General features: G+C 43.1%; 3 protein-coding genes across 3 annotated transcripts; 2 read left to right on the plus strand and 1 right to left on the minus strand.

The window, feature by feature from the left end:
• The first annotated feature begins 53,319 nt into the window (after nt 1–53,319).
• On the plus strand, nt 53,320–55,218 carry APELA (apelin receptor early endogenous ligand). Its single transcript, XM_065404650.1, has 2 exons — nt 53,320–53,395; nt 55,130–55,218. Exons 1-2 carry the CDS (start codon nt 53,320–53,322, stop codon nt 55,216–55,218), a joined length of 165 nt encoding a protein of 54 aa, XP_065260722.1.
• A 14,478-nt stretch (nt 55,219–69,696) lies between these two features.
• Nucleotides 69,697–72,024, plus strand: LOC135878867 (E3 ubiquitin-protein ligase TRIM39-like). The gene has a single exon (XM_065404586.1). The coding sequence runs from the start codon at nt 69,848–69,850 to the stop codon at nt 71,270–71,272; it is 1,425 nt and encodes a 474-aa protein (XP_065260658.1). The 5' UTR covers nt 69,697–69,847; the 3' UTR covers nt 71,273–72,024.
• Nucleotides 72,025–85,621: 13,597 nt separating this feature from the next.
• On the minus strand, nt 85,622–108,180 carry TMEM192 (transmembrane protein 192). The gene is made up of 5 exons (XM_065405653.1): nt 108,019–108,180; nt 104,262–104,526; nt 99,901–100,035; nt 90,456–90,558; nt 85,622–85,767 (listed from the first exon to the last, which is right to left on the minus strand). The coding sequence occupies exons 1-5, from the start codon at nt 108,178–108,180 to the stop codon at nt 85,644–85,646; spliced, it is 789 nt and encodes a 262-aa protein (XP_065261725.1). The 3' UTR covers nt 85,622–85,643.
• Between the last annotated feature and the right edge of the window lie 35,999 nt (nt 108,181–144,179).

Consider the following 144,179-nt stretch of genomic DNA (forward strand, 5'->3'; position numbering starts at 1 on the left):
AAATATAAAAGTCAACCAAATGACTACAATCTTCTTGTTTCCTCTACGTTTACGTGTAACTGGTTGATATTGGAGGTGGAGATGAATGATGATTCATTTCCCGTTGTTTTCTTTATTGGGCTTTTTGTTTGTTTGTTTTGAAGACACTTTGTGTTGTACCAAAATGCTACTTACACTCATCTAAATTCAGTGGAACTGCTCAAAAGATTAAGGATTTTCAGAAATAACCCCTTAATATATCATAGGGGGTATGAAATAAGTAGTGGCCCAAGACTTTTCCCAGAAGTCAAACCAAACTCTACATGAACCTTTTTTGAGGTTTGAAAAAAAAAATCTGATTTTTTTTTAATGGATATTTCATTCTATTTCCACAACCCTGTCAACTAGATCTGGAAGCAGATATGCTGAAGTACTAAGAGGCTGTTCACATGATACTTCCAGGCCATTACTGAAGACTCTGATGTTTGGATGCTTATCTGACCCGAACCTTCCAGCCTGTTGTGACTCACGCATCATGCTCTGCATATTTGTTAAATGAATTTTAATTAGGAAACGTATTTCACTATGACCTCTTTAGCTAGAAGTGCATCATCTGAGACATCTTTAAAAGGGTGGATAGGAAAAGAGTACATTTCTTTCCTTACTTATGGCAAGAAGAAATGGAAGCCAAAGGACTTTTCCTGAGGGTTAAGATAAGTATGCTGGAAAAGAAAGGATAAAACTAATAAAATAAAAAGGATAAAAACAGGTGAGCTATAAAAGCTAGTTAGTGGAAACCATTGTGCTCTGGCTCTAGCCGCAGGTAGTTGAAAAGGAACTGGAGTGGTGGTTGGGCCACCCCTTCCTATGTACACTTTCTATCTAGACTGAGCACAAGGAGGTGTAGGGCTGAGGCACAGACTCAGGGACACTGATGACAAAAATCTCCACTTAACAGCGCATGAACACACGCATGTACCTGAAGTGGCGCACCCACAGAAACAATAACCTGAAGGAGGCAATTAACCTCATAATGCACTGAGACAATTATGCATGCAAGTGTGGGAGAAATTCCTTTCTGAACCTGCAGGTGATTGACCTACACTCTGAATTCTGATTAGTTATGCAAACTAAATCTAGAAAAGTAATCTAATCTAAAGATCTTTTCAACCTAGTCACAATATCTGTGACTCATTAACCTCCTGCAGCAATGAATTCCACAGGTTGCCTATACACTAAAGAAAATATTTCCTCAATTTACTTGTAGTTCCCTCTGCCTCAGTGAAACATTCAAACCCTTTTATATCTCTGAGTTGGAGCCAACATTATCTAGGCAGTCTGGGTGCTAAGATGAATCGGCAAAGTAGATCTTCATCTCTGTGCAGGAGATGACACTAGAACCTAACAACCTGATAACAAAAGAATGTAATATACATTGTTTGCCTTACACCTTAGGAGTTCAAATCCTGTGCCAGTGTAGTTTTTATATGCTTCATAAATTGTTTGTTTATTAGAGGCTTCAGCTTGTTATGTATTCGAGTGTTACTTATTTGGGAACTGTTATAGTCTGGGCCATAGAGTTTATCTAATAAACATGTCACTTGCTGGCTTACAGGCATAAAAGTAAAAAGAGAGACAAGGTGGGTAAGGTAATATCTATTATTGGACCAACTTCTATTGGTGAGAGACAAACTTTCGAGCTACACCAGCTCTTCTTCAGGTCTGGGAAAGGTATTCCCAGCGTCACAGCAAAATGCAAAGTGGAACAGATTGTTTGGGATAAATAGTTAGCACACATTGTAAGGGACAATCACAGATAGTCACTACACTCTCAGAGGAGCTCACAGATGAAAATGACAAAAGACAAAAACCCTATCACCTATGGGTGAACACTTTTCACACAGTGATCTCTTTATAACTGACCTATCAATCCTCATCCTCAAAGGAAATCTGCACAAACACTTTCAGAAGATGAGTCTGAGAGCTTAAATTCATTACTCTCCTTGACACTAAAAATCATGGACTGAACAGAGACACTGGATTTATGGTTTATTACAACCATCTGTAACCCACTAACTCTTCTTTTTGTCCTATGAGAGAAGAGGTGTTAACGGGCTACTCTACCTGAACTTACAATGACCCATCGTCCTAGGACCTGGGTCCTAAGTGCTTGCTGACAAGAGCCAGACTGATTTGTGTGGGTGAACGGACTGGTGACTTGGGCTCAAACCTGAGTCAGAGCCAGGGTTAGTGTCCAGTGTGTATATACCATGACCAAATGCTGCTGCTAGCACAGCTAAAACTGGCATAGGGCCTGGATTGGCTTCCTGCTTCTTCCTTCACCATCCTGAGGCTGCCGCTAATGGAGCCAGCGCTAGGTCCTGAATAGCCTCCCTTTCCTGCTGTTGCTCCTGGCCCAACCAAACACACAGAGCCCTGGTGATAGGGAATGAAGGAAAGGAATATAAATAATGTGGAAGGATAGTAAGAGAGGTGAAGTGTGGGAGACTGAGGGGAAGGAGAAAACTAGGAAGAGGAAATAAAGATAGAAAGGTAATGATGGATGGAGGGAATGGAGAGAATAAAGAGTGGGGGATATGGAGAGATGGAAAAATTGGCAAAGAAAAAGGCAAAATAGAGACGAGGAGAGGTTTGGGCTCAGGCTGCTTTCTACCTACCTGTCCAGTCCTTTCTGTTTCACTAGTTAACTGTGGTCTCTGCAGAAAGAGTTGATGATGGGAGGGGGAGAGGAGGAGTTTCTCAACTTCTTTGAACAAGAATGAGTGCTGCATTGTATCATTTTAATTAATCTCCCAAATTTACTCCAGGTTTTTTTCCAATTTGTCTCAATTCTTATGCTTTCCTCCCCAGTTTCTTGGATTTCTAAAGCAAGGGCTTCTCTGCAAATGCAACAGTAAAAATTGTCATGCTTCTGTGCTCTGCTTTTCACTAATTCCAGCCAGGCATAACACTTCCCTGACAGTTGGTGCCATTATTATCGGGATTTGTCAGCATTGAGGAAAAACAACTGGAAAGCAAACTTGCTTTCCTTTTTTCATGTGAATAAAAACAAGCTTAGCATAGTCATGTGCCTAAGGAGAGCATCATTAAAATCAACAGAAACACTGACAATAAGAAACTAGAGAAGAAGAAAAAAACATATAATAATATAATAATATATGGAGATATACCTATCTCCTAGAACTGGAAGGGACCCTGAAAGGTCATCAAGTCCAGCCCCCTGCCTTCACTAGCAGGACCAAATACTGATTTTGCCCCAGATCCCTAAGTGGCCCCATCAAGGATTGAACTCACAACCCTGGGTTTAGCAGGCCAATGAGAAGGGGGCATGTCACTGGTATGGAGGATTTAATTTCTAATGAAGCCCCTCAACTCATCCCAAGTAGAGCAAATTGCATGTGGCATTCTGCATGCCTGGGGAAGGCATGATCCATCGATGCAGCAGAGAAAGAAGAGTGCCACTTCCACTCATCCACACCCACAGAGGACTTAGTGCTTGGACCAAGTATACTACTCTCCCTTCAACCTTTGGTCCTTATTAGATGCTCTACCTTTTGTAAAGGAGATTGTTTGGGCGAACACTTTAGGTATACATGTGTATAGGAGTATCGTAATGCCCATTGTTTCCCCATGTAACCACCACTGCAATGTCTTTAGTTATTACCTCCATGACATCTCTTGTGTTCTCCCCTATTTGTTTAGTGTATGGGAAAGGGAAAGCCCCAATGAGCTTATGGCATTATTCAGTTGCACTGTTTTCTTATCTTGTATTTCAGTATTGATATCCTGTTTGTGCAGGCTATTGTGGGCATCTTAAATTAGTATGTCCAGATACTATGGGATTATAAGCAGTATTATAGTTTTATTAAGATAGTTTTTGAAGTTGTGGTGACAGATGGCCCTGGATATCTAGAGTGTGGGTATACATTTGCTCTGTTAGCCTGGACAACCTTGTATATACGGAGCTGCCCTCCCCAACCTCAGGAATCAGTTAAGAAAAGAGGAAGAGCTGGCCAATAAAAATACACCCACGCCTTCATTTTAGGCTTCCTACCATTAATGCCACTCCTTCTCTTCATAACATTACTGGCCAGCAACTCAATCACCAGGAAGGCAGATGGACTTCAAACAGGTCTTCCCTGAGAACCTGTTAGCGCATTCCAAGGAGTTATGTACCACCCCTTTGCCTCCCTGAGCGAAAGGGACCAAACCTGCCACCAATGGAAGTTAAGAGCGCTCAGCAACTTTCATGAGAAGTTCAATCAGCCTCACGGGATCAGACCATAAGGCCCCAATTCATCAAAGTATTTAAGCATGTTTACATTGATTGCTATTCAACAAAGAACTTCAGCACATGCTTCATTTTGAGCCTATATGTAAGTTACATTGAAGTCAATGGAACTTAGGCACATGCTTAAGTGCTTTCCTGAATAGGGATGGACTGCAGAACTGGGGCCTAGGTGCCACAGTTCAGGGCAACTGCACCTGCATTTCCCCTTAATGACCCAGCAAGGTCCCCCACTCCCTGGTTTCCAGCTCCCTTGCTGTTGCCTCTTTTTGGTGAAGACCCACATCTCACTCCCTTCCAGGGTATATCCATGCTGAACAGTTTCCTGCCTTCACTGTGTATTTCCCAACCAAGACAGTCTGCCTAACCAGACCTGTTTGCCTTCTCTTCAGAGACTGATAACAGAGTGATCACTACAGATATAAGTTACCATCCAGCACTTCCTATGCAAGACTCCTTTGTTCTTAAGGTAAGACGTATGATAGAGAAAACATATTAAAAACAATAAAAGAACCTACACACATGCTAGTAAGTTTACCAGTCATCACCCCACATTAGGGGTTTCTTTGTGTTTACAAGTTCAGAGCTTCAGCTCAGAACTAGCACCCAGTTTTATAAGGCCTTAGTAGACCAAGTCCTTCCAGTCTTCCCCTAAGGATTGGGGTCCTCCATGGACCAGGGATCTGGTCTATTTGCTGGATCTGGAAGATGGCCCTGAGTCAGTTTAAAACATTTAAGACATTTATCCAAAAGTCTTTTCTTTATCTGTTGGTCTCTGGGGAATTCAATTTGAACTAATATATGCATATCTACCCAGATAGCATCCCCCCTTGCTACTAGAGAAGGTACATAAAATAACAACAATACACACACAATTGCATTTTTACACTGTACCACAAAGATGTTAACCCTAATTCAGTAAGGTTTAATTAAACTCAAAGTTTGTCACAACTGTTCTTTTGCTCAGTGACAATGGCAGCAAGGAAGGATGTAGTAATAATATTGCATTTCTCTCCTTGAAATTTGGGTAATGTTCTACAGTGTCAGATTAGGGACATTTATTTTCTTTGTTGACTTCCTCTCTGCACCTCCAACCCCTTAAAAAAAATCCTTCATCTGCAACTGTCCTTTGTTCCAGACTAGTAGCCTGTTTTGAGGCTGAAGAAATGACACTTCACTGAGTTACATAAGAGAAAAAATGTAAATGTATAAAAAGCTGCAGTGAAATGACAGCTCACAAAAATTAATGCCATTCAAACTGCCTGCAGTGAAAAGAAGGGTTTTTTGATTCATTTTGCTTAAGTAATTGAACACGTGCAGCATGTTCAACAATCTGTTCTATCTTAAGCTATGTTCTGACTTGCAGTGGTTGTGAGTAGAATAAAAGGTTGTTTGTTTTTTTAAATATCTCCAATGACAACCATCCAGTTCAAACTGGCTTCAGCCTGATCAGGGCCGGATTTAGGGGAAAGGTGACCCAGGCCACTGCCTGAGGTGCAAGGCTTGGGTTTGGGGTGCTGTTTTTGTTGTACAGATCCTAGGGTGCACGTTTATCAGCTTATATGACAGGGATAAATTATGCATGCAAATCGTGCATCAAAGTCGTGAAATGGGCTACAAATGCAATAAAAAATAAGGTATTCAAAAGTTTAACAAATGGAAGGAGGGGGCGCCAAAGACGCTCCTCTCTTGGGGCGCCATTTGGTCTAGGGCTGTCCCTGAGTCTGATAAATCTAACCTCGACTATTTTTAAAATATCAACCCACAGATGCAAAGTGTGTCAGACTCAATGTAAATTATTAATAAAATGAATAAATGAGAGACTAAGGAGCCTTAGAATCCCAGGTCTCCTGTGAAACAAGTTAAAAATCAGGGAGAAAAAAAAATCTTTAAAAGTTTTGCTTTATTTGTCTTTATTGATCTCAGAGAGGCCAACGTGACTAACTTGTTCTTACCTGCATAGTAACCATCTCAAAATGGCATAGGTTAGAAACATGGCCCTGATCCTGCAAACTCATCCCTGTATTCAGACCCTTGTGCTCACACAGTTCAGCTTGCAGAAGAAGGGAAGTAGGTAGCCAATCATATGATTTCTTCAGTTCTATAAGCATATATTTACTCACCAGCAATGACTTTACAACAAAAACACAGTGTTTGTTATAAAATGATAGGAGAAGCTGGTAGCAGGTTGCCTAACTCTTTCCATTATAAAGGATTCTTATCACCTGTTCTCAGAAAAGCCTTAAACAACTCCATTGTTTGCATCAGGCCTTTGATATTCAGCAAGGAGAACCCTTAGGCTGTATAGAAATGCCTTTTTTTTTGGTCCTCTGAAATTCCATTCAGATTTAGCTGAGCTGTACAGTATTAAAGTCACCATTTTCTTTCTCTCACTAAAAATCACTGGCTATTCTAAGGAGCCCAAGCCCAACCCTGCAGCCACCAAAGCAACATCAGCAGCTACTATGCTGGGAGTGACTGGGAGCTGCCAGAGCAAATGAACTAGGGATTTAGTGGGGGAGAAAGATTTCTTCTGACATTGCCTGCCCTCCACATTTCCCTTCTCCTGCCCCAGACCTAGCACATGGGACCCACCCTCCTATTCCCTGTTTTCCAATGGCACCATATGGGGCAGGAGTGCTTCCAGGGATGAGTCAAGCAAATGATTCCAGCAGCCCACTGGCCCTCTAGGGCCACCACATGGAGCCCCATACCTCCTAGGGGAGGAAAAGAGAATCTGGTTCTTAGCAAAATTGTGTATCTGCAAATTCCCAGCTCACCATTGAGCTTGGAAGCAAGACAATACCGCTCAAGGGGGTTCATAGACCTCCTTTGCAAACAACACTTCAGCCTAGCCTTCTCTCAGTAACCCCACCAAAATAATTTTTTGGCGTGTGAGGGACAGAGAGGGACAGACAGATCTTCTTTAAATATGATGAATAACAGAAGTAGTAATTCAACCAAGCTATCACCTACCACAGGTAGCCCACCCAGGAAAACAAGAGTCTCTAAAATGGCTATATAGAGCCCAGGAGACAATACCATGTCCCCAAAAGAGGGGTTTTAATAGTTTTGCCTGGTTCAAGCTTATGAGGTCTACTAGTCCTAGTCTTATTTAATGTTTCTATATAAGAAGTGCTCCATCCAGGCAAGAACTTAAGACAACCTTATGCAGTGACACTAGGTACCATAGCCTTGGAGCAAGAAAGCCAGAGAGAACTATAAAGTGTGTGTCCAGCAGCCACAGTGAAAAGTTACATTTACACACATTACAAGAGAGTCCTGTCTCTTCTCTATGGCAAGAGAGCAGAACAGTGCTTACCGGGTGGGGGTGATTCATGTGTGGAATCATAGAATCATAGAATATCAGGGTTGGAAGGGACCTCAGGAGGTCATCTAGTCCAACCCCCTGCTCAAAGCAGGACCAATTCCCAACTAAATCATCCCAGCCAGGGCTTTGTCAAGCCGGGCCTTAAAAACCTCCAAGGAAGGAGACTCCACCACCTCCCTAGGTAACGCATTCCAGTGCTTCACCACCCTCCTAGTGAAACGGAGCTTCATTTTCACTTGTAAAGATAGCTTTTCAATACAGTAAATATTTGAGCTAATGACAAACCTTTTAATTTCACCAGCATTATTAACAGGATTTTTGGTTTTTGTTTTTTTGCATAATGTAGATGACTACACAAAACAAAGTGGAGTTTTATCCAAAATGGTTTTACAGCATTAAATAAATCAATGACAGATATAAGTAATAGAAGAAGAGGGAAAGGGAAAGGCAAGGAAAAAGTATCTTCTTCAGCAGAGATATGGGAAGGGCAGGAGGAACACAGGAAGGCTGTTCCAGATGACAGGAGACACAGAAGGGAAGGCTTGCCCTCTCTTATTTAATATTTAACACTGTAAATCATTTTGGGATACAGGAGCCAGATTATACAGAGACACAAAGGAAAGGTGAGTGGAGCTGGGAGGAGAGAGTTCATGTGAGAGAGCAAAGATCCATGAACAAGTCATGGGAGAGCTTTTATAACAGAGGTCAAATTAGAACAGGAACTTAAAATACACTGAAAGTCAGTGGAGGAGGGCAGAAGTACCTGCTGGGGCAGGGAAGGGGCGGTGAGAGAGAGCGCCACAAGCCAATGACATTACAGCAGACACAGAGGGGAGGGGAGGCAACCAGGAGATGAGCAGGAGTCTGGAGAAATCAGACTTTGAAGTTATAGAGGAGGGAGTTAAAATGGTCCTCTTGAGAGTTCCAGAGATGGGGAAACAATGCAGGTCACCATCCCCCAAAAGGCAATAGGCAGCTCAGAGTTCTGATGGTATCACAGAACAGTCTTATTGAGAATGTGTTTTTACATTTTCATGGTCTGTGTGAGAATTGTATTTTATGTATCCAATGTAGAGTGAAGCTCTGTGGGGCCTGGATTGCATCTTTATGTTTCCACAATGCCAAGCCAACTGGCAGCACTAAATTATTTAACAAGGAACTTCATGTACAATTTTAATGTTTAAAATCTTGTTGTCTGAGACACTGTTGATGTAGATTTGCAGTTATAAGAGGAACCCAAGATACCTTACCCTTACATTTGATTTTCAGGCAAGTGATAGGACAGCTATCCAACTGGATGATTAGAGTTATAATGACATCAAAGAGGACTGTACCAACAGGGCCGGCTCCAGCATTTCTGCCGCCCCAAGCAAAAAAAAAAAAAAGAAAAAAAAAGCCGCGATCGCAATCGCGAACGGAGGCGGCAATTAGGGGGGGGAAAAAAAAGCCGCAATTGGCGGCGGCAGTTCAGCGGCAGGTCCTTCGCTCCTAGAGGGAGTGAGGGACCTAACGCCCCCGAATTGCCGCACATGCTGCCCCTCTCCCTTGGCCGCCCCAAGCACCTGCTTGTTAAGCTGGTGCCTGGAGCCGGCCCTGTGTACCAAGCAGGGTATTTTTGACAAATTGATTTGATACGACTATTGTTCGTGAAATGACAAGCTTTCGAGCTCTTCAATTGTTTAGCATTTTTTCACCAATTTTAATAAATCTAGACTATATTGTCAGCCAGTGCCATAACAAGGGCGAGGCGAGTGAGGCACTTGCCTCGGGCGCGCAAAGCTGAGGGGCGCAGAAAAAAACAAATCAAGTTTTTTAATTCTTATTATTTTATGAAAAATTGTAATCACATAATATGCACATTGCGACATGACAAACGTACAATGTAAATGGAAAATAAATAGAATACACCCTACAGTAATTATAAAGCATTGATTCTCAAACTGGGGGTCGCGACCCCTCAGGGGGTCGCGACCCGGTTATGTGGGGGGTAGCGAGCCCCGACCCCGGCACGCGGCTGCAAGTTGTGAGCCCCAACCCCTGCGCTGGGCTGTGAGCCCCGACTGTGACGCATGGCTGCAAGCCCTGACCCCTGTGTGGAGCTGCGGGGCTACGAGCCCCAACCCAGGTGCGCGGCGGCTGTGAGCTGCGAGCCCCGACCCTGACCCCTGTGTGGATCTGTGGGGCTACGAGCCCCGACCGCTGCGCCGGGCTGTGAGCTCCGACCCTGACAGGGACATGCGGCTGCGAACCCTGACCCCGACCCCTGCGCTGGGCTGCGAGCCCATCCCGACCCCTGTGCCGGACTGTGAGCCCCGACCCCTGCGCCGGGCTTGAGCTCAGGAAGGTACTTAAGCCTGTGCATAGCTTTAAACAGGTAAGTAGTGCCATTGCATGAGTATCTTCCTGAAGAAGGGACTCTATGGTACATGTATAGCTACAGCAATCTCTGTGTTTTTTTACATTAACTTCATTAACTCCAGGATTGGCCTGGAGTCTCCCGGAATTGGCATCAATCTCCCGGTGACTATTGAAAGCCATCCAGGAGATTTTAATAAGATATTTTAAGAAAATGACATTATGTCGGGGGGAGGGGAGGGGGAAATATCCCAGAATAGCTTCAGTCAGAGTTGGCAACCCTAACTGGGCCATTAACGCTTTTAGTCACATAGACTTACTTTTGCAAAGAAGAAAATGCATACAGTCCAATTAGAACTTGGATAGATTTGAACTGTGTGATCATGAATGATGACAGTAGAATTAAGTTAAATCCTCAAATAACCAGCACTTACATTTTCACCTTCTCCCATTGAGTTCTAAATTCAAGATCCTGAGGTGGTAAAAACTCATACAATGGTTAAAATAAATGGTGACTCAGATGTAATTTAATGGGCATTTTCATTCATTTTGTGGCAAAAGTGTTATACAAATGCTTAGTCTCTTTCTTTCAATAACTAAATTTGCCTAATAAATGAGCCAAGTTTTGCAATGCCTACAGAAAGTATGGGCTCTCCAAAAGCACATGATTTCCTGCCCATGCTGAACATTCGTGTTTCATGACTATTAAGACATCAGATTAGTGCTTTCTTTAATATCCAGTTTAATGGGTTTGTTCAGGTCTACTGAGAAGAACACCTTGGACTGGTTTTGTCTCCCTCTGATAAATTACTGGCCCTCACTGTTGTTTCCTCTGTCTCCTGAATAGTTCTTTTCACTATCCTGTAAAGCTGATGTAACTTTAGAAGCATAGTGCTATAAATCTCTCCGTTTACAAGGCATTGCCCTTATATGAGAGTCTGAGAGCTGAAGAGTTGACAGTCTGCAGAAGATTTACTTTCTTCATTGCTAAAGAAATAAAATTTAAGTTAACTGTTGCTCGTTTCTCTCTACCCCATCCCCTCATCTCTATTAGGCGCATGCATCAAAGGGCCTACAACAAAACAGGGATGTCAAATTCATTCAGAGGAGAGGGCCAAATTCTATGTACAATCATGACCTGTGGGCTGGGGTATAAATTCTAGACTATCTACTCCCCACAATGCACAGGGGAATGTCCACTGCTGTCAGTAGAAGGTCTGCATAAAAATCAAGAGAAGAATATGGCTGTGATGTAGTAACTAAACACTTCGTTATTATTTGTTCAGTGTCTTATTTGAGAAAACATGCTCCCCTTTGGGCTCACTGCTATTTTTGCCCTTTGTTTCTAACCCTTCCCCAGCCTTCTTTCTCTTCTGTCCCCTTCCCTGTCTTTGAGAGTATCTTCTCTTCTTTTATCTGTGCTTCCTTCTATGTAGCAATTCCCCACCCATTGACTTTCTCTCCAACCTCCTTCCTCATTCCATTCACTATAATGATTATTGATTAAAACAGTTGGTTTTGACACTGAAAGACCATCATTGGGTTATAAAGTTGGTACTCCAGTCACATTAATAGTGAACAAGGGAGTGTATGCCTGTGAGTCACTGTTTCAGGCAGTCTGCAGACTCAGACAGACAGTTACATTCACTTCACATTTGACTGTATGGTTTTTGGAGCAGAGACCATGTTCTGTTCTGTGTTTTTACAGCGATGGATCCTGGTCCATGACTGGGGTTCCTAGGAGCTATCACAAAACAAAACTACAACTAATAATCTCTGCAGTCGTGAGGGCTAGAAACTTCCTCATTTAAAAATGAAAGTTAAGATTCTAGAAAATCTCAATAGGTCATGTAGGCCCATAAACACATCATGTGGACTAGTACAGGCCTAAGGACTGTATGTTTGACACCGTTAGCCTACAATATGAATTTAGGGAAAGCACTGTAAGGCAAAAAAATTATAGTCTGTGCATTTTGTGTACATTTTTTTCCTGGTGCATTCAAAATATTTAAAGATTAAGAATGGCACAAAAGCAGTCAGAATCTGAAGTCTTGACACTGTTGTTTCTATGAAGACAAAACTCCCACTGACTTTAATGGAAGTTTACCCTGGAGGATTAAGTAATAAAGAAAGTGAAAGCTATTTAAAACATAATTCACAAGAGCCAGATTCTGCTAGTCTTATTCCACAGTACCTAATGCCTTATAACTCATAAAGGAAGGTGCTACGCCTCATGAGTAAGAGTGACAGAATCTGGCCCTAAATATTGGTATAAGCTATAACAATATTGATGCCATGGAAAAGTACTAGGAATGAAAGACTGTATCTGCTGTGTTCATTAATTTATCCAACAATGGCTTAACCAAGAGAAATGTTTTATCTAGATCCTATCCAGGATTCCACAGGTGAGGCTACATACTGCATAGCTTGATGCACAAGAGGTCTGGAAAACCAGTCTCATTTTTCATGCAGACGATAATGATGATGGGTTCCCTGGGTGAAGGGCTCCGCATCTCAAGGGCTTAACATGAGCAAGATCTGATGAAAACTGCTGTTTATCTGCATGAACTCAGCAGAAAGGTTGTTGATTTGTCCCTCCTTCTGAAATAAAACACTTTAGAAGCTGTCAGGTTTTGAAAGCAGGGTGATAAAAGTGACCAAACAGAGGGTCAAGATCAGAATCTATCTGTTGGAGGAGTAGGCAGCTTTTAAGATAAAAGAGAAGCACTTCTAAGATGAAAGAACATACTTTTCCTTAAGGATTAATCTTTTATAGATACCTTGTCATGGGGAGATATGGATCAGCCTCAGGCCTTTCTGCTGTCATCCAGCTCTTTTTACATGAGTAAGAGAACTATTTGGCATTCACAAAGCAAATTCTTCACAGGCCGTTGTTGTCAGGAACTGTTTACACCAAAAGTATTGTTACCTGGGATGGGTACATCCAGGGAGCAAATTAGCCAATAATTTGCAGTCAGTATTTGCCAGTTATTTAACAGACTATTGTTCTTATTGTTCTTTTCCAATTTTAAGAAAGGGGTGTTCTTATATGTCTTATAATAAAAGTGACCCTGGAATACAACTACACATGGTACACAAATTTGTGTCCATAATATGATAGACACAATCTATAAATAAAAAACTTTATACCTTCCAGGTGTAACAAAAACTACAAAATCCTTGCATTGACCTGATAAAATATGGAAACATTTGATTGTGAAAAATTAGTCAAAAAAGAGGCCTACATTAGCAATAAATATTATTTGCAGTTAATTATTCAAGCACACCCATGGGAGACATAGGGCAGGTCTACACTACCCGCCTGAATCGGCGGGTAGAAATCGATCTCTCGGGGATCGAATTATTGCGTCTCGTCGGGACGCGACAATCGATCCCCGAATCAACGCTTCTACTCCACCAGCAGAGGTAGGAGGAAACGCCGTCGACGGGGGAGCCGCAGAAGTTGATTTGCCGCCATCCTCACAGCGGGGTAAGTCAGCTCCGATACGTCGAATTATTTGCGTATCTTAAATCAACCCCCCCCCCCCCCGTAGTGAGGACGTAGCCATAGTTAAGCCAACCTAAGCCCTAGTGTAGGCACCACTTAGTATATGTGCAACATGCCTCAGGTGGCACGTGACCAGAATTCATCACTGAATTTGGTCCACTGGTTGGATCATTAGCTTCCCTGGGTTGAGCTGGGTACTGACGGGGAGCCCAATATGAACGCTCATCGATGTCCACCCTAGACACCACTAAGGCCACTAGTGAGCTTACAGCGGCACAGCTGTACCGATGCAGCTATGCCACTGTAAGATTGCTCATGTAGTCGCTCTATGCCAATGGGAGAGAGCTCTCCCATTGACATAATTAAACCATCTCAACAAGTGACGGTAGCTATGTCGGTGGGAGAAGCTCTCCCACCAACATAGCGCTCTGCACACTACCACTTATGCTGGTGAAATTTATGTCGCTGAGGGGGAAGTTTTTTCACACCCCTGAGCGACATAAATTTTGCTGACATAAGTAATAGTGTAGACATGGCCTTAGTCAATGGAAAAATTCTTCTGTCAATCTAGCAACTGCCCGTCAAGGAGGTGGATTTATTACAGCGATGGAGAAAACCCTTCCATCACTGCAGTAGGTGTCTGTAACCCTTCTGCCAGGTGGAGCCAGCAGCAACCAGAGCCTGGTTCAATATCTGGGGGTTCCTTTTCAACAATACAACACAAAACTGGCTCAAGCACCCACCCAGTGACCTGGGACAATTACACACAACCCCTTGGGCGCCTCCAAGAGGCAATACTTCCCCTCTCGCAAGCACAGAAAATTAGCAAAAACTTTTAATAAAAGTAACTCAGCATTAATGTGGGAAAACACACCAACTAGGGTTCATAAACATAAACCATAAGCAAAAGACTCACCCCCAAGTAAGTTGGGCAGTGTCCTTTTCCCCTCAGGTTCTTAAGTTCAGCAACCCAAAAGCCCCTTTAACATGCCCAGCCCTTCTCTGCACCCCACTCACAGTTGCTGTCCTTGGCCAGTGCAGCCCCAGAGTTTAGAGGTTCATGCGCAGAGTTCACCTCTCACCCTGGGTGGAAGAGAAGGTAAGGAGGCACCTTACATTCTCCACTGCTCGGGCACTCGCTCATCGCCCTGACAGCTGCTTTCTGTGCCTCTCCACCAGCCACCCTGCTGGCCACACCTCTCTGCCCAGCTGGCCACTCAGCAAGATGTCTTCAGGGCCCCCCCCAACTTAACACAGCTCTCAGTGATTGTCTCTTGCAATAGAAACACTGTCCCAAAGCAGGTCTAATATTAGACCTAGGTATCAGTGATTTCAGCTCTGCAGCACGTAACAAGACTCTCAATTGAGTCTAAATTATCTCTTCTATTATACCATGGAGAGAGGAAGGGTCAAATGGTGTTTAGGGCCCTTAAACAGGGCCCACACAACCAAGTACAAGTCCCCACCCTCTCTCAACTCATTGGGCTTTGGAACCCATGTCCCCTGCCTAGCGAGTGCTATTCAGTTGAGGGTGAATCCCTCCATTGGGGTATGCCAGGTACAGTTCTGCTGCCCTCGGTTCACACAACAAGGATAACAATCCTTTATTACTCCTACCCCAATAACAAAGAGACTGGGGATCCAACAACAGCCACAAGTGATCATTTGGGCAAGCAATCCCATCATGCTGAGCACCTAGGCAGGGTGGGTGTGTCCATTCAAACAAGATCAGCTCCTGAAGTCCTTTTCCACAGCTCACCACTAGATGTCAGGGGAGAGCTCATTCACACTCTGCTTACATGTCTATACTATCATGCTGCAGTGGCGTAGCTGCAGCACTGAAGCTATGGTGCTGTAGTGCTTCTAATGTAAAGTCTGTGGTATTGGGGACTGTACCTTTAAGGGCTGAGATGCCCAGACAGATTTTGGGCAGGGCGCTATAAAGTTCTTGTTGTTATGAACAGCAGTTGGAACCAGACCTTGGCCAAGATCTCTCAAGCATTGGACACTACATAGCCTACCATAATTCAGACCATCTGAAATGGCCACATAATCTCATAGACAATTTTTGTAACCCTCTACAATATCCTCAAAATACTTTGCACACTGTATCCACTGTCTACTTCTGAACACCAGCATCATGGGTGTAAAGTTTCCACTGCAGACAGTAGTGACCTCTTGTCACCCCAAATATTGCCAAAAGGCACACAGGTAACATATTGTAAGCATACTGAAATCAAGAGGATGCCAATATTTTTTATATAAACATGATACTCAAATCTGGAACACACTTTACTTATAAATGTAGTAATGGACACATTGAGGGACTAAACTATCTTCCACTCTGCTGAAATAGAAATACGTAGTGTTGTTGTAGCCCTGTCAGTCCCAGGACATTAGCAAGACAAGGTAGGTGAGGTAATGTCTTTTATTGGACCAACTTCTGTTGATGAGAGAAAGAGAAGCTTTCCAGCTTACACAGAGCTTTTCTTCAGGTCTAGGAAATGTATTTAGCTGTGGAGCACTGAGTACAAGGTGGAACTAATTGTTAGCATAAGTAGGCACCATTCAAGATGAAGTAGCCCCTCAAGTCACAGGAAGTAAAGGAAGGTCTGGGGAACAGCTGGCGCGGAAACGTTTCCTACCACGGAGGACCCAATAAGGCCGCTCTCCCCAGGAACCTGATGCAAAGGCTTTCCAATTACCTCCAGGAGAGCTTTGTGGAGATGTCCCAGGAGGATTTCTGCTCTATCCCCAGACATATAGACCGGATTTTACTGTAGCTGCACTGGCAGGGACTAAACAGTAGAGCGCCTAGGGCAAAACAATCATGCTAAACCGGACATTGTTAGATTTTTTTTCAGTAGTTGCACTGCCAAGGACTGAAACGTTAAGCGCCTAGGGCAAACTAATCATGAAAAACCCATTGTTAACATTCCTGTTCTGTTAAAAATAAATGTGTACATGTTTAAAACACTTACTGACTGATCCTTCCCCTGATTCTGTGTCCGGGTTAACACCTGGGGACGGTTGGTAGGGGATCTCTGTAAGGGTGATGAAGAGATCCTGGCTGTCAGGGAAATCAGCGTGGTAAGCGCTGTCGACTGCCTCGTCCTCCTCATCTCCTTCCTCATCTTCCCCGTCCGCTAACATCTCCGAGGAACCGGCTGTCGACAATATCCCATCCTCAGAGTCCACGGTCAGTGGTGGGGTAGTGGTGGCGGCCGCACCTAGGATGGAATGCAGTGCCTCGTAGAAACGGGATGTCTGGGGCTGGGATCCGGAGCGTCCGTTTGCCTCTTTGGTCTTCTAGTAGCCTTGTCTCAGCTCCTTGATTTTCACGCGGCACTGCGTTGCATCCCGGCTGTATCCTCTCTCTGCCATGGCTTTAGAGATCTTCTCGTAGATCTTTGCATTCCGTCTTTTTGATCGCAGCTCGGAAAGCACGGACTCATCGCCCCACACAGCGATCAGATCCAAGACTTCCCGATCAGTCCATGCTGGGGCCCTCTTTCTATTCTGAGATTGCATGGCTATCTCTGCTGGAGTGCTCTGCATCGTTGCCAGTGCTGCTGAGCTCGCCACGATGTCCAAACAGGAAATGAGATTCAAACTGCCCAGACAGGAAAAGGAATTCAAATTTTCCCGGGGCTTTTCCTGTGTGGCTGGTCAGAGCATCCAAGCTCGGACTGCTGTCCAGAGCGTCAACAGAGTGGTGCACTGTGGGATAGCTCCCGGAGCTATTAGCGTCGATTTCCATCCACACCTAGCCTAATTCGACATGGCCATATCGAATTTAGCGCTACTCCCCTCGTTGGGGAGGAGTACAGAAGTCGAATTTAAGAGACCTCTATGTCGAACTAAATAGCTTCATGGTGTGGACGGGTGCAGAGTTAATTCGATGTAACGATGCTAAAGTCGACATAAACTCCTAGTGTAGACCAGGCCTTACAGTCTTAGGTTCCAAAAGGTGACAGTAACTGCTATATATGCAAGTTCTATATGTCCTTTAGGGCTAACCCAAAATAAACAGCTTGGGGGTCCCCTGCTTATGCTTAGAAATATTGCCCTCTCCGAATTCCAAGCAGCATAGTGATAATTTTTCTTGACAAGGATTTTTATCTCCTTCCCCCCAGAGCTCAAGCTGATGGGACGAGGGTCTGTGCATGTCTCCACTTCATGAGCATCTGGGGCACAATCAACAAAGTATTTCTTTTGTCCACTGGTGTTCCACAATGGCTTGTCTGATGTCTGTAGACCTTTTGTTGGGCAGGAGATGACATCTCTTGTGGTAAACTAGTATTTCACAATTGGTAATGCCTCTCTCCTGACTGTGGAGTTTACAATCTTAGAAAATGTGTTTATAGTTACAGAGCAAACACTTAAATATTACCTAAAAACATGGCATAGAGATATTATATGTAAGATTAACACATGCAGCATCCTACAAGCATTTCATAAAGTCTAAACATTCTAATAACTCTAATATCTATTTTAACAGTACTAACACATGGGTGAGCCAGACTGGTTTCCAGCTATGCATTTGTCAGTGTTCAATTAGGCCTAGGCATGAGCTGGCACCTAGCCTGCCAGCATCACAGCGTTAAAGTGGAAATAAAACGTAAGAGTTGAAGGTTTGTAGGTTGGTCTTTAAGTTATATATTTTCAGTATTTAATCTGGCAAATGCAGCTGCCGCCTTGCCAATTTGTGACATAATTTCCTTCTGGATGTCCCCATTTGCTTTCTTGTTGCTGTAAAGTATGTGACTTCACTAACTTCTTGTATTCGTTTGTCTTCTAATGTAACACTTGAGTTGGGATTTGCTGGGGTTCTCATTATATTTTTTTTTAATAATTGATTATTAACTCAGTCTTTTTTTGCTGTGGTGGATAGTCTTTCAGTCGTTGCTTGCATGTTGGCTGAGCTGTCATTTTAGAAGAGCTATGTTGTCAGCAAAATCTAAATCTTCCAGATCACAGTTGATAAACCATGTGATGCCTGCATTATAGCCATTTACACTTTTTTCTCATAATAAAAATCAATGGCCATGCCAAAGGAGAGGAGAGAGACTACATCTTTGTTTGACACCAGTGCCTACATTAAACCATCCTCTCAAATCTGTGTTTACTTTACCTGGGCAAACAGCACATGGATATAAAGACTTGGTTATGTTAAATATTTTTGTTAACATACCATAATATTAAAGATGTTCCAAAATGAATCGTGACATGATTTCATAAAATCAGTGTTTGTCGCCTTTCAATGATCATTCTAAGAATGAAACTCTGATCAATACATGATTTTCCCGTTTGAAAATCCGGCCCGATAGCTTTTTTTAAATAAAAATGCAACAATGACTATTAATAACTTGCATGGCCAACAACAATATATTAAAAACTGCCAACTTTAAATCTGAAGTCCTCTTGACTGATATGCTCAAAGAGGCTTGCTTGTTGTGATTCCAAGCAAGTTTGCCAATCACATTGGTGCCCTGCTTTGCCTGTTAATGATGTATACTGATCATCAGACCCAAGTTTTTGCATTTTATTCTGGGCTGTCCCCGTCCAGTCCGTTCAGGCTGTTGGGACCCTCTTCAAATCCCTTAACTGGCTTCTCCATGGCTTGTACTTCAAATTTAAGCTCCTTGTCCTTGGCTTCAGCACTCTCTACAGCCCGACTCTTACATGCCTCTCACTTGCCTGCTGAAGCTGCAGGACTAACATCTCCCTTTGTGACTTTCTCCCTGTCTTCCAAGCAGCTAGAAAGGAGAGAAAAAAAATCTTACTGGCTTTTGGTTTAAAATGATCCCACCGCTCTGCCACCATGTCAAGGTTCCTTCCCCACTCTGAACTTTAGGGTACAGATGTGGGGACCTGCATGAAAACTTCTAAGCTTAACTACCAGCTTAGATCTGGTTTTGCTGCCACCACTCCCAAGTGCTAACTCCCTTCCCTGGGTAGCCTTGAGAGACTCCTCCACCAATTCCCTGGTGAACACCGATCCAAAACCGCTTGGATCTTAAAACAAGGAGGAATTAATCATTCGCCCCCTTCCCTTTCCCCCCACCAATTCCTGGTGAGTCCAGATCCAATCCCCTTGGATCTTAAAACAAGGAAAAATCAATCAAGTTCTTAAAAAGAAGGCTTTTAATTAAAGATAGGTAAAAATCATCTCTGTAAAATCAGGATGGAAAATAACTTTACAGGGTAATCAAATTCAAAGAGCCCAGAGGAACCCCCTCTAGCCTTAGGTTCAAAGTTACAGCAAACAGAGGTAAACCCTCTAGCAAAAGGTACATTTACAAGGTGAGAAAACAAAGATAAACCTAACACGCCTTGCCTGGCTGTTATTTACAAGTTTGAAATATGAGAGACTTGTTCAGAAGATTTGGAGAGCATGGATTGATGTCTGGTCCCTCTTAGTCCCAAGAGCGAACAACCCCCAAAACAAAGAGCACAAACAAAAGCCTTCCCCCCACCAAGATTTGAAAGTATCTTGTCCCCTTATTGGTCCTTTGGGTCAGGTGTCAGCCAGGTTACCTGAGCTTCTTAACCCTTTACAGGTAAAAGGATTTTGGTGTCTCTGGCCAGGAGGGATTTTATAGTATTGTACACAGGAGGGCTGTTACCCTTCCCTTTATAGTTATGACACTCCCATGTTTATATTTACGCAGGACCCTGAAATCCACTCCCTGACCTGATCCAACAAATATCTATCTTCTCTTTCCGGTATATCCTGTAAACACACTTCAGAAAAGTTTATGAAGCAAAAAAGAGCATGTATGTGCTCAGGCACAAACGTCAAACATACACAGAACTAACAAAATGCCATCCTAAGTTAACTACCCCCAACCCTCTAGTCACATTGCTTTTATTGTTCCCCTTTACTGTTGTCCAGTTAGAATTTACCCTCTTTACAGCAGATATGAACACAAAGATCCCTGACCCAGACCCCATGGTTGGCACTACACAAGCACCACATTTCTTTGCTTCCATTTATTCTAAAATCTATCAGTACAAATGAAACGTCTTGGCATTTCATTTCAGGTTACTTGTTTAAAAACAAAAACAAAAACAAAAAAACCTTTTGTTAACAAAGACCTATGTCAACTTCATAGCAAACTTCTATATAGCCATTTATTAATGACACTCATATTTCATAGCTTCTTAACTGAAGCATAATGAAGACATGTGAAACAACACAAATGGGAGGGGAAAGCATTAATGAAATACATGTCCAAAGCAAGAGACACAGAAAAGTGGATGAATGGTGAATGTAATCTATGACATTGATGTATTCACTAAGCCATCTGGCAGAAAATTTAACATTTTACTTTTAAAATAACCAGATGACATTGTGCTCTAGTAATTGTCAAAATGCATTAGAGGTAGGAAGGAATTGTGTCTGTTTAGAGAATTATAATAATATCCCATTGCGGGGGGAGGGATAGCTCAGTGGTTTGAGCATTGGCCGGCTAAACCCAGGGTTATGAGTTCAATCCTTGAGGGGGCCAATTAGGGATCTGGGGCAAAATCAGTACTTGGTCCTGCTAGTGAAGGTAGGGGGCTGGACTCGATGACCTTTCAAGGTGCCTTCCAGTTCTAGGAGATAGGCTATCTCCATTAATTATTATTTATTTTATTTATTACATTCAGGGAGCCTATCTTTGATGTTAATTTATTGCAATTTGGCTTTATTTACTCAGTGTAATTTATTTCACCATTTCATCCATGACACTAGTGATTAAAAATGGAATACATGAGAGAGAAGAGAGTTCATGGAATTTATGCACCAGAATTGACGAGCTCAGAGCTGATAAACAAAGAACGTCAAATATACAGAAAAATGCAGAATAGGCCTGGATTAGGTAGTCACGATACAGTAATTATTACAGTATACTGTTTAATTAAGCTCTTTTGAGCTGCGGCACAAGAGGCAATTTTCTGTTGTACTTTCTGCATGTAAAGCACTACAAGCTCGAACCACACAAATAGTCATAAAATGGTATCAATGTCTTTCCTTCCCATCTTCCATTATGTATCCTTCTACCACATTCATGTGTTGAAACATCCGCTACCCTCTTGAATACCAAACCAGCTTTGTCCTCCTTCAAACACAACTCTTCTGCAAACCTTTCAAAAGTGACCACTGCCAGATTTTCCATTAGCTCCAGCTCATACCAGCCTGCATGTTATGTGTCTGCTCTGCTTTGCTTTGCTTGTAGATGAGTGGATGCATCTATACTAGAAAAACCAGAAGCCATATTACAATATCAGCCCGTAAAGGTGAAGCTGCACTGGTGTTAGGCTGATAAAATAAATAGGGCTTAGGCATTTTTACCATGTCATAAATGCCTGTTCTGAACTCAGTTTCATGTCACAATGGTAAAAATACCCGAGTCCTGTCCACATTAGTGCTTACACAATTGTTACCACGAGTTCAGCTGTACTATTGATGTCCATTGCTGTAGTACAGGTACTAACTTTTCTAATGTAGATAAAACCAATGGCATGTAAGCAATTTGGGCTGGGTCAGTGTGTGTTTGTTTGTTTTATAATGTGCCAAGCAAGTTGCAGTTGCTGTGTGAATAATTAATATTATTATTCTGAATAAACTTTCATTGGCTGAACAGTAAATCTGGGGCCACAATGCCCATTATCTAGCAAATTCCGAGAGCAGGATTTTACAAATGAATCCCCTTTGTGGATCTCACTCCACAATTTTCTACTGATATTTTAAGAATCTAGGGAGCTAAGATGCAGACATGGAAATACATACACAGTTGTAGAATATTATGGAAATGAAGATCTAGTAAGATTAAACACTGACAGGAATAAGAATCACGTCTACATTTACACTAGCGAAGCTAAAAAGAACACAGGATATGTATCACAGTATAAAATGATTACCAGCTGCGATCAAGAATAAATCTTTACTCCACACCCTAGTGGCTCAATTGGCCAGGTGAGGTTGGTTTTGTGTTTTTCTGAAACAGACTGAATCAAGACCTAGAAAATCTGCACTTGCAAGAAACTAGACTAGATGATGTAATAGTTCTTTTCCATCTCCATTCTCTATGGTTTTTCTGGATCCAGGCTAGGCCTCTGTGGAAAACAAGACTAGACAGATCACAGATTTGTTCTTAGTAGGTAACTCCTATGATAGCTGTGAAGTAAGGTGTCTTCTGATAGTAATGAATAATTTCTGAGCTAGTACAGCCAAGGAGCAGTCACTCCATTTTACCAAAAATCTGAAAATTAATCACAAGCAAAGAAAAAAAAAAGTGGAATTCTAATCTGACATCAATTTCTAATTGTAACCCAATTTAAATTAAATTAATAAAAAGCTACTCTAACTGATTTAAGGGTGTCCATGGAGGGGGTGGTACCAATTTAACTACATCAGTTTCCGAATCAATTAATTAAATCAGTACAACTCTTGTTTAGAGACCAGGCTTATTGCAAAACAACACTTAACACTCTTTATTCCCTTCAGAGATTGAGCTCAGTTGTCAAGATGGGTAACACTGTAGAGTTTTGTAAACTAGTAAAGGAAGGAGTGGAACCAGGAGACATACAGCCACAAACTTGTTTTTAAAAGGTAACCTGAAAAATGAAGAAATAATTGATGTTTGTCCCTTTTTTGCTTCTTTATGAGTTATGAAGACTGCTTAAGAGGTTATTGTTGTTTTTACTTCATGTAATTTAGAGTTTTTTTCACCATGCTTATTTTTCTATTGACATAGGAATAGTAAATCTGGTCCTCACCTTTTTGGCTATAAGATTTCTTGGATGACTAGAAAAGTGTACTGGAAACTCTGTCATACCTTAGTTAAAAGGGTGCGGATGGTGAAAGGGCATTTTCTGCCAAGAGGTAAAGTTAACAAAAAGTGTTAACAAAAATAGGTTTTTAACATTCTCAATGAAAAAATTAATACCCTTTTCAGTTAATCAGACTTCACTTCCTTGGTATCTGATGTTATCCTTCCAATGTGCTACCTATCCATAGCGCCTTCGAGGTTAGACAAAACCTGAATTTCTAGAGTAGAAACCAAGTAGAATACTCTCTCTCTCTCTCTCTGGACTTCGTTATACATCAAAGAAAAGAGAGACAAATTGAGTTTTGCATGGGCTGGGGAGACAAGCATGTCTTTTAAATTGTCAGGATTGGGTTGCCATTGTGCTAGAAGCTACACAAATATGTATTAAAGGATTGTCTCAGCCCCAAAATATTTACAATCTGATTCCCCAATCCTGCAAAGATTTATGCACGTTTAACTTTACGCACTGCAAATAGTTCCATGGAATATAAAGTTACGTATGTACGTAATTCTTTTAAGGACAGGACCTAACAACAAGAGGAAAAAAGTAGGTGTAACAAACGATCTGGGGAAATGGGGGAAGGAGGATAAAGTAAGGCCTTGTCTACACTACAGAGTTTTGTTGACAAAAAGGCAGCTTTTGTAAACAAAACAGTGAACATGTACATGCTGCGATATGACTTTTGGCAGCAAAAATGCCGTTTTGGCAACAAAATAAAACCACCTCAACGAGAGACATAAGACTTTTTGTGCAAAAGATTTGTCAACAAGTGCCAATGTAGACACCACACTTGATTTTATACCTTTAGTTGGCCTCCAGGAGGTGTCCCACAATGCCCATCCTCACCTCTCTAGTCAGCAGTTTGAACTCCACTGCCCTGCAGCCAGGTAAACAACCATTCACCCCTCCCCCTTAGAAGCCCCGGGAATTTTTGAAATTCCAATTCCTGTTGGCTTGGCGTGGAGAGGTCTCATTGCATCTTCCCAGGTGAGCATGGTGGCTTATCGCAGCAAACACTCTCCCGCTTGAACCACTGCGGAGCTGCTGGATCTGCTCAGTATATGGAAAGAGGAGGCTGTGCAGTCTCAGCTGCGCTTGAGCCATAGAAAGGCTACGGGCATATTTCTCGAGGCTTGTGCGAAAGGGTTATGATCAGGACACACTGCAGTACAGAGCGAAGATAAAGGAGCTGAGGCAGGCATACCATAAGGCAAGGGAGGCAAGCCGTCGCTCCAGTGCTGTACCTAAGACTTGCCGGTTCTATAAAGAGCTGGACGCTATCCTCAGTGGTGACCCCACCTCCACCGCCAAGAGCCCCATGGATACATCGGCGGGCCTGGAGGTGGCAGAAAGAGGACCCAACCTGAAGGACGAAGTCATTGATGAAGAGGTGGAGTTAGACGACAATGTGGAGCTCCCAGCAGAGTGATTCAGTGGGACAGGCAGCCAGGAACTGTTCACCACTCTAGAGGTGTCTAGCCAGTCTCAACAGTCACTCTCTGGCGAGCAAGAAGCAGGAGAGGAGATGCCTGGTAAGTGGCTGTGGTTTGTGTAGTACAGAGGTGGGTTCAGGATATAGAAGTGTACAAGGCTAGCTGTGTTTCTGTCAGCTGGACATTTCCCTGTGCAGCTAATCAGTACGGCAGAACAGGGTGCGGATGCAAGCTGAGATCTCACGGGAATCCTCCAGAGAGATCTCTAGGAAAGTTTCCTGGAGGTTCTTGGCAATCCTCTACCGAAGGTTCCTTGACAGAGCTGCTTTGTTCCTTCCCCCGTGGTAGCAAACTTTCCTGCGCCATTCAGCAATCACTTGTGCAGGGACCAAAGCAGTACACAGGTGAGCAGCACAGGGACCAGAGCAGAAGCCACAACCGTGTAGTAGATGTATCCTCAGTTCCCTGCTTACACTCAGCAATGAGATATCTGCTACAATGGCCCTTGCCCGTGAAAAAGTGTGGGAGAATTTTATAATTTTTTCCCTATTTGGCTGCACCACAACCCTTGCAGAGTGCTCTTTTTCCCATGTAAAGCGCCCCACTCCCTCCCCCACTCCACAGCCAACATTCACCATGCTTTGGGTGTTCGCCAAGATGTGTGCTTGCCAACGGTCAGTGAGAAAGTAATTGCTATGTTACCAGCAGGGCCGGCTTTAGGCCGATTCAGCCGATTCGGCTGAATTGGGCCCCGCGCTAAGAGGGCCCCGCGCTGCAGCTCTCCACCCCGCCCTCAGCTCACTTCCCCCTCCTCCCCTGAACGCTCCGCCCCCTCCCCTGCTTCCCGCGAATCAGAGATTCGCGGGAAGTCTGAAAAGAAGCAGGGGCGGAGCACCAGGTAAGCTGGGGTGGCGGGGGGCACGAGAAGGGCTCCGTGGAGGCGCGGCCCAGTCCGGCCCTGGTTCCAGCCCTGGTTCCGGCCGAGCACGCAGGCCCCAGCGGCTCTGGCCCGGCTTGGCTCCAGCCCGGCCCCCGCGGCGCGGCGGGGCTCGGGTCCGGCCCGGCCCCCGCGGTGCGGCTCGGGTCCGGCGCGGCTCCGGCCCAGCACGGCCCCCGCGGCGCGGCGCAGCTCCGGCGCGGCCCGGTCCCCGCGGCGCGGCTCCGGCCCAGCGCGGCCCCCGCGGCGCGGCGCAGCTCCGGCCCGGTCCCCGCGGCGCGGCCCGGCTCCCGCGGCGCGGCTCCGGGCCGGCCCCCGCAGCGTGGCGCGGCTCCGGGCCGGCCCCCGCGGCGCGGCGCGGCTCCGGCCTGGGCCGGCCCCCGCGGCGCGGCTCCGGCCTGGCCCGGCCCCGCGGCTCCAGCCTGGCCCGGCCCCCGCGGCGCGGCGCGGCTCCGGGCCGGACCCAAGCCCGGCAACCCCGGCCGGAGCGCGGCTCGATTCCTGGGGGCGGGGCTTGCAGCAAGCCCCGCCCCCAGGAATCGGGCCCCGCTCTTGCTAAAGTCGGCCCTGGTTACCAGAGTATATTTTACTGAAATGTTTCATTGCTGTGCATGAACTTAACAATCATGCTTCTGTGCATTGTTCCTTGTGCTTCAGCTGCTGTGGCCTTGAGGAACACCCCACACACACTGGCCAAGCATCTCTGCTAGATAAGAAAACACCAAAGATGGAGCAAAGAAGACATGTTCCGGAAGATACTGCACTTCTCCAATGCAGAGAAAAGGGAATGCAAGGAATGGAGGGAAGTCAAAAAGCAGGACAGAAAAGAAAATGAAAAGTTTGTTAAGGATGCTACTGAGCGGATTATTAAAGTCATGGAGGAGCAAACAGATGCTGAAGTCCTTAATAATGCTGCAGACTGAGCAGATGCATGCCCATCCTCCCCTGCAGCACATTCAGAACTCTTTTCTGTGCCCCTCCCCCAACTCTGCCCAAATATTCCTTTCCACTTCCCAGGCCTTCTTGGTTTCCCCTTCACTCCACCCCCTTGGACAACTTTCATAATGATAGCTGGACCTACAAACAGCTCTGAAAGTCTGCCCTTCCCTGGTACCTCCTTTCCCACCGAGAGAGAGAGAGAGAGAGAGAGAGAGAGTGTGTGTGGTTTTTTGTGCAATAAAAGCAAAGTTTTTGAATGGTAACTCATCTTTATTTGTTTCCTACAAATTGAGATAGCAGGCTCTACCAAAGACATACACAGGCAGTTTAATCATTTGCTTACTGTAATGTAAGGCCCCAAATTTCTCCATCGCTTCCTAGGAAAACTACACATAATGTAACAGTGCAGCACCAATCACAGAGATATACATTACTGGTTCTCATTTTCAAAAAGTGTTGCCTCAAAGCCTCCCTGATTTGAATTGCCCCCCCTCTGGGTCCCTCTTATAGCCCTGGTATCTGGCTGCTCAAAATCAGCAGCCAAGTGGTCTGCCTCAACACACTACCCCTGAGCAAACCTCTCAAACTTAGCTTCCCAAAGATTATGCAATGCACAACACACGGCTATGACCATGGGAATATTATCCTCATTGAGGTCTAAACTGCCATGAAGGCATCGCCAGCGTGCCTTTAATCTGCCAAACACACATTCCACTGTCATCCGGCACCTACTCAGCCTGTTGTTGACCACTCCTTACTGCTTTCCAGGTTTCCCATGTAAGTTTTCATGAGCCATGGCTGTAATGGGTACGCTGGGTCTCCCAATATCACTATGGGCATTTCAACATCCCCCACTGTAATCTTCTGGTTTGGAAAGAAAGTTCCCACTTGTATCTTTCTATACAGGCCGGTGTTCCTGAAGGTGCGTGCATCATACACCTTCCTGAACCACCCAGTGTTAATGTCAGTGAAATGCCCACAGTGATCCACAAGCACCTGCAACACCATGGAGAAATACCCTTTCCTATTGATGTACTCCATTGCCAAAATTGGAATGTGTGTGCTATCTATCGCCCCTACACAGGGAAACCCATTTCTGCAAAGCTGTCCACTATTTCACACATATTTCTCATAGTAATGGTCCTCCATAGCAGGATATGAATAATTGCCCTGCACACTTGCATTAATGCAGCATCAACAGTCGACTTCCCCGCTCCAAACTGATTCATGACCAACTGGTAGCAGTTTGGAGTTGCCAGCTTCCACACAGTGATTGCCATGCGCTTTTCTACCAATAAGGCAGCTCTCATTCTGGTGTCCTTGCATCGTAGTGCTGGGGCAAGCTCTGCACACAGTTCCAGGAAGGTGGCTTTCCGCATCCGAAAGTTCTGTAGTGTTACCTAGAAGCTCTGTGTTCTTGGGGAACCAGGGCACAGTACCCAGCCTGTCTGACTCACGAAAGGCCCCCTCTTCCCTCAGCCCTGCTTGAACCAAATCTGCATCAGAAGAAAGACTTACAAAAAAGCAATGAAAAGACAATGGGACACCCCCCCTCCCTCCCGGGATAAGGATGACAGAATTAAGGAAACTCCCCTAGCCTCATTTACATCGAAGATGGGACAAGGAGGCATCTCCATTAGCATACAGAATGGAGAACAGAGATTCCAAGGCAAGAACCACATGGAACTCTGGGACCAGAAAAGCAGGAAAGCATTGCCTGATGGGGGATCTCTGCTACAGATGTTAATGAACCCACACCTGCACACACCCAGCTCAGTAGTCATCAGACCAATTCTAGTAATAAATCTTTTATTAGTATCCAAAATAGTGAAGCTCCCTAATTGCATAGTGAGCTCCCTCCAAGGACCACCACCCAAAGCCAGGAATGATCAGATCCCATGGTCTAGCCTGAACAAAACAACTTTAGTATTCTCCCTTGTTTATACATAAACAAATCTAGTATTCTCCCTTGAACCATTGTTGTTTCTCTACAAAAACTGCTACCCATGCTCAAGTAAGTGTTCTGATGCCTGGATCCAAAATCTACATCAGTTCCATTGGGACTTCTTCTCCTGACTGATCATGCTGGGGGCTCTGCCTGTCTCCCTCAGCTACCACCACCACCACCTGAGACCCCCAATCGATTCAAGCTTCATGGAGTGGTGAGAACCCAGCTCTCTTGCTCTAGGTATAGCCTTCTGACCCTGACTTGTGTGATCAGTTATAGTTTTGTAAACCTGACTTTTATAATCAAGTTTAAGTTAGATTTAATATTAGAACTGTTTTGTTTGTTTGGCTCCCCTATGGTTATTACCTGGCAATAGATAACTTTCATGATTAAGCTGGTTGCTTCTCTCTCTCTCTCTCTCTCTCGACCCCCCCCCCCCATGGGTGTTTTTTGGTTTCCTCATTTGCTCTGCAGCAATGCTCCTCGTACCTAAGTTAAAAGATCCCTGCAGCCCCCACAAATCCTGTGGGGTTTGCTCATCAAGTGGGTTACTACCAGAACAATTGTAACATGAAAGTGGGGATAGAGACGTGCTGAACCAGGGACATATGAGAGTGGCAGATTGAAAGTGCTGCTCATCCCAGCCTGCTCAGGCGTGCTCTATTCCAGTGCGGTACCGATGGCATATGAGGGTGACAGCTTGGAGGTGCTGCTCAACCCAGCCTACTGAGTCCAGGGACATATAAGGGGTCAACTTGGGAGTGCGGATTAACCCGGTCCTCTCAGACACGCTTTGTTAATGTGTGTGTGTGTGTGTATGTGTATGTGCATATATTAGTCTGATTCTGGGGCTGGAAGAAACCCAGCCCTGGGGAACCTAGGTCCTGCAAGATAGCTCCATTGCGAGGGAAGTTGCAGAAGGGAGAAGTAGAGCTCCATATGGGAACACAAGTGACAGAAGCAGTACATTGATAGAAGTACAGACCCCCACCCCCACCAAAGAGTAACCCTAATAAATGAGCATACCCCAAAGTAACGGGCAAAGCTGGTAACAGTAGCCACTGCTCATCATCCCAGACCTGCATGACGATACGATCTCACCATTCAGTGCTTATTTCCTGACCCCAAAAGCGACAGTCCACCATCTGCAGCAGTTCCATGAATGCCAAAAGCAATCTAAAGTTGCTCCTACCCATATCACACAGCATGTCAGGCAAATGGGAGTCTTCTTCAGTTAGGAACTTCGTGATTAACTGTACTGCCATCCGCAGTACATAGGAGAGCAGTGCGGGATCATCCCTTCTCACAAAGATGCTGGGGTGCACAGCAAACAAGGGCCATTGAAAAATGACACAAAAGAAAGCTGGAAGCTCATGGAATGCTGGGACAGAGAGCAATGCATCATGGGACATTGAGCCCGGTCCCAACATGCTCTGTGATCTGCTCTGCCTTCCCACAAGACCTACCGGCAGAAGATGTCGAGCTATACTGTGGGATGGGCACTCACAGTGCATTGCTCACACTGTCGATCATAGTGCCCCAACTGTGGACATGTGGGAGCAGAGGGAGCAAGTGTGAACATGCAATAGCAATTTTTATTATGTGCTTTTTGAGTGTCGACATGACTTTTGTCGACAAAACTCTGTAGTGTAGACGGGCTAACTGTGTTAGTACATAGTATATATAAAAAATGATAAATGTTAGCACCACTAATACATATGAGAACTTCTGGTCCTATATAGAAACCTACTGAATATACTAGGGATTGACACTCTCTTAGGGATATAATTCTGTTTAATTCTACATAAGGGCTTAAAACAAAAGAACAAAACACCCCAGCACTTATACAAAGGCTATTATTTTCTATTAAAAATTCTATAGGACTTTCCATAAAGGTTACCTTGCCACGATTTTCTTCCCTGCTCCTCCCAGCCACTTGTACTGAAGTACCAGTGCTATTTTCTGAAAAACAATGTAGGTGGCAAGTTGTATTGACTTGTAAAATGAAGATATTTGGTACTGATGTGATAATTCATTAGCTTTAAAGCAGGGTATTTTACTGGGGTGGAGTAGAAGTTAGGGGGAGAGAACTTCATTGTTTCTCAGCATTTACAAAATCAGCTCTGAAAGGGGACACTCTTTGTCTACTCTAGGTTGTAAAGCACATAGTCCCATAAAGTCAAGATTTATAAGGCTGCATAAATTAAACATACATGTCAATGGGACAAAGGCAGGCTCTGTCAGCTTTGGAGTGTGTTTTGGATCTATGAACACAGAAGGAGTACACACAGTGTTCAAAAGGTTACTACTGGCTGGTCTGTTGTTATTAGCTGGAAATGTCTGCAGAGTAAATTGAAAACAGAGGCAACACCAGAAGGTTATCTGAATATACGTCCAATGGGCTTATGGGTGGAAAGGGGCTAAGAAATCTTGCACAATCAAGAAGCAAAGCTAATGCTTTTAGAGAGGGAGCAGAATGACTTCAAAATCTATCTAAGTACAATTCAAATGAACATCTTCACTGTGCTGTTTAGATCCCTAAATGAGTTATACCTTGGTTGCCATATTTATGACACAAATATCTATATGTAGTACATGAAATCATTCTGAAATTATGTTCTCCTCTGCAAGGCTTTCCAGTCTGATATGGTCTTGCAAAAATAGGAGCTATTATAACTTCCCCAGGGTAAAAATAAAAATACACATATGTTGCATGTATTTCTTTTTCTTTCCTGATGATAATAAACCTATTTATATAAAGAGTTCCATAGCCTATGTCACACATGGTACTGTACATGAACTCAGGATAGAATGTTAAAAAAAAAAAAACAGAAATACTGAGAAATAAAACCATGCTCTTAAACTGATAACAACTTTTAAAAAAATCACAGTTCTGTCTGAAAATGCTTCATCCATTATTACTAATTGAATACCTAGGACTGAACTGAAAAAAAGTCAGTGATTTTTTTTCCATTTTGTTTGTGACTGTTCTCTATAGTTTCCATTGTATCTAGGCCCTAAACCTCAAACAGTTATGCACATGCTTAACTTTATGTAAAGAAATATACATTGAAATCAATGGGACTAAGTGTTTACAGTATCTCACCCATATTTAGCCCATTTCTCCTGTTTGTATAGGTCTTTCACACAGCAACAGGGGGACAGAATAAATTTAAAAAAAAAATTATAATTGAAAAACCACCCAGAAAAGATAGCACGCGAGCTTAGTAACGGAAATTACTTTTATTTTTAAACTGACAAGTTTAGTGTGGCTCTTTGAAACTACAAAGGCAACAAATAATTATGGACATTCTAAATATGGGGCTCAGAATTGTCATACAACAATCAGGAGACAATGGTTATAGGTAGGGTTAATCAAAAACTTATTAAAAAAATTTCTTTCTGATAAAATTGAGATTTTTGTGAAAAAAATTCTATTTTTGAGTTTTCCCTGGGGAAAAAATGGTTTTCATTCTTTTGAAAACAAAAATAAAAATAATTTAAAAAAACCCAACTTCCACAGCTTTTTTCCTGATAAACAAAAAACTTTGGAATAAAACAAACTTTTAATGGAAAATAAAATCCATTTTGTGACTAGTTCTAGGTGCTCAACATTCAATCTATGCTGCACTAGTATAATCTGTTACAGTAGAGCCTAGTGTGTTTTCCACTGTTCAGACACTTAGGAGGGTGGAGTCCCTGCCCAGAAGAGCTTACAACATAATAGCTTGTCTATACTAGAGAAATTTCCTGTACTAATTTCCTAGCACACTTATAACATATCGTGGGTGAAATCCAGCCCCAATGAAGTCAACAGGAGTTATGCCATTGACTTCAGTAGAATCAAGAATTCACCCCTTGTGTTCCCAATGTTCTATATGCATGCTAAACATAGTTTGGATACAGCTTGCTTCCTTCAAGGCTAACTTCTGTGTTAGGCCCTAGAAGTTGGAATAGATAAGATGAGATTGATACGAAGGGTCAAGAGAGGATCACACCTTAGGGGCCACTACAGCAAAGGCATTACTTCCAGCTGATTAAAGAAGTGAGAGTGAGATACCTAATAGGCTGGTAATCTCTGAAGAAGGATTCAATAATTTCTCTAAATCCAGTATTTCTTGGTGGCCTATTACCATTCACTGGGTGCAGGGTCTGCATACTATGTCTAAGTAACTTCCATTTCCATTAAATATGTTGTCCTGTGTAATGCATGGGTGATCAGCGTCCCAGCATCAAAGTGTTAAGGCTTTGAAATCCTCAACACTCAGTACCAAGACTGCCCTCAAAAAATATTCCAGACAGCACCTCTCCTCTGCCGTCCCCCAATTAAGTGGTCCAGAAGAAGATATTTCTCCTATAAGTTCTCATTTAAGATTGTATTTCTTTTCTTTTATGGGCTGTTGCTTAACATCCTCCTGCTTTCCTGTTAGCAACCACTGCAATGCAGTAGTAGCTGTCAATCCAAATTATATCAAAACTACCAGAAACAATGTGAGATGAATGCAAAATATCCCTTCATGATTACTGAAATGCAGGGGTGCTTTTGTATTAAGAAGCTGACATGAGAAGAGATATGTTTATTGGGCAAATCTCATTTCTTTCTTGGCATTGCGTGCATCATATCAGCTCAAAGCATAATTTTTAGGCAAGGGTACAACAAGGATAGCATTAAATATGGTTTTCTGGTGCTATTGTATGCAGCAGTCAAATCAAAAGACAGTTTTAAATCAAATGTTGATAATACAAATCTACGAGCCACAACTTAGTATGCTGGATAAAGGAAATTTTCAACAGCCTCTTCACATACACCTCTACCCTGATATAACATGACTCAGTATAACATGAATTCGGATATAACGTGGTAAAGCAGCGCTCCGGGGCGGGGGAGGAGGGAGCGCTGTGCACTCCAGCGGATCAAAGCAAGTTCGATATAATGCGGTTTCACCTATAACACGGTGAGATTTTTTGGTTCCCGAGGACAGCGTTATATCGGGGTAGAGGTGTATATTGAAACCTTCCCAGTAGCTGTTTTTCTGCTCTCTCTCACCTCAACTTTGCAAAGCTCTGACCTGTGCATAACTTTAAGCCTATTGCTCATGCTTTAAAGTAGGGGTTCTCAAACTGTGGATCAGGACCCCAAAGTGGGTCATGACCTAAGTTCCCTGTAAGCTGTGCGGCCATGCAGCAGCCTATTTAGCGCCATGCAGGTGCTCAGGGACCTGCCCAGGGACCTGCTGCGGCCAGGGGAGGGGCACCCCTCCTCCGGCCCCAACCTAGCCCAGCCCCCAACCTGCCATGGCTGGGGCAGCTCCCTGGCCCCAACTATGCCACGGCCCGGCCCTGCCACGGCTGGAGTGGTGCGGTGCAGCGCAGCCCGTACCCAGACACGGCGAGGACAGCCCAGCCCAAACCCGGGCGGCACAGCACGGACCCAGACATGGTGGCCCAGCCCGGCCCTGAACCTGGTTGACCCGGCCTGGACCCAGCTCCAGCCCCAGCCAGATCTACAGGGGCCGGCTGCCTATCCTGCAGCTCCAGCCCCGCAGCTGCCACAGTGGGAAGAGGCGCCCCTCCGCCCAAGCCCAGGTGCTGCTGCGGGGAAAGAGAGTTGGGGGGAGTCCTCTCTCCCCGCCATAGCCCCGGAGCACCCTCCTGCACCCCAAACTCCTGATCCCCAGCCCCATCCCAGAACCCGCCCCCCCAGCCGGAGCCCTCACACCCCTTGCATTCCAACCCTCTGCCTAGCCCTGAGTCCCCTCCCACACTCTGAACCTCTCAGCACCACCCCCACCACATGAATTTTGTTATGTGCATGTGCATGTGTCACACATCACCTCCATATTGGTGCACATAACAAAATTCATTCTGCACATGGGTCAGAAAAATTAAAGGGAACACTGGTTTTAATGGGGTCACCAAGGCTGGTTTTGGCCCTGGGCCCCAGCAAGTCTGAAGCCCAAGCCCCACTGTCCAGGGCTGAAGCCCAAGCCCAAGCCAAGACCCACCATCCAGGGCTAAGGCTATATGCCACCCAAGCAGGGCAGAAGCCCTAGTGCTTCAGCTTCCCACCCCCACCCCCACCCACCGCCCTCCCGCCCAGGGTGGTCGGGCTCGGTCAGGCTCGGTCTTTGGTCCCCCCTCCTGGGGTCTTGTAGTAATTTTTGTTGTCAGAAGGGGGTCACGATGCAATGAAGTTTGAGAACCGCTGCTTTAAAGTAATGCAGAGACTTAGGGTATGTCTACACTTACCCGGTAGTTCGGCGGCGAGCGATCGAATTTCTGGGTTCGACTTATCGCATCTTGTCTGGACGCGATAAGTCGAACCAGGAAGTGCTCGCCGTCGACTGCGGTACTCCAGCTAGACGAGAGGAGTACCGCGGAGTCGACGGGGGAGCCTGCCTGCCGCGTGTGGACCGAGGTAAGATCGAACTAAGGTACTTCGAACTTCAGCTACGTTATTCACGTAGCTGAAGTTGCGTACCTTAGTTCGATTTGGGGGGTTAGTGTAGACCAAGCCTTAATTGTGTTGTTGGATCAGGGCCACGAGCTATGAAGGTGCTTAGTGCCTGCAGTACACAGTGAAGTCAATGGGAACTACAGGCACTCAGAACCTTTCTGCATGTTATGATCTCAACTTGATTCTGTTCAAATCTTTACCTGGCCCTTATGACACCACTAGTTAATGTGTAACAGTTGCAGCAATGTAACAATATTATGAACAATTTATTTCAACCAGATATTGCAATTCTAACAAATCCAAAGTAACTATTTGATTATACTTTTGATCATTAAAATTTTTGGTGAATTAGATATTTTAAAATGTAAGAAATGCTGATAAAAAAAACAAACAAACCTCAATCTTGAGTTTGGATTTAAAAAAAAAGTATTGATTTTTCTTAAGACTGATTCCCCATAGTACAGACATTCCAAAATTTACCCTCACACCTTCATACCGTAGCTCTGCCATTCTATCTACTGTATGTTGAGAAAATTATATACTATTGCTTATTAATAAAGCTACAAGACCATTACAGTGCACTCTTATCTAACCCATGCAACCCCCATTATCTCCAAATTATGCCCTCAGTTACACCTGTTCAACCCCACCTCCGAGCTATACACTTTGAAAGCTTAGCAACACACACACACAATCACATCAACAGAAAACTATGGAAAAAATACTCAACATACTATACTATGCATGGCACACAACTTTGAATAGTTCATAACTTAGCCAAATCAAAACTAATTTTCAAGTGCACTTTTCAATTAGGTCTATTTCTGTACTAGGCTTCAACTTTCAATTCCTAATTCTAACTATAGAGCTGTTCAGAAAGCAGTCACAAGAGAGATTGTTTTTGTTTGTTTGTTTTGAAAAAAATTCCTCCACTATTTCTCTCCCATTTACTATCTTTTTTTAATAAATGAATTTATCTTTTGGTAGAAACCAACCCTGGACAGTGGTTCTCTTAGAGGCAATAGTATCAAAAAGCTACGATCCAATGAAAACAGGAGCTTAAAGATAGAAACTGCTTGTGCAACCTCAAATATAGGCAGTCATTTCAATTAAAATGTATTTGTAATCATACTACTACATTTAAAAATTATTCTAAGAACTTGCTCTTATTTCATAGTTTGGACTAAATGAAATTCATATGCTCTTACTTAGAGCTGAGGCATAATGCAAATACATTTTCTATGAATATTTGCTTGAATTTTTTTAATGAAATCATTTTGAACTCCGTTATGTCAATTTTTTGCCAAACATTTGAACAATCCAAATTTACTGATACAAATGTTCAAACTGAATTTTAGTGTTTGTGTATTTACCCAATCAATGAAAACAAACAATATTATCTGACTTTTATGACCAATCACAACTGAACAACGCAGCTTGTATTTAGACTATGCATGATCAATCCATAGAGTAAAAAAACCCAACAAAATGGCTATTTATTAAATACATTTGAAAGACGAATAATGATTCAAGGAAATGTGTGATCTGATCAGTAGAATTAGCCCCTGATCCCTAATGCATATCAATTTGAAGGATTCCTTAACTAATTTGTTTGCTAGGACATACTTGCTCCACTATACTTGCAAATCCCATATAAAACCCAGTCCTGCAAGCATCAGGAATGCTAATGGTCCTATTTAAATTAATAAGTGAGTAAAAAGACTATTCACATGATTGAAGGCTATAAAATCAGAATGTAAAATCAGGCCAATGGATTGTGAGGTGCCTATGGTCTCAGTCCTGCAAAGAGTTACTTACATGCTTGACTGTGCAAAGAAGTTGAGCATGTGTATAAGCCTTTGCAGGCTGTAAAACTGTAAACATTTCTGGCATAGGATTTAATTGTTGGTCGATGTAGAGAGGGTTAACACAGATTTCTCATATGAACAAAGAAGAAGAAGAAGAAATTCAGCTGAAAACATGATTTCCCATTCTGTACAGAAAGTGCATTTCCTTTATAAAGACATGTCCAAAAATTAAGGACTCAAGTGTATGAATGGGATACACATCTATTCAGAGACTTTTACTACCTAACTGAAGAATTCTTTAAAAAAAAAAAAAAGTAGTAAAGCCTGCAGATCTGGTGTACATCAGAGTTATCTTTTGTACTAATAGCAAACATCCCTGTATTTCTCAAAAGACGCAGAAGCCACAAAAGTGGACAAGATGAAAGGGGAAGGGACTGCATCTCCTTTGCAAAATATACTTAAAAAAAAAAAAAAAGTGGGACTCTATAAGGTAGAATTTCTCAGGATCTCAGGCCACACAATTTGCTGACTATTTACTAGAAATCTGCAATTTAAGAGTATTTACTAACCACAAAAACCAAACAGAACACCACAGGGTAACTGCCAAATTCAACTGTCTCTCTTAAAATGTGATGCAACATGTCTCGTGAGCTGCATTTCCTAATGCTAGGTCAAATTTTGCAGTGTAACCTAATGTAACCCCTCTTCCCCTACTTTCCCTCTCCACACACACTCACGGTCCCCAGTGCATCAGATTTTTATCCCTGTATATAATTATTTTGTAATGCCCATAAAAAAAAATCTTTGGCTGGCATGGAGACTGAAGTCCTCTCTTGGGGCCAGATACAAACCTCTTTGCAGTCAATAGAAAGACTCCCATCGATTTCAATGGCCTTTGAGTGGGCCCTCCATCCATAGAACAGGTACAGCATGAGCAGTAACAGTAGAAATGCCACCCTTCCCCTTCCAGAAACAAACAAACTTTTCCCTGCCATGCCTCAACTCCGGAGGCACCACTCCTAAAATATGTGAAAGCCAATTCTATTCATGCTCTTGTATTGTGCCCATCACTATGGCATTTTAGCAGTATCTAGCTCAATGACCATGCTCATAGAATCATAGAATATCAGGATTGGAAGGGACCTCAGGAGGTCATCTAGTCCAACCCCCTGCTCAAAGCAGGACCAATTCCCAACTAAATCATCCCAGCCAGGGCTTTGTCAAGCCAGGCCTTAAAAACCTCCAAGGAAGGAGACTCCACCACCTCCCTAGGTAAAGCATTCCAGTGCTTCACCACCCTCCTAGTGAAATAGTGTTTCCTAATATCCAACCTAGACCTCCCCCACTGCAACTTGAGACCATTGCTCCTTGTTCTGTCATCTGCCACCTCTGAGAACAGCCGAGCTCCATCCTCTTTGGAACCCCCCTTCAGGTAGTTGAAGGCTGCTATCAAATCCCCCCTCATTCTTCTCTTCTGGAGACTAAACAATCCCAGTTCCCTCAGCCTCTCCTCATAAGTCATGCGCTCCAGACCCCTAATCATTTTTGTTGCCCTCCGCTGGACTCTTTCCAATTTTTCCACATCCTTCTTGTAGTGTGGGGCCCAAAACTGGACACAGTACTCCAGATGAGGCCTCACCAATGTCGAATAAAGGGGAACGATCACGTCCCTCGATCTGCTGGCAATGCCCCTACTTATACAGCCCAAAATGCCGTTAGCCTTCTTGGCAACAAGAGCACACTGTTGACTCATATCCAGCTTCTCGTCCACTGTGACCCCTAGGTCCTTTTCTGCAGAACTGCTACCTAGCCATTCAGTCCCTAGTCTATAGCTGTGCATGGGATTCTTCCGTCCTAAGTGCAGGACTCTGCACTTGTCCTTGTTGAACCTCATCAGGTTTCTTTTGGCCCAATCCTCTAATTTGTCTAGGTCCCTCTGTATCCGATCCCTACCCTCTAGTGTATCTACCACGCCTCCTAGTTTAGTGTCATCGGCAAACTTGCTGAGAGTGCAGTCCACACCATCCTCCAGATCATTAATAAAGATATTAAACAAAACCGGCCCCAGGACCGACCCTTGGGGCACTCCGCTTGAAACCGGCTGCCAACTAGACATGGAGCCATTGATCACTACCCGTTGAGCCCGACGATCTAGCCAGCTTTCTATCCACCTTACAGTCCATTCATCCAGCCCATACTTCTTTAACTTGGCAGCAAGAATACTGTGGGAGACCGTATCAAAAGCTTTGCTAAAGTCAAGGAATAACACATCCACTGCTTTCCCCTCATCCACAGAGCCAGTTATCTCATCATAGAAGGCAATTAGGTTAGTCAGGCACGACTTCCCCTTGGTGAATCCATGCTGACTGTTCCTGATCACTTTCCTCTCCTCTAAGTGCTTCAGAATTGATTCCTTGAGGACCTGCTCCATGATTTTTCCAGGGACTGAGGTGAGGCTGACTGGCCTGTAGTTCCCCGGATCCTCCTTCTTCCCTTTTTTAAAGATGGGCACTACATTAGCCTTTTTCCAGTCATCCGGGACCTCCCCCGATCGCCATGAGTTTTCAAAAATAATGGCTAATGGCTCTGCAATCTCATCCGCCAACTCCTTTAGCACCCTCGGATGCAGCGCATCCGGCCCCATGGACTTGTGCACGTCCAGTTTTTCTAAATAGTCCCGAACCACTTCTTTCTCCACCGAGGGCTGGTCACCTTCTCCCCATATTGTGCTGCCCAGTGCAGCAGTCTGGGAGCTGACCTTGTTTGTGAAGACAGAGGCAAAAAAATCATTGAGTACATTAGCTTTTTCCACATCCTCAGTCACTAGGTTGCCGCCCTCATTCAGTAAGGGTCCCACACTTTCCTTGACTTTCTTCTTGTTGCTAACATACCTGAAGAAACCCTTCTTGTTACTCTTAACATCTCTTGCTAGCTGCAACTCCAAGTGTGATTTGGCCTTCCTGATTTCACTCCTGCATGCCTGAGCAATATTTTTATACCCCTCCCTGGTCATTTGTCCAATCTTCCATTTCTTGTAAGCTTCTTTTTTGCGTTTAAGATCAGCAAGGATTTCACTGTTTAGCCAAGCTGGTCGCCTGCCATATTTACTATTCTTTCTACACATCGGGATGGTTTGTTCCTGCAACCGCAATAAGGATTCTTTAAAATACAGCCAGTTCTCCTGGACCCCTTTGCCCTTCATGTTATTCTCCCAGGGGATCCTGCCCATCTGTTCCCTGAGGGAGTCAAAGTCTGCTTTTCTGAAGTCCAGGGTCCGTATTCTGCTGCTCTCCTTTCTTCCTTGTGTCAGGATCCTGAACTCGACCATCTCATGGTCACTGCCTCCCAGGTTCCCATCCACTTTTGCTTCCCCTACTAATTCTTCCCTGTTTGTGAGCAGCAGGTCAAGAAAAGCTCTGCCCCTAGTTGGTTCCTCCAGCACTTGCACCAGGAAATTGTCCCCTACACTTTCCAAAAACTTCCTGGATTGTCTGTGCACCGCTGTATTGCTCTCCCAGCAGATATCAGGGTGATTAAAGTCTCCCATGAGAACCAGGGCCTGCGATCTAGCAACTTCTGCTAGTTGCCAGAAGAAAGCCTCGTCCACCTCATCCCCCTGGTCTGGTGGTCTATAGCAGACTCCGACCACGACATCACCCTTGTTGCTCACACTTCTCAACTTTATCCAGAGACACTCAGGTTTTTCTGCAGTTTCATACCGGAGCTCTGAGCAGTCATACTCCTCTCTCACATACAACGCAACTCCCCCACCTTTTCTGCCCTGCCTGTCCTTCCTGAACAGTTTATATCCATCCATGATAGTACTCCAGTCATGTGAGTTATCCCACCAAGTCTCTGTTATTCCAATCGCATCATAGTTCCCTGACTGTGCCAGGACTTCCAGTTCTCCCATGCTGATTCAATCTTTTGCCTCTCAATGGAGGCAGCTAACATGGATACCCATTAGTGCCAAAAGCCACTGGAGCTTGATTACAGAGTCCTGACTGGCTCAGTTCTCATCAACTTTAAGGGAGCTTAGCACTTCACAGGAGGGCTCAGCAGGTTGTAAGGTTCTGTTGCACTAGATTCCCCTCCCCCCTAAGATTTCTTCCATTGCTACTATTAGTACCACTCCAGCACTGTTGCTCCCAGCAGGTCTAGACAATCCAGAGGTTAAAACACTGACTGCTGCTGGTGGGCAGTCTACGATAGTGTAGCCACTTGCTATCACTGGTGGATCATCCCAGTGTTAGCAGCTGTAAGCAATTTTAAGGAAAAAACAAAATGAACCAGAATAGTCTAGCATAGACAAGGCCTCTGATGTTAACATCTTTCAGTCACTATTTACCTGGAATCCATTTGAACTGGATACACAAAAGGTGAGGCTGTATCCATAATTATTTAGAAACAGGAAATATCCACACCAGCTAACAAAACCCCTGCACCACTTGGGAGCTGTTACCAGGCTAGTTACCATGTCTTTGCTACTATCCAAATTAAGCGTGGGCAATCTGACTCATTTCACTAAACAAGGATATTTAGTATGTTACCTTTAAGGCACTGTCCCATTCCATAACAAGGCTACGTCTATACATACAGCGCTGCAGCAGCGCAGCTGTAGTGATATAGCTCTGCTGTTGCAGCACATCTGGTGAAGACACTCTATGCCAACAGGAGAAAGCTCTCCTGTCGGCATAAAAAATCCACCTCTGCAAGCAGCAGAAGCTATGTCAGCGGGAGAAGCTCTCCCGCTGACATAGTGCTGTGCACACAAACGCTTATGTCAGTGTAACTTATGTTGCTCGGGGGGTGGAATATTTACACCCCTGAGCGACATATGTTTTGCCAACATAGGCTGTAGTGTAGTCATAGCCTAACAGCATATGCATACACACAGAACAAAGGGTAAGTGGAACTCAGTAATTCTTAAGGAATTAAATGCTTTACTACTGCAGTTTTTGCCTGTGCCCTCTCTCTTAGATGTTCTTTTTTAGATAGATCTAAACCTGGATCCTCCTTTCTTTATACTTTTTAAGGAATGAGAAGCTTCTGCTTTTCAGTGAGAAGAGAGGTCACCAACGTGAAAAATATCATACACCTCTCTTCTGCCTTTGCAATTTTCTCCTCTCCTGCTGTGTCAGCAGTAAAAAGACTAACCTTCTTGCCCATGGCAGCTAAATAAATGAATCAAACAGAAAAAAAAGAGAGATGTTCAGCAGTTGATTCGAGAGGACTAAAGCCAAAGATTCAATCCACTTTTTGTCTGGAGGGAGAGGTTAAAGGAAAACATCAGGTTAAAGGAAAACAACCCGGGAAGAAGATTCATATGTAAAATACATACAGCACCTTGGTGCAGAGGTGGCAACTGTTTGCAGGATTTTGAAAGGGTTAATATTTCAAATTGACTGGCATAGACTTTTATAGATTTAAAGTCCTTGGTCAAAATATTAATATGAGTACACCATGCTTGACTCAGTAGGGAAACTAAATGACTATATGTTACTACAATGTTGCTTTATGACAAAAATATTCCCTATGATAATTTGCAGCAATACTTAAAGGTTTCAATTAAATCTGCATACCAAATTAGTCTCCAAAGTCAGAATTGTAAACAAGCAAAGAACCTGAGAGAGTCATTTGAAATTGTCTCCAGATAATGTTTTCACCCCTCAGCTCATAGAGAGCCGAGAAGCGATGGACTTCTCTCCTCTTTAGTCTCTTCCTGTCTACACAAGAAATTCACCAGGAACGTCCTAACTCTTCCCCCACTGAAAGTTGTATCTGCTAATGACTGCCCACATCCAGAAGAGACAAAGGATGAATTAAACAGAAAATATGCAGTGTTGTTGTAGCCACGCTGGTTCCAGGATATTAGAGAGACAAGGTGGGTGAGGTATGTCTTAAATAGAAAATGGCATTTAAGAACTTTAAAGTTGCAATTTAGAAAAGTAGCTGAAATCTGTAGAAGTTAATTGATTTAAAGTAGGTTTATTAAAAACAGTTATTTTGTACTCACTGTTGTAATTATTATTGTATTGTTTCTGATATTTACAGGGCAAGGATTTGTAAACCTGTTAAAACTTCCTAAATAAATACATTTAAAAAAATAATTACTTTGTAGCCACACATCAGGTATACTCAAGACAAACAACATATCATTGTAAAAGTATTTAATCATTTTTTATTCTTAGCAGCCCTAAAAACTAGGAGTAAGAATAAAAAACTCTGCAATTATTCACTGAATTTTTTCTTGGGAAATATGAATCAAAGTTGAACTAAAGTCTGCAATAAGCAACTCCCTGCCTTAAGTAACCACATTAAAGATCATCTCAACAAGGGACATTTTTTTTGCTGTTCCCTTAGATGATCATTCAAGACAGATTTCACTATAGTATAATGATAATTTGTTTAAAGACTTTCCCTTCTGTGGGTATGTCTACACTGCAAAGTTATCAAGAAAACTTTTGTCTTTCACAGGTACTTTAAAAAGCCTCCCCCCCCCCGCCCCCCAGCGAAAGACAAAAGTTTTGTGGATGCAAGTGGCAGTGTGAACGCGGCTTTGTCGGCAGGAGCGCTCTCCTGCCGACAAAGCTAATGCTGCTCGCGGGGCTGGAAGTATTTTGTCGGCAAAAGTGCTGACAAAGCATTTACACACGCTGACTTTTAGCAACAAGGCAGTGTCAACACAGCCTTGTTGCTAAAAGCTGTGTGGTGTAGACAAGCCCAGAGGCCTAAGGTGTGTCTCATAGGATGGCTGCACATTTGAAGGTTAACAAGCGATCAGATTCAGAATTACTATTGCTGCATAAGCTTAGCATTTTTCATGGAATATTATTAGTGCCAAGCAATATACATGTCTGTTTAATTTGAAAATGCTAAAAAAATTATGGCTAGTTCCCTGTAAGAAGCAGATTTCAGATCCCAAAGCAGTGAGAGCAGAGAGTACTGCAGAAACAGATGTGTGGTCATTCTGCAGGTGAGGGAGAAGGAGTGTCTGTTTTTTAATTTTCTTTAGGGGTTTATTTGTTGATGTTTTAATTATTATTTTATTTTCCTTACAGGCAAATACCTAAACGACATATTTTCTGAAAATTTTACAGGAACCTTTGTTGCAAATGAATATGGCCCCAATGTATCTGTGTCTTTTCCTTAAAAAAAGGCAAGAGGGGAAAAAAAGCATTAATACAACTCAGTAGATAGATGCATTCATAATATACCTAAGAAACCCTAATGTCTGCATAGGAGCCCTTACAGTTAGTAAATACTTTGTCTAGATTCAAATATAAAAACATAAATTCTGCACAAACAAACAAAAGAAGTGACAGACTGGAAGGACTGTGATTCACCAGGGTTTCCTTTCATTTATTATTAGTACTACACCTCTACCCCGATATAACGCGACCCGATATAACACGAATTCGGATATAACACGGTAAAACAGCACTCCAGGGGGGTAGGGCTGCGCACTCCGGCGGATCAAAGCAAGTTCGATATAATGTGGTTTCACCTATAACGCGGTAAGATTTTTTGGCTCCCGAGGACAGCATTATATCGAGGTAGAGGTGTATTTATTATTTGTATGGCAGGAGCGCACAAAAGCCCTAGTCAGGGGCCAGGACCTCATTGTGATAGACACTGTACAAACACAGAACAAAAGACAGTCCCTGCTCTAAAGAGCTTACAATCCACAACTGCAGGAAGTGTACTATGTGTAGGTTGTACCTGCCTGCACCTTACACTGGTATCTTCTCAGGGCTCCAAAGGAAAGGGGAAACCCAGAGGTTTCACCCCATGCTTGAGTCATCTCCCCAATTGCTACTCTCCTACTGCATCTTCAGTTTCAGCTTTATCACTGCTGTTATGTTGAGGGCCTGGGGAACACTATGAAAATGAATTTTCCCCAGAGTAGCACCTGAGCATGATGTCATGATGCTAGTTCATGTTGAGATAGGAAGTGCAGCTGACCATCAGACAGTGAAACTGATTTTATACAAAATGCTTCCAAATGCACAAAGCTAAGAAAAACAAGAAAAGGGAGCAGGAAAGAGATTCTCCCCCCCCCCCCCCCCCCCTAATCCTCTTTGGTTATAGTCACCTTAAGCTACATCTACACTGTAAGCTGGAGGTGTGATTCCCAGACCACATACATATACTCATGATAGCTCTCATCTGAACTAGCACACTAAAATAGTAGCATTCCTGCAGTAGTATGGGATAGCTGTCAGAAGTATATACCCACAGGGTTCAGGTGGGTTTGTATGCGGGATGGCTAGCCCATGCCACCACTGCTGCTTCCTGTGCTACATGGCTACGCTACTATTTTAGTGTGCTAGCTCAGATGAGAACTAGCACAAGTATGTCTACGTGAGCTAGGAAGCACACTGCTAGCTCGAAATGTAGAAGTAGTCTTAGTTGGCACTTGTAGGTACAGTACAACATTTCTGACGGAAGTGCGATTTTCAAGTTGATGATCACCTTTTAGGTACCAAAACCTCTCCATAATTATAACCAAGGAAGGAGGCAATCTTTACTGTACTTTGCTCCCGAAATGTACATTGCATATATTGATCAGGGCCGCCGAGAGTGGGTTCGGGCCCCGGTGAAAAAAATTTTCGGGCCCCCCAGCAAGGGTGGACCGGCTAAACTGGGCCGACAGGGGAGGGGGGGGGAAGCTGGGGAAGCCGGACCCCGGGCCCCCTTCCGGACCGCTGGGCCCCGGTAATTTGTACCGGCTTTCCCCCGCCCCCCCCCCCCCCCATCTCGTCGGCCCTGATATTGATAGCATAGTGTTCCGCTCGTATAAAAATTTGGTGTTGTGTAAAGATCTTTGTGTGAGAGGAGGGCAATATTCCACCCACCCACCCCCCTTCAGGGACATATTTTTAATTACCTGATATTTGGAGCAACCTGAGCTATTCCAAAGAACACCACTGAATTTTTAGAAGTATTTTTATGAGGGCATCTCTGGCAGAGTTGATTTAGTCATGATTTGATGATGCTCTCTTCCGGATGGAGAAAGAGCCTTCATCAGAGGGTAGAAAATATCCCTAACTCGCCTTTCAAATTGATAGTGGAATTTTTAACAAAGGACTTTTGAGATCCCCTCCAGTACACCTCGGAGTCCCTGCTGGTAAGGCCTGGAAAGAAAATTACTTCCTAACCTTAAATTTGGCCATCAGTTTAACTTTGTACACATGTCCAAGAACTATCACAGTTAAATAGTCCATCCACGCCATGTACAAACCAAAAGCCAACTTTTCAGACTTTGCCTAGGCTTTTCTGCGGTGTAGATTTTATATGGAATCTGGCCCTTAATTTGTATTGCCTCTTAATTCTGAAAATGCATCTTCCCCCCCCCCCACCACCCAAAAAAAACCATACACCAGAATATCAGTCAAGTGAATGCTTAGGAGTACAACATATGTTAGTACACAGACTCCAACACATGGTTCTTTTAGGCCTAATATGCCCTGGGCTTTAAATATATTTTAGGACTTAAACCATGCTTAAACTCAGTTAAAGGACAGTTCTTGCTAAAATGCTTTCTAATGAGGTTTGGGCCCACAGTGTGGATGAGGCCCAAACTACAGTATTTCAAAACCACATCTTTAAGAAATACCCTAGACTAGGTCCCTAGAGTTAAAATTCCACTGTAGAGGGATCTTAGTGTTACAGACTATTGCAGGAATATGTATTTTGGCCCTGCTTTCTAGCTGAAGTAGCCCTTATGCCCTCATATCATATAATTCCAATTGGCACAATGGCCAGTAAAACCATGGGATAATAATCCCAATGAAATTTGTGCTTGGGGAAGAAAAAAAACCACACACACACTTTATATGCCCAAACACCATTTTTAAATCTCATCTGTTCAGACATTTTTTGCTGACATTTCCTCTCAAACATCCCAAAACAGCAATCCACAGAAAGGCCCACTGCATTTTTGTTCCCTTGTTGCACAATTCATATGCCCTCTTGCTATGTCAAACAGGCACCTCCTTACTCAGAGCTTCTCCTGGAGAATACTCGGCATCAAATCTAATTATTTGGTTGAATATTTTATTATCCCCCAATTTTCACACCTGCTAGCATTGTAGAGCCAAATACTTCTGTTGGTCAGTGAGGTGACTTCTGGCCTGGCTTCCACATCAACAGAATTCTTAAGTAAATTCCATTTGCATCTTTAGTCTTTCACTTCCCAGGCTGAGAATTAGAAAACCAATTTTAATGTAAACTGACAAACTGATCTGAAGGCAATGAGACAAAATAAATATGGACCTCCATTTGTTCAGTGACTCTTTGGAGCAGAATTATGGTACTCTCAACATAGTATCTTGGATCTTTACAAACACTAATGAATGTATCTTCACAACACCTCTGTGAGGCAAGGCGATAGTATTCCCATTTTACACATAGGGAACTGAAGCATGATAGCATCTCACATGTCCAGAATTGAGCTCCCATTGATCTTAGTTGCAGTTGTGAGTGCACAGCAATTCTGCAAAGCAAACCCCAGATGTCTCAAGTTAGGTACCAGAAAGTAAGGAACACAGAATGGTCATCGTTCAAAAGTTTGATTTACATGACTTGCTCAGCATCACACAGGAACTTTGGCAGAAGCAGGGATAAAATCCAGTTATCCAAGCATTTGACTGCCTTAACCAGGATGCCATCCCTTTTCTTTCTGCAATTCTCTGCCTCATTCATTACACTCCTTCAACTTCCTACACTCCTTCAACTCCATTACACTCCTTCAACAAATGAAGCAGGGATCCTACAGACAACAGCCTCCTTCCTTACACAAACCTGATTCATCTTCATAGCACCCTCAGTCCTGTGCACTGAATGAATTGTGGAAAAAAATAGTATGTGATCACATATTGAAGACCATATCATAATACATACACACAATCATAGGTGCAGGAAGTAGGGGTGCTGTAGCACCCCCAGGTTTTATGAGGGGCCGCTGGCCCTGCATCCGGGACTTAGGGTGACCAGACAGCAAATATGAAAAATCAGGACGAGGGTGTGTGTGTGTGTGGGGGGGGTAATAGGAGCCTATATAAGAAAAAGACCCCAAAATCGGAACTGTCCCTATAAAATTGGGACATCTGGTCACCCTACCGGGACTCCACTCCCCAGCTCAGGTCCTGGGGGCCAGCCCAGTGCCCCACTCCCCAGCCGCTGGCTCCATGCCCGGGGCTTTGCTCCCAGCCCTCCGCCTGGGACTCCGCTCCCTGGCCCTGCATCCTGGGCTCGGGGCCCGGCCACCACCTCGCTCCCCAGCCACTGGCCCTGTGCCCCACACTCCACTCCCCAACCTGCACCTGGGGCTCGGGTCCCAGCTGCCGGCCCCACACCCCAGCTGCTATCCCTGTGCCCAGGGCCCTCACCCAGGACCCCACTCCTGGGGCCCCGCACCCAGCCCCACAGCCGGGGCTCTGCTCCTGGCCCCGCACGTGGGGTCCCAGCTGCCAGCCTCTGCCTGGGGCTCTGCTCCTGGCCCGACGCCCACCCCCTTATCCCTGTCCGGGTCTCCCCCTCCCAGAGACACAGCCCCTGCTCCCAGCCTCAGCTCGGAAGGGGAGGGGGGACAGACAGGGGTAGGGGGAATGGCTTTCAGCATCCCCACTACTAAAAATGTTCCAGCACCACTGCACACAATGGAGTTTGCATTAAGGTTGCACAAGTTTTGAAGGCTTGACTTTGCAACCTTAACATTCTTTAACATAGTAAATTACATTAAAAATCTAAGTTGTTTTAAAAACATAAAAATTAAATTACATGACATAGAATCATATTGATCCCCATAGAACAGTCCTCTATCACTTGAGCTAACAGAATAACTGGTAGCAATAGAAGGTTGTTATCTTCTATGTGGACCTGCCTTTAAGGGGAAGGAGTCCCTTTGCTAGTGGGTTTCACAGCTATTTGCTAGCTAGTAAAGGAATGTTGAAACTCAGGAATAGGGTTCAACACCATAGGAGTGTTCTGTAACAGTTACCGACCCTTCTGCCTCTGTCCATCCACCTTCTCCCAGTTCCCTTCTGCTCCTAATCCCTGTTTCTTCAGCTCCTACTCCTGTTCCCTCCCTTCCCCACTATTATCCCATCCCAACTCCTGTCCATTCCCCCACACCGCATCCCTGCTTCCCCCTACTCCTATCCTCCCCTAGTCCCTGTCCATCTTCTCTTCCTCTCCACTTCTATCCCTTCACTACTGCTCTCCCCTCAACTCCTGTCTGTTCCCCCACCCCACACCTTTGTTCTCCCCTGCTCCTATCTTCTCCGCTTCTATCGTCTCCCTCTCCAAGGCTTCTGCTCCCACCCCTCACTCTACATTTCCTACTCCTAGTCCCCCACCCACCCACCTATGTACGGCACCATTCATCATACCTCTGCATTCATGTCAGGCTGCCTCATACTTCTTTTCAGCATTCTCTGGGTGCCAGCAGGGGGAGCAGTGAAAACAGAAAACAGTCTTCTTGCTCCAGTTCCAGTATCCTGCTCAGCCCCTGCAGATCTGAGATGAAACCCTCGCACAGTAGGGATGGTTCATGTTCAATCTGGTCATCACAGTGCAGTAAAAATATTCCGAGAATGTAGCCACCGAACACTAAGGCTACGTCTACACTACGGGGGGGGATTGATTTCAGATACGCAAATTCAGCTACGGGAATAGCGTAGCTGAATTTGACGTATCTGATCTGACTTACCCCGCTGTGAGGACGGTGGCAAATTGACCGCCACGGCTCCCCCGTCGACGGCGCTTACTCCTACCTGGGCTGGTGGAGTACGCGCATCAATTCGGGGATCGATTATCGCGTCCCGATGAGACGCGATAAATCGATCCCCGAGAGATCGATTTCTACCCGCCGATCCGGGCGGGTAGTGAAGACAAGCCCTAAGTCTTTACTTAGTAGAGTGAACTGAGATTTCTTCAGAGGCTGATAACTTGGCCAAATTTGGGCGTATGTTCATGGGGACGGTAAAATAATAAATAATTATGATACCTAACTCTTATATAGCACTTTTTATCAATCGATTTCTAAAGCTCTTTACAACGGAGGCACCTAATAGTAGGGTGATCCTAACCCTAACCCACTGCCAAATTTTAAGCTCTTGCTCCAAAGTATGAGTTGCCAGAGCTTCTCAATGAAATGCTTGTAATTTTTTACAATATAGGCAAATTAATGTATTTTCCTCTAATCCTGCTCTCAGAAATGACTGAATCATTTTAGATTTTAGAAACTTTTTGGGAGGGAGGGGGAAAATCTGTTTTAGGCAGACAGCCAAGCATAGAAAAATTTCTGCCAAAATGGTTTAAGTTTGGGAAAGCTTTAAACAACTGAAAACTGGGTCTTATACTGGAAAAAGTCAGGCAACCTTAACTTTAGGCATTGCTACCTGCACTGTCTATAATGATATTGATATTAAGGAAGATCAAAGAAGGGAAGTAAAAGACAAGCCTTGCTCTTTTCTTTAAAATAAATAAAAAATTACCTATTCTAATCTCCACTATTCTAACACTAACGGCATCTTTACTTCCTGATTGATTGTGAGCAGATAACTCCAAACATTTTTCACATGAGAGAACCCTGGGTTGGAGTAGCAGCAGCAACAACCCAGGTAATGAATGACAAAGTCAACCTCTGCTCCTTTTGCTGCTGTTTCTCAACAACTAAAGGGGTTGAGGGTAGAAATCCATTGATCCAGTGAACCATCCCTACAGCACACAGCATCTGCCAGCAACATACCCTACACTTGTCTAGATCTCCGATGCACCTTTGATTGCTTTCCCATTTCTTTTGGGCCAATTAAAAAAAAAAAAAGATGGGGAGAAGAAATACACCATCATGTTTTTGTTTTATTTGTGTCTGTTCAAGCACTAGATATGACAAGAGAATTAAGGGTAGATTTGAAATAAATCTAAATTTCAAAAGAATTGTACAGCAAAACTCAAACTATTGGTTTGTCAGCAATTTCTACAGCAGGAGCATGTCAAGGAACTCTCTAATCTAATGGCATGGACCAGACATGTAAATTAATTTTTGTATAATTTTAGATAGTATACTGAATAAACAATGCAGTCAGAAAAGGTAAGAATATTGAGCCTAGAATTCTGTATACTATTTTTATGCCTCAAATATTTCAGTTGTATCTTTAAGTACTTCTGATCAAAATATTTGTAGGTTCTACAGCATGAAAGGACTGGATAGCCTGGGGAAATTGGCAATGGTCTTTCTATCTTTTTAAGTATTTACAAAGTACCTATCACCCTGGAACTTAAGCGCTTTTCATCTCTAAGTTATTGGTTTGAATCAAAGGCAGATCAGTGCTGATTGAAAGTCTTTATCCTTTAGGAGCCTGTATGAAAGGAGTCAGACACAATGTTCTAATTCCTAGTGAGCAGATATACACACCACCAAAAAGGTGGTCCTGTGGATAGAGTACTGAACTGAGATTTAGAAGATTTGGTTTCTAATCCTGGTTCTGCCACTGATCTGCTGTGTGATCTTGGGCAAATCAGTTCCCCACTCAGCTGTCTTTTTAGATTGTAAACCCTTGGACAAGGAGTATCTGCCAATAGGGATTTATACAGCATTTAGTAGAAGTGGCCCTGATTTCAGTTGAGATTTCTAGGCACTAGAATAATAATTGGAAGTCTAATTTAAAGGGTTAAGGACTGAATGGACAAAGAGAATGAACTAACCTCTAAGACCTGGTCTATCCTTAAAAGACATAGATATATTGGTCAGGGTTTGGGGGGGGGGGAAACACACCACTGACCAATGCTGAGTTAACCCCCAGTATCAATGCAGCTATTTCAACAGAAGTATTCCATCAACGGAGCTACTGTCACTGGGGAAGGTGGTGTTCCAACACCAACAGAAAAACTCCTTTTGGCAGTGTAGGCTGAGTCTATACCGCACTGCCATAGTGGGCAACTTTTAAAGAGCAATCTAGGGAAGTTAACAATGTCTGTACTACACCAGCTCTATGATTCTATCCATCAACAGAGGACTTCATTTTCTAGTGCTGTCAGTCTAGCATCTTCCTCAATAAGTTTCAACCTTCAAAAAATTATTTGGATCAAGTTGCAAGTTACATTTTTATTATTCGATGTTGTTTACACACACATCCCTTATTCATATCAGATCACTAGTCCCATAACAATGTCCTTTCTCTTATGGAAAAAAGTTCTATAGAATTTAATAGGGGGAAAACTGAATACAGTTTTTAAAGAATCTTAGAGAATTATTTAACAGGGATTTAATTCTCTATTAAATTTAATAGGATGGGGTAAACTTTTCTGTAGAAAAGTCTCTCTATAAAATCTACAGGATATTTTCCGTAAGGGTCAAATTTCCATTTTCTATGGTACTAGTCTGTATTCCTCCAGCAAATCAGCAGGTTGAGAATAAATAATAAGGATCACTTTAATAAATTTTTAACTCATGTCAATATTTCAAAGACACTATGTGTCTCAATAAGGGTTTTGCAGGGTTAGTCCTTAGGACTGTCTCTTTTCTCTGAGCTCTATATAGCTGTGTTTTTATTGTATATCAGATTGTTTCAGCACAGTTTTGTTAAAGGTAGTTTATCACCTTATTTGAGTAAAGAATGTAATGAATATCTAGATGGGTTTTATAAATACTAAATCCTTTTTAATCTCTTCCCCATATTCAAATTGTTGCAGCACAGTTAATAATATCATTTAACAAAGCCATACCTCTACCTTTTCATTTTACCAAAAGAAGTGTCAAAAGTCTTATATATTCATTCCAGGATATTCTGAGCTTCTAGGAACACTTCTAGGAACACTTGATGTTACAAAAGCCACACATTAGGTTTAACAGTTTACAGTTTCACCTTGAATAGACACTACTTTGCAGCTAGTTTAGAAGAGATAAAGCCTTTGGGCAGCAACAAGGACCACAATGCTTTGGGGGAGCTTAAGTTTGTGCTTCAGAATTCTTTCAGAAGGGAAAGGGGGGGGGGACGGACGGACTTCCTGTCATTTCCATTGCTTTCTGCATGTGGGACCAACATGGGCAATGCAGAGTTTAAACAGTTGCAAATGGAGGGAGGGAACATCGTGCCTTGTTTTACATATTTCTCCCTGACTGGGTTGAATTTAACATGAAGTTGCTCCATTGTTCACATGGCTCCCTGCCCCATATACATTGACAGAAGCTACTGTTTACATGGACTTTTCATTCCTTCATTGTTTGCTTATGGAAAATAAGGGGGAGTGACAAAAAAGAGAAGGGAAAGAGAGAGAAAAGCGGGAGGCACTGACCATAGTGCAGAACCACCCAATAACCTTGTCTTATGTGATCATTAACCTTGCTGGAAAATGCATCTGGCAGTTCACTCTGGAGCTTGTCATTAGAATGTGAGCAGAGACACAGATACTGCAGAGGCATTTCAAGGATTTTTTGATTTGCTGCAAGTATTATAAATATTTCACCTATTTTGTGTGACTGCAAAATGAGATTCCAACAGCTCCTTTACATCTTATTTTTTCTCTTGATGAGTCTACTCCTTATCAATGGACAGAGGCCAGGTAAGAACTGTGTCTTCACATTACATGTTAATATGTATATTTTATATGAGTACCGACTATACAGTTTAAGTTTATTGCTATGACTTTGTTCCAAACACTTATGAATTCTTAGTTATTGTACTTTCATTGCTATTTGTTTTGCAGATTTTTTAAAGCCCTGGGTCTATAGACATATTAATAGTAATAAAGATATACATGTATACAGGGTAACTACTAAAAGGTCTAAAGAAATTAATTTAAACCAGATCTAAAGATGTTGCATTTCCATGCCTGCTCATGAGAAAACACGATCAGACAAATGTTATATCAGCTGCATCAAACGTACCTTGGTATGTAGCATCCACAGCACTTAGCTTTGATGATTGACTTGACTAGGCTGAGTTTACGCCCTGATAAAAATCACGATGAAACCAAATGAAGCTGTTAAGACGTCAACAGCTATAATCACGGTGATGATACAGTTGAATTCGGCCACTTAAGGAGCAATACATATGTTTAAAAGGTTGCAAGTAGCATCTTTACGAATATTGGATGGGGGGAGGGAAAGAGTTCTACACTTGCTGCGATGCAATTTTGTTTACTACTTAGCATTGACGGTAACCTATCATTCAAATCTGGTATCTATGTTGATTGCAATTTTAGTGTTTCCTATGACGGCTTTAAAGCAGTGCTTTGATCATATTTATCATAAAAAGCGGTAGTAAAAAAGAAGCAGCTTGTTTGCTGTACTATTATTGTTAGACGGATCTGAAACAACCAGCCATTCAAAACTTCCACACACTTATGAAAGAAAACTTAACGAGGTTTTTGAATGAACAAAATATGGAAGCAAAATTCCAAGCAGTATAATTATAGTCTTTAAGTTAGGCAACTGTAGCAACTACACCAAAATAAACTAATTTCACTCTAGTTCCTGATTAAGGCAAAATAAAGTTGTCAGCAGGAGCAGAGAAGGTAACAACGCGCCGCACTGCAGTTTGCATTTCTGACTCTTCTTTTTGGTTAAGGGAGTTTTATCAATGGAGGAGGGGGGGGGGGACATCTCAAATGTGACCCTATCTCTGTCTTCGTCGGTGCAGAAATCAACGCAAACTTCATGACTACTACGCCCGCTGTAGAGCCAGATTGCGCCCTAACTTGAAATTAGAACACATAGAAAAGGGGCTCGATATACAAAGTATATAAGGAAGGGATTCATCCTGTAAGGTAGAGAGCACTATGGCCCCGATTCGGAAATGCATTTATTTTACGCAACTGTTCAAAATGTTTGGGGGTGATATACCTTCTGCTCCAGGAATGGTGACTGCAATTTTTGAATATGCTCGGTCAACAAGTTTATGGCACATGGGGGGGGGGGGGACGGACGCTATTTCTAAGAAATCTATAATTGTAAGGGATGTTTTTTAACCCAAAAAGGGGGGGGGAGCGGAAGGCTGTGAGGACAACTAGGGCGAATATGGAAGAAGCGGTATGGTTCAGTGCAAAGACGTTTGTGTTTCTTTCCATTGCTTTGCTGCTTAATATCCAATAGCACTTGCCAGAAATTCTTAGAAATTCAGAAGGGGGAAAAATGCAAAAACAAACAGGTTGGTGTAGGCCATCAATGCCCGCGGTGATGCCTGGATATCAGGTTCTTTTGCATGCTGTGTGCTCAGTATACACAAGTGTAATTGTCTGATTGTTGAAGTTTTCGATTCAAACCGTGTGGTTTCAATTCCCGCTTCTGCCTTTCAGCTAACCTGGCCCTGCGCAGAAAGCTGCACAGACACAACTGCTCCCACAGGCGATGTATGCCTCTCCACTCCAGAGTGCCCTTCCCCTGAGGTATCTGAAATCCAACCTTACTTTGCTAAAGTTAGGAGAGTTCGGTAATAAAACCAGGCGCCAAGGAGGATGTAATTATCAAAGCTTCCCTATACATTTCTTTGGAAACACTGCTGAACATGCTCTCCAGAATAAGCACATTTCCAAATTCTGCTTACATTTCAAAACAGTTTGCGCTGCATTTTACTAACCAAACCACAGACATCATTGCATTTGGTCTCGAGTCCTTGCGATTTCTTTGTTCTGAAAACAGAGCTTTGACAAAAGGAGTAGAGGGGGAAAGTATGCTTTATTTAAACTCCATGGCAGGATCCCAGATGTGCTAGGATTATTGCACTTGATTACAGTGTTTTCAGTATGGCAGATTCTGCACAAGAAATTAGCTCCTTTGGATAACGTGCTGTCCCACATTAGCATTCCTTTATACTTCTCCCCTAGGCAAATTCAAACTCCCTCCTCTCCTTACACAGGCTGAAAATTCTTGAATCTGTTATATCTGAAACGTTGCTGGGCTAGAAACACTTCCCACTGTACTATTGTAGTTCTGAGTACATTTCTCTTTGTATGAAAAGCTAACCCCAAATGTTTAAAAAGGAAGCGCTGGCCAGGGATGAGAACTTTAGACTAGGCACCAAGAGTACTCGGTTATAGCTGTAACTGATTTGCTGTGTGAGGTGGGACAAGTCACTTGTTCTCTCTTACTCTTTGCCCTATGTTCTCCCATCACTAACACGGAGATACCACTTACGTACTTCAAAGAGGATTGTGAAGCTTAATTAATGTCAGCAAGGGGCTTTGAGATCCTTGGATGAAAGGCTATGCAAGGGGAAAACATTAATGCTCTATAGCAGATTACAGAATATGCATTCAAATACGTGCATATTCAAATGCATTCCTGTGACTCCAGAAGCATACAGGTAGCATATGTAAATATAGTAGGGTAGGCATCAAAAGGATACCAAGACTCCCTTTCAGGGAAGCATGCAATTTAAGAATAAATAAAACATTCATAAATTTAAGAATGAATAAAACATGCAGTCAATAGTTTTGCATCTTTTAAACTCTTTGTTATAGTCAAGATAATGTGCTAGCCCCAGGCATGTCAGCATAATTAATAAATAATGACAGAATCTATCCTAGGAGCCCAGAGGTTTCAATTAGCTAAGTAAGCATTTGACTGTATAAAACAAAGCCCAACGCAGAGCTTCTGACAATGCCATGAATATAATTTCTATTTTGCATAAAGCAAACACACACCACTCCCAAAACTACCTATCTAAGGGCATCCTTGTTTCCCTGCTGCTCCACGACCAAGTAGCAACTGGCTACACTGGTCTATAAACAAAATGGTATGTGTATATGACATACATAGGAAAAGCACAGGAAGCTGGAAAACTGCAAGCCTAAGGAATGATTAAGAGGTATCTTCAGCATAACCCCAGATTTATTCCAACACTGCATTGAGGCAGTAACTAGAATATTTTCAGGGTGCAGGTTTAAAAACATGCTCATATTAAAGTGTTTAAAGAGAGATCTGCCTAACTGGTGCTTCAGTATTGAGCACCAAGGCCAACCTGCCTGCTCATTTCAAAGGAGACAGTCGAGACAAGAACCCTCATCAGTATCAGCATAAACATAACCAGCTAAGCAATCAGATCAGCTCACTCAGCAGGCAGACAGGAGCTAAGTGAGCTGAATGTAGAGAGGGATAGTGGAATTTTAGTTTAGGAGCAGGGAGCTTGTTGGGTCACTCCTGAATGACTTGCTTCAATTCTGATTAAGACAGTGGACTCAACACCCCTTTCCCCCAATCCTGCATTTATAGACTAGAGAGAGTCTGTGAACAGACTATCTACATTTTCTCTAATGTGCCCCCGAAATAGTATATCATACATTTGGCTTCAGATTGCACTGTCTGGGTGATAAATATGCACTTACTCTGGTTTTTTCTTCCCTTCTTCCCCATACAGTATATCAATTTGCCAGACTAAAAGCTATTTTCAAAGTTATCTGCTTTAGTTCAGGGAGCTAATTTCTAGTAACAAAAAGTCAGTGACATAGCAAAAAAATGTACTCATTAATTCATACCCAATTTTATAGGTGTTTAGCTAAAGATTGTTATAATCCTGTTCTGTCAAGCTGTTTAGAAGTCTACAGGGCTTGATTTTGGGGGGAGGAGGGATTTAGCATCTGCAGCTCTTACTGATTTCAGCTGGAGCTGTTGGTAATCAGTGCTTTTGAAAAAAATCAGGACTTATATCTTAAGTGGGCTTTACCTTTGAGTTCCATTTCCTTTCCAGTTTTAAACTGGAAATTTATTTTTGTGTATTTACCACAATTGTAATTTAGCATCTTTATTTATTTACAGTGGCATCTAGAGACCCCAACCACAATCAGGACCACATTGTAGCTGGACATACCTATAGTAAGAGACAGTTCCAACCCCAAAGAGTTTACAGTCTAAACCAGGGGTGGCCAACCTGAGCTTGAGAAGGAGCCAGAATTTACCAATGTACATTGCTAAAGAGCCACAGTAATACGTCAGCAGCCCCCTCCCATTAACTCCCCCGCTCCCAGTGCCTTCAGCCCACTGGCAAACCTGCCGATCAGCACCTCTCCCTCCCGCCCCCCCACCTCCCAATCAGCTGTCTGGGGGAGGGAGAGGGAGGAGTGAGGGCATTGCAGGCTCAGGGGAGAGGGCGGGAAGGGGTGGAGTCGGGGCAGGGCCTGTGGCAGAGCCTGGGATTGAGCAGTGAGCACCCCCTGGCACATTGGAAAGTTGGTGCCCGTAGCTCCAGCACCAGAGTCTGTGCCTATAAAAGGAGCCGCATATTAACTTCTGAAGAGCCACGTATGGCTCTGGAGCCACAGGTTAGCCCTCCCTGGTCTAAACAGACAAGAGAGACAAAGCAAGTATTATTATTCCCATTTTACAGATAGAGAATTGAGGCCTGGATCCACAGAGAGACTTAAGTGATACAATGTGGTGTGTTGCAAAACCTAACTTTAGGTGTCTTGAAAATCACTGGGATATACAAGTTGCAGTGAGGCACCTAGGCTCCCTATACAAGGAAGGGGAAGAGAGAGAGTTGCTTTAGAATGGGATCCATAAAAGCCAGCATGCTGGGCAGGGGTCGCCTAAGCTAGCCAACGGGAGGTGCTGACAAGAGGGGTGTATCCTAAGCCCTGCCCCTGACAATGTTCAGCACCTAAGTCCAGCTGCAGGGAGGAATCTAGCTGGTGATCCACAGCTGGAAACCTCCTTCCTGGAATCAGACAAGTTAGGCCTTGAAACAGCCAGTTCATGCAACACCCAGCTTAGGCACCTGCCTGCTGCTACACAAGCCAGTGACTCAACCAGGATATGGAAGACCCCACTTTCAATTCTCACCTATGCCTGATGAGGAGATGAATACTGTAACCACTGGCCTGCAGAATGCTTCACCTTCTCTCTCTCACACACACACACACACACACTCTCTCTCTCTCTGGCCCAGTTAATATTTAACTTCAATGGACAGGCTTTAGCAAGAGAGACCCACATCAGAATATCCCATAGTTTAGTGGTGAGGGCACTCTCCTGAGAGATCCTTGTTCAAATCCCTTTTCCTCATCAGGCAGAAGGGGGAATTGAACCACGGTCTCCCACAGCTCAGGTGAGTGCCCTAACCACTGGACTAACAGTTTTAAGGGAAGTGACTGCTGTTGCTTCCTCCCCCCACCCTTTTGCACAGAGTTAGGCTATCATTAGGGCCCTTCCAAATTCATGGTCCACTTTGGTCAATTTCACAGTCAAAGGATTTGAAAAATCACAAATTTCATGATTTCAGCTATTTAAATCTGAAATTTCACAGTGTTGTAATTATGGGACTCCTGACCCAAAAAGGAGTTGTGAGGGGGTCACAAGGTTATTGTAGGGGGGTTGTGGTACTGCTATCCTTACTTCTGTTCTGCTGCTGGCAGCAGCGCTGCCTTCAGAGCTGGGCAGCTGGAGAGTGGCGGCTGCTGGCTGGGAGCCCAGCTCTGAAGGCAGAGCCGTCGCCAGCAGCAGCACAGAGGTAAGGATGGCATGGTATGGTATTACCACCCTTACTTCTGCGCTGCTCCCTGCAGAACTGGGCCCTCAGTCAGCAGCCGCCACTCTCCAGCCACCCAGCTCTGAAGGCTGCAGTGCAGAAGTAAGGGTGGCATGGTATGGGATTGCCATCCTTACTTCTGCGCTGCTGCTGGCGACAGCTCTGCCTTCAGAGCTGGGCACCCAGCCAAAAGCTGCCACTCTCCAGCCACCCTGCTCTGAAGGCAGCGCAGAAGGGTAGTAATACCGTGACCCCCTAAAATAACTTTGTAACCCCCCTACAACTTCCTTTTGGGTCAGGACCCCCAATTTGAGAAATACTGGTCTCCCCTGTGAAATCTGTATAGCACAGGGTAAAAACACACAAAAGACCAGATTTCACGGGGATGGGGGGAGAGGGGGGAGAGAGACCAGATTTCACGGTTTGTGACGCGTTTTTCATGGCCGTAAATTTGGTAGGGCCGTAGCTATCATCTACACTTAAAATGCTGCAGCTGCACCGTTGGAGCACTTCAATGTAGACACTCACTACTGTGACAGAAGGGGTTCTCCCATTGCTATAGTTGATCCACCTCCCTGAGAGGCAGAAATGAGGTTGACTAAAGAATTCTTCTGTTGACCTAGCACAGTCTATACCGGGAGTTAGGACAGCATAGCTACATTTCTCAGGGGTGTGGATTTTTTTATACCCCTGAGACACGTAGCTTTGCCAATGTAAGTTTCCAGTGCAGACCAGCCCTTTGGTGTGCTCTAAGTAAACCACCAGATAGGTTTACCTGCAGGCGAGCTAGAAGGATGGGCACCTATCTTCCCTAATTTGAGAATTGCACTGGGGCTTAGATGGGAGATAGACAGGCACCAGGATGCCTGAGGCAGCAGCGTGCATGCCCAGAGGCAGAAACTTAGGCACCTAGGAGACTTTTTTACAGCCAAGTTAGGCCTGTGTGAGTTTAGATCCCTACAGAGTTAGGTGGCAGCCAAGTGGGGATTTTGTGGCTCACAGTGGTGCCTAAAAGTGGAAGTTAGGTACCTGAATCTCTCTGTAGATCTGGCCCTAAGTGAGTTGTCCATTGTGGTACAAAAATCTGGGGCAGAACTCAACCCAGATCTTCCAAGTCCCACTCCAGTGCCTCAAGCACAAGACCATATTTCCTTCTATCTAATGAGCTGTTATTGCAAAGCTTACCATTTGTTTTCTGGAATCTGAGCTGTCACAGGAGACAGTTGTAATGTATCTGGGAATTCAGTAGTTGGGATCTATTAGCCCTTCCTAGCAGACCACTTGAAACAAAATTATGAGACTCACAGGCTCCTCCAAGCCTACACAAACAGCAATGGCTGTTGAATGATTTACTTATTTAACAGATTTAAACAAAATGAGGCCCACTGGGTGAATATCTACTGTTTACCTGATTCAAATGAAGCAGAATAAGCAAACTATGACCATTGCATTTAAGGATATTGGCTTCCACTACAAACACCCTGTTCAACCAGTACAAATAAAAAACAAACCACCAAAGAAAATCATTGTTTGATTAACCTTGATTTTCTGTAGTAATCAGGTCCTCTAATTAAAAGGAAAACAATATTTGGAATGTGGCACCATAGTGAAAGAGAAACTTAAATAAAAAGAAAAGCTATTCCTTCCTGGGCCAGAGGTCAAGAATGCATTTGATTTTTTTAAAATCCACACACTTCACAGCTCCTTGCAACCACACATCAGCAGAGGTGAGGTGCCTAATTCATGCAATCAAAATAATGAGATGAAATTCTGGTAACGATTACAAACAGAAACAAAAACTATGGTGGCCTTGTAAAGTCAATACACTTTCTCTGTGTCAAAATGTAGGGAGCTACTGAACATCCATGAACCTCTTTAAAGATTAATGGAATTGACAGTGCAATGATTTTAAATCAAGTGTGATTTTTGCCTTCCCAAACCATACTTTCTAACAGAAAGAAGAATGAAAGAGGAAACCAGTCAAGAAAATGCGATGTGATAGCTGCAGCATTCTAATCAGTGCAGGTGTCCATGTAAAAGCCATCACCACATTCAGAACCTTATCAGACTCCTTCTGGAACAACTTCACAGGAGTTTCAGATTTCTCTAAGTTGGGAAAAACAATGGAATCTCAAAGGACCCCTTTGAGGAACTTGGGAAAATCAAGAGTGCCATAAAAAGATAAGTCATTCTTTTCTACATACCAACAAATAGCCATGTGGGTAACAGCAAAGCTTTGAAATTTTTCAAAAATTAGACCAACATTATACCACTGAAAGAGCTATTATTTTAATAGTTATTATTTACCATTCACATATGTTTGTGTATTTCTATTTAGATATAATACCTAGTAAAGAACATGAAAAAGAATGGTGAAAAATAAATATTTAATAGTTACATTTTATGGACAAATATATGGGTTTTAATGTTTATGGTAGTATTGGATGTTTATATGTAGCCATAATTATGCAATTAACTTTACTATATTCTTAAGAAAAGCATAATGTATCTATCAGAAAGTTGTAAGTACTAACCTCTCTTAGGAAGCAAAAATCTTCAATCTAGACTTTAGAAAAGAATCCTGAATGTCTTAGCTCTGTTATAAATCATGTTGCATACCACAAAAACATAGGTCATGATCTTTGATGGTTATTTGTGTTTATAAAATACCTACGTGGCTGTATATTTTGTAAAAAAAAAAAAATTATGCTCTTCAATTAATGTCTCATTTTAAATAAACTTTGTACAATTTTTGTTTTTAATTTTATATTCCTTATGTGTAAAGGGTCCTGCATCCAAAGAAAAATTAAGAATGTACCTAATTTCTTTTGTAAATTTCATAAGGGATCAATGTAAAACTTTTCCTACTCAATTTCTGACATACAGTTAAATAAAAATCAGTTATTCACTTGATGTTACATTTTCAGCAGATTTTTCCCCAATTTTTCTTTGCATTCTGAAAGTATTAAAATAATTCTAGTAATGTTGATACATAGAAAAAACGTATTATGAGATTCTTGCATTTAACCTATAGGACAGTATAGTTAAAGCATTATACTACGTCATGTCACTTGATATGATAAAACAATGTGATTTGCATTGGGATGCAGACATGATTCCACATCTCTAAGTCTGAAATAAATGTGAGTCTTTAATTGTCCTATAAACTACACTAGACCTTGAAAACTGAAATTTTCCTGCAAATAAAATGAAATGTCACTGGACCTTGAAAACTGAAAATTTCCTGCAAATAAAATGAAATGTCATTGCCCTGTTTTAGGGCAAGCAGCAACTCCAGCAGTAAAAGAAGTGGTCCTATTTCCAAATTGAGAGCAAAAGCCAAAATCAGCATTAACTCATTCCTGGAAAAGATGAATACAACAAGTAAATAACAATATGGTGCTTATTTGAGTCTAAAATGGAAAAAAGTGGTAGTAGCCATTGAAGTCAATAGGAATTTTGCCATCAACATTAGTGACAGCAGAATTGGGACTAACAGGCCCGATATTCAATTGAGCCTCAAATCACATTTGACTTACGTACAGGTTTGTGTGTGTGTGTGTGGTTTGGTTTTGTTTGTTTTGTTTAAGGTGCACTTTCACTTGGAGTGTAGAATATACACATGCAAGCCCATTTAGACAAATGGGCTTTTGTATGTGAGAATCTGGTATCACCTACAAAAATAGGAGACATTTGGGTCCCAATCCTGCCACAACAAACCCACATGAGTAATCCGACTGAACTGAACCAAATTATTCATCTGCCTGGGTGTTAAGAGGATTAGTGCCATTGTGTGTGTATACACCTGCAGGGCTGCACACATGCAAATGGAAGCTGCTGAAAAATCAAAACTCAATTACATAAGGAACTAACCTAACTTGAATTTTAAAAAACTTTAACTAAGTGGTATTTAGTTCTCAAGCTGACACAGTCAAAATGTGGGTTTTTGAAACCTAAATAAATATCCCAAAATAGAGAAGGAATCTGAGATTATGTTGGACTATTTATTTAACAAATTTTATATCCGACTCCCTTTCATCAACTCTTTAAATTACATTAGCTATTTAGAGTGAAATACAAAATAATATAAAACCAGGTCAGCAGGAAATAGACTGTGGTGAGAAACAGCAGAGCGGTATGTTCACAAATGATAAACAATTCACCTCTTCCCTTTCCAGTATAGACAAAGGAAATTATAGAAGAATAAGTCTGGTAATGCTTCTCTTACACACACACACTCACTCTGCTCTCGGTCGCAGTACATTTATCCCAGTGTAACCTACAGCAGAATTTGACCCAAAAATGCTAGGTTTAGTAAGCGAAACTTAAATATTTTAACTCCATAGCACAAGTGAAACATAAACTGCTACAGACCAGTACTTTGTATAGTGATCTAATATTTATCTTATTTCTTTCTAGTAACAACAATCAATATATTTTTTGTCAACCATAGCACAATTCTGATACAAAAAACATTGTAACATACCTTTTTATTCAGAAGCAATGCCTAAGTGCTTAGCTAAATCCAGTAATGATGATGCTTTTTTGCCTAACTCTCAGAGTTAGGCTGTTGATAGACTTGTCAGCTGAATGGCTTTATTCCTTGATTACTGTTCATTAAATTGGGTTAGTCCTGAGCAGATTACATAGTCTTGAAATAGTAGAGATTTGGTAAAAGAGATCATTTATTGCAAGAGATCATTCAAGATACATTAATAACTGTTTAGGTAGAAAAATGTATGCACTATTCACAAAGACATAACTGTACACCAATGTCTACTGAGGGGGAAATTTGTTTTGCTTTACCTAGCATGCATACATGAGAGCTCCTTTGGGCAGTGAATATCTCTTGTTGAATGTTTCGAAAGTGCTTAACACATCTGAGCAGTACCTCAAATAAACTATAATAAAGTAACAAACAATAATATGAATAGAATATGTGCATTTTGGTTCAACTAGATTTTGTATGTACTTTTAGCATGGTTTTTATAGCACTATTTTTTCTGGAGAAATAAAGACATTTTAAAAAACAGTAAAAAATCCTGAAAGACACAAAGCTTTTATTAACTGCAAACCAAAATACATACTATGTAATTTACTTCGTAGCCACCACTTCAGTGTTAATGATTAATTCTTAATGTTTATGCTCATACTATTCTGGCTGTGATCCTACAGATCACACAATCTAAGGCCTCAGACCTGCAAACATGTGAGTAGCTGTATACACAAAACTAGTGCCAATGAGTTCTGTAGCTACTCATGTGCATAAAGTTACTTGTGTGTAAGTGCTGGCAGGATCATGCCAAGTAGAGTTGGGCTAAATAGGAGATTTCTAAGTAACAAGTAGAGTGCAAAAGGAAGCAGTATTTGTAATTCATTAGATGCCACTCTTGCCCATGTCTAAGCATAGAAACTATGCCCCCATACTGTCTTGGCTAAAATATTAAACCCAGAGCATGATCACTGCAGTCATTAATTATCCTAGTGCATGTTTCACAAGAGCACAGGTGTTCACCTGGCTGTTATGAATAAACCCTAATGACATTCTGCCTAACCAAATACTTCCTGTGTTTTCAATTGTGCACTGTTAAACAGCTGGCATGTCTGGTCCCAAAACTGACTGCACTTCAATAGCAGATGAAATGACCAGTGTATAGTTTAAATGAGCAGAGCATTCTGGAATGAAGAGTTCTATCTAAATGTAAAATGCACGAGAAACAAAAAGAAATGGACCAGCTGATTCAGCATCAAAGCCAGGAGCTGTGGGGTTTATAAAGCAGTGATTCAGTATAATTAGTATTTCTCCACTACGGTATTTTAGATTGTTTTCTTTTTAGTCCCTCATTTGTGGTCATATTTGTATTTTTAGCAAGGGGAAAGAGGATTTGGTGGCCAAACTAAAGATGATCAAACATCTTGTTTTATACTTTCAGAAAATCATCCGGGTTTGTGCTGGTGGATGGGGAAAGGTGGAATTTCCCCTTTCACTGAAGAACACCAGACAAAAGAATACTTTTACAACCATTATTCTATCATGTGGCTCATCGGGGTAGTATATTGCACTTAAAACTAGTTCCCCTGCTCAACTGACAAAGGGGGGCGGCGGGGAAATCACGTTACTGGATACCCAAAATGATATTAACTATTGTAGGAATATACAACAGTTCTAAGTATACGAATTCTTTGGGAGAGGTAACAGAAGTATGAAGTTGATGTACCCTAAAGGCTAAGAAACAAAAAGGCAAATTAAAAGAAACCAAAAACATATTTATTTTTTTAATTTCATGACTTTCAGGTATTTAACTCACGATTTTTTAATTCTTATAGTTGCCAATTTATCTTGGGGGTTTAGATCTATATTTAATAAAAATTACAGTATAAAATTGCTTTTGAGAAGGATTTTATACAAGAGTGTCAGAGCCAAATCTTTAAAGGTATTTAGGCAACTAGGGGGATTTTCAAAAGCATCTAGATGCTTTTAACCTTTAAAAATCTGGTCATTAGTGAATATTTGGGAACCCAAGTTCTACACACAAATTGCAACATGTAAAAAAAACACTAGGGTGCTAGACAGAGGCAAGATAATAGTTAACAAAAACAATCTCCATTGGTGAATCAAAAAAATAAAAAAAGTTTTGAGACCAACCCAGGAAATCAGTCAGCCTTAAAGTCACACCATCCCAAAGAATAAACCTGTGCATGGTGTGACCCTATACCCCAGGGGTCTCAAACACGCGGCCCGCGGGGTTCTTTCGTGCAGCCCGCCAAGCTCCCCACGCGCCCCTCTGCCTACCCCGTGGTGCCGCGAGCCCTGCGCAGCTCCCTGAAGCAGCTGGAACTATGGCCCTGCAGCCCCAGGCAGGGTGGGGGGGAGAGTAGAGGGCTCTGTGCTCTCACTTCCAGGCACCGCCTCCCACAGCTCCCATTGGCCGGGAACGGGGAACCACGGCCAGTGGGAGCTTTGGGGGAGGTACCTGGAGGAGCAGCAAGAGCAGCACATGGTGCCGTTTTCCTCCGCCCCCGGGACTCCGGCTGCTTCCTGGAGCGGAGCGGGGCCAGGGCAGGCAGGGAGCCTGCCCTGGCCACGGTGCGCAGCGCTGCCACCCCGGAGCCACTCTAGGTAAGCAGCGCCGGGCCAGAACCCGCACCCCAACCCCCTGTCCGGAGCCCCCTGCCACATCCCACACACCCCTCATGCACCCCAACCCCCTGCCCTGAGCCCCCTGCCACACTTGCACCCCAACCCCCTGCTGCACCCCACACCCCAACTCCCTGCCCTGAGCCCCCTGCCGTACCCTGCACCCCGACCCCCTGCCGCACCCCTCACCCCTCCTGCACCCCACACCTCAACTCTCTGCCCTGAGCTCCCTGACACACCCTGCACCCCTACCCCCTGCCGCACCCCTCACCCCAATTCCCTGCCCTGAGCCCCCTGCACTCCTTGCCCTGAGCCCCCTGACACACCCATCACCCCTCCTGCACTCCACACCCCAACTCCCTGCCCTGAGCCCCCTGCTGCACCCTGCAAACCTCCTGCACTCCGTGCACTGAGCCCCCTGCCACACCCCTCCTGCACCCCACACCTCAACTCCCTGCCCTGAACTCCCTGCCGTACCCTGCACACTTCCTGCATCTCAACTCCCTGCCCTGAGCCCCCGCCACACCCCGCACCCCTGGGGACAGGGAGGGGGCAGAGTTGGGGTGAGGACTTCGGGGAAGGGGTTGAAATGGGGGCAGGGAAGAGGCGGGGCAGGGTTGGGGCCTCATGGAAGGGGTGGAGTGGGGGCGGGGCCGGGGGCAGCAAGGGGTGGGTGTCAGTGATGTGGCCCTCAGGCCAATCCACTAGTCCTCATGCAGCCCTCGTGGTCATTTGAGTTTGAGACCCCTGCTATACCCCATATTCTTCATAGACATATGCTTATGATATGAATATGGCATAACTAAGATATGTTTTATGCAAGATGGGTTATGTAAGGTATCATTGGAAAGGTTATGATTTACTGAATAGGATTATCCTATTTGTATGCAGGTATCATTTCTGTATCTGAAGTTAGGTATTGACTGTAACAATTTACAAATGTTTACACTTGGGGAATGCCTACCAGACAGTATGCAATCAGCCTGGATGGGCCATTAGGAAGGACAATAGGACTTTGAAGATGCTAATCTCCCTCCTTCCTGAGAAGTTTCCAGGGATGCTGCTTTTAACAGTGCAGGGTCAGGTGATCATGTCATCTGGTACTGAACACCATCTTGGACTTCTAGTTTTTCCATTAAGAGATGGTGGGGGTCAAACTGGGAAACAAAGGATTTCCGCAAATCCTATTTAAGGCTGGGGACTGAGTTAATCTTGGTTCTTCTCCACTGCCTCCCTACCCACGAAGAAAGACTGCTGAAAACACCTGAAGAAACAAAGGAACTAAGCAGGAGGCAGGGGCTGAGCCCGGGCCAAAAAGGTCTAGCCTGTGAAAGGAAGACTTGGAGATTTAAGCTGCAAGCAGTGCAGTTTACCTTTGAGAAACTCTGCAACCACTATAAAACAACACGTAGGGTGAGAATTTGCTACTATTAAGCACTTAATTTAGTGTAATAAGCTTAGTTTGTGTGTTTTGTTTTATTGGCGCAGTAATCTGCTTTGTTCTGTTTGCTATCCCTTATAATAATTTAAAATCTACCTTTTGTAGTTAATAAACTTTTTTGTTTGTTTATTCTATAACTAGTTTGTGTAATTCATAACTGGGGGGGGGACTGTGCATATCTTCCTCCAAATTGAGGGAGGGAGCGAATTTCATGAGCTTACGCTGTATAGCTCTCTGTGCCGCGCAAGAAATATAATTTGGGGTTTACACTCCAGAGGGTGTGGGCACTTGAGTGCAGGGCAATCCCTGAGCTGTCTTCCCACACAGACTCTGTATGATGCTACAGCTGGGAGTGTCCCTACCTGTGTGTAAGCAGCAGGACACGCTGAGGGAGCCAAGGCTGGTGGAACGGGCAGGCTCAGTGGAAGCCCAGTACATCAGGTGGCACCCTAGAAGAGGGGACAACCCATCTGACATGAGGAAAACCCCCTAGCATTTAGAATTAAAAACTAATATAGTAATATAAACAGGAAGTGTTGTACCAGAACTACTGTGAGATGTGATTGCTGAAGCTTCCAGTAACTTCAATGATTCTTACTAAACCTATGCACAATTATATCCATCCAGTAGTAACAAATGTAAATGATGAAGACGTGCTAAGAGTAAGAAATGCATTTTAAAAAGTAAACAAGTTAAAGGAGCAAAACCACATTTACAGTGCATCACAAGAAAAAGGCAATCCAATTCAGGTCATCAGAACAGCAGCTCAAACGCATTTGGGAATTGCTGTGAGGCTTTATGCAGTCATAGGAACAGATAAAGGATTCTTGTAAACACTAACACCATGTATAAATGTGAAACTGCTCGGACGGGGAGGGAGAATGCATGTAACTATTTCACTGGTCTCCTTGAACAGCTCCAACATCACCTCCGACAGGGAAGAGCTGCCTTATCTAGGCACAGGGATGCACAGAGCCTGGGGAAAGGGGTGCTGAGCTGTACCATCCTGCTAGGGTGAAAAGACGCCTCTGGTCCTCATCATCTTATGTTTGCAACCACTGCAGCTAGCTCGCCTCGCCAGCTGGGGTATCTTATCCCCTCTGCCGTCCCCAATGCCTCGTTCACAGTCCCGACTGCTTGCCCTTCTCCTGTGCATTCAGCCCCCACCCCGCGGGCTTTGCCCCCCTTCTGGCCCCGCGCACAGCAGCGGCAAGGCACCCCGTTCAGCCGAAGTTACTGCGCAGGCTCCATTCGCGGCCCAAACCTGCTCAGTAACAGCCAAGCAGCGACGTGCGGCGTGCAGCAGAACGTAACGTTACTCCGGCATCCCCGCTGAGACTACAGCGTGCCACAGCTCCCCGCCGCACGGAGACCGCAGCTCCCGGCAGGCAATGCTCTGTCATGGGCCTGGCCGGGACTTGTGCCCATTGCATGCCGGGACCTGTAGTCTCCGGCGCACGGAAGTGTCACCGTTGTAATCTCCTCCCCGTGGAAAGGCGCACGGCTAGGGCGTTCTCATGGCGGGCGGCTCCGTCCCAGTACGGAGCGTAGAGGACGTTATTTGGCGCTGCCGCGAAGGCTCAACTAGGCTCGGCTCCGCCTTTCACAACTTCCGCTGCGTCGGGCAGCCATGGAGGAGGGAAGAGGGTATCTCGGATTGGCTGAAGAGAAAGCGAGGGGCGGGAAGAAAGACTCTTAACCCCGGCCGCTCTCCATTTTGATTGGATACAGTGCCCGAGGCCGACGTGGATGCAGGGGTGGAAAGTCCTCTCCTTATTGGCTGCGGGCCGCAGCGTCTCCCCGGAAGGAAGGGATAGATGTTGGGCCCAAGCAGACGTGAGCGGCTGCGCGAGCGAAACCCTGGAGACTCCGCGACTGGGCCCCCGCTGGCAGCGTCACGTGGCAGGGCCTGTCTCAGGAACTGTTGGTCTGGGGGCCGTTGGTGAGCGCGCGGGCGCTGGGCGGGGCTGAGCATGGCGACGGCCCAGGCCCTGGAGAGCCTGCAGGTGGAGGCCAGCTGCTCCATCTGCCTGGATTACCTGAGTGACCCCGTCACCATTGACTGTGGCCACAACTTCTGCCGGGGCTGTATTGCCCGCTGCTGGGAGGAGCTGGAAGGCCACTTCCCCTGCCCTGTCTGCCGCCGGCGCTTCCACCTCCGCTGCTTCCGTACCAACCGCCAGCTGGGCAATGTGGCTGAGATCGCCAGGCAGCTCCGTGCCAAGCGCAGCCAGCGCCACCGGCGCCCCCGCCCCGATGCCGCCAGGGCTCTCTGCCACAAGCACCAGCAGGTCCTCAGTCTCTTCTGCGAGAAGGACCAGGAGGCCGTGTGCCTAGCCTGCCGTATCTCCTGCCACCACCGTGACCATGCCGTGGGTCCCCTTGATAGGGCCGCCCTGGCCCATAAGAAGAAGCTGCGTGCCTACCTGGGTCCCCTGAAGAGGCAGGTAGAAGATGCTCGTAAATTCCTCTCCAGCGAGCAGAAGAAGCCGGCTGAGCTGAGGGAGAAAGTTGAGAGCCGGCGGCAGAAAATTGCATCTGAGTTTGAGAGGCTGCACCAATTCCTGCAGGAGGAGCAGCAGGCCGTGCTTCGGCGGCTAGAGGATGAGGAGAAGGAGATTCTGCAGAGGCTGAGCGAGAACGCTGCCAAGCTTGCCGACCACAGCACCAGCCTCAGTAAGCTCATCACAGAGATTGAGGATAGGTGCCAGCAACCAGCCATTGACCTACTGAAGGGCATCAGGAGCACTCTGAACAGGTGTGAAAACATCAGGATCCCCAAGGCCATCTCCATTGAACTGAAGAAGGACAGTTGCAGTTTTCCATTGCAGCACTTTGCCCTGAAGAAAATGATAAAGAAATTCAAAGCAGATGTGACTCTGGATCCAAAAACAGCTCATCCTAATCTTATACTGTCCGAAGACCGCAAAAGTGTGAGGTTCGGAGAGGCCAAGCAGGATCTGCCTGACAATCCTGAGAGATTTACTTATTACCCATTTGTTCTGGGCTCAGAGGGATTTGTCTCAGGAAGACATTACTGGGAGGTGGAGGTGGGAGATAAGACTCAATGGACGTTAGGAGTTTGTAGGGACTCTGTGACTAGGAAAGGGAAGATTACACCATCACCTGAGGATGGATATTGGAGACTCAGGCTGTGGAATAAAGATGTTTACACAGCTCTTACTTCCAGTCCCACACCCCTACTGTTGAGAGTGAAGCCTAAACGGATTGGGATTTTCCTGGATTATGAACTGGGAGAGATTTCATTTTACAATCTGAATGACCATTCTCACATCTACACTTTCACTGAAACTTTTACAGAGAAACTCCGCCCTTTTTTCTATCCCGGAGTCCATACAACTCCTCTGATAATCCGACCAGTTACAGATTGGGAATAATGAAATCAAGACATTAAAAAAATCCTGGTTTTCTAAATTTATTTTATTTTAAAGTGGTCATCTTCACTTCTAGTAATGGACTGAAGACCTGGTGGTTTAAGGCCAGAAGGGACCATCAGATCATCCAGGCTGAGTTCCTGTATATCCTAGGCCACCAGCTCCACCCAGTACCCACACATTGAACTAAAAAAAACGAGAGTTCAAAACCATTAGAACAGTTGTGGACCTTCTCACAGTAATTTCTTGCTACAAACCGAAGGCATATTTTCTTTTAACTAATGGAAGAATTGGCTTGTTAGCTGCTGGTAGATATCCCATTCTTCTCCAGAGTGGAAGGGAGAGCCCAGGTTATCAAGGAGTAAACTGATACAAGATGACATTGTTTGAAAGTTTTATAAACAACACTGATGTATAGAAAGTTACATGCGCTTATGCTATTATGGCTTTTTTGTTAGTGGAATGGTATATGTTAACTTTTGCTGGGAGTGCAAACTGCAGTTAAAGTTGTATTTAGGCTTCCAGTATAAGTTCTTGTTTTCAAATATTCATGATTTTTTGTGTAAAATTCAGGAAAATCTGTCAACTTGTTTTTTAACTTATGAGAGTTTGGGGATAAAATGACTGTTTTCTACCCTAAAACATGGTATTAGTTTCAGGTGATTGTAAAATGGTATAATGGGTTTTCATGTGTTTTACTAATTCTAGACCAAATTTGCTCAGTTTAGAAGTTAATAAAATGGGGTTTTTTTAAATTGTCAGTCCTGCAAACTCAATCTCTGGGTACTGACAATTAATCTGGGTTCTCTCTTGTTTAGGCATAATCAATAAAGATTCTGCAGATTAAATTATAATCCTATTACAGATCCAGTTCAGTTATCTTTAGGTGGTTTGTATACATATGTAACTGAAGGCAGAATTTGTCCCTCCAAGTGAAATTTTAATAAAACTGTTTCACCACAATCAGACTGACATTCACAGCATCAAACACTCCTCTTCCCTCCTCAAAAAAAAAATAAATTTACAGAAAGTTCTGTGCTCAGGGTAAACTGAAAAAGAAAAAAAGCAAGAGAATCCAAGTAGTCTACTAGGGCTTGTCAACATTTGGAAGCTTATCAAAATGCCCATTCTGGAATAATTATTACAGAGTAGTAACTTTGGTATAAACTGCTCTGTGGATACTCTTCTTCCAGGATTCATCTCTCCTTATTCCATTACTTTTGATGAGGTGTGGATCTCTAAGTCTGATTTGGAGCTACAGGAATGCTATGACATTATTTATGGATTCCACCCCCCCCCAACCAAGGAAACTAAATGGAAAAAACTCTAAATCAAAGGTTTCAGAGTAGCAGCCGTGTTAGTCTGTATCCGCAAAAATAACAGGAGTACTTGTGGCACCTTAGAGACTAACAAAACTCGTACAGATACAGACAGACATCATCTTCCAAATTTGTTAGTCTCTAAGGTGCCACAAGTACTCCTGTTATTTTTGCGGATACAGACTAACACGGCTGCTACTCTGAAACCTGTCATTATGCAAGGCACTGCATTTAGCCGTATGGAGTGGAAATCCATCAACTTCATGAAAAAACTCGTACAGATACAGACAGACATCATCTTCCTTTCCAAATGCAAGCAGATGGACATCAAAATTTGTTAGTCTCTAAGGTGCCACAAGTACTCCTGTTATTTTTCTAAATCAAAGCAGCACTAAGGTCACAATTTAAATATGCACAGAAGTGAGGGGGAGACAGAGTCATGCTAAGCTTTTGTAAAAACCGGTTACCTATGTTTCCTTAACTGGTGTTCTTTGAGATGTTGCACATGTCCATTTCATTCTGGATATGTGTGCTCCTCACGTACAGTCATCAGAAATTTTTTCCCTTGGCAGTAAGCACTAGGGATGTGTAAGTGCCCTCTGATGCCTCACACCATTGCACCCAGGTATAAAGGGCCATGCTGCCCCCCTCAGTACTTTCCTACCAGAAAGACTGGAATGGACATGTGCAACACATCTCAAAGAACACATAAGGAAAGGTAATTTTTTTCTTCAAGTGATTTTACATATGCATTCCCCTGTAGGTGACGCACAAGCATTTGAACTGGAGGTCGGCCTCAACATCTTTTATTGTGTCTAGGTTGATAAGAGATGGCATAAGAGGAGGCAAACGTATGGACTGATGACCAGATTGCCAACCTACAAATGTCCAATATGGGTACAGAAAGGATGCGGAAGCTGCCTGCAACCTAGTTGAGTGAGCCACATCAGTCAATCAGTAGCATAAACGAATACAGGTGGAAATCCAGGAAGAGAACCTCTGGGTGGTTTAGGGTGGCCCCTACTCTGTCTGAAACCACAATGAAGACCTGAATGGTTTAGTCTGATCCGGGTAAAAAGCCAAAGCTCTTCTAACAGCTAGAGTATGAAGTTTTTCCATTCCTTTTACTTGAATGTGGCTTTGGAAAGAGTCGGTAAAGAAATTGCTTGATTAATGTGAAAAATCAGAAGCCACTTCAGACAGGAATTTAGGGTCAAAGGAAAAACCTTGTCCCTGAAGAAAATTGTATAGGGAGGCTCTGATACTAAAGCTTCCAGCTCCCTTGCTCTTCTAGCTGAGGTTATAGCAACCAAGAAAGCCACCTTCATAGACAGGGGGAAAATAAGTCACTAGAGGCACAAAAGGGACCCACCAGCTTTGCTAGAACCTAAATTTAAACTCCTCTGTGGAACCAGGCTATGAACCTGTGAGTATAATCTGAGAAAACCTTTTAGAAATCTGATGGATATAGGTTTTGAAAAAATTGATAGTTATCCACAGAAGGGTGGAAAGCGGAGATAGTTCCATCAGCGTCCATCTGGCAGCTAAGAGCTAATCTTTGCTGTTTTAGAAACAAAAGATAGTTCAAGATATGGCAAATCAGAGCCTGAGCTGGAGGGCGGTACTTTTTTTGTATGAGACAAAGAATCTCCTCCATTTAGCAAGTTAAGTAAACTTTGTTGAAGGTTTTCTACAATTGAACAGCACTTCCTGCATCCCTTAGAGCAAATGTATTCTGAGATTAGCGATGAAGCATCCACGCTGTCAGGTGTAGGGTCTGTCTGAAGGTTGGGATGAAGGAGGTGGCTGTAGTCCTGGGAGATCACATCCACATCTCTTGGGAGCAACAGAGCTAGTAGAGAGGAAAACCAATGTTGATAGGACCACGCTGGGGCTATTAGAATAAGGTGAGCAGACCCTTGCTTGACTTTGAACAGGAGCAGAAGTAGAGGGAAGGCATACAGCAGGCCTTTTGACCAGGGTATGAGGAAAGTATCTATCAGTGAACTTGGGCTGTGACCTGCTCAGGAACAAAACAAAACAAAAAGACTTTTGTTTGTTCTTGTTAGAAATAGGTCCACTTAGGGAATTCCCCACTGGTGGAAAATGGCCCTGGATATATCTGGGTCAAGAGACCACTCATAGTGGTGACCTGCACATGACCCAATCAAGCAGAGGCGATGTGGGATGGGCAGCCCCCAGATTTCTGCCATGGTTTATACCTTTTTTTCCTCTTCCTTTTTTTTTTTGTGTGGTGGGGACTTGGTTCAAAAATACAAGTCCTCCCTGCCCCCCCACTATCAACAGTTATGCTTCACCTCTGTGCTCAAACAGTCTGCCAGAGTGTTTTGAATTCCCATAACGTAAGCAGCTTTCAGGTTGATGGAACTGGAGAGGCAGAAAATCTAGAGGAGAATTGCCTATTGGCACAACAGCTCCAAGCACTTAAGAAGTGGGAAAGGTGGCTGGAAAAATTGGGGTGGGGAAAGATGGTACTTATTGATAAGTGGGAGACTGCTCTCAACCAACAGGTCAAAATGATTGAGGACCCAATTTGACTAGGAGAACTGAGAGCTGCAGAAGAGGGGGAAGAAGGAAGATGCCTCTTGTATCTTCTGCTCTTCTTTTTGGGTACGTGACAAGAAGGGCTGAAACTGTTGGGACTGCTATAGTTTTCTTTTTGTCAACAGTGTATAAATCTCCAGAGACTTAGGGGTTGCCTATAAATCCTTAAGACTATAAAGCCTTCTTGGAAAACAGCAAGGGGCTTTCAAATGGGAGGTCTTGAATTGTTTGTTGCACATCGGGGGAAGACTTGATGACTGCAGCCAAGATGAACACTGCATCGCAATGACAGAAGCCATAGCTCAAGCCACAGAGTCCACTTTATCCAGGCTTACTTGAAGTGCTGTTCTGGCTACTAATTTGCCCTCTTACACCATAGCAGTGAATTTGTGTTTTGCCTTATCAAGAAGCTTGTCTTTGAACTTCAGGATATTATCCTATCAACTCAGCACAGCCTCTTGGTTTGCAAATCCCAATCCTAAACTGTAAACCTGTGGAATAAAGTTACCTGCTGACCAGATCTAGCTTTTTAGCTTCTTTCCTTTTGGAAGTAGAAGCCTGGTGTCCCTGTCTCTCTCTTTCATTAGCAGCAGTGACTAGCAGGGAGCATGGAGAAGGGTGGTTAGAGAAGTGCTCAAATCCCTGTGAAGAGACATCTCTTTTCTCCATCCTTTCAGCAGAGGGAGGCATGGAAGATGAGGTCAGCCATAAAACCTTGTCGGTTCCTAATAGGGAGAGCTACCCAAGAGGGTTCTGCAGAGACTAAAATGTCCATGTGTCAGAGACTCTTCCTACACCTCTTCTGGTTGGATATCCAGAGCAGCAGCCAGTCTCCTCAATACGTTTTGATGAGCTCTGAAATCATCAGGAGGGGGAGGAATTGACTGTTATTACCACCTCATCAGGTGGCAAAGAGGCAGCTATGGGTTGTTGAGGAGGTTTTCCAAAGATTTTCAAAAATGTATTAGTGTTTCCTTGATTGGGTAGTTTAGTAAAAGTCTAAATGTGCCAAAGTAACCCACTGCCACAACTAAGGTCTTATTTTTAGAGCCTTTCTTCCCGCTGAAGTACTGTGTCTCTGCTTGGATGGTCTTCATCCAATTAGGGATTTAACTTTCTAGTTGGAGCATTGGAAGAGAAATTTAGATTTTTCTCCCCCAACCCTTGACCTCATTAAGAGTTGATGCTGCCTAGGATCAGGGCCTTTTTCACAGAGGTAGGGTCCGACTAACATTCTTTTCCCTGGCAGATCAGCACTTGGATAGGAATATGGTGGTAGGTGATTTTGAATAACATATCTGTTGGTCACCAAAGATGGCAATTGTTTCAAGTAGGAAAGGGATCTGAAAAAACAAACAAACTAAGAACTGACTCATCTGGCACTCGAGCTAGATTAGCTTTGGGTGAACATTTCATGTCCTGAGTTGGACAGCTCTGTTCTGCAGAGCATTTTCTTTCTTTGTTACTGTCACATGTACCCTTTTTTAAGTTAGGGTGGCACACAGATTGCTTCCCTCTTCCTGCAGTTTTAAACGTATCTTGTCTTAAAGAAATAGACTTCTCAGTGAAAAGTAAGAGAAGTACGAATCTTAAGAAAAAGCAGCACAATGCCTGCCACAAAATCAGAAATGGACAGTAATACAAAAGACACTGCAAAACTTTTCTTGGACATAAATGTCTTTATTCAGTAACATTCACTACATTTGTGAATCTGGTCACTATAATAAACTGCTTGAAAGGGAAAACAGCTACTTTAACTCTTGTATTAATTTGAACAACTTGTTTCAATCCTTAGATATGTTTTGAGTAACACTAATATTTGAGAAAAGTAATGGTTACTGGAACAAATGTTGTAAAACAAGTCTAACAATTACATGTTACTTATAGACAGAGATGGGTCCTGTTCATTCAGTGTACCTTGTGTTTGAGTGCATGTGACATTGAGTCCTGGTGTAAATTGCAAAGTCGATGCTAGCCTTAGCTTTGTCCCCATTGACTTAGAGTACCCATATAACCTAATACCAAATCACTTCCACTAATGTGCTGCATATTAGCATAAATATATATGCAGAGCAGTCTTCATTCTGGAAACAAACATCAAGCTGATGTGACGAGCATTTATAGTTAAAGGTTAGTATAAACAGATTAAGTAATCTGTAAAACAGTGTTATAAATTCATAGATTCCAAGTCCAGAAGGGACCATTGTGATCATCTAGTCTGACCTGCCATATAATACAGGCCATAGAACTTCCCTAAAATAATTCTTAGAGCGTATATTTTTAAAAAGCATCCCCTCTTGTTTTAAAAATGTCAGTAATACCGAATGCACCAAGACCCTTAGTAAATTGTTCCCACAGCTAATTACTCTCCCTGTTAAAAATGTATACCTTATTTCCAGTCTGAATATCTAGCTTCAACTTCTAGACACTGAATCGTGGGATTTTTTTTTTTTTTTAATCTTTTTCTGCTAGATTGAAGAGCCTATTGTTCAATATTTATTCCCCAGGTAGTACTTAGATTGCAATCAAGCCACCTCTTAACCTTTTTGTTAAACTAACTAGATTGAGCTGCTTGAGTCTATCAGTGTAAGGCATGTTTACTAATCCTTGAATTAGTCTCAGCTTTTCTCTGAACCCTCTCCAATTTTTCTTGAATTGTGGACACAGTATTCCAGCAGTGGTCACACCACGGCAAAATACGCAAGTAAAATAATCACACTACTCGCAATTCCCCTCTTTATGCATCCAAGCATCAACCCTGGGAGCTTATGTTCAGCTGATTATCCACCACAACTCCTCAATCTTTTTTCAGAGTCACTGTTTCCCAGGATGGAGTCCCCCAGGGTGTAAGTATGGCTTACATGCTTGATTCCTAGACATATACATTTAGCCATATTAAAATGTCACTGACTCAGTGACCTGTCCTCTTCATTATTTGCCACGCCCCCAATTTGTGTGTCATCTGCAAACTTTGTGATTTGTGTTTTCTTCCAATGTTAAAGAGCTAAGGCCAACAACCCCCCTAGAAATACACCCATTCAGTGATGGTTCCTTGTTGAAAGTTACATTTTGAGGCCTCTCAGCCAGCTTTTAATCTATTTAATGTGTGCTATGTGGATTAAAAGTAGATATAAAATTTAAAAATGTTTAGTAATTGTTGTTGCTCTTACATTGTCATGTCATATTAACATTAGGTTTTTTACATCTTTACATAACTCACAAACTTAAGCAAATTTGCCAAAAGCCAAAATATAAAGCCCATTAATTATGCTCAAATAATGTACATAACTTTTCTGGCCTCTAATTTTCAGAGATGCTATCAGTTATGTGCAGACATCGCATCTCCAAATATGCTGTATTTTCCTATTTTTCTTTGTTCAGTAGAAAACATGGTAGTGTCCAAAAGGGTGAATGAGGATTGAAACCCCATTCTGCTCAATGCTGTACAAACCTACCTGAACCAATCCTTATGCAGGAGGCTTCCACTCTAAATGATACAAAAACCTAAGGGAAAAGATGAAAATACAAACGAATGTGGTGAAGATTTGGGAAAGTGTTATGTTTACTGAAGGTTGAAGAATAGGGAAGCAAGAAGGGGAAGACTAACAATTGCAGATGAGGAGGTAGGGTTTTGTATGGTCATGTAACCATGTTTTCCAGTTACAATATTTCAGACTCCTGGGGGAAACTGCAGATACTGCCCTCACTTTGTGATGAAGCCACAAGGAAGGCCTACCTTTCTCCCCCTGAAGTGGAAAGAGAAGCATCAGTCCTACTAATTCAACAACAATTTCCCTCTGAAAGCAGTAAAATTAATCTTTTACTAGGCTGTGCAACTATTTTTTCACATCCTGGAGACAGACAGGAGACGTGGGGAAACAATAGTAGTTGGGTGAGATGGAAATAAAGGAATGGGTGGTAGTGGTGGGAGGAAAAGAAGTGTAGGGTGGATGGAAATGTAAGCCTAAATGAAATTAGTGGACAGTTACTCCACCATAGCATTTATGAATTAAAAAAAAAAAGCAGTTACTCAGTTCTGTAAAACATTACGGCTGAGATTTTAAAAATGGGAGGCTCAGGGTTGGTTCTTAAATCCATCTTTAGGCACTGAAGTGTCCTTATTTTCAAAGGTAGCAAATCTGTGCTTTTAAATTGGAGTTTGAGGGTTTCCAGAGCAGTGAGTACAACATGCTAACTAAACATGGGTATAACATTAGTCTGCCTGCTGCGTTGCTGCACTTGAATCATGAAGTATTTGCTGATGTGTCAGTGTCTAGAAGTAGGAAAAAATAAAAAGCATATTGTGAAGTTATCTCCCACATTAATTGTGAATAGAACTAATTTCAACTTTGAATTCTGAACTTCTTAAAACTGAATGTGTTGCCAGTTTGTCTCCCCTTCCCCCCCCCCCAAAGTGTGCTGAACCAAGCTGGATGGGTACTATATCACTTGAAAACACACACATCTGAACTTTAATTAAAGCCAGAAAACTGGTCATCAGATCAAAACCCATGACCTATCAGTCATGCCATTTGCTTTGTGGGAAAGCAGTTTACTTTGTAAAACATGCCTCAGCACAAGTTTCTGTAGCAAAGCCATAGATGGCATGAAAGTAGAGGTTCCCTCATTCTATTTCTCCTTATTGAAGAAAGACAAATACATTTGCTCAATTACTGCAAGCTGAAAGCACTGAATTCCACCCAGAGGCAAGAAGGTAAAAAGCTTCATAATCTGAACACTGAGTTTCAGTTACACAATTAGCATTACTAAGTCTTCATTGGTATGAATTGCTGCTTGTATCCTGTCAAACCAGGCCCTCAAATTTAAGCAGAAGAGATTTAAGTTATGAAAATAGGGAATTATAAGGATTCTGTGTGTTTTATTTGAAGCTCAATTTGTTGGGTGGGAGTTCAGAGGTGCTCAGCATTAGCTTAACATTCCTATTGATGTTAAACAAATTTGACTTTTAAAAGTGGGCACAAATGTCTATGGAAATTAAGTTTGGGCTAGCTTCACAAAAGCCTTAAGTGCTTAACTGCTGCTTTAGGCATCACTGAATCTTCAAACTCCTGCTTAACTGCCACCTAACACTGTAGATGCCTAAAGTCCAAGTTTCTGCTTGTGAGCATGCATGCAGTTGCTTGAGTCCAGGTACCCAGCTGCTAGTCTCAGGCCTAAGACCCAGTGGGATTCTCAAACTAGATGTTCCCCTATTTTGCCTGCAGGGCGTGATTAGGTAGCATGTCTATCCACACAAAGGAGAAGGTAGTGCGGCCTCCTCCCTCTTCTCCACAGGTTGGAACACTCACAAAGGATGTGGGAGACTCACTTCCAGATATGGAGCAGGGATTTGAACATTGGCTTCCCACCTCCCAGTAGAGTGCTCTAACCACTAGGCTATAGTCGCTGTCTTTGGCCCCATGCATATTTAGTTTATGCCCTGCGGACCAGCTCCAAACAACAGATACTGAAAAATCTGCCCCAGAATACCCCATAGCCAGGAAGCTCTGGGTAAGGGGCATGCATGTGCACTACACAAGAGTTCAGGCCGCCCATTACCAAGATTATCCAGGAACAACCAACCATACTATCCCCATGCCAGGAAATACAGCCACCTCCCTCCCAACATCCCAGGGAGCTTTCAAGTCAGTTTGAGCCTGGATTAGGTTCTCAGGTCATTATGGGGAGAACAATGATGACCAACATGCCAGCCCATGCAAGAGAGACATGAGCTGCTCCCAGCACATGCCCCAGATACTGTGCCAAGACAAAAATCATATCCCAGGCAAGGCCCAGCTACAAGCTTGTCACTGAATTACACACTCTTGTAAACTGATTGTACTGGTGCATTATATACACAATAGACATAGGAAAGAAGTAGACATTATTAAAACCAGTGGCACTTATAGCCCCCAATCTGCATCCACCTCTCCCCCAGGCAAGCACATGAAGAATTTATAGGCCTGGATTACCAGTGTCCTATAACCTGGACATCTGATGCACCCAAACCCAACTGGGTAGCCACAGTTGCAGACCCTATATGGAATGAGTGGAAGCCTGCTGGCATCCTGCAGTCCTCCTAACTGACCTGTCCAACATTGTACTGAATTTTTTTTTGAAGACTGCACACAAAATAGCACAGCTCATGGGCATTGCTTTGTTCACATAAAACTGACCATTGAAGGAAAACCCCAAGAGATCAGAGTCGGTCAGGTAGACCGGGAGGAGGCAGAATGCCAATTTTGTCAGTCTTTGCAAGCAAGGGTACAGTGGTGCACAAGCCGACCACATGCACCATTGCATCAAGTGATACATAGGGCACAATGCACAGCTTGGGGTTAATCACATCAGTCAATAATTCTCCTATTGGGTACAAGAGATCATGAATAAGAAGACACTCACTGGACACTTACGTGACAAGGTCCAAGGGAAAGATATGAAGACTAGGCTGTGGCAATAGCCAAAAGGGACCCACAACCCTGCTCAAAATAACCCTTTCTAGATCTTATCCCTGGCAGTGCCCTCCATTACTTTAACAGATCTGAAGTTATTTGCCATTACATGCACCCTCTCCCCTTCATACAGGATCCTGAAACCCTAACAAAACCTTCCACAAATATATGGAATCCTCCTCCTTGGGGTAATTCCTGAAAAGGGGGGCTAAAACACCCATTAATTGGATATGTTGCTCTTTTCAGCTGTGTGGCCCCAGCCACCCTCTTGAGTGGACTTGAGCTGCTGTTCATATACTCTGCCTGCCATATCTTCTCACGCATCGACTGGAGAAGATGGGCCCCCAACTGATCAGAAACAACTGTATAAGACACTGGATTCAGACCAATATTAGTAGACCCTAAACCTCCAGTTGCCAAAAGCTGGGCTTGGATCACTCGATAACTGCCCTGTTCTGTTCATGCCCTTTGAAACATATGACACTGGCCACTGTTGGAAGACAGGATAATGAGCTAGATGGACCACTGAATCTGACCCAGTATGACCATTCTTATGACCCAATAGGTTGCTGTAGAGAGCCAATGGGGGGAGGGAAGAGGGAGGAGAGAGAGAGAGAGAGACGCAGACGGACACACAGAGAGGACCCGAGGCTGTAGGGTTGGGAATGAGGGAGCCTGTTGGCTGGAATCTGTAAGGCCATTGGCTGAGATGCTGGAAGGCTCAGGCCTTGGGTTCCCCCTCCTCCATCCCCAATACCTGAAGACAGCCAGTGTGTTATATGACCCACTGTTCACATTCCTCTTATGGTTCCCTACAGGCCAGACCCTGAAGCCACCTAGAGCTCCTCCCATTACTTCCACCAGAAGCACTCACCTGAGACCATAAGGCCACACTAAAGGAATATGCTGAACCTCAAAACACACCCACTGAGGAGGCTGGAACCTAGGGCCTGACCCCCCCTCCCACCCTCACAGTGGGCCCCAATTGTTTGTGAAATCACTCTGCTGCAAGGACAGAGGTGTCGCATTGCACCTGGGCATTGTTTTCAAGCTGCACATTATCTCCATGAGTTGCCCTATCCCTGGCTGCTTAGGATGTGGTTCCCTTCCTAGCCTTTTGCGGTTTCCTCTCGCTTTCCTGACTTTTCCCCATTGCTTTCTCACCTGGGATAGGCAACACAGCCCCCTGCATCAAGCAGCTGTCCAGGTCTGTTAGCCCATCCTGCTGCCCCACAGGTTCTTGGTCCCAATGCTGCAGTTGGCCAGCCACATGCCCTGCATAATTGAGTTGGTTTTGGTCATTGCCAAACTGCTGCCTCTAATCCATGTGATTATCTGCATACTCTGTCTACTAGAAAAAAAACCAGGAAGTGGCCTTAAGTACAGAGCTCCTATCATGGTTCCAAATCTCCTGCCAAATCTCACAAGACCTCCAGCCCACTCCGGAAATCCTTTGGGGGCTGGAAATCTCGTGGTACCTGGCCCATCCTGTTCCTTTTTGCCCTCTGCCATTGTCTGAACCACCAGACTCACCCCTCACAAGGCTCAGAGACCTCTTATGATTTGTTTTCCTGGGATCCTCTAAAGGAAGCTTCTAGGAGATTGAGCAATTAAGTCTCAGAATGGGACTGAAAAGAAACTGAGGTCACAGAAGGCAGCTATAGCTGAACCAAATCTGAATTAAGATTCTGTCCCCTATTAGACAGCAATAGCAAAACCAAGAGCTTGTCTACACTTGCAGTGGTGAAGCTGCACCACTGTAGCACTTAGTGAGGATGCTACCTATACCAATGGGATAACTACTTCCATTGGCGTAGGAACTCCACGTCCCCAAGAGGTGGTAGCAGCCCTCCCATTGACATAGCACACTCTACATCGGGGGTTAGATTGGTGTAACTATGTTGCCCAGGAGTGTGGATTTTCCACACCCCTGAGCAATGTAGTTATACCGACATAGGTTCCAAGTGTAGACCGAGCCCTAGTTCCAGTGAGATTGTGAAGAAGCGCTAGATTCTAGTCTGTGAGCACTTCATTCAGATCTTAAAGTTTCTCCATTGGTATGGAGCTAGAGGATTCACTGCAAGCGAAGCCATCAGGTGCTCTGCTTGGGCTATCCTCTCACTTAGGTAGGTTTCCCACATGGCTTAGTACCAAGTATTATTCTATTGCACATGGCCCATTAGTTTCTTCCACTGATGCAGTGGAGAAGTTTGCTTTAAGGACAGCCAAGTAAGTGACGATGCTATTACCTACTACTTTACTACAAGCTAGCTTCAGCGGGATGCTCCAGCAGGAACCAGCTGCATCAAGCTAACCCAAACTTACTGTTTTCCGGGCAGCAGGAATTTAGAGCAACTTATCCATGATAGATAAGGCTGCTATCACCATTGTAGGAACTTTCTGGAGAAAGGCACCCTTAAGAAGTTTTTACTAGCCCTCATGTTACCTTTAGAACATAAGCACCTGGAGTATTCATAAATGATTATATCCTGTTCTTCCTCTTTGCAGGGTTTTACTGTGATCAGCAGTTTAGCAAAGTGCTTTCTCCAACTAAATGCTGCTGTCCGGTATTACAGATTAAAAGGCAATATCCAACTCTTGCTTTTTCAGACTGGTCCAAAATCCTTAAATTAAGAGATCCCATTTTAAATATTTGAAGAGTAGATATGATCATTGTAATGAAAGGCTTTAAACTTTTCCTTAATTGCATTTATTGTGCATGAACTTCAGTCACATTCTCAGCTTTTCAGACAGATATATGTACAAACGGTTATACGCAGTTACATCAAAACCTGAGTGTTCTAAAAACAGATTCATATATCCCTCAAATATTCAGTATAAAATCGGCTGTATTTTGAAAAATACAGCTAGGGAGAAAAGAATAATAATGTTAGATAGCAGCAAGTCTCCAATTTTCCTGTTGTCCCTCAACTACAAGTATCGTATGTTATTAATTATTCTGAGTGATTACAATAGAATTGGACACCAAATTGTGTCCCAGAACCAAGACAGGATGGGGTAATTTTCCTTTGGTGTTCTGAGATGACCACCACTCCCAGCATTATACTGAGATTGTATTGAACTAACGAGTCAACAACAAGTTTAGAGAGTAGTTTACAAAAATGCTCTCTCCAAATATAAATATTTAATGCAGAATAGTTCCTATTTATAGTTCTTGGGAAAAAGTTCAGCAAAAAAGCCAAATACTTAGGACAGCTCTAAAAATCAGATTTAGACATTTTACACTGAAATTCTGTTTAGATGCTTGATCAGCCATCAATTTGATCAAATGTCTGCGAGCCTAGTTTTTACATACTATGCTTAGTGACGTGAAATCCTACGTTTCCTGCATACAAAGGAGAGACTTGGATGTGTTTTAGACCAAACACCTGATTCTTCATCTTTGCTTCATCTCCCCATTTGTGTAGTTACCCTTTTTAACACACAACACACACAACAGCAAAAGACACTGATCCAGAAACTGAGTCTCTTCAATTTGCCCTATAGACTCTTCCACTCCAACTGTAGAAGTGTGTTTAAGGAATATTGAAATAAATAGCCTTTAAAAACTCAACATGGTAGACAATGAGCACAGTTGTTATAGCAGGTTACAATATTTGATTTCATCTCAACCTCTACCATAAGAAACCCAGAAAGTCAGAAGGGGCCATACCCTGCAATGTTTCATTCTGGAAAACAAATATTTGAGTTCTAGAAGCACAGACGACTTTGGTAGTTTGGAGTTTGTTACAACAGTGCAAAAAATCTCAATTGAACAACATTAAAACCAAGTTTAGTCAGGGAGCTCAGGTCCAACTTCAGCCCAGCAAAAGTTAACATCCTCAAAGAAAGAGTTTGTTCAAAATAGACAATATCTCCAGCTGCAGATTTTACACTTCTAATAGAATTCATACTTCCAACTTGAGAGCTATACTACTTCCATTAGAGACAGTAATCAAGTGGCGTGGTCTGTCCTCCAAATCGAGTTATATTGCTTTGGATTCCTCTTAAAATGCAGCAGCAGCTTCCTGGATATTTCTAACCTCTGATTTGCTGTGATGTTAGTGCTAGTAGTCTCTTGCTGAGCAGCGCATTGTGTCGTTGGAGATAGTCTATCACATCTCCTTGCTTTTCAACTATTTCTTCCAAACTTGAGCTTTCCCTTGAAGACATAAGAAAAGGAGGAAAGTCATTCACAATGTGTGTTAAAGGAGTATATTACACATTTTTTATCACTACACATAAAAGGAGATTGGAGCTAACTGATGATACTTCTACAAACCTCTTTGGTTTAGTTCCTCTTGATTACTTTCCTACTCTGAGACAATAGTTTGGGCCATAAGAGGAATATCTGAGCCTTTAGCAAAATTATATGGGTGTAAGGGGATTGGAGAGGCCCCATACAGGCAGCACCCTTCGATCTTCCTGGGTCCCTGGGGCAAGGAACGTTTGCCCTTCTAGTTTTAATGTCCATCCCATCAGCATTTTACCGTGTGTTTTGTTTAATGTTGTAGTACATGTTTGAGTTCCATATTCTTTGATAGCAAAAGAAGCTGTGGTTGGATCTGTCTGGGAAGCCTATGCATATGACGATTACAAGGCACATGCATAACCCCACTCTCTCTCAAGTTAAAAGCTTCTCCGAGTGAAGAGGAGACAGACCTGAACAGAGAGGAAGGTTCATCTGCTCAGGCCACCCAGCAGGGAGTGAAATTGATCCCAGGATGCCATTCAGCAAGTAAAGTAAGCATTCATTTGAATTCTATTGTGGTTTTCAATAAAGTGGTTAAAAATCCACCTGGTCTCTCAAATTTAACAGAATTACCCTAAGGGGAAAGGGTCAGAGGGTAAGGGTAGGGAGTTAGCCATTAAACACAGGCCCTCTTCCAGGGCCTGGTTTGTAGAGGCAAATAGTTTAACTTTAGTGTTAAACATCTTCAGCCAAACACAACGTGGTTACATGACAACGTTACAATAATATTCAGAAGTTATTTGGACAGAAGAGTTTTGGTAAAAGCTATAAACTAGTGTTGTACTCATCATTCAAAGATTTCTTTGGTGCCTCAATAGTGTACATAAACAAGTTTTGTTTCATTTTGTTGTAGCTGGCTTAATATTGTTTGCTCTGGTTTGCATAGAGCTTTTTAAGCTTCAAGCCATGTAGTGTACTTGCACTGAAATACGCTATTCTGGATAGACGTCTTTGAAATGCCTTCTAATATATTGCTATCAAATCATAACCAAAATAGAACATGTATATAAATCCACTACATGGCTTCATGTTAAGAAAAAGGCAAAAGTACTGGGTGACCAGACAGCAAGTGTGAAAAATCGGGACAGGGGGTGCGAGGGGTAATAGGAGCCTATTAAAGAAAAAGACCCAAAAATCGGGACTGTCCCTACAAAAATCGGGACATCTGGTCACCCTACAAAAGTATCAAATGCAAAGTGCTTCGCTGTTGGCTAGAATTTAGCCAGTTCTCTTATACTAAAGAATGCTGTAATGGCTTCTTCCTATACCCCGAATTAAGAAGTTACTTACCATAAAGAGTCGAATTAAGAAGTTACTTACCATAAAGAGTCAAGAAGAATAGATAGGAAGGTTTATAATTTAGTGGTCATTGCCAGAGCCCATTAGCCTCATTTAGACCCCAGGAAAATGCATTTCAATTTACAGTTAAACTAATAATGAACAGCACTTGTTTGTATGATGCAGCTGAAAATAGTTCACAGGAGACTTCAAGAAGCAGTGTCCTCCATACTAAGTGATTACTTGGATCGGTTTTTCCTTTGCAGTTCAGCACCAAACTGCATTATGCTAATAATTAAATCCAAAATATCTATATTTAAACATTCAAGTTACAAAGTCAAGCACTCTAGAATAGCAAGTGCCAGATTTAAGGTTACCTGGTTCAACTTTAATTCAACTCCTTGTGCGTATAGTATTATTTCCCCTCCGCCCCCTGAACAAAACCCCTGACAGTAAAGTGCCAAATTTTGAGTCCCTCCAGAGTATGGAAATGCTACAGCTCGTCAGCCATGCAATTAAAAAACAATAATTCCTATAAATAAGCCATGGATAAGAAGAATCTTTCCCACATTCTTTCTTTGAGATGGCTGAACCATGTTTGCTGAAAATGTTCCAAAAGTTCAGAGGCAGGTATCTGAATTGGAAAATTTCAGCCCAAACAGCAAAAGTCTGGTAGTTATACAACTGAAAACAGGATCTTTAATGGAGAAAGTTGTGCAACCTTAACTATAATTGGTGCTAGTAGTGCCATCCAAAGGCCTTTTTTCCAGACATGTAACAGTCAAGATTACATGCTGGCTGAAGTTTCATTCTTATTGGCCTAGAGAGGACTTTTGGAAATCCAAAGGATTTTTTTTTTTTTTTTTTTTATTTAGAACACATTAGGAGGAGCACTTCACACTTAAATCCTAGAATTTGTGCTCTAATAAATTTAAGCCTTTTATAAAGCTTGAAACAGGTGATTGAACATGCGTATAGTCTTGTCCACATATACCCAAATACATACTTTTGTGGACTTCTGAGTACAATACACCTCTACCTCGATATAACGCGACCCGATGTAACACGAATTCTGATATAACACAGTAATACAGTGCTCCGGGGGGGGGGGGGGAAGAGGGGGCTTGCGCACTCCGGTGGATCAAAGCAAGTTCGATATAAAACGCGGTTTCACCTATAAATGCGGTAAGATTTTTTGGCTCCCGAGGACAGCGTTATAGCGAGGTAGAGGTGTACTACATGTACTAGAGTGCAGTTCTACTCTGAAGAATTACTTGGCACAGAAGGTGCCACATTTAAGAAGCTTCACTAGTTTGAATTCTTGTTAACCCTACAGAGCCAGCGCAGCCCTGAGAATGGAGCTGCAGTCTCTTCTTGTACATCAATAGAGTTGTTTAATAGTTACAGTTCCAGGCCTGTCAGTTACACCAGTACAAATCCACTTAAGCCAACAGGGCTGCACAAGTTATTGAGGGCAAAAGACGGCCTGCAGGACTTTTACTACTGGGTAAGTATGAGAAGGAAGGGAACAGCTCTTCTCAGATCCCAACTTGAATTGTCAGCCCTGCAAAGTTATTCTTAAGTAGACATTTGATCTAAAGAACAAGAAAGCGTGGAATTCTCTAATATCTCTGTCCTCCTTTTACGGAACTTTTCACAGTAGACCTGCTCTTTAAACAATCAAGGGGTCAATAAGTCTCTTGCTCAGCACAGGTGGTCTTACTACAGAGTGATGCAGAAATGTTCTCAGAATGTTTGAGACTGAGTCAAGAGGGGAGTTGCAGGGGCGGTTCTATGTATTTTGCCACCCCAAGCACGGCAGTGAGGCGGCTTTCGGCGGCATGCCTGCGGGAGATCCATCGGTCCCGCGCCTTCGGTGTACCCGCCGCCGAAACTGCAGGACAGGCAGACCTCCCGCAGGCATGCCGCCAAAGGCAGCCTGACTGCCACCCCCACGGCGACCGGCAGGCCGCCCCCCGCGGCTTGCTGCCCTGGTGCCTGGAGCCGCCCCTCGGGAGTTGAATCAATAAGGGTTGTGATCCCTTATACAGATTGTACTATACACACACACACGAGAGAGAGAGAGAGAGAGAGTGTCCGTCCATCCCAGACAGGCAGACACTGTGATAAGATAACACCACTGAAGACCTTCCCTACATCCTGGGTTTCTGCGCTGCTTGTTTGGGGGGAGGGGTTGCACATCAGTTTCTCCAGAAAGTGCATGGAAGTTTGAAATTGTGAACATCAAGGTTCAGAAGAGACTGACTAGCAGAATTGTTAGATCTTTCTCTCAGCACCCCACCAACAGACTGTTTCCATGCTAGTATGCCATGACCTATGGGGTATTTAGTCACAGATTTGATCTACATGTGCAATCTAGCTTAGATGCAAGGAGGAGGGGGAGTAGTTCCCCCACAACCAGTACCCTAATCTTTTAATACAAACATTTGAACACCTTGCAGTTGCTGAAATATGTAGTAGTCAAAAAAGTAAATGGGTCAGGGTGTTTGTCAGGTTAACATGAGCAGGCTGAATGACTGGTCTCTGCAAATAGGCTTATTCATGGTCTCTCTGCCCTCTGCCAACACACACAAAATATGCAATATATCTGTAGAATTCCTCTCCAAAAGTGGAAATATACTTCCCACCCTACACCAGCTGCCAGATGCTCCTGACCCCCAGCTTAAGAGAGAAATCCCTGACCTCAAGCTGCAAAAAACAAAAAAAAACAAAACAAAAAAAAAACCACACACACACACACACACCCCAACCACACACCACTTCTGACCTTCTAGCAAAGAGCACCCAATTCACTTCCCTCCCAGCTATCTACCCAACTCCTTCTGGGCAAGAGCTTCTTAGTTTATACAGAGACACATTTGAAATAACATCCAAGACAGCAGTATTTCTCCACAGACTGCTTAAAACCAACTATGTTAGGAGATTAAGTGCAGCTAGTTTAATAAGCACAGCTAGTTATGTTTAGCACATCATAGTAGAGATTCATATAAAATTTTACCAATAATGGTCATATGGCCCCTATGTACCTTTTAAGGCAATGACATACCCTTTTCATGATTAAGTATTTTTGTATTTATCAGGTTACCATTGCTGAGGGGGACCATCTTGACAGTTTCTGATTTTTTGTGTCTATAATACAGCAGCTGAAATGCTACAGAAGTCCATTAAGGAATTTTAATATCACCTTTCTATTTTTCCTTACAGCTTTAAGGTCCCACACGCCATTCTGTACAGAAATTGATATTAAGTGTTTACACAGTTACCCAGATAAACTAACTGAAGATAACAGAAGAGGTTACCTGAATCCAATCTCCGAGGTAATGCGACTGGGGTAAGCATACATCTTTTCTTCTTCAATTATATCAGGCCTTGGCCTTGCCTTGTTGAAATTGCTTATTTTCACTGAAATAAAAAGAGGTAGTTAATACAGACAGTTTTTAATAGCATGGTCTGGCTCCTCAACTCGGAGTCCTACACAGGGTTAAAACCTGCCTCAAAGGTTACAGTAAGGGAGATAACCAGGGAACCCAACAAGAGGGTCAGGTTACACGTTAAGAATTGGCATTTCCTTTGGTCCTGCTGCTCAAAATTGCATAAGGGCATGCCTAGCATTGTGGCGCTTGCACTAGCTGCGAGAACCCCAAGCAGCACTCTGCTTGTACTTAAGGCTGTTACTGGGCACCCTACCCCAAGAGCTGGGGAATGTTACATTTCCTGAAAGATACAGGAAGATGATAAAACTCGCTTGCTCTCACCTGTCTGTACTGTCTTGTTCTTAATTGTGTACAAATCTGCCAAGTTCACAAAACAACTCTTTAGAGAGCAGGCTAGGAGCCACGTTGTCTGTATCATTAGTGGTCATTTTCCTTTTCTATTTGCAGCATTCCAATCTCATGTACAGCAGTATCTTGTGTGGGAGTGCTGTATAGTTATGATCAACCAGTCCTAATAACTATATTAAATTTCAGAGAATCCCCATGAAAGTCCTGAAGTTTGTGTGGAGTTTCACTCTGTATTGTTACCGCACATTATTTAAGGACTTACTAGCTGCTCAGATTGTGTCAATTCCTGAAGAGTTATGATTGTGCGCCCTATGTGTGCATTTATAAGATACCACTTAAATGAGTCTCCATTATCATAGTCCATGCTGAATATGCTTTAAACTAAAAGCAGATTTTAGTCAGTCCTTGATGCACTTTACCCTATTCACATTGGCTGTAACAATTGTTAGAAGCTGCTATCACTTTTAAACACAGGGAAGGGTAGTGTAGTTGGGGCCAGTATGCCTCAATCTGATTTTAGAGGACCAGTTACAGGGATAACATGGTAGCTCAATCTTCATGCCTAAAATCAATACACACTCAGTTTGCTGACAAGACTGCCATTAATGGTGCCAGTTGGAAACTGAAAAAATGTCCATAATCTATACTTCCTAACATATCCAGAAATAGTTAGGTTACAAATTCAGTCCAAGTGCAAGAATAGTCCCCCAAGAGGATTAAGCATGTATAACTTGTACTAATTTTTCCATGACAGTTTAAAAGACATTTTTAATACTATTCCCCAGCAGTTCTGCAACTCAAATACTGCAGTATCATGCAAATGCATGCGAAGCAGTATAATCTCTACTAATTTACAAGTATAGAGAGATCAAAATGACTTTAAACATTCAGCTTTAAAAACTAAGCTAATAATTGTAACAGACCTTTTTGAAAATATTACCCCTTGAAAGTGAACTGAGCCCCAGTATCTGATCCTTTCTGGGCTATCCAGGTTAGTGTGGACTCAGACCCTGGTTAAGCTAGAAATGTATCACACAGTATATCTGGTTAGAGAAGAGACATTAAAATAAGAGTTTGGATGACCTACTTTATGTAATGGTCCATTCTCTTCTATACCAGCCTCTCTAGCGAGGAAAGGATGTTTTACTAGGCCACCTGCTATATAGAAGCAAGTTGTCTGACTGGTCATAGGAATAACTAAGGCTGAAGCGTCTCAGCAAGTTGTAAAGTCATCAAACCAGACTGTCCCTCAATGGTCTGCTTCCACCTCAAACTTTATCTGAGAAGGGTCATTCAAGTGTGTGAATGAAGTTTAAGCCTATTGTAAGTTCACAGGCACTGAGGAAGGAAAAATAAGTCCTTCAAATGGTCATCTTCATTATATTTAAATTGGGGGATAGAACAATATGGAATTGAGAGGAAAGTGTAGAATTTGTCATGCCTGTTACATATACACTGAATACATAGAAGGCTTTGTTCTGATCCCCCACATATGGTCCAATCTTGCAAGGTGCCAAGCACCCTCAATCCTCTTTGAAATCAATGGGAGCTGGGGATGTGTAGATCTTAGCACGATTATACTCTGAGCAGAGGTAGACCATTAGGAAAATATATTGTTTACAGGCCAGACAGATACTTCAGTAGGGCTGCTTGTGGAGTAATGTTAGGGTAACTGGGACTACCTGTGAGGAAGGTTATCACAATCTGGATGTATGAAAATGAATCAAGCTACTTTGGCACCTAACTATGTGGAAGAAATTGTCCTTTACCAGTCAAGAATGCTGTAGGGTTTATTAAAAAGGTCACTTTGCTAGAATAAGACAAGACCCTCAAGAGATTAGCCATGTCAGGCTAGGAAGTTAATCACATCTATCACAGTATTATACAGAGAAAACCAGCTTAAGGAGATACCCGGAATTTCCAACATGACTTGTCCATGACAATATTAATCTTTTATTTGGTAGTATTATAAGTGTAGAGTTTAAAGAATTACATCTCTGCTGACAATAGAGACAAGTCATAAGGTGACTCCCATTGCTGCCAAGAGCAGAGAAAATAGCCAAGAAGAGTTCATTTTAGTTGAATATAGATTTGAAATTTCCTCTCACCCCTCACCAACTCAGGAGGATCAGATATCAAGTCTCACATATATGTCACTACGTTTTACATCAGCTCTGTATTGACAGTAAGTTGCCACCATTTCATTCAATGACCTAATTAAGGACTGAAATTAGCATAAAACTGCAGACAAGTAAGTAGCTATTTTGGTTAGAGGAAGTGATTTTTCTGCCAGTGTAGTTGAAGTGGTACAGCTTATGTGTTTAGACAAGGCCTTGGTGGACAGGTTCCCCCATTGCAACTAGTACTTATTAGCATCCTTCAAGATGAGTCACCAATCAGCAGCTAAGGAATTAATGGCACTGGATACAAAGTTGGTCACACCCTCCAGAGGTGGTTCCTCCAGAAGAGGGAGGCATACTGACAGGGGAGAAGGGAAAGCTGGCTTTCAGTGCCCATGATGTACCTGGTTTGTAGAAAGAGGATTTACAGTATCTTGTCAGTGTCACGGGGGAACAAGGAGTGCTTCATGTAGGCAAATTTGATTTGGCCTATGGTATTAGGCATTAAAATAGTATTACAGCCCAGTTTGTTCTGCTTGGACATGAAATTACATCACAATTCCTTGTATACAGAAGAGTAGACTGCCTACAAGCAAGTTTAAAGATTCATTGCAGGAAGACAAGTTGGTCTGGGACACTGCAAGCCTCTGAACAGACATTCAACAGTGCAGCAAGAAGTATGTAGGGCAGGGTGTAACCAGAAGCTTTTAATGCCTGTATTTAGGAAGTGTTTTAAAAGAGGATTTAATATTGGTGTGATAAGGAAATGAGCTTTCAGAATTTTGACTCCAGAGTAGTTCATTCAATGCTAGCCTGCTTTTATAGAGTTCTTTACATTACACTGTATCCCATAAATCAAGAACATCTCAATCCAAGAGATTCTCTGCTATTGGAGATTACTATGCAGTGTATGATAGTCAATACTGATTCCATATCGATTGTCTCCCATGGCAGCAAGAGTGGCAGTGGTTCAACTAGGAATACAAAGCTACTCATTCCTTAACAAGCTTGTGCCAGAACAACATGTTTAACCAATAGCAAAAAGTAGGATATCACAGACTTCAAGTACCTATGTAAAACTTGCTTTACATCTACTTCTGCGTACTGGATTTTAATGTTTGTGTTCATACAAACGCATCGATGCTTCACAGATTACTAAATATACTAATGAACTGTATAGCTAACAAATACAAGAAAACAGGACAATTATGACTCAGTGCTGTTTGTTTCTGTACTAGGGTTTTCTGGCTTCAGGGCTGTATTTTTTTAAGCTATACAAACATGTTGACTTCTTCCCATCCCACCTTTTTCCAGACAGTTTTCATTCCTGAGCCATATAGTTAACTTAACTCCACAGCACAAAAAGATGCAGACTAGAGACATTTGTGCCTAGCCAGTATAGTTACAGTATATGCTCCATTAAGAACTAAATTAAGTTGAGCACTGAATAAAAAGTGTGTAAACTCTCCAGGGCAGGGAATGTTTGGGATTGGAACAGTCCCCAGTATGTTTTGAGGACAATTGCAAGACAATCCTTAGCCAGTGTTGTGGGACTATTTCAAGTGACAGTGTAAGTGGTTTGCTAGCAATACAAAAATCTACCAACCCGTTCTGGCTCACACATGTTAGAGAATAAGAAATTTACTTTCTGGTGTCAGAAGAGGAAATATGGTACAACCCTGTTTGAGATTGTTTATGATCTTTCAGCTGAGTTAGTGTAATTCGTAAGTGAAAAGATTGCTTTAGTTTAAAAACAAATAAGAAGGCTACATCAGGAATAGATTAAACTATAACACTTCTGGAGGGGAGAAGAAAAGCTTACCAAAAGTAGTTTATCATAAGAGAATTACCTAACCTGAGAGGCTTCAGAGTTCCTTCGGCCAGGTCTACACTTGAAGCTATAGTGACAGGTATAGTTTTGCCACCAAACCCTCCTAGTGTAGACGCAGTTTATACTAGCTTATGCTCGTTTGAGGGAAAAGCTGTACTGGCAAAAACATTTGTATGCTGGTATAAACTGCATCTCCACAGGAGGATTTGCTGGTATACACCTGTTGTAAGAAAATTATGCCTCCAGCCTATGTTACTATACTGGCAAAAGTTTCTAATGTAGACCTGTCCTCAAACTGACTTAAAATGTTCATCAACAGTGCTTTCATCTTAGAGCCACATACTTTAACAGACATCTGTGTACTAGAAAGAATGCCAGGCAAGTGTTTGGTTTTTTGTTTTTTGTTTTTTTTTTGGGGGGGGGGGGGGAAATTCAAGCATTTGAGAGAAAAATGCTCCAAGTTCTGCGATAAAACCAAACATCCTGACAGAGAGCCTTAATGCTTGCACTCAGGTAGTGCTCTTCTGTCAGAAATACCAAGATAGAAACTGAGGGGCTATCCCACCATTTAGTTTACGCCTTTTCAGTGCTGTAACCCATTCCAAATTCATTTTACTTCAGGAGTTTGGCCTTTAAACAGAATTTGTGCATGAAGTTACTATGTGTGGTTCTGTATCAATTTAAGTCTCTCCTGCTCCCCCCACCCAAAAAGCCCTCACTTGCTTTTCCAATTTTGCAGTATATCTTGAACTGACATCAATTAGATGGGATTACAGAGACTCCTCATCTTTTAAAGGGGTGTGAAGCTCAGTTTCAATGAATATTTGTGTTAAGGCACATGAAGGTTTAGAGCAGGGGTCAGCAACCTTTCAGAAGCGGTGTGCCGAGTCTTCATTTATTCACTTTAATTTAAGGTTTTGCGTGCCGTTAATACATTTTAATGTTTTTTAGAAGGTCTCCAAGTCTATATATTATATAACTAAACTATTGTTGTATTGTAAGATAAACAAGGTTTTCAAAATGTTTAAGAAGCTTCATTTAAAATTAAATTAAAATGTTGATCTTGCGCCACTGGCCTGCTGCTGGTCTGGGGTTCTGTTCACCTAGGCCGGCAGCGGGCTGAGCGGGGCCGGCGGCCGGGACCCCAGACCAGCAGTGGGCTGAGTGGCTCAGCCCATTGCCCCTCAAGGGTTCCATCTGCCAGCTCCTGCCATCCGGGATCCCGGCTGCCAGACCCGCTCAGCCCGCTGCCGGTCTAGGGTCCCGGCCCTGCCCACATACAGTGGGTACCTACCGTCTCCCTGGTTCTGGCCCATTCTCTTCCTCTCTCTCTGCACTGACCCGAGGGTGGGAGTGCACTGAGCACAGGGCTGGGGGTGAAGGAGCAGGCTGGCGGTTGGGGTGTAGGGTCTGGCCAGGAGCTAGAATGAGGGAGGGGGCTCAGGGTTGGGGCAGGAGGTTTGGGTGTGGAGCGTTTACCTGGGCAGCTCCCATTTGGTGTGAGGGGTGCAGGTGGGAATGTGGGGGGGGGGGGGAAGGAGTGCAGGAGCTCCTGTTTGGTGCTCAGGGTAGCGGTGGGGATGTGGGGGGTGCAAGAGTTAGGGCAGCGGGCTGGGGACATGTGAGGGGGGGTGCAGGTGTCAGGGCATAGGGTGTGGGGGGCCTGGGTATGTGTGGGGATGCCAGAGTCAGGGCTGGGGTCATGGGGGGGGGGGGTGAAGGAGTCAAGCAGAGGGCTGGGTGTGTGAGGGGGTACAGGGCAGGGGCCTGGGGTGTGTGTGTGAGGGACTGCAGGGCTTAGGGCAGAGGGCTGAGTGTGTGTGTGTGGGGGGGGGTCAGGGCAGAGGGCTGGGGTTGTGGGGTGCTCACAGCAGGGGGCTGGAGGGGATATGCCCCTATTCCACCCCCCCCTTCCCCAAGGCCCTGCCCCCGCTTCTTCTCTGCCTCTGCCGGGAGCAGCGAGCAGGCTGACTCCACTCCTCCCCGACCCCTCCCTTGCAAGGGCAATCAGCTGATCGGCCAGCAGGGAGGGACGGACAGACGGAGAGGAGGAGGGGCAGGAACCCAGCACACTGCGGGAAGAGGCAGGGGAGCCAGCAGGACCAAGCTTCTGCCCCCTCCCCCTTTCTCCGCCCCCCCACCCCCTCCCAGGAGGGGGTGGAGAACAGCGGACCGGGCCAGGCTGGGCAGGATTTTTAACGGCACGCTGCTGCCTGCCTGAGTTGGCAGGCAGCAGCGTGCCATTAAAAATCGGCTCGCGTGCCGTCTTTGGTTGCCGACCCCTGGTTTAGAGAATGAAGCTCGGCTTCCAACACTAGTATGGAGACCAGCTTTTTCTTGGTTGTTTATCCAGTTAGAATAGGACAACAGATCAAGGCTGAGAAAGAAATACCCAATTCTTTGCTCTTTGTTTAGAATGTAATGTTTGCAGTAAAAAAAACCCTTCGGTCTATCGAGCAGTTTGAAGAAGTTTGAGGAATGTGACAGTTCAGAAGACAGTTAGGAAAAACAAGTGCTATTGTGGAAAGCCCAAATCAAAAGAGTGGAGGCAACCACCATGAGAACAGAACCTGTAAGCTGTTTTCATCACCTTCCCTTCCCCCATACCCAGGATGAAAGGTGCAAGTTGGGTAATGGAGGGGGGAGCAATGGCATCCCACTGGGTTATTCTGCTTGTGGTAGAAATCTTATTGCTAGTGCGCACCATCTGTGCTATGGTTTTCAAGGCAGTGAATGATGGCTGTTTCTGTCATGCAAGTCTTTGTAACTATGTTCCAGGGTTGTTGTTTTTTGGGGGGGGGGGGGTTAAGCTAAATCAACTCTCACTATTTTTCATTAGGATATTTGATTTACTTTAATGTGCTTAAATGGAGAAAACTATTTCAACAATATCCACTTATTAAAAGTAGATATCCAGAATGGAAAATATACTGACTACAGCAGAATAACTATTCTGCTATAAGAGTGATTTATTTCGGAGTAAATACTCTACTTCCAAAGTCACATTTGCTCCAGACTAGAGTGTTCACCTGAGGAAGTTATACCAGCATAGCTATACAGGAATACTTTGCTGCAGCTATGTTGGTCAAATTCCCCGTGTCAGAGCCTCTATTATAGCCAAGGGAGGTAGATTGGTACATTTGAGGCTGTAGTCTCAATACTATTACAAACACAAGTTAAAAAGAAAATAGTAAGTCAGATCTTGAAACTGTGTATTCAAAACGTTTATAGAATTTGGTAGTGTACCATTACACTGGGAATAACTACACTCTGCAACTTTATAGCAAGTCACTAACTAGGCTTTTCTCTAGTCATGAAGTTTCTCCTAGAGTAGTTTTAAGTTGAGATACCTTATAGGTCAGTTACTGACAAACACTAGCTATTAAGAAGTCGCTTTGGCATTCAGCATTGTCCCATGAGAATCAGCAGCATAATGTTACAGCAGCTGTTTCCTCTCCCCTCCCTGAAACTACTTTGTTCCCCTTTTCAACTCAACCTCTTCTCATCCCTGCCCTTCTTTTGTCAACACCACACTTCTAGTTTTGCAATTGGTTTCCTTTCTAACTACTGGGAGGAGATCCAGAACTTGAATTCCACTACCACAGTAGTTTTGCTGAGCTACTAGCAACCACCTGATACTTCATTCAGCATTCATTTTGTTGTGTAGGAGATACTGGTGCAGCTCAATTCCTGCTGAAGTCAATTGGTCTGTCTCACTTCACACTAAGCTGTGTACACCAGCCCATTAGGAAGTAAGTACAGTTGATGAAAGCCTACTAGGTTTTTAAATAAAAAAAAAATCAGTACTCCTCCAATTTAAAAAAAAATAGTGTAAAGAAAATGAAGATTCCCAGGAGTTAAAAGGACAATGATGTTTACACAGTGTTTAAAAGCAAGATATAAAAATAGATGATACCACTTTGTAGTATTTGTCTGTGTATTTCACTGTAGCAATAAAGAATCCACGTGCAACAGCTCAAGAGAGAGGACGTTTAAGCCAAGTGCATAATCTTATTTAAGAGCATGAGAACTAATTTCTGCTTTTAAAAATCAAACACTAGTTTATCTGGATTTGTTGTGTTTAACACCTTTTGTTTTCCTTAATAGTGGTAGCCAGGAGTAGAAGTTTATTTCATGTTGTCTCGGTCACCCCTATGATCTTTTAGCCTGGCATACAAGCAATCTGGCCAACTAAATTTGAGTTTTATTGTGATGGTTTAATAGAACGAGCCAAGACAGAAACCAACAAAACATGGCCCTGGAAGATTAGGCCAAACCCATCAGGCCAGTAATGCTATATAGTATTCTACATTAAATTATTTTGTACTAGCTGTTATTGTTATAGTGAACATGGGCTAGAGATACACATTGCTTCATATAATTAAAGTAGGGACTCCAAGAGTCTGAGTGTCACTTTACAAACTACTATCCTTCAACAAATACTACAGGAGATAAGATTGGGAGAAGAGGTAGAGAAGAGGAACTGGAAGGACATTGTGAGTTTGAAGATTGAGACATGCCATATACCAGCTTAAACATTTAAGTTCCACATGCCAAAAGGAAAGTGGTTTTGACTAGACAAGAAAAATATTACTTCTCTTCAAGTCACAGTATCAAAACACAACACAACACACACCCCTGTCTGTTTGACAAAACGGTCATGAAAGCACACTAGCAATCTGTGCTAGACAATTACTTCTATTTTAACTACTTCAGTTTCACTACATCACTAACTTCATGGGAAAGTGCCTTAAACTCTAACAACTAGCCTAGTTTTTATTGGCAACATTTAGAGTTCAAGCCATGACAATGACTTTCCAGTTTGTTTTAAACAAGAACATCTGATTGTCTGCAATGGGTACAGATACTGAGAAGCCAGTTTTACAATCATAGCTGCAAACAAGTCTTCTGGTGCCAAAAGTTATTGTACTATGCTAAGAGAACAGAGAAAAGAGAGTTTAGTACCTATTGTAAGGTGGTCACGCAACAAGGCAATAATTGCAGTTTTTACCTGTGTAAACGACTATGCACGTCAAAGAACAAATCAGCTCCAGACACAAGACTCCAAGGATAAGGTAGAGATACTTTTTACTGTAGTTAGGAAAGGAATGCTGAGCTGACAGTATCAGAAGCAGGGCTGCATTTCCTTAAAAGAACAAAAAAAAAACCACAGACATGACATTTACGTGTTTTAGTCTAGCGAATAACTAAAAATGGCTCAAAAAAACCTCCCTCCAATATCTACATCCCAGTGGACCCTTGTTTGTTAGGCTAGATGGATTATAGCTATGGAATGGAAAAACGTGACTGATGTCAAAAGCAACAGAGGGTCCTGTGGCACCTTTAAGACTAACAGATGTATTGGAGCATAAGCTTTCGTGGGTGAAAACCCACTTCGCCAGACGCATGTTAGTCTTAAAGGTGCCACAGGACTCTGTTGCTTTTTACAGATCCAGACTAACACGGCTACCCCTCTAATACATAACTGATGTGTGATTTAAATTGCATAAGAGTAAGAAAGCTATTCGTAATTACAGTTATTTGTGAAACTGTTAAGTTAGAAGTCCTACAGGACCAGAATGCTTCATTCTATAGTTCTTGAAGCCTTCAAGTGAATGCACAAAAAATTCAGTGACAGCTAAGATATATAATGAATCAGTAATGTTGTCATTGTTTGACAAGAATGTTAGACCTACTGTCTAATATTTGACCTTTCAGTACATCAATCTCGTTCTACAGATCCAATATAGAACTCCGATTACGGGTCTGTCTTGTACTACAAACACATCATTTCAGTTTAACTTTGAGAAGAGGAGTTGCAAATATTTAAGAGAATTTAGTTCTTAGGTAAGTATGAGCACATTTTTATACATACATGCAGATCAGAAGTTTTAAATACACGTATTACAGCTGAGTGAGTATAACTGTACACATTAGAGCCCATTATCTAAATATGATTTTTACTTGAGTGATGCTTGAAGTTATTTCCCAAATCTAGTCTACCAAGGCACACCAAGGTACTAGCTTCATTTAATTCAAATCCTTCTTACTTATATAAAGTGCAACAGCTCCAACAGGAGAAATTGTGAGACCCACCCCAGAATATCCAGTAGCCCAGTGGCTAGGCTACTCACCTAGGACGAGGGATACCAAGATCAAATCCCTGTTCCAAAACCAGGCAGAAAAGACATTTGAATTCCCATTCCCCTCCCACGTGTCATAATCTCCGTCCCCATGCACTTCTTGTGTCAGATATAAAATAGAAACTAAGTTATTCAGAGTAGGGACCATGTCCTTCTTTTGTGCTGTAGAGTTCTTACAACATTCTAGGGAACATAAGACATCTTTCAGCTGTGAGGTAGGTGTAGAACTCATTTACTACTTTGAAGCAGAGCATGAACAGTATACTATGTATTTAAGGAAATCATCTGCAAACACTTGGAAGGTGGTAAGGTGATAGGGAATAGCCAGCATGGATTTGTAAAGAACAAATTATGTCAAACCAATCTGATAGCTTTCTTTGATAGGATAATGACTCTTGTGGATAAGGGAGAAGCGGTGGATGTGGTATACCTAGACTTTAGTAAGGCATTTGATATGGTCTTGCATGATATTTTAGGCAAATACAACTTAGATGGGGCTACTATAAGGTGGGTGCATAACTGGCTGGATAACCGTACTCAGTAGTTATTAATGGTTCCCAATCCTGCTAGAAAGGTATAACAAGTGGGGTTCCGCAGGGGTCTGTTTTGGGACCGGCTCTGTTCGATATCTTCATCAACGACTTAGATATTGGCATAGAAAGTACGCTTAAGTTTGCGGATGATACCAAACTGGGAGGGATTGCAGCTGCTTTGGAGGATAGGGTCATAATTCAAAATGATCTGGACAAACTGGAGAAATGGTCTGAGGTAAACAGGATGAAGTTTAACAAAGAAATGCAAAGTGCTCCACTTAGGAAGGAACAATCAGTTTCACACATACAGAATGGGAAGAGACTCTCTAGGAAGGAGTACGGCAGAAAGGGATCTAGGGGTTATAGTGGACCACAAGCTAAATATGAGTCAACAGTGTGATGCTGTTGCAAAAAAAGCAAACGTGATTCTGGGATGCATTAACAGGTTTGTTGTGAGCAAGACCCGAGAAGTCATTCTTCGGCTTTACTCTGCTCTGGTTAGGCCTCAGCTGGAGTATTGTGTCCAGTTCTGGGCACCGCATTTCAAGAAAGATGTGGAGAAATTGGAGAGGGTCCAAAGAAGAGCAACAAGAATGATTAAAGGTCTTGAGAACATGACCTATGAAGGAAGGCTGAAAGAATTGGGTTTGTTTAGTTTGGAAAAGAGAAGACTGAGAGGGGACATGATAGCAGTTTTCAGGTATCTAAAAGGGTGTCATAAGGAGGAGGGAGAAAACTTGTTCACCTTAGCCTCTGAGGATAGAACAAGAAGCAATGGGCTTAAACTGCAGCAAGGGAGGTTTAGGTTGGACATTAGGACAAAGTTCCTAACTGTCAGGGTGGTTAAACACTGGAATAAATTGCCTAGGGAGGTTGTGGAATCTCCATCTCTGGAGATATTTAAGAGTAGGTTAGATAAATGTCTATCAGGAATGGTCTAGACAGTATTTGGTCCTGCCATGCGGGGAGGGGACTGGACTCGATGACCTCTCGAGGTCCCTTCCAGTCCTAGAATCTATGAATCTATGTTGGATGATTGAACTGTCAAGGCCAAATTGCCACTTTATGACATGTGGCATTACATTTAATTTCCACCTTCACTTCTCAGTAGTGTTTGAGGGAAGTTGACCTTCATCCCCAACAAGGAAGTTTGGCTTGGGTGTTTACACACTCGGAATTTTAACCATTACATATACTAGAAGCCCTAAGCTTGCAAAAGGAACAAAGTTTAACTAACATAAGGAAATTAGTACATCAAACTGCAAGACCACACACGTGTTATCAAGGTAACAGAGAAGTTTCCATTTCAGCTATTTGAAGCACACTATGTAGTCAGCTTAGGTTTTATTCTCCACAATCAGTGCCTTCCTATAAAAAGGACCCCTATTCAAAAATGAGCCATGACCATATGATTTTAGGCAAGAATTAATTTCAGTTTCTGGAAACAGCTGGACAGCTGCTGCTAGTTAAACACCTTATATGCTTGCCGCCACTAGGAAGAAAAAGTAAAACTAAAGAACGTACAGAGTTAAAATGCTGCCAAGAATCCTCTTTGCCCCAGGGAAAGTAGGGATAAAGTAGCATTCATAACATGAATCCTGCTGTAAATTAAGGAGTTTTATTTTGCTTGAAACTTCAGCGACATGCAACCTAGGCCTGGGCTACACTAAAAAAAGCAGATCAACCTAACTGTATCACTCAGGGCTGTGAAAAATCATCATGCCTTGTGTGCCACAGTTAGGTCAACCTAACCCCAGTGTATACATGGCTAGATTGATGGAAGAACTCTTCCATCGACCTAGTTACCACCTTGGTGGAAGGGGTTTCCTTCATTATCTCTAATATAGGAAGCATCTATGCTACAGCAGCACACCAGCAGTGCTGTAGCTGTGCCGCTATAGTGTACATATGTCCCAAGACATATTACAAGTTGGAGTATGTGGAAAATGATAAAGGGGGATGAGACCTCTTCAGACTTTTCTTCCAGTTTGCAGTTATGGAATGCACCCCTTGGAAACACTCTCCACACATGCACATGATCTCTCCATACATGGAAATGAGAAAGTCTGTGCTGTTTCATAATGATACAGAGTAGACCACATAATTGTTCTCCACCCCAGCCCTTTTTGTAAAATGGGGCATGTTACAGGACTGCTTTTCTCCAACCTGAACACCCTTTGCTCTTAAGTTCTGGAGTTTGACTGCAGAGTCAAGATCAGAAGCCTGCACACTGACTAAGTAGTGCAGATTCTTATTACTATATGAAGCCTACAATGGCTTCAGAAAGTAACGTCACCCAAGAGCATTCCTGGGGCCCTATGGATGCATGCAAGTCAGCATTTAAACAGCCAACAGTCCATCAGAAACAGGGAAAAATTACTAGCAGCCAAATGCAGAGCATGTTCGCTCTAAGGACATTATGGCTACCACATTTAGTTGATGGGACAAGACACCCAGTCAATGGCTATTATTTCTGAATCTATTTCAACTCAGGTGCATTCTGGCCTGCTGCTCCAGTGATAAAAACAGAGTAGGGAGGGTTTGTATTTAACTATTAAGCACAGCACTCACAAACAAACTAGTATGCCACACCTTAAAAATTATGAGTTCATAAAGCGTAGATGAAGTAGTTCAGTTCACAATATTTGTTGATACAGAATCCATAAAAGAGAAAAATTCAAATCGGTTTATCTCACCTATAGAATGTATAAGGAGCGGCAGCCTTTTAAGATGTCTTGTTGATCGGTAGATCAGGAGGTATCCTCTGCATCTGACTTTACCGTGATGATGCTGAACATATCGTTCAAAGACAACATGCAGAATCCACAGAATTACCTTCGCAATGATTATGACACTTTGCACCTTAAATGGGTTTGTGTAGTTTCCAGGGCATTCATCCTCATTTGGGTTTACATAAGAACAATATATACCTGCTAAAAATACTAAGACAACAAAAGCAACCTGTGAAAGAAGGGAAAGAGAAGAAAAGCTTAAGGTTAATAGTTTGAATATAAGCAATATTACCAAAATTTAACAACTATACCTTATTTTCTGGATTGGTTCAAATGAAAGGGGGGGGGGGGGGGAAGATCCCTAGAATCCCTAATGCAGTTTTCTAGAAGATACTTCATCCTTGTACAATAAGTACATCATGCTGCTTCTTCCTGAATACAGAACTGAAATATTTGTTCTGCCTTTTTTGCATCATTATTAATTTTACCACCTCCATCTACCCATGGACCAATAACATTGCTAGGATTTTTTTTGTTCCTAGCATATAGTACTAAGACTACTTATTGTCCTCAGCTTTACCAGCGATGGATTTTTCCCAGAGGTCTTTAGCTTCCCTTATTTTATACATTTCATGATTTCTAATTTATGTCAATTGCTATCTATTTCCCTTTACATGTACTATATTGCTTTTGTCAACAGTAAACTAGTTGTAGCAGAAGGGACCACAATCCCGTAAGAGTGCTCAAATATAATTATCCTGTGAGATAACACGGGTGGTTTGTTTTTAGTTTATACTGTATATACCAGGTACTTACAAAACTAGTCTACACAATTAAAAACCCAAAAGAGTGACAGAGGTTTTGATTCTAAGCCTCCCTGATCTACTAAAATTCTAAACAAGAGCATTTTAAATTCTGAGGAGACCAAACACACACAATTGGACTCCAAGCTCTCCAAACCTTTATCTACAAGTACTTATAATACTAAGCTGCCATTTAATAGTAGGTCCACTTCAGAGTGATCTTACGTTTGTAGGGAAGAAAGTAAATGCCTTACATTTTTTTCCCCCTCCCATGATTTAGATCTTCCATGTATCAAACTAACAGTAGTGTATATCCTGTTACAATAATACTCCACAGTATACCACAGTATAAGCCCATGCATTCTAGATAGAGAACTAATAGGACCGAGTTCTGCAAATTTTTGACATTTAAAAGCATGTGGATTTAACATGTAGTTTAGTCTTCCTCCTCACCAAAAAACTCAGTTAAGGATTCCCACTTTTCTAAGAGATGGTGCCAAGAGTTAATTTAAGTTTATAATCCAAGTGATTTCAGTTTAGAAATCATGAGCTATTTTTGTCTGGGATATTTAATTAAGTGTCCAATAACTACATCTCTACTACCTTAATCCAGGTAATTAATTCTGGACAAGTACAATACTTTTTTATACAACACTTGAACTGGATCCACTCATTAAAAGAACCCCTTGTAATGGAGATCAGCCAGAAATTGATTTTATGTCTGGAGAGTGGATATGACTTCTCACCCTGCATCTGTTTGAGAAAGTTAGTTATGCCACTAAACTACCATTATAATAATTACCTACACTCATAGCTCTTCATCCTTCCATTTCCAAATTCATCCTTACACTTCAGAATACTAAAAAGTTTCATTTCCATTTTACAGATTTTAAAAAAGCACATAGAAAGATTAAGTGATTTACCCAAGGTGTCACAGCCTGTCAGTGACAAAGCTGTGAATAAAATTCAGATTTTCCATCTCCCAGCACAGTGTCTTGTCCACTGGACAGGTAATTTAGAATGCCACTGTCATTTTTATTTTGTCCAGTTACTTAAGCGGTATTTTTAATACCTTTGCTGTTTCTCAGGTATTCCAACATGGAACTATAGGTATGTATATTTTAAATTACCAAGATTAGGATGGAAACTGAGCAAATATTATGCAGTGTGTACATCCTCAGAATTGACTGGAGAGGGAAGGATGGCCTAATGTTTATGGTGATGAGACTTGGGAAATCTGGGTTTGATTCCCTACTGTGCCACAAACTTCCTGTGTGAGCTTTGCAAAGTCACTTAGTCTCTCTGTGGCTCAGTCCCCCATCTGTGAGAAGGGGATAATAGCACTTCCCTATCAAGGACAAATGCATTAAAAATTGTCAAGTGCTTAGATAATATGGTAATGGAGTGAAATAGATAGATCAATATTCCAGAAGGTCAACCGATCAATTTGACATACTCAGTGAAGGTTCAGTTTTGAGGTAAGGGAAAGTTAAATGTTTATGAATGCATAGGTGAGAATGGAGCTGGAGTCTCTGGAAAGCAAAAAGAAGGCTGCAAAGGGAGTAAATCTGAGGTTTTAAGCATGCAAATTTGTGAAAATTGATTTCAAGAGGACTTTGAGTTTGACAGGAGGTAAAGCATTCTGGACATCTGGTTTGGAGTAGCAGGACTCCCTCAGACAACCAGGTGATTGAGTGTTCCTTCCTTTTCCCTCCCCCCCCCCCAGCCTTTTCTGCACCCCAAACTTAGCAGCTTAAGAGCTACACGTACAAGTTACTGAGGAATGAATGTTCCCTATTCCCTCCTGCCTCAATGATATGATCTTTGGTGGCAACCAAATGAGTGTCTTATTTTCCCCAAAACCCTTGCCATCCTTGGTAGGCTCCTGCCATTCTCCCCCCCGCTTGAGAAGACCCCTCTGTCCCAAGTGACGAGTATCTGGGTGGTGTGAAAAAGGGATGGTGAGAAAAATTCAGATGGAGCTGTGCTTGAGAATACAAGCTAAAGCTTGTCAGAGAGAAGCCATATTTTAATGTTTCTAGTTACCAACATACAGGGAGTTTAGGGCTTGTCTACAGAAGGAAGTTACACCAACTACATTGATTTCTAAATTGACTTTATGCACTCTTAAATTGGTTTAAGAGTCTCCACACAAGGGGGTTGCTCAAATCTAGTGAAGTCCATTTTAGGAAACTGGTTTAGTTGATATGTAGACTGAGCCTTTAAAACAAACAAAAAAGGGAAGGAGTGCTGCAGATGTGACATTAACGCATTGTCCACATTAGATCTACCCAAATTCTGTTAAACACACTGATGTAGTTACATCAGTCCAAGTTTCCTTACATATGAGGCCTAAGACTTTTTTCCTAACCCGAGCAGCTGGAAGGTGGGCTAGGACAACAACTCAGGAATCTTTATCAGGCACTAGAAGTAGTGAGTACAGACAAGGCTAAATTTACTAGAACTAACTAAGAAGCAAGTCAAAAATTTAGATTGGATTAGTGTTTAATATGAAATATTACTAAATCTTTTAAATCAACTCTACACAAGTTTAAGTACAGGAATGTTTTCTTGGTCCTGAGGCAACATCCTAATTTAACTGTCATTTTGTAGCACTGACATTATCCAAAACACTCAACCTAAATGACTTCCTATCTGACTAGATTAAAGATTACTTGCCATATCCATGAGAGTGAGAAGCTTGTAGTGTTGGGATGGAATGTTTAAAATACAAGGTAAGAGGAGTATGCAACACAAGTTACTTCTCTCCATCCCCACAATCCCTGCTTTAGATCCAATACATCACAGCTGGAGAACCAGAATTTCCCATTATCTTCTCCTACCCAAGTTAATAATAAAAAAAAAAAAAAAAAAAAAAAAAAAAAAAACACACACTGATGATTCTTCCCCAAACTTACATGTATAAGCAACAGAAAATTGGCAACCAAGACTGTAGGAATAGCATGGAATCTCGGTCTCAATTGGGAATGCAACGCATGAGGTGGAAGAAGTGGTGCATCGAGTAGAGGATCATCTTCTGTGCTCTGCGTTATCTCCAAGGAACCCTGAAATTTAATCATGAGTTTCAGATTAATTTTCCCACATTACTCTTTCAATGGGTGTTTCCAAGGCAGGCCATCTTCTTGTACCACAAAATTTCAAGCAGCTTTAAATTACTTAATTCAGTGTTCTCCCAGAAAGTTAACAAACTAATCATTAGGTCATTAAGCACTGACATGGCAGATATCATGCCATTTGGCCAGTTCTAGAATGGCTGTACTGCTATTGAGGGCCTTTAGTCTTCAAAATACTTTTCAAATATTTGAGTGTAATTGAGACTTCTGACACCTCCACATTTAAGAAGAAGCGGAACACCTCTTCAACCACGCTGAAATCTCAACCAAGGAAAAGCCCACCACCACAAGAGATAACTTTACTGCTTCCAGCTCAGGGAATAGTGAAAAGCAAAGTAGCCTGCTGCCATATACTAAGCGTGTCTACTTTGGATGAGGTTAGAATTTGTATTTTAGCATGCTTATCCTATGATAAGTTAATAGAATGTCATGCCTTGTCCACACTAGAAGTCTGTCATGTTAAAATATTATCTATTCCCTCTAGATTAGAATGGTAAAACATTGCATCCACATGTAATACTCCAGATGTGGCACGCTTGAACATGTCACAGATCTGCTCCCCCTGCCAGCCACCAGTCAGACAGCTGTGAGGGGAATCCCACTTCTGGATCCCTGCATCTTTTAAGCTTCTAGATTTCAGCGGGCTGCAGCACTGCTTCCTCCCTGGGTCTCTGGCACATTTCCTAGACACCACTCTCAATCTGTTACCCCTTCATGGAAGTGATGCCCCTCAGCATTGGCCCCCAGGTCCAGCACTGAACCCCCTCATGGTAGCTCAGTAACTCAAATAACCCTTATTCCAGACTCCTACTGAAGGTGAGAGCCTTCTAAGTTACAGTTTAAGTTTTTCAGAGGGAAACATAGTAGGTGTAGCATATACAGCAGAGGTAGGCAACCTATGGCTCATGTGCCAAAGGCAGCACACAAGCTGATTTTCAGTGGCAGTCACACTGCCCGGGTCCTGGCCACCGGTCCGGGGGGCTCTGCATTTTAATTTAATTTTAAATGAAGCTTCTTAAACATTTTATAAACCTTATTTACTTTACATACAACAATAGTTTAATTATATATTATAGACTTATGGAAAGAGACCTTTTAAAAACGTTAAAATGTATTACTGGCACGTGAAACCTTAAATTAGAGTGAATAAATGAAGACTCGGCACACCACTTCTGAAAGGTTGCTGACCCCTGATATACAGACTTGAACATAGCACTGCTCTTTAACAGCATGAGAAAGATACAGGTCTCTACAAAACGAACACTACATACATTTCCTCTCACTCTAGCTCACCCTTCCCTTGGGAGACTGTTCAGGCAGGGTCTCCCTCTCCCTGCCGCTGTTTCCCTCATCTTAAACTGGTAAAAAATGGCTTTAGACCAAATAGAGTAGCTTCCGCCCCTTACAGACAAGTCCCTGGTCAGCCTCCCAAGGTGATCCCAGACAGATCAGGTGACTTACCAGGTGACCTTACTGCATACCAGGTGACTGTTGCTAAGCAAGTTGGCTCCCAACCAGGAGAACTGGTTTATTGGGGGAGAGATTTTGGTCTACAATTATTATATTTCAATGGTGGTACATTTAAGTCAACTCCTCTCCCATTATCTCTTTCCCCCCTAGCCTTTGGAAATCTAGTTCAACAGGTCAAAAGTAAAGAAACCAATTGTGATGCTTCCAGACCAGATATCAGCTCATGCCAAGGCCCCTAGGCCTCAAATAAACACTGACAAATGCCTAGCTGGAAGCCTGTCTGGCTCCCATGTGTTAGTATTAGTAAAATAGATATTAGAGTTAAGAATGTGTTTAGTCTATCAGGGTGAACAGACATCCCATTTTTAAAGGGACAGTCCCATTTTCAAGCCCTCCTGCAGGTGTCCTAACTTTCTTAAAAACGGGCAAATTGTCCCATATTTTCTGCCCCCCCTCATCAGTACCGGCAGGTCCTGCTGCAGGCCAGATCCCTGCTCACCAGCTGCCCGCCCACCAGCAGTGAATGTGGGTGGGTCCAGTGGCTGACAATGGGAGGGGGGTGCAAGGCCTATGCTGCTGACCCATCAGCCCTTTGTGTGCTCCCCCTCCCGCTATCCTCTCTCTGCTTTGCCCCTTCACCCCTCCCCCTTCACCCCACTACTCCTCCATATCCCCCGCATCTTGCTCCCAATGCTGTGCGGAGAACCAGCCCCTGGTCGGAGTGCTTGGCTCACCAGCAGGCTCCTTCTTTCCCCCATTGCCTCTGGCTGGAAAGCTGAAGACCCTCCAGCCCAGTGCCCCCCTCCAGGAGAAGCTGAGCCCCGCGTGTGTCAAAGCCTCACACAGTACTGGCATGGGGTAGCCTCTCCACCTCTCAGCTAAACTCTGGATGGGGGGAGGGGGGGGAAGGAGAGGGGGAAAAAAAAAAGAGAGAGATGGACACGCCGCAAAGCAATTGCCAGTCTGTTCCCACCCTGAACCTGCAAGCTCCACAGCAGCCAGCCCCAGGTCAGGGGCATAGCACCCTCTTCACCCTCTACCCCCAGGGAGCACGGGGCTGCTCCACCTCTCTGGTCAGGTTCACTGAAACCCCTGCAATCAAGTTCCCTGGGCCCTGGTGCACAATGCATCCTTAGGGCTTAACCCCTTCCTGATCACACTGTAGCCAGGGGGGTGGGGGAGGGAGGGAGGAGGGACATAGGAGACAGCTGGGTTATGTGTGGCCAGCAGCAGCCTGGAGGTGTTAGCTGCCTTTTGAGATTGTGCAGGCAGAAAGAAAATCTGCTTTCAGCTTGGGGGGGGAAGGGTGGGGGGAGAGAAGAAGAGGAGGAGAAGGAGAAGAGATGAGCTCTGCAAAGACACGGGCCAGGTCATCCCTTATGCCCCCCTGCAGCTGGAAGCAGCCCCCATCCCTTCCCTCCTGCACAGTGCTGAAAGGCTGCTGCTGGCCATATTCTGGTGTGAACACTGGCAGAAATTGTGGGGGGGAAGAAATGTGACCCTGCATGCCCCCCTACGCATTGCCTCAGGAAGACACGGCACCAGGTGAAGTGGGTCAGTCCTGGGGGCCAGGCATGGAGGGTGGAGAGCACTCAGCAGGGAGGGTCAGTCACCTCCCCCTATGTGAGAGGTGTGTGCGTCACCCCTCCCCATGTGAGCCTAAAGCCTTAAAGATAAGAAGGTAAATAAAAAGGATCCAACTACACAGTCCTTTTTAACTGGGGCTCAGTCAACTTGATGTTAATTTGAAAGTTTGTATGGCATAGTTCTGATTGATTGCCATTGAACTTATCCAAATACGAGTAATTTTACTAGGGGCCATGTATTCAGCATAGGGAAATATGGTCACCCTAGTTTTTATGAAGTGCTTGTAGGATGCTCATGTATTAAGCTTGCTTATAAACAGCTGTACCACCTGATATAAAGGTAAATATTTAAGTGTTTGCTCTAAAACTAAACCCTCACAGTGAGGAGAGAAGAATTACCAAGTGGGAAATACTAGTTTACCACAAGAGGTGTCATCTCCTGCCCAACAAAAGAAAGCCTGTAAACATCAGACAGGCCATTATGGCACATCAGTGGACAAAAGACTTCATTGGTCTTGAGGGAGCAATCAATGAAGAGGAGATAAACATTCAGCCCATCATCTTGAGTTCTGGGGGGGAGAAGAATAAAAATCCCTGTCAAGAAGAAATTGTTATCCCTGTCCTGCTTGGACTTCAGGGAGTGGGCAAGACTTCTAAGCATAAACAAGAGATCCCTGGTTGTTTAGCGTGGGTTAGTCCTGAAGGACATACAGAGCTTGCATGCTACAGCAGCTTCTATTACTTTTTGAAACCTAAGACTAACTCATTTGTGTGTGTGCATGCATGTTCACCTGCTTTAACCTTGTAAATAACTCATTTCTTTTTCCTAGTTAATAACCTTTAATTATAGAATTAGCTACAAGCACTGTCTTTGGTGAGAGGTATAAGGTGCACTTGACCTGGGGTAAGTGAATGGTCCTTTGGGACTGGGAGTAACCTGAATATTATTGTGATTTAGGGACCACCTATCACAAAGACAGGCTTCCCTGGGTGGCAAAATAGATCAGAATACCCAAGAGGACTGTCTGCGATTCCATGTTAAGGCGATTATAATCCTTTCAGAATTCACACTTGATACATGGTTAGTGAAATCTCAGCTTGGTGTCTGTGCCTTGCTTCTTAGCAGTCTACCCTGAGGTTGGTACTCACACTCATGAGCCACTCCAGACTGCTTGAGACCCATATCCAAAATTGAGTCTACAGTCTGGTCAAGACATACTGAGTTCAAAATCTCACACAATTCCTACATTGTACAGGCAGATTCCCCAAATCTCACCATCTCCAGTACACTATGCTTCAATAGGGCCAATGATGACAGTCTGAATCATTTCAGCCACAACTATTCTAGTCCCAGTGTGGACAAACATTAGCTGGAACTATTCAGTCTTCCCCACACTGTCCCACAGGGCACCAGCAGCCCTTCAGAGTTCCCTAAAATGCACAGGGCAGAGCTAGTACGGATGTGGAGCAAACAAGATTCAGCACAGTTAATATGGATGTGCTGAATCACCAGTTTTCAGATTACCTTTACACAAAACAGGAGGTCAACCAGATTTGTTTTATGTAGCATCTCACATTAGGCTTCCAAGAGCCCTATTTAATTATGTGAGGAACACTGAAGCCATTCTGCTGTTAGCAACACCTCACCTTTGAGATTAGAATCCATTTTGAGAGGTCACATGGGCTGTGACAAACTTTATCCCAAGACACTCTAAGTACTGCAGGACCTTTAAAACTAGTTACATTTAATAGCACACTGGTGACGTCAAACAATTGTTCTAGACCAGAGCACACTGACTGTTCAGTTTCTTCTCTCCCTGCAAGATAAAACTCTAGAAGCCCTGTCAATTTTAAGCAAGGACAACAAACATGGACCCCTAAGGCCTGGATGGCCAACATTTTGGATTTTTTATTTAATACATTTTAAAAGATTATGCCTGTAAGATTAGGACAACCCTGTGACGAGTTGGATCACAGAAACCCCCTTGGGAGCGGTCACCCGATGTGCAAAGACTACCCCTGCTCCTGTTTTCCCTGCCAGCTCAGGACTGCAGCACCCTGTCTTGCTGAGCCAGACACTCCAGTCTGCTCCAACACAGACCCAGGGTCTGAATCACTTGTCCCAAAGCTGCAAGCTTACCTGAAAACAGCTCACAGAAGTGTGCTTGTCTTTAGCACCCAGATGACCAACTCCCAATGGGGTCTAAACCCAAATAAATCCGTTTTACCCTGCATAAAGCTTATGCAGGGCAAACTCAAATTGTTCGCCCTCTATAACACTGATAGAGAGATATGCACAGTTGTTTGCTCCCCCAGGTATTAATACATACTCTGAGTAAATTACTAAATAAAAAGTGATTTTATTAAATACAGAAAATAGGATTTAAGTGGTTCCAAGTGGTAACAGGCAGAACAAAGTAAGTCACCAGGCAAAATAAAATAAAATGCGCAAATCTATGCCTAATCAAACTGAATAGAGATAATCTCACCCTCAGAGATGCTTCAGGAAGTTTTTTCTCAGACTGGACACCTTCCAGGCCTGGGCACAATTCTTTCCCCTGGTACAGCTCTTGTTCCAGCTCAGGTGATAGCTAGGGGATTCTTCATGATGGCTCCTCTCCCTCCTTTGTTCTCTTCCACCCCTTTATATATCTTTTGCATAAGGCGGGAACCCTTTGTCCCTCTGGGTTTCCACACCCCCCTCACTAAAAAAGCACCAGGTTAAAGATGGATTCCAGTTCAGGTGACATGATCACATGTCACTGCAAGACTTCATTACCCACTTGCCAGCACACACACATACAGGAAGACTCACAGGTAAACACAGCCATCTGCAGACAATGGGAGTCATCAAGATTCCAAATCATCATCAATGGCCCACAATTTACATAATTACAATAGGCCCTCAGAATTATATTTTATATTTCTAGTTGTAGATACAAGAGTGGTACATTTATACAAATTGGATGATCACACTCAGTAGATTATAAGCTTTGTAATGATACCTTACAAGAGACCTTTTGCATGAAGCATATCCCAGTTAGGTTATATTCACTTATCATCATGTTTTTATAAAACCATATAGACTGCACGTCACAAACCCGTGTTCAGGCTTAACCATACTATAATTAAAATAATTTTACAAACATGCAGCATTAATGAGCCCTCAATTTGTGTGCAAAATGTGCTTTAATTATATGAAGAAGGGGGAAACAACTTTGTTTTCTGAGGTCAATTCAAGTTTTATAAATAGGTCATGTCATGTTTTGCAATAAGTGGCTATATTGTTTTCAGTCTTTGCAATGGAGCAAGTGCTGACATTTACATTTTTCCAAAAGGAAGTACTCCCTTTGTGTTGGGCAGAAAGCTTTTGCTTTATTTACTTTTAAGGTCAGTTTCAGGGGCAGACACACACACACACACACACACACCCTATTTGAACTAATTCATTCGAAACTGAAAAGCCAATCAGGAATTGAGAGAGCTGTAAAGTTTGTTTTCTTCCAATGTATGAAGAGGAATCGGGTGGGAGAGGAGGATCTCTAATACCTCTAAAACCTGACAATCTGGATGCTTATTCAGTGGTATTTAGGGGTCTAAACATGCAGATAAGTGCCTACTGGGATATGCAAAAGAACACAAGTACCTTGAAAATCTTGCCCATGGTGACCAGAAACAATCAATTCACTAGCTACAGTCAAGAGCCGATTTGTTTAATCAGTTTGCTAAATGAGAGTATCTTAAATGCATTTGATACATAGAAAGATAAGTTTAACAATATCATACCACCACTATATAAATCCATGGGACAGCCACACCTTGAATACTGCAAGCAGTTTTGGTTGCCCTATCTCAAAAAAGATATTAGAATTTGAAGAGGTGCAGTGAAGGGCAACAAATTATTAGGGATATGGAACCTCTTCCATATGAGGAGAGACTGGGACTGTTCAGCTTAGCAAAAAAGAAGAGTGAGTGAGTGAACGTGAGAGAGAGAGAGAGAAATAGGACAGAGGTCTATAACATAATGAATGGTGTGAGGGAAAAAAGTGAATAAGGAAGTGTTATTTACTCCCTCACATGACAAGAACCAGAGGTCACCCACTGAAATTAATAGGCAGTAGGTTTTAGACAAACCGAAGGATGTACTACTTCTCACAATGCACAGTCAACCTGTGGAACTTGTTGCCAGGTGATGTCAAAATATATCTGATTCTTTTTCTAAATCTAGTTAAGTTAATGGAGGATTGGCCCATCAGCAGCTATTAGCCAAGATGGTCACAGATGTAACTCCATGCTCCAGATGTCCCTAAACCTCCAAGCGCCAGAATCTGCTATTGGCCAACAGGGATGGATCACTCAAAGTTGCCCTGTTTTGTTCATTCTCTCTGGAGTGTCTGGCACTGGTCACTGTCAGAGACAAGATATTGGGCTAGCTGGACCATTGGTCTGACCCAGTGTGGCCATTTTTCTGGTCTACATTTTTAAAGTTTTAAAATGCTGTTTGTGTGTTTCATTGAATTCTGATCTCCATTAAAATGTAGCTTGACAAATTCAAAGTTTAAAAAAAAAAGAAAAATCTAGTAAATAAAAAATGTCATTCACCATTTAACATTAAAAAGTAAAAAAGGAGTCTGAGTAAATGCTCTATCAAATTTAGAGTAAAGGCTATTTTTAATTGAAAGTTGATGAGTTTTAATGATTATACCAAACAATGAGAATGAATCTGTTTAGGAAATTGAAGTACGAAGGCAACACAAGATTAAAGTCACTTATTTAAATCAAGGTTTCCTGCTTTACTGATTGTAAACTGTGATTAAAAGCAGCAATTTAAAATTTAACATTGCAAAAGTATAGGTTCAGATTAGATGTATGGAGCCTCAACCAGATTGAAGAAAGATTTAAAAAGCCAGGTGATTTAAGTCAGTGAGATCAAACCCTCCAGCTACTTTACAACTCAAAGCTATGGCAAGCAACAGTGGTATAGAAGCCACATCAGGGAAAATAAGGAGACTTCTCTCTCAATTTAGTAGTTCTTCCACTTGAGGGAGCTAGACACCCCATAATATTTCATATTCAAGAGATTCTTTGCAGCTATAAAGTACTAGCAATGTATCATTAGGAGAAACTGCAGAGATTCTTCTTAGAAACCAACGTGATTGGGCACATGCCTTTTTGGGTCTTTATGAGTGTATCCGTGGCCCGATTCCCCCCCCCCCCCCACACACACACTTTTTTTTTTTTTAAGATGACAGTTTTCCAGCTTTGTTTTTACCTTTGAAGATCCAGGAAGTCTGGTTTTCTAAGGACAGGGTCACCTGTAAAGAGACTCATGGTCTTGTCTACATTAGAAGTTTTACTGATTCACTTTATTGTAAGCCACGCTAAATGCAAACGAATAAAAGCAGAGATTCTAGGCTGCACCTGCAGGTTCACAGAAAGCAGTCTTAGGGGAGGAGGGTGCAGTGATGCAAGCCCCTTTCCAATTCTGGGATGCTCCCAACAAAGAATCTTGGCTGCCCTACTGGATAGCAGTCCCAGGCTGCCCAGATAACCCTATTACCTAGACTTGGCAGAATTTGTTTGTTTTTATAAATCTGATTGTTAATATCAGTTTTTATTTTTAGCCTTCCTCCCCTCCTGATTTGTATCTATTTTAGTACATTTTTGCAGCAGCGCTGCACGGGCTCTCTACACAGCTGGTGACACCAGATCCCTGTAGGCACAAGAAAGGCTACAGTCTTGGCAGGGCAGATCAGATCCCCAGCCAGGGCCATGAGGATGAAGAACCCCACCTGTGAGCGAGACAAGCCCACTGGTAAAAAGCTCCTGCCCAGGAATGGCCACTGCACACCCAGCCAGCGGGTGGAGCTGTGACAACAGGCCTGCAGAGAGCTCCCTGGGTGGCTAGTGACACCAGATACCTACAGATGCAGGGTGTGGAGGAGGCAGTGCTTGGTCAACTGTTACCAAGGCACCCCTTCCCTTCTCTCCCCCCTCCCCCGCTCATCAGTTTCAGCATGCCAGGTGAAATTAACCTGTGATGACTATTGAATCTGGCCAAGCCTACCATACAGCGCAAGCAACAGAAAACTTCCCTCCTGACCCCTGCTCCAGGGTTTGCAAGGGGAATTCTGCCCCAACCAACAAAAGGGTTTTATGGCTCATGTATGTGGTTGTAAGAGCCTACAGCTGGTTTTCAACACAAAATTGGGTCATCAAAATTAGTTAAAAGGTGTTGGGGCTGGTTGGGCTCAGGTCTCCACTATAGGCACTGCAACCTGGTGCACAGGTTTGCATCACTGCTCAAGTATGGACCAGCTGCCTCTTCATCATGACAATGTGGGGGAGGGGGCAGCCATGCCAACTCTGTATGAGTGGCATTGTTACCCAATGCACCAAGTTGTAACACCACTCACACAAATTTGGCCTGGCCAGCCCCCTATTGCCATGATGATGGAGCAGTTGGGCCAAACCTGAGTTGTGCTGCAACTCCAGAGGTCCCAAAGCCCACAGTGGGAAGCCACAGGACAGGAGCCAAGGGGGAAGTGGTAGATCTGTTTGCATTAGATGTAGCAGCTCACTTGGATGGTGGGGGGTGGGTCAGGGATTCTGGGGGTCCTGGCTACTCCCTCCTAACCTGCCCCTTCTTTCCACAGGTATGGGGAAGAGTAGTCTCCTGCTTTGGTTTCCATGTCACATTCTCTGGTAAAAACTGGCCCCCAATGTACCAACACCACAGACCCCCCCTTAGCCATGTAACACCCCCCATCTTCCATATAACTTGCCCTGCCCCCCCCCTCCAGCTTTGCGACTACCAGCCCCTAGATCTTCCCCCACTTCACCCCAGCCCCTTCTGTCCCCCAGCCCTTAATTTGCCCCACCCCCATGGATGCAGGGAGCTGTGTATTGGGGGGGGGGGGAGGAATATCTCAGCTTACCACCCAGACTCACTTCCCAGTGGAGGGGGTTCCCCACCGGTTAACATCTGGCTGGAATCTTAGCTCTGCACCCCCTCCCACCCCAAATCTCCTGTAGGAGTGCACTGGGTCATGACAGGCCATCCAGGTTTTCAAAATGGGTCCTGAGCCCAAAAAGGCCCACTGCAGGGAGAATCCTTCCCTTAGGCCTTGTCTTCAGTAGGTACAGATGCATTTAAGTATGTGCAAGTCAACATGTACCAAGAGAAAAATCTCTCTTAGGCCAGGTCTATACTGGAAAACACTATTCATGTAGAAGCAGTTTATACTGGCAAAAGATCTTATACCAGTTGCCCAAGCAATGTAAGATGTAGCTATACCAGCATAAAAGTGCTTTTGCTGGTACACCTACATTTACATTAGGGCCTGTGCCGATATGGAAGCGTCAGACCCCACTAACCAGCATTATTATACCAGCAGAAGCCTAGTGTGGACATGGCCATAGAGTCTGTAGGTGCTATGATTCAGTTCTCTCTCTTTGCCAGGGAACGTTTGCTACTTCACTTGACACACACACACACACACACACACACACTCTGCTCAATACTGCTTTTAGAATTTTAAATACAAATGTTTTCACTTAAGTACTGCTATGCATGGGCTAGTTAGTTAGATGTTCTCATGTAGTGCTTTTGAGTTTAACCCCTTGAGATAGGGTAAATAAAAAGCCATTTCTAAAAATTTAAATTACAAGTTTATTACTTTAAATAAGCCTATTTTTGAAATTATGACAACCCATAGTAAGCTGTTCACTATAAGATGTTAGAATGGTTTAAATTAAATAAGATGTTTGCTTCCAAGTTTTCAAGAAAGCCGAACTGAACTGGTGGAAGTTACTAGCCATGTACTTTTCACTTTTAGAGAAAGTTTAATAGTCCCTTACCCCTAATAAAGTTTAGAAGTAGTTACATAAGACATTAAAAAGGTTAAATTTACTCAAGAATTAATTGTACTCCAGACCACCCGAAATTAGTCTTATGCTGCACATACATTTAGGAGAATTTACAGAATATTTGTTTTAAGGAACCTATACAACCCATTGAGGTTTGTCCATTAAACAGGTTTTGAGAGATTAGGAGTCAGATTAACTTTGAGCTTTACAACAATTTGGGGCTTGTTTACCCAGAGTTGCACTATTTAAAGTTTTATTTTTGTATAAAAATAAGTACAAGAGGCAGTATGCATGCTTATTTTGATTTATATGAGGCTTATTTTGTTTCATCTTGAGCCTGTTACAAACATGTTTAAACTAAACTAAAATAAGCCATTTAAATTGAAGTTAAGAGTGCTCATGCACCAGGTTGGTTAAAGCACTGGTGTTGCCTATAGAAGAGTTCCTAATACACCTCTACCCCGATATAACCCTGTCCTCAGGAGGCAAAAAAAAAAAAAAAAAAAAAAAAAAAAAATCTTACCGCGTTATAGGTAAAACTTATATCGAACTTGCTTTGATCCACCGGAGTGTGCAGCCCCGCCCCCTCCGGAGCGCTGCTTTACCGCGTTATATCCGAATTTGTGTTATATCAGGTCACGTTATATCGGGGTAGAGGTGTATGTTGGATACAAAGAATTAGATCATCAGTAAATGTTGGTTTCATTGTACACACAAAAGCCAAGAAAGTATTTCCATTGATAATTAAAATTTACAGATAACCAACACTTTTATTTTTGCCTGGGGGGAGGGATAGCTCAGTGGTTTGAGCATTGGCCTGCTAAACCCAGGGTTGTGAGTTCAATCCTTGAGGGGGCCACTTAGGGATTTGGGGCAGAATCAGTACTTGGTCCTGCTAGTGAAGGCAGGGGGCTGGACTCTATGACCTTTCAAGGTCCCTTCCAGTTCTAGGAGATAGGACATCTCCATTAATTTATTTTATTTTTTTATTTAAAGATATATATTTTGTATATTTTGACATGTTAATTTGTTAACCATTACAAATGTTTACCTTTTTGAATCTCAACATCTATTAAATAATTCCCAAGATTTCATGCAACTGAATAAATTGAGAAAAATAAAAAAGTGCTTATGTTTTAAGCAGATATCAAAAACAAATAAACCCAGTTCTGCCAGGCCTACTAGTAAGTAAAGTCACAGGTAGAAGATAACCATTCCTTAAATTTGGTTATAGTTGTGACTGGTTTGACCCCCTTCTGGGATGCCACCTGACGTACTGGGATTTCACTGAGCTTCTCCTGCTCAACCAGCCTGGGTTTTGCTGAATTAGGCTCTCCGGCCTCTTGCACACACACAGGTAAGGCCACACCCCGCTACAGACACAAACTGAAGTCACCTCTGTGTGAGAGGACTCCTCCAGCACTCACGTGTACACCCCTTTTGGGAGATAAACCCAAAATAATACGGTCTTGTGCTGTAGAAAAATCTGCACAGCACAAGCTCATAAAAATCTGCCCTCTTCCTCAATGTGAAGAGAGATGTGCATGACTTCTTGCCCCCCACCCCGGTCGAAATTACATAAACTGGGTTATATTATAAACAAGAAAAGTTTATTAACTACAAAAGGTAGATTAAGTGGTTAAAAAGATAGCAAACAGAACAAAGCAGATTACTAAGCAAATAAAACCAAACACACAAACTAAGCTTGTTTCCCTAAAGATAGTATCTCTCACCCTAGATATTGTTGCAGACAGATTACAGAAAGTCTTGAAAAGGCAGCTGCACTCGTCTCCCTGTTGAGACCTCAGGTACTATTACTTACAAGTTAGACGCCCTTCCAGCTTGGGCTCAACCCTTCTCTCCCCAGTTCAGTTCTTGCTTCCAGGTGTTTTTCAGTATCTCTTTGGGTGGGAAGGCAGAGGAGAGAACCCCGATGATGTCACTCCCCTGCCTTATATAGCTCTTGTGTATGGCAGGAACCCTTTGTCTCCCAGTGGAAGAACACTGGCATTCTGAGGGGTGGGTCCAGTACCAGGTGACTCAGACCCATGTCTCTGCAGGGCTGTGGCAGCCATTACTCATAGGCTGTCTGGAGTGTCCAAAGGAAGACTAAGCTCTTTCTGCACCCCGACCCCCTCCCGGGCCCCAACACCCTGTCCCAGCCCTGATCCCCCTCCCTGAACCCCTCGGTCCCAGCCCAGAGCAACCTCCTGCACCCCCAACCCCTCATACCCAGCCCCACCCCAGAGCCCGCACCCCCAGCTGGAACCCTAACCCCCCTCCCGCACCCCAACTCACTGTCCCAGCCTGGAGCCTCCTCCTGCACCCTGAACTCCTCATTTCTGGCCCTACCCCAGAGCCCACACCCCCAGCTGGAGCCCTGACCCCTTCCCACACCTCAACCCCCAATTTCGTGAGCATTCATGACCCACCATACAATTTCCATACCCAGATGTGGCCCTCGGGCCAAAAAGTTTACCCATCCCTGATCTAAACTATATCAAGGGCCAAACCCACCTTGCTGACTACCCACTCCTACTGCCACCTGGCCCTCTCAGCCTCCCTTCAACAGCAGCCCACATAGGAATGGGAAGTAGAAGTGCCAGTTGATTAAGACTAAGAGGGTAAAAAGAGAAGAAATGTGCCCCACCCTGAGTCCACTACTGTACCATCACCCTACATCAGTTGTGTCTGTTTATGCAGGTCTTCTGGACCACAAAACAATACTGCCAGGACTTCAGGATCTGTAGAATTGGGACACCAACACCATTAAAAAGAATCTGGAATCCCATTGCCCTACACCTTCCAAAATTCTTCCCCTCCCTACCAGTAGATTCTGATATTATCCCCCTTAGAACACCACATTAGGATAAATTTTAAAGAGAGGCATCTGTAGTGAATTGCTCAATCAGTAACATCCTTAAATAGATAAGAAGAAAATGATCACCTGGGTTCTACTGCTGACTGTAAGGTTAGCAGTCAACAAAACCAGCACAACTATAATTTTGGATGAAGCACCTGGACTCTCTCACAATACTGAGACATGTCTCCAACCCTACCCTAATACAGCTAGTCCCCCGAGCACACTGTGTCACAAGCCAAGACAGACTTCAGAATGCATCACAAAAAAAAAAAAAAAAAATACACGGAGACGCAGTCCTGGTCCCCTTCCCCATTTAACATAATAAGAACATAAGAAAGGCCGTACTGGGTCAGACCAAAGGTCCATCTAGCCCAGTATCTGTCTACCGACAGTGGCCAATGCCAGGTGCCCCAGAGGGAGTGAACCTAACAGGCAATGATCAAGTGATCTCTCTCCTGCCATCCATCTCCTGTTCTACAGAAGACATTTGTTCTGTTTCTGCTACAGAAGACATTTGAGTGCATACATATGCTATGAAGTGACGGATAACAGGAACCTAGCACTTCTAGGGGTGAACAGACCTTCAGATGGAAACCATGTCACCTTCCAGGAAGGCCTAGGAGCTGCAGCCCAATATGGTACCAGAATCCCACAGATTTCTTGGGCCCAGTAACCTCACCCGTCACATACAGTTTCAATGGTTCAATAGCTGATCTGATTTCATCTCATCCAGGCAGTGTTAAAATCCATCCTGCCAGGACAGTGAGCAACCAAAGCTGGTCTGTCCCTAAAGACTGCAGAACCCCCTAGGTTTTCAACTCTAAATATAAGGCCAAGGTTCGATAAGCTAATCCAGACACCTTCACCCCAAGCCCTCCACATCAACCAAGAAAATCACCAAGGTTCACAGATGAACTGTGGGAGATGAAGTGCAGAGTAAGAAGTTTAGAAAGCCATTGGGGCAAAGGAAAGAAAAACCCCACACAAAACTCTGAACTCCTCTGCCAATAGTGCAGACACTTACATGACTGCATCATTGCCTTAAAGAAGGCAAAACTAGCCTCTGCAATTAACATGGCAGAATCACAACAAGCAGAGCTATATTGCTTGGTCAACTCGCTAAGTCAACCCATAACCTCTTTCACTGTGGCTGATGCTTGGGTAACATGTGAAGTACATAGAGAGCTAACTGGGATAGGAATGCTGGTTAGGATGGCATTTTCTAACTGAGTTTGGCCCATAACACATGCTGAAGCGAAAGAAGCCCGGGGAGGGGGGGGGGGGGGGAGAAGAGCGGGGGAGGAGAAGAGAGTATTAGAGCCTCAACCTGTTGAACTGATTTATGCATCTCCCAGCTGGTGAAAAACCAGTGAAGAACAAATAGTCAATGCTCCTTCAGAGAAGCACATCTATCAAACTCCATGAAAAATGAGCATTGGCCACACTATATTTCAAGACACCAATACTCAACTCTGAAGATCTTTCCAGCTACCATCCTGTTTCCTAGCCTCTCATTCCGTCAAAATAAAAGCACTAACACGGTGCTCCCATGTTACTATAATACAAATGAAATCAGAAGTGTGAATATTCACCTTCAACTGACTGAAGAGTACAAGATGTGGGTGTAATTTTGCAAATTTACTGTGAACAGCAAAAAATACCTACAAGTATGTATCACTTCCCCCTCTTACCAGCACTACTAACCCATGACAAGTCTATGTTTTCAGACATTAATCTTTGCTACTGTAGTCAGCATAGTACTCTTAGTTTCTACATGAATGGCTAAATCTGATAGCTTCCAAGATACCCTGATGGCATGACAAGTTATCTGTGAGAACAGGTATCATTACAGTGCAGTTCACTTATTGAGGCCTGGGCTACCTTTCTAGGTCAAAGCAGGGGGGGGGCACCCTCAGGAGGAGAAAGATGCAGGGCAGTCACATTTGTGGCTTGCTACCGCAGTTATGGTTTCAAGAGTATAAAAGCATCTCTTTATACTAATTCTAGTTACTCTCACACCATAGATCCCCAGCTTCCAAAACCCTCCAGCCATATTTCCATGCCAGAATCAGAAGTGATCTACATTTTGTTTGTAGAGATTGTGCATCTGGATAGCCAAATGCACAGATTTTAAAATTTTATTAAAACTAATGTTAATATATATATATATATATATATATATATATATATATAGGTTGGGAAAAGAGTGTCTGTACATCTGGGTATAGTGCTTATATTATCCACAAGTATAAAGTTAGTTTTTAAAAGTTATATGATACATAAGAGTACATAATTAGCAATAATCCAAATTTAGGTGAATAGATTTAACAATACAGTTTAGATAATAGAATCCAAATATTCAGGTACATCATTCATGAAAAGTTGTACGGGGATTTAGCTGTGGAAAGCAAAATATATCAATGAGTGGAGATTGTCCCTCAGTAATTGAGGATTAGGTTGGTTGTCTATTTAGAAAATACAATCCATGAGGAAAGTATTGGTTACTTTCCTGACTGCACTTCTCATCGGCACTCCAACTCATCCCTCCAGGTATTGAGGATGTCCAGTGATGTGTTATATGTAGATGTCCCTTGACCACTTGACTGTATCCGACACCATGAGTTGCTGCATCAGCTGAGCAGAGTGTTGACTGATTCCACATTCTCTCAGCACTCGCTCCTTACTGGGGTCCCATGCGCCTAAAGCTCTGACAATCAGTGCAGGTGCCTGGACCTGGTAACCCTTAGCTCTCAAGGTTTCAGCCAAAGGAGCATATTTCTCTACCTTTTGAGCTCAGGCATCGTGGAAGGCCCGGGTCCTGTTCTCGAAGGGCACTGTACTATATCAACAGCTTATATATTTTAAGGTTAGAGTCTTTTGTGTATTAAATAGAGAACTTAAGTTTCATGGCCATTCCACTTCCTCCATGTCCTTCTTAAGGAAGCAGCATTACCAAGTTTGGTACTATAGATAATCATCTATAATTTGGGTGGGGGTTGGGGCTGTTACTTAAGTTTATGCAGTGAAGTTGCTTCTGTGATGCATCTTTGTCATATATATATATATATATATATATATATATATACACACACACACACACACACACACACGGTATCCCCTACAAGTGATGTTGTTTAAAAATCAATCATGCATCAAAATAGCAATCAGTATTTTACATGCTTACAAAAAAAAAAGCAAAGAGTGTTCCCTATTAGAGCCCAAACGAGACAACAGGAAGAGATTATGTAGGAACATAAATAAAAGCCTCTGTCCTAAAAGCCTTTTCAGAATGAGTTTTAAATTGTTCAGTTTTGGAGTTTAACATAACTACCACTCCTTCGTACAAAAGCCCATTTGATCCACCTACAGTTATCTTTTAGCTGCTCTCAATCCTGTTTACCCACCCCACCACATGTATTTCACTTCACTATGGGAGTTCCCCGCTTGCATCCATCCCCACAGGCCTCTTGAGCCCATATAGTGTTCTGAAAACTGAGGAGCTACGCAAAACCACAAACAAAAGACTCCTCTGTTGAATAAACTTTGGTATAATTTGTATATATAATAAATCTGTTTGGTTTTCTAATAAGCAAACAGATTCAGGCTGCCTTTTGTTTTCCAACACATCAGTTTAAAAGACAGGTGTAAATTACTTGTACTCCGTTGGACCCACGTTGTAAGGAAGATTTCTTAAGTCATTTCAAAATAACTAATAGTTAAAAAGCCAGGGCAAGGGGAGGAAGGGGAAGAGTAAATCAGCAACAGTAAGATTACCTGCTGGATGCTAGTTTGTTGTTATAGGAACTTCTCGCCTGCTTTTTAAAAAAGCCTCCAGAGCACTTTTACAAGAGTAGAATCATTAGTCTGACTGTGCAGTTGGGGAAACTGAGGTACATGTCACATGATGAGAAGTCTGTGCAGGTCTGGCCAAGAGAGGACCCAGCCCCATGACTTCCCGTGGAGAGTCCCGATCCACGGGCCCACGCTCCTAAGAGGCAAGGCAGGCACAGCCAAGAGTGAAAACCCAGGAAATCTAACGATTGCCTCCAAGCCTGCATTTGCGGAATGGACGCTATAGGGGGCTGCTACCGAGCCCGGGGGCCCACACCCCCCGCGACCCCTCGGGGACCCCCGCGTGCTGCGCCGGCCGGGCAGAGCCCTCATTGCCGGACTGCGCCCCGATGCTCACGTTATCCAGCTCCCGCTGCGGCCCCGCAGCTGCTCCCGCCGCCATCTCCGCCAGCTGCCGGGCTGGGCACCTCCGGCTGTAGCGCCCCCACTGCAGTCCCCAGTTCTATTAATGGGCGACTCCCCTCCCGCAGCGGGCAGGCGCAGTTTCCCTGGTGCAGCCCAGGCCTTGGCCCGCCCTGCCTGCCGCTACCGGCCTTAAGCCCGCCTCCACGCCAGCCTCGCCCCACCCGCTGGCGCTCCCTGTCGGTGATTTCTAGGCAGCTGGGTCCCACCTGCCTTTTCTGCGCCGGCTCCTGGCTGCTTTTGCCGAGGCAGCAGCGGTTCTGTCATAGCTAGCGCATGGGGAGGCCGGGGCTTGGCCCTGGTGCCGGGTACGCACGCCTGGGCTGCAGTGTCTTGGCTGGCTGGGAAACTGCGTGCAACACCCGGCAACTGGCTTTGAGCTTTGCCGGTGGTTTGATCCAGCTGATTTTTATTATTTATTATAGCATTAGAATCATACAATATTAGGGTTAGAAGAGACCTCACGAAGTCATCTTGTCCAACCCCCTGCTCAAAGCAGGACCAACACCAACTAAATCATCCCAGCCAGGGCTTTGTCAAGCTGGGCCTTAAAAACCTCTAAGCTTTGTATTGAAGTACCGGGTTACAGCTCAAGCCTGGATCCTACTTGCTGTAGAAACAGGGGAGACAGTCCCTGACCCTCACAAAATCAAAGCAAACCCCAGAGTACTAAGCTCCCATTAAGGGAAACTGCTCAAGGTTGCTTAGCTCCAGAGCTGGCTTTAGCATGGGTTCATGTGCACCCATGGAAATCATGAAACCCAGGGTGCCAAACCCAAGTGGTGATCTGCTCCCACCCTGTGTGCCAGGTAGCAAAGCCTGGTAGCGGGAGCAAGGCCTAGCTCTGCCCTGCAGTAGAGGGCTTGTTGTCCAACCCTGACCCCTTCCTCTCCATACCAGGCTGGGATTAGAGGTGGAGGGGGTACTTCTGTGGGTTTTCTCTGTTCCCCCTTTACTACAGGATGGGGCACACGTTGAATCAGGAGGCTACATCCGCCCTTGCCCAGCTCAGTCACCCACAGGAGGGATATGCTTCTCACTCCTTGCTAGAGGGCAAATCCCATTGATCACAATCTGCTACGTGTGGCATGGCCAGTGGGTCTTCGACTATGCAGATCCACTCACTGAATGTGAGGGGGTTGTCTCAGCAGACTCAACAACCCCAATCATGCAGCTCTTGCATACGTGATCTGTCACCTACTGGAGGATTCCTCCATCCTTCCTGACCATGACACAGTTCCACTGCATGATGCTTGCATGGGTTGATAGGCATGGAGATGAAAGGTATTGACAGTTACAACACAGGCAACTGTAGTGCACATTTCCATACCTGCCAACATACCTGTTCTGGAGCAATCAGAACTACTAGTTTGAGATGTCATTACATTTCCACACCCATTCATTCAGATGAGGCAGCTAATAAGAAGCCCAATAAGGATTCCAACTAGTGCCAATTATTATGGTGTTCTTGGAGATGTGGGTACTCTTCAATTGGTTTGAGTGCATTATTTTAGTTTAGCTTAAGTCAGTTAATTACTGACTTGTCAAATCAATATGGAGCAGTCTGAAACCAATTTAAGAGTTTCTATACAAGGGAATTGCATCAATTTAATGAAGAACATTTCTAAACTAATTTAGTTAAAATGGTACAACTTTTGTTTGCAGATAAGACCCAAGGCCCCCTAACATTGCTCGGGCAGTAGTAAGTGTAAATGTAATTTATATCTACTTTAAGGCCTCTTTTTGCAGTGAAAGTAAGAGCAGTGGCCTTAGTGAAAATGAGACTCAGATTCATATGAAGGAGGTATGAAATGTATTTACATTAGTTGGTAGCTGGAACTGTTCTTTTTTATTAATGAAGTCTGGCTTTTTAATATTTCAATCTTGTACTGATAAATTCAGAGTAAGCCCAGATCCTCATTGGTATTTAGGCACCTAACTCCTATTGAAATCAAGGCCTGAGAGTCTGCAGATGGAGTGTGTCTAGTAGTTAGACTAGGGAACAGAGAGTCAGGACTCTTAGATACTACTTCTAGATTTGCCCCTAATTTCTTGTGCCACTTTGGTTGTCACTTAAACTCTCTCTGCCTCAGTTTATCCATCCATAAAATGGGGATAATACGTATCTCCTAAAACCATTGTGAAGTTTAATTCTACTTGATCATAGCCAAAAAGTGAGAACCAAAGTTTGGCTTAATAAATATTTGTAAAGTGCTTTGGGGATTTACATGTGCAGATAGATAGTATATGTATAAAAAAAACTATTATTACATTAAGCAAGTGATCTATCACCATTTCAGATTCACTTGTTCACAGGTAGCAGCAGCGTTTGTAGGTGCCTGTATCAGGCTTTTTTGCCACACACACACACACACAAAATCCCACTGTTACTACCAGTGGTTCAGGTTAAACAGAAGCATCAATCAGTGTGAGCCACTATGGACAGGAAACTGGTACCACTTTAGGTGACTTTTATGTTTTCTATGCCTATGAAAAAATTTAGGACTTGTTTTGTAAAAGCACAGAGCTCACAGCTGAACAGCCTTGGATTTGGATTCTGAATTTAGTATAGGTGTCATTTGAGCTGATGCCAATGAAGAAATATGAGAGATAATCAAAGAGATTAAGTGGTTTAGCACAGTTGTTCTAAAAGCTATGAACAAAGAAGATGAAATCCTGGGGCCTGATTCACCACTAGGTGACACAATATTTTTCCCTTTGTAAGTCCAATTTTATTAGAATTACAATAATATTTATAGAAGCATTTCTTTTCATCCTTGCCTCCTTCAATAAAAGTTGCTTTTTACTTGGTATATTCTGATCCCAAAATGTAAGTATTTACATGTATCTTTTACAATGTATTAAGATGAGAATATACCTATAATTCTTTTATAGAGATTCATGTCAGCAGCAAATTAAAATATACTAATACAGTAGCTAAGTAGCTGTCTGTTTTCCTATGCCAGTTCAGTGGAAAATTTGTGATACTAGCCCCAGATGGTCAAATAGTTAGAATTTGAGTCTATTCTCTAATCTACTAATGCACACTGCTGCATAATTTGAAGAATCTACTCAGGAGGTTGCACAGGGATATGCAATAGAGAATTTACATGGTGTAGCTTATTATGCAATTGCCTATCTGAGACCTGGTCTACAGTTAAAATTTAGATTGACCTAGTTATATCATTCAGAAGTGTGAAAAAATCACATTCTGGAGTACCGTAGTTAAGGTGACCTAACCCCTGGTGTAGAAGTGGCTAGGTTGAGGGAAGAATTATTCTGTTGACCTAGCTACCATCACTCAGGGAAGTGGATTACCTACTTTGACAGAAATATCCTTTCCATTGTTGCAGAAAACATATACACTATGGATTACAGCGGCATTGCTGCAACACCATGATGTAGACATGCCCTTAGGTTGCATGGGTTATAAAAAAAGATGTCCTAAAACCTAGTGAATGTGCATCTATCAATATTGGCTTGAGTATGCAAAATTACATGGTATAATAAGTAATGTTTCCACTGAATGTAAACTGAAATAGTTCTTTCAATCAGTTATTAAAGAGTATATTTTGGAGATAGAATTAAAAGTTTATTGTAAACTTTTCACACAAAAGTAAACATTTCTTGTACATACTACAGGTTATCTAGTGTTTCCAAAAACTGCAACTGTTGTTAAGAGCAGTTCAGGGTTGGTTGGTTTGTTTCAATCAGTTTATCTAAAGCACCAATCTCTGTAGTATCTATCCTATTCTATTCTGGTTCTTATACCACACCCATCACCATTGTATCTAGGTGTAATTACTGATTTACCAGCCTTGTAGATAATTAAACTTGGACAGCCTACAGTGATATAAATTAGGCAGACTCTCTCTTCTGCTCCATCCCTGTTGTACCGGTTCATTCACCTGCACGTCCACCAATGTAATATACGCCATCATATGCCAGCAATGCCCCTCTGCTATGTACATCGGCCAAACTGGACAGTCCCTACGTAAAAGGATAAATGGACACAAATCAGATATTAGGAATGGCAATATACAAAAACCTGTAGGAGAACACTTCAACCTCCCTGGACACACAATAGCAGATTTAAAGGTAGCCATCCTGAAACAAAAAAACTTCAGGACCAGACTTCAAAGAGAAACTGCTGAGCTTTAGTTCATCTGCAAATTTGACACCATCAGCTCAGGATTAAACAAAGACTGTGAATGGCTAGCCAACTACAAAAGCAGTTTCTCCTCCCTTGGTGTTCACACCTCAACTGCTAGAAGAGGGCCTCATCCTCCCTGATTGAACTAACCTCGTTATCTCTAGCCTGACTCACTCTTGCTTGCATATTTATTCCTGCCTCTGGAAATTTCCACTACATGCATCCGAAGAAGTGGGTATTCACCCACGAAAGCTCATGCTCCAATACGTCTGTTAGTCTATAAGGTGCCACAGGACTCTTTGCTGCTTTTACAGATCCAGACTAACACGGCTACCCCTTTGATACTTAACTCTAGCAAATGTTGCCTGCAAATGTTGTCACCTGAATGTTAGTAGCCTATCTTCCGTAATAGGGATTGCCCCAGTGTTAGGGAGTCAACTATTAGTTGTACCCAGCTCCTATACCCACCTCCCTTGCAGCCTTTACTGCAGGGGGTGCATTGGTAATAGTGAAGGGTCTGTTGAGGGCAAGGAAGAATAAAGAGGTGGCCTGAGTGTTGTACTATGACTATCCTCACTCGGCAGACAGTTCTTTAGGGACTGCTGTCAACTGACAAAGGTTAGAGAATCCCCCAGGGTCTGCCCTGGCCAGGGCCTCTTCTAAATAACCAACGATTCCAATCCTTCTTATATGATTAAAAATCTAACAGGTTATTCCAAACACACATTTACCCAATTCTTTCTATTGTATCTACTGTTCCTTTTGTGTTCATACCCCTGTTCATAGACTCCAAAATTATATTCACTAAGCACACAGCTGAATGTTCACCCTCAAGATCATTTGTCTATATTCTCTTTTCCTATTTTTGTCCCTAACTTCATTGCCTGTTGTTGCTCTTTGTACACTGAATTGTATATGCCTCATGTCAGCAATTGCTCCTGACCCACAGAAGCTTTCTAAATTTGGCTGCCTGTCTTCTCTACTGACTGATCCCCAAATATCATATCATCTGCAAATGGTGTTTCCTTAATCCAAATTATATGTAAATAGAACAAAATTAGCCCCAGTACTGATCCTTTCAGCACTCCACATCACTTTTCATAATTTTTAGCAGTTTCCACTTATTATTTTTTTTTGTTTTCAGATGAGTTCACTATACATTTGAGTCCATACTGCTGATGACTTTGTACTCCCTTTATTGTCACATGCCACATTCTGCTATTATAATTAAACAAAATTTCCCTTCAAACATTTATTCACTGACCACTGGATGGCACTATAATGATTTGTGAAAAGTAGTAATTTTAATTGATTGCACTTATTTATTACTGAGTTTAAACACACACACATATGTATATACTCTTTTACCTTCAGTATAGTACAGAAAGTTATATTTATTTTCTGCATTGCTAACAAAGATGGTTAAAACAGTGCTAACAAAATGCTATCTTAATGAAACTCCAGAGGAGCTAGCGAACAGGGCTGTTTTGCAAGGGAGTTTTAGAGAGGAAGTGTGAGAGCCAGATACAGATGATTAACATTCTCTGAATTTAGGCCAATTAATCCCCACCAAAAAAGTTGAAGGAGTAAAAAGAGTGTAGGCAGTCCAGCAGCAGAGTGGGGGCTATCCAGTTTATTGCACCCAATGTAGCATGTCTGATTACCTGCCATGTGGCCATGTGGTGTATGTGTGCTATTCAGTGCAAGGAGCTCATGGCCCTCAGAGACGAAGTATGGGCTCAGGAGACCAGAGTGGCTGAACTGGAGAAGCTGCAGGAGACAGAGAAGTACATATAACAGATTTTCTGGGACACAGTAGCATGGTCCCACCCCCAATCTGACATCCTCTGTGCTCTTGAGGAGGATGAAATTCTCAGGGAACTGGAGCAGAGGGAAGCAATCTTATAGTTGGAACCCTCCTTCCAGATGATTTCATGATATCCTCTTGCATTGAGGATACCTCTCTGGGGGAGGGAATCCCAGTTATTAGGAAGAGACAGGTAAAAGTAACAGGAGATCGGATCATCAGAAATATAGATAGCTGGGTTTGTGATGAGTGGGAGAACCACACAGTGAATTGTCTGTGGGGTGCCAAGGTTGTGGATCTCTCAAGACATCTAGATAAGCTTATGTGCAGTGCTAGGGAAGAGCTGGTGGCTGTGGTACACATAGATACCAATGACATAGGGAAAGGTAGGAGAGAGGTCCTGGGGGCCAAATTTAGGCTGCTAGGTAAGAGACTAACGTCCAGGACCTCCATGGTAGCATTCTCTGAAATGCTTCCAGTTCCACGTGCAGGGTCAGTTAGACAGGCAGAACTGCAGGGTTTCAATGTGTGGATGAGACAATGGTGTAGAGTGGAGGGTTTTAGGTTTATTAGGAACTGGGGAACCTTTTGGGAAAGAAGGTGCATATACAGGAAGGATGGGCTCCACCTAAACCAAAATAGAACCCAATTGCTGGCATGTAAGCATAAAAAGGTTGTAGAGGAGTTTTTTAAACTAAGGGCTGGGGGAAAGCTAACAGGTGCCAAGGGAGCACGTTGTTCGGACAGAGACATCCTGTAGGGGAGGCTCTATTAATGGAGATTCTCTATATCCTAGTAAAGGGGACAGGATAGAAGGTGATAAAATACAGGTAGGAACTGAAGAGAAATAGTCAAATGTAAAAGAGTCCCATTCAATTACATCACATAATGGCAGACAACTAAAAAGTGACAAATTTTATAAGTGTACACAAATGCTAGAAGTCTAAATACTAAGGATACGTCTTCACTACCTGCCATATCGGCGGGTAGCAATCGATTTATCCAGGATCAATATATCGCGTCTCGTTAAGACGCGATATATCGATCCCCGAATGCGCTCACCGTCGACTACGGAACTCCACCAGAGCGAGCGGCGGTAGCGCAGTCAACGGGGGAGCCGCGGCCGTCGATCCCACGCCGTGTGGACCCCAGGTAATTCGATCTAAGATACTTCGACTTCAGCTACGCTATTCGCGTAGCTGAAGTTGCATATCTTAGATCGATCCCCCCCAGTGTAGACCAGCCCTTAGATAGGTGAACTTGAGTGCCTGGTGTTAAATGAGGCTATTGATATAAAAGGCATCACAGAATCTTGGAGGAACAATGATAATCAATGGGACACGGTAATACCACAATACAAAATATATAGAAATGACAGAGTAGGTCATACTGGTGGGGGAGTGGCACTATATGTGAAAGAAAGCATAGAGTCAAATACAGTAAAAACTTTAAATTAATCAAACTATATCATAGAATCTCTATGTATAGAAATTCCATGCTTGAATACTACAAGTACAGCAGTAGGGATATACTATTGGCCACATGACCAGGATCGTGATGTTGAAATGCTCCAGGAGATTAGAGAGGCTGTAAAAATAGTATCAGAGGGGTAGCCGTGTTAGTCTGAATCTGTAAAAAGCAACAGAGGGTCCTGTGGCACCTTTAAGACTAACAGAAGTATTGGGAGCATAAGCTTTCGTGGGTAAGAACCTCACTTCTTGCAACCCTCTGTTGCTCTGTAAAAATAGAAAACTCAATAATAAGAGGGGATTTCAACTATCCCCATATTGACTGCATACATGTCACCTCAGGATGGGATGCTGAGATAAAGTTTCTTGACACTTTAAATGACTGCTTCTTGTAGCAGCTAGTCCTGGAACTCACAAGAGGAGAGGCAATTCTTGATTTAGTCCTAAGTGGAGCACAGGATCTGGTCCAAGAGGTGAATATAGCTACATCACTCAGTAACAGTGACCATAATATAATTATATTTAACATCATTGGGCGAGGGTGGGGGAAGGAAATACTAAAGAAGCCCAACACCATAGTATTTATCTTTAGAAAGGGGAACCACACAAAAATAAGGAAGCTAGTTAAATGGAAATTAAAAGCTACAGTCACAAGAGTGAAATTGCCTGCAAGCTGCATGGAAACTTTTAAAAAACACCATAATAGAGATTCAAAATCAATGTATAACCCAAATTAAAAAACATAGTAAGAGGACCAAAAAAGTGCCAGCATAGCTAAACAACAAAGTAAAAGAATCAATTAGAGGCAAAAAGGCATCCTTTAAAAATTGGAAGTCAAATCCTACTGAGGAAAATAGAAAGGAGCATAAACTCTGGCAAGTCGAAGTGTAAAAGTACAAGTAGGCGGGCCAAAAAGGAGCAACTAGCAAAGGACAGAAAAACTAACAGCATTTCTTTTTTAAGTTCATCAGAAGCAGGAAGGCTTCCAAACAATCAGTGGTGCCACTGGATGATCAGGGTGCTAAAGGGGCATTCAAGAAAGACCAGGAAGACAAGGCCATTGTGGAGAAGCTAAATGAATTCTTTGCATTGGTCTTCACTGCAGAGGATCTGAGGGAGATTCCCACACCTGAGCTATTTTTTTTAGGTGACAAATCTGAGGAATTGTCCCAGACTGAGGTGTCAATAGAGGAGGTTTTGGAACAAACTGATAAACAGCAATAAGTCACCATGACCAGATGGGCATTCACCCAGGAGTTCTGAGGGAACTCAAATATGAGATTGCAGAATTTCTAACTGTCGTATGTAACCTATCACATAAATCAACTTCTGTACCAAATGACTGGAGGATAGCTAATGAGACCCCAATTTATAAAAGAGGCTCCAGAGGTGATCCTGGCAATGACAGGCTAGTAAGTGTAACTTCAGTACCAGGTAAATTGGTTGAAACTATAGTAAAGAACAGAATTACCAGACACTTAGGGCTAGTATACACTGGCAATGCAAAAGCGCTGCCGCGGCAGCGCTTTAACGTGCCCTGTGTGGTTGCGGCGCAGCGCTGAGAGAGAGCTCTCCCAGCACTCTAAAAGACCAGCTCAACGAGGGGTGTAGCTCCCAGTGCTGGGGCATTGTTTACACTGACGCTTTACAGTGCTGCAACTTGCTGTGTTCAGGGGGGGGGGTCTTTTCACACCCCTGAGCGAGAAAGTTGCAGCGCTGTTAATTGCCAGTGTAGACAAGCCCAAAGACGAACATGCTTTGTTGGGGAAGAGTCAACATGGCTTTTGTAAAGAGAAATCATGCCTCAACAATCTATTAGAATTCTTAAAGGGGGTCAACAAACATGTGGACAAGGGTGATCCAGTGGATATAGTGACTTGGACTTTCAGAAAGCCTTTGACAAGGTCCCTCACCACAGGCTCTTAAGCAAAGTAAGCAATCATGGGATAAGAGGGAAGGTCCTCGTATGGATCAGTAACTGGTTAAAAGACAGGAAACAAAGGGTTGGAATAAATGGTCAGTTTTCAGAATGGAGAGAAGTAAATAGCTATGTCCCCCAGGGGTCTGTACTGAAACTAGTGCTGTTCAACATATTGATAAATGGTCTGCAAAAAGGGGTAAACAGTGAGGTCGCAAAATTTGCAGATCATAAAAACTTACTCAATATAGTTAAGTCCAAAGCAGACTGTGAAGAGTTACAAAGGGATCTCACAAAACTAGGTGACTGGGCAACAAAATGGCAGATGAAATTCAATGTTGATAAATACAAAGTGATGCATGTTGAAATCATAATCCCAGCTATACATACAAAATGATGGGGTCTAAGTTACCTGTTACCACTCGAAAGAGTCATTGTGAATAGTTCTTTGAAAACATTCACTCAATGTGCAGCAGCAATCAAAAAAACTAACAGAAAGTTAGGACCCATTAGGACAAGAATAGATAATAAGACACTAAAAATCATATTGCTACTATATAAATCCATGGTACACCCACACCTTGAATACTGTGTGCATTTCTGGTCACCCATCTCAAAAAAGATATATTAGAATTGGAAAAAGTACAGAGAAGGGCAACAAAAATGATTAGGGGATGGAACAACTTCCATATGAGGAGAAATTAAAAAGACTGGGACTTTTGAGTTTGGAAAAGAGGCGACTAAGATGTGATATAATAGAGGTCTATAAAATCATGACTGGTGTGGAGAAAGTGAATAAGGAAGTCTTATTTACCCATTCACATAAAACAAGAACCAGGGGTCACCCAATGAAATTAATAGGCAGCAGGTTTAAAACAAACAAATGGAAGTACGTGAATCGGCCAACTGGGGAGCCAGCCCCAACCCTGTGGGACAGGATCTGCCACTGCAGGGTGAGTGCAGTGTGGGCTTGCTCCCCAACCCACCCCGGCTCCTCTTCAGTGCAGGGGGGGGGGCAGTGCCTGTGGGCGAGAGCCACACGGAGCCGCTTGCACGCCTCCGCCTAGGAGCTGGACCTGCTGCTGGCCGCTTCCGGGGTGCAGTGCAGTCCGTGGTGCCAGGACAGGCAGGAAGCCTGCCTTAGCACCCCCGCTGCCCCGCTTACTGGGAGTCTCCCGAGGTAAGCCAGCACCGCAATCCCCTGCCCCAGCCCTGAGCCCCCCCCAAACCCGGAGCCCCCTCCTGCATACCAAACCCCTCATCCCCTGCCCCACCCCAGAGCCTGCACCCAGCCCTGAGCCCAGAGCCTTTACCCCCTCCCGCACCCCAACCCCCTGCCCCAGCCCAGAGCCCCTTACAACACCTTGAACCCCTCATTCCCGGCCCCACCCAACAGCCCTCATCCCCATACCCCAAACCTCTGCCCCATCCCTGAGCCCCTCCCACACCTCATCCCCAGCTCCGTTGGATCACAGGCATGAACAATTTTCTTCAACTGTGTCGCCAGAAAAAAAGTTTGAAAACCACTCCACTAGTTTATTCCCCTTCTCCTTTATCTTCTACACATATTTTCCTGCTCTCCCCTTGAACATTTTCCTACTGGAAGGTCCTTCTCAGCCCTGTCCACGTTGTTGGCTGACTGGTTCTCTGCTCCCTGGGAGATTTCCATCCTCTGCAAAGAATCCATTTCAGGGTTTACACTGGGTCCACTGTATTCTGGAACAAGAAGCTGGGAGTTTTGTTAGTGCTGGACAGATACCCATAGGATGACAAGATGGTAAATTAACTCTGCGTGCAGATCCCTGTAGCTCAGCTTTCATGCAGGAGTTTGCCTGTGCAGAACCTATTGAAGGACTGGTTCAGCAGTGTTTTAAGGATGACAAGCAGTGAGAAAAAGTAGGCTTGTCCCCTTTTTGCTAATTTATGATGGATAAAGAAGCCTCGAAAGGTTTTTGTCAAAATGCAGAAAAATTTTCATTAGGAAGAATCTTCCAAAACAAAACTATAATAAACACATTGAGTTACATAAAACATCCAGAGCAAAATCCAGGAAAATAAATTAAGCAATAATAAAAAATATATAATGAATAGTCTAACAGTTAGCAAGGTATGGTGAGGCTATTTTTTTCATCATCAGCTGTGCAGTCTCTCTCACTCACACAGTTTTCCACCAGGATGTTACTTGCGGTAGCATCTTATGTTGTTTCCTCTTGCAAGGGCCCTGCAGAATGATATAAATAGCTGGGACTTTTAATAGCTCAACTGACAACAATAAAACATTAAATATAACTTCCACATTGGTCTCTTCTTTCCATGTGAAGATGTCTCCGTAATCTATCTGTCTATATTAGATATATTGCAAAGGCTTCTAACCCCATGGTAGCTAAGTACTGTGCAACAATTAAGAGGCATTGCAAGTTCAGGGTGCCAGCATTCCTTTGGAACTACCTACCCCACTTATGGGTGGACAAAGGGGTGTTACAGGGCAGACCTAAGTGGAGTACTGAGTCTCATCGATACATTCAGGTCATTTGAGCTGATTCCTTTTCTTCAGAATGAAGGCAGTTTCTAGAAAGCATTCTGTTAAATATTTCTTCAGATAAGTAAATCGTTCAATTCCCTTTATAATAAACGTCTTCAAGAATCAAGTTGTTGCCTAAAAGGTTTTGTAAAGGGTCCAAATATGAGCCCATATGTGAACCCTCTGATCAGACCGAATCCCCAAAAAATCCAAACACTTTATTTAAGGGAATTATCTTGTAACGGTTAGAGAAGCCTTAAAAGCAATTGCTCTGTCATGACGATTTTACATTGTTGGGGTTATGGTACAATTATTTTTACTTTTACAGCTCTGAGCGGAGTCCTAGAAGGTGTGGGGGGGGGGAACAAAATGGGCAGTTTGCCTTAAGCCTCCTGTTTGAGTAGGCCTCCGAACCAGAGTGGTGCTATGACCCCCACGCACAGCATCGCAATGCCACTCACTGAAATTTGGCCCTGTGGCCCCTCGTCATGATTGAGGGACCACTGCACCAAATCTGAGTGGCACTTCAACCCCGTGTGGGAGGTTGCAATGCCTGGACCGGGGAGCCAGCCCCAACCCTGTGGGACAGGATCTACCACTGCAGGGTGAGTGCAGTGTGGGCTTGCTCTCCAACCCACCCCGGCCCCTCTTCAGTGGTAATTTTTTTTTGGAAGGGTGTGGGAGGCCTCAATTTCAGATTTTGCTCTGGGCCCCCATATTCAAAGAAAACATTATAGAAAGAATCAAGCTTTCTAAAAGTTAAACTAACATGAAAGATTAAAAATGGAGCCTGAAGAGGGTGAAAAGGAAATGAATACTGCAAAAGAATGAAACATGTGGCTGAATTGGAAATGTGAAGTGGTTCATATAATGTTTCAATTCTGTCTTGTTAATAAGGGGCAGAATCAGACTACTCTGCTACACCCTAACAAAGTGGCAAAGTGGAAAAGTTTTAGTGTGTACATTTAGGAGTTATGAAACTGAGGGGGTCACACTGTCTTAGCACAATGTAGAAGACAGCAGCTTAAGCTTCCACACATCATTCAATGATTAGATAGCCTGATGAGTCCCCTTTAACTATGGATTGGCTGGATGCAATTAGGTCATGTGACCCAGTGACAATAAGAATGCTCTGCCCTGGCAGAGTGAGTTCTATACCAGTTCACTTCTGTATGTGGAAACCTGAAGGTCTGATGTAACAGGGAATTGTACTAATCTAATATACTGAAGCAAGAGTGGCTTATGTAACACCTATATATATATGCTATACTGAATAGAATGGAAGGAACACTGTTAAATCTGCACTTCAGAAAGCATTATTGCTAGCATTATTCCTAGTCCACTCGCTACAGATTGCCTAGCAAGCAGATTTTGCAACAGCTCTTTCAAAGCTGTAGCAAGCAGCCTGTCTTCTGCTAATATGCAAACATTTCTGGGTACCTCCTGAGCAGGGGTAGCTTCAAAACTGTGGTGTTCAAAATTTAGACTGTAAAAAGGAGCTTGATTAGTACAAATGTTTCAATTTTTTTTAAAAACTCCAATGGAAATTTGTTAATCCCTTCCCCTCAAATGTTCCCTTGCACTGTTAGCAAATTAACTATCCCAGCATGGTAACAGAGTGGAAGCAAAAATGATTCCAGTGGCTTTCATTGTTGAAGTGGAGAGGAATTTTTAAGATTAACAAACATAGTCAAAAGTAAATTGTACACCTCTACCTCAATATAACACTGTCCGCGGGAGCCAAAAAGTCTTACCGCGTTATAGGTGAAACCGCGTTATATCGAACTTGCTTTGATCCACTGGAGTGCGCAGCCCCGCCCCCCCGGAGCACTGCTTTACCATGTTATATCTGAATTCATGTTATACCGGGTCGCGTTGTATCATGGTAGAGGTATATTTTTAAATTGCTTTTAGTCTTAATAATCTCAGGTGTTATTAGAAACATAGGTAAAGATTGTTGTATCCCTTTATTTATTCTTCACTCAAGTGGCATCTAACATTTTCTTCCTAGGATGTGTTCCTCTAACGCACCCATTCACTTTTTTTACAAAAAGATTTTTTAGAATTAGTAAGTCTTGGTCATTTGGTGGGAGACTGATTTATTTTGGATTAATTTTAAAGCAGATATTACTATTTCACTCTGAAGGATTTTGTTTTTACAGACACACTTAAAACCTCTCAGGCTTCTTAAAACCTCCCATCTTGTCCATTCTGAGATGCAGCATTATTTCCATTACATTCTTTTCTCTGTGTGACCTGGAGGTAAATGTCAGTGGTTTAAGTAGGGTAAAGTCTCCTGGAATCCTCCAGGTTGAAAGCAGCTATGCATAGTATCTTGGGTTTCTGACAGCTGTTTGAATTAAAAGTAACCTATTTATGATTTTTTAAAACAGATTTATGCCTTTTTTTGCTTCTTTATGATGTATCAGATAAAAAAATACTTTAAAAGAGCATTAAGGTTGCAAGTCAAGCATTCAAAAAATTAGGAAATGCCATAATTAAGGGGGAAATAGTATGTGATTACATAATTAAACACTATCATAATGCATACACACAGGAAGGCTGAATGAAGATTGCCCAGGGAACCCTTAATTATGGCATTTCCTAACTTTTGAGTGCTTGATTTTTGCAACCATAACATTCTTTTAATGTAGTTTATTGATGTAACAGCAATATCAATCATTAATAAAAATAACCTTAATTGAAGGACTGGTGTGTTAAATATTTTTAAATGACCTCCTTTCTCCAAAATGTTAATTAGGCATTGAAATGAAATAAGTGTTAACAAAAATAAGTTTTAAATAGACTGACTAAAAGTCCCTGACCCTTTCAAATGCTTAATTTTCATTCTCAACTCTTGTAATGCGATCATATCACTAGTTCTCCAGATTCCATAGAGACCTTTAGAATAGGCAAAACATGACTTTCTAAGCTAAAGAGGAAACTCCCTGTTGTTGAGAAAATCTTTTCAGACCTTCTTTATCATAAAAAAGCAAAAGAAGGGCATAAGTCCAGTATTTTCTGTTTTTAGTACACTTTTAAAACACAAAAAGCCTGATTTTCAGCTACACTAAGATTCCTTTACACCACTCTGCCACATTGGTGTAAAATGCCCTTAGTGTAATTGAGAATCGGGCTCTAACTCAATACTGAATTAACTGACTGTTGCCTGAATTTCCTTAGGAGCTGACCACTTACATCTCCCATTGATTTCCAACTCAAAGTGTGGATGATGCTCAGCACCTTTGGAAATCAAGCCTTATGTGGTGACATATACAACTATCTATGGTATTTACATGATCCCCATTACTGTAGTATCTGAACGTCACCGAGTCTTTAATCTATTTATCCCCATAACATCCCTAGGATGTAGGAAGGTGCGATTATCCCATTTTACAGATGGAGAATTGAGGCAGAGAAAGAGTAAGTCTTAAGGTCACACAGGATGTCTATGGCAAAGCAGGAAACTGAACTGAGGTTTCCCGAGTTCCAAGCTAGTGCCCTCACCATTTGATTATCTTTAGTCTTGTTCTAGAATACACCAATTCCAGTGTAAATCCTGAGATGGATTCTCTGGAGAAAAGAGAGGAAGGTTTGTCTTTTTCTTTTGTTGTTCCAAACTTTTGAGAGGGATTTCTCTCCAGACATTGTCGTTCTTTCACTTACACAGCACCACTTAAGTACACGATGCTTTACAAGCAAGTGAAAGCAATACACCTCTGACATAATCTAAACACACATTAAAACAATACATAATACAAATGATTTGCTATTGGCTGTTTCTTACTGCATGATCTAATGGTATATGTGTGTAGCTCTGGATTTTATTTCTGGATCTACCACTGACTCATGTAAGTCAGTTTCACAGCGGGCCATTTAGGCACACAGTAGGGAATTAGAGTGCTCTGTTTTGGATGCAGTTACAGCAAGGAAAGCTTTCAAAGTTGAGGGTGAGTGTTTTAGGAGTTATGAAAATTCAGCTCTGGGCTCTCTGGCTGTCTGAACCTGCATGATCTGATGCTTGATGAGTACTCAGGTTCAGGGATTTTCAAAAGGCAGCTGTTTCACTAGGCTAGGATACTCAGCCTCTGGCGGACTAATCTGTTAGCAAGTGCCAGAGTTCCTGAACTCTTCATGATCACCAACACTCAGCAACAAGTCAAACAGGCTATTAGCCTTTTTAAGTTCTGTTTGAACACTTTTATGGATGTCATAATTCAGGAACCTCTTGTCTAGTTCATTTCAAATGTTATAGAAAACTTACCTCTTAACCCCAGATGTTATGCACCAATTTTGAGACAGAGCTGACTTTGTGGGGACAGATCAAACACACATAGTCTACTAAGGGCTGTTGTGCCACCCAGAGCGACCATGGCTGATGGTATCGCACCAGGTGTCATGTAGTAAAGTTCCCAGATCCAGCTCACTCCTGCAAAGCCATGAATCTCTGGGACAGCCCTGTGGGTGTCACCAGGTAGGTTCAGGGAAGGCACCCCTTCACACGTCAATGGAGAGTTTGAGGGTACAGTGTGCTGTAGTGTTTTAGTCCATCCTTGTGACATGGATGAAAAACATGCAATGACACTTTTGCATATAGTGAGCAATTGAAGGAAGGCCAGATCTTTGCAAGACTGTGACATTTTGCACGAAGTCAAACCATTTTATGCTGAGGATTTGGCACTGACAATGCATATGGAATGCCTCTAGCCGCTGTAAGTCTGCCTGAAGAGGGTTCAGGTTTCTGACCCATATAGCAATACAGGTAGTCCACAGGTTTGATAGATCCTGAACTTTGTCTCAGTGCAAAGACATTTTTGTGTTCATAAGTAAGATATGGACTTCATGCAGGAAATGGTGAGACCTATTTGTCAAAGCCCGTCTGTTTTGCTGTGACCATTTGAACTCTGTTTGCGGTCTAATTAGATAAATTCGTCAACTCTCCACAGTATGCAACCCCACCTGAACTGGGGGTTCTGGTGACCTAGCTCCAAGGTTCTGGACCTTGGTCTTCTGCCATGAGATATTCAACGCCATAGTGCAGGCAGTGTCTTGAAAGCTTTGAAGGGTGGGTCTGAAATTGTCTGACTTCTGCATGAAAAAGGCACCGACCAAAACTTTGCTGATGACGCTAAACTCTTCTTGACCAAACTTGATTGTAATGTATGGAGCAGCAAGTATTACTATCCAGTTGATAGCCTGACAGAATAGTACTGGGACAAGAATGCATCCCTGCTGCCCACCTGAGGTGGTGCAGAAACACAGTGAAGGCCAGGAACCAGCGCCTACTCTCCCACCAATACAGGTATGAAGATCGCGCATCAGAGTTAGCAGAATATTTGGAACAGCAACTCCTTTCAGTGCAAGCCAAAGTGCTGACATGTCAACTGAATCAAAATGCCACATGAAGCATATTGTTAAATTCTTGATGCAGTTCAGCCAAGAGCCAGAGGGTAAGACCAGCATTGTTTATTGCCCTGCAGTGAAATCTGACTGTTGTGGATGACAATGTCTGTTAAGGAATGACTGCATCCTACCAAGGAGAATGTGAGCAAAGACCTTTCCAGGGACCAATAAAAATGATATTGGCCTGTAGTTGGCACAATCGGTGCAAGATTCCTTGCCCTTATATAGGGACACTATGATGCTGTCTTTCCAGTCTGTTGGTACTTTGCCTGATGCTTACACTTTTAAGAACAGTTGATGCAGGCTGGTGCTCACTGGTTCCAAGGCACCTTTGAGCAGCTGCAATGAAATACCATCAGATCCAGCAGCATGTCCATTGTGTAACTCTCGGTTGACCTTTCATACTTCCTTGAGTTACCAAAGATCAATTTTTGTTCCTGGATCTACAGCTGTGAGGTTTGCCAGGTCATGTAGCTCTAAACAGTCATCAGCAGGTCTGTGCTTCAGCATGCTTTAATGTGTTTTCCATCTGTTTAGCACAGGGGTGGCCAACCTGTGGCTCCGGAGCCACATGCAGCTCTTCAGAAGTTAATATGCGGCTCCTTGTATAGGCACCGACTCCAGGGCTGGAG

The sequence above is a fragment of the Emys orbicularis genome, chromosome 5 (genome assembly GCF_028017835.1).
Source record: "Emys orbicularis isolate rEmyOrb1 chromosome 5, rEmyOrb1.hap1, whole genome shotgun sequence".
Lineage (NCBI taxonomy): Eukaryota > Metazoa > Chordata > Testudines > Emydidae > Emys > Emys orbicularis.

Bases quoted from the DNA above. Each gene is read 5' to 3' on its own strand.
- APELA (XM_065404650.1), top strand. From the start codon at position 53,320: ATGAGATTCCAACAGCTCCTTTACATCTTATTTTTTCTCTTGATGAGT. The intron at 53,396-55,129 runs GTAAGAACTGTG...TCTGCCTTTCAG, and splicing joins TATCAATGGACAGAGGCCAG to CTAACCTGGCCCTGCGCAGA.
- LOC135878867 (XM_065404586.1), top strand. From the start codon at position 69,848: ATGGCGACGGCCCAGGCCCTGGAGAGCCTGCAGGTGGAGGCCAGCTGC.
- TMEM192 (XM_065405653.1), bottom strand. From the start codon at position 108,180: ATGATTAAATTTCAGGGTTCCTTGGAGATAACGCAGAGCACAGAAGAT. The intron at 100,036-104,261 runs GTGAGATAAACC...TGTTCTTTTAAG, and splicing joins GCTCCTTATACATTCTATAG to GAAATGCAGCCCTGCTTCTG. The intron at 85,768-90,455 runs GTAACCTCTTCT...TATGTCTTCAAG, and splicing joins ACCTCGGAGATTGGATTCAG to GGAAAGCTCAAGTTTGGAAG.